Source organism: Lepisma saccharinum, chromosome 18 (assembly GCF_977018435.1).
Source record: "Lepisma saccharinum chromosome 18, izLepSacc3.1, whole genome shotgun sequence".
In the NCBI taxonomy this organism is placed as follows: domain Eukaryota; kingdom Metazoa; phylum Arthropoda; class Insecta; order Zygentoma; family Lepismatidae; genus Lepisma; species Lepisma saccharinum.
Window position 1 is genome coordinate 483,846 of NC_139246.1, and position 144,179 is coordinate 628,024.

Genomic DNA, 144,179 nt, shown 5'->3' on the forward strand with positions numbered 1-144,179 from the left:
TATAAGTCAACGTATTCATCATGTAAAACATGTACATACTAGGTTCGAACTTTCAGATAAACTTTTAAACTTCCTAAATATTTCAAAATGTATGTATCTGCCATAAACTTGCCTACAGTTGAACTCATTCATTTTTAATGCAAATATATTTAGGTATTCTATTATCTTTGTGTAAAATGGATAATATTCATTACTCTTTGTGTTAAAGTGATATTCTTTCCACAAAACGTTATCCGTTTCAAGGAACGAGCTATTGTGTTATAATTGTTTACAATTCTATTTGTTTTTTATTTAATTGTTTCTTGTAATATTATTTTTGTATGTTTTTAAGATGAGGTGATATATCAGCAGTGACTGATACTCACCTGGTAATAAAACCATTTAGTTTCAATGATGCAGTGTGCTTAAACTTAATCTAGTTAAATTTTTTTACGTTGCAAAAATTGACAAGTGAACCTTCCATTATAGATTATTTTTAGTAACGAAGCTCATGTTGCAACTTTCGACTCCACATTTCCCTTAATCGTCCATAAAGTTCCATTACAAACAAACGATCATGTTGGAACGGACAGGAGCGCACTGGCCCCTTGGGCAAGGGGACATTTGAGTCCTGGGCCCCATCTCGTGAAGATATGTTAGGGCCTCTCGAATTCGATGCTATTCCAACCATGTACAAGAGAATATAGAATTAATTAACATATTCAACTATTTTTGTGAAATTTAATAAAAGTACAAAATGTTACACTATTCGGCAGAAATTCGTAACCACATTCTAAATAATACTGTATTATTTTAGCATGGCTTAGTAGGAAAATTTTCTAATTTTGTTCTGAGTGGAATGGTGTTATTGTAAAGTGCATTAAAATGCGTAGAGAATATACAATTAAAAATTCTACAAAATAATATAGTTTTTTAAGTTGTTTGTTTAAAGACCACTTTATGCACAGCAAGGCTAATCGGGACTGGACCTACAGTTTAAAGTGGGTTCCGAACGACTATGTGCCTCCACCGGATATCGAACGAGGGCCCTCTTGATTACGCCATCAGGGAGGCGCGAGGAATAATATAGACCCTGCTTTCTAAAATAGAAGTAGAATACATGAAATGGAGGGAAATGCTGATATTCTAGAAAAGAGTAGAGTTGCCCCACAGTGACAATGAAACCGCGTATCAAGATGCACTGTGATTCTTCACTAAGGTATATTCAACTGTTTATTTACGTTGGGGCCATACACACAGAGTGATATTTGTAGAGAGGATTATGGCGCTGCGTACGTGTCTGGTAGATGGCGTAGTGGTAACGTCGTCTCCTCGTTATCCAGGGATCCCAGTTTCGATACCAGATAGGAGGCACAGAGTGGTTCGCATCCCACTTTAAACTGTAGGTCCAGTCCCGATTAGCCTGTCTGTTCATAAAGTGGACTTAAAACAATTCGATTGAAGCATGCATTCAAGCAGATGGTGCGCATGTTGAACATGTACTGTAAATGCATTACATATCAACCATGTGTATGTTTGTATGCCATATTTGTTTTCCTACATAACCTTTACTTTTGCCTCAACATGTATATATGTTTGGCGTTGTTTTCCTCCAGTAACACCATGGCACCCCTCACAGAAAGTTCCGAACATCTAGATTACAGATCTGGGACCGTCCATGCTTTGGTTCCACCATGACGGTTTCGACAACAGTGTAATTTGCGTTTAAAAACAGATTGTTGATTGATTGATTGAATTGTTTTAAGTCCACTTTATGCACAGTAAGGCTAATCGGGACTGGACCTACAGTTTAAAGTGGGATCCGAACCACTATGTGCCTCCACATAGTGACCCGGGACACCTTGATTACAAGGTTTAACATGGGATGCGAATCACTATGTACCTCCACCGAGTATCGAAACCGGGACCCTGGATAACAAGGCGACGAGGCTACCATAGACTAGTAATTATTATTGTCATTGCTAAAAATATCCAAAGACTGTGATCCTTGATCTACCAGTCAGCGACATATCCCAGATGGAATGCAAAATGCAATCCAAGACAATTGAGTGACAACAAACAACATTGTCTCACTCAAGCAAACAACCGAACGTCGTGTTTAAGAAATGCTTGGTATTTTGAAACTTGAAGCGCCATGTTTTGTCTGGATGTGTCGCAGGAATGAGGTGATGAAGGCGAAGAGGAAACCCAGAGAAGTATTTGCAAGGTGTTCATTCCGAATGGTGTAAGTCCTGGGCAGAGCGAAGTCATCAGAATCTAAGAAAATGGCTAAAAGAATTTGCAGCATCGGCCATTTTTTCCTCGTGTTATGCACGGTAAGAATTTTAATATACATCTAGTTATTGCGTTTAAATGCACATAAAAAATATTTTCCACATATCACTAACACTATCTAAAAAATAGAAAAATAAACAAATTTTGAGTTGTTGACGAAAGCGGTAAGGATTGGTACACTTTTTCCGGCATATCGTCTGAAATAAACATTGCAGGAAGATGGGAATATTATCGTAGGATTCACTATAATGTACTTTATTATATAAACCCCCTAACGAGGTGTAGATTAGGGTGGGTTAAAGTCTAGGGCGCCGTTCAAACCATTTTTTTAAAACAACAAATTCAGAAGATCTGACTTCAGGCCCGTAACTAGAATTGATCTCCAGGGGCGGGGCTTAGGGGCAATCAGGGGACTTTGTAAACCAAGTCCAATTTTCAAGAGTTTAACAGTATTAAATGAAGACATTATGTTATTATAAAACATAAAATTTAGAAATATCATGCTATTACTACAGTTTCTTCTATATCCTCTAAAACATCTATTGAAGTGTTAATTGACTGCTACTGACACCATCCCTTAATACACACTCTATACTATATTTTTTTTGATGATACAGGTATTTATAGCATACAAGTAAAAATTTACAATATTCACTTCAATCATAGTGCCTACCGTACCCCGGCCGAAGCAATAAAACTCCTCTTCGTTCCCAAAACTATGGATCTGTTGGCATTTGATGCAGCTGTGGAAGGAATGTGGATGATGACGTTAAAGTCCCAGATATTTGTCAAACGAGAGGCTGCAACAGGGGCAGGGAAGGTACAGATAAAGAAGCTCCCCAGCGTCTGACTACCATGCTCAAGGTCCCGGGTTCGATCCCCGGCCGGTTCAAATCCGGGAACTTTTCTAACGGTGGAAGCGGCCCCGGCGCCCACCTAATAACATGGGTACCTGGGGGAAACCCTGGGGGGTAAAGGCGGTCAGGGGCGTGATGCTGATCACATCACCCCCACTCACGACCGGATCAAGAAAGTGTGGGGCGTTACCCCCACACCCCCTATACGCCTTCATGGCGTGGTGCTAAGCACAGGGGAACACTTTATCTTTACCTTTTACCCTATGAAAGAACTTTCTGAAGTCTAGAGAATCTTCTAAACACTTGCCGGTACTTAGACTTCTGCTCACAAACAAGATGAACAAATCTAATAGCTGCTGTTCATGTTCTGTGGATTTATCCCTCGCGAAATTGTAAAGATGATATATGCTGTCTACATTTTCACTCTTCGCCTCAAAGAAATTAGAATACAAAATAGTTTTACTTAATGTCAAGGGCGCTGGCGGCAGTGCCAGGGGGGCTGGCGGCCCTGCCAGGGATGGCTGAGCCCCGGGCCTGGAAAATTTACAGTTGGAAGAGGTGTATTCTCGTAACACACTGTTAGAATTTTCTGTTTCCCAAAGTAGTTGGAATAGTACTTTTTAGAGAAATTCTTCAGACATAATATTCTTAAATATACTGTCAGAAATGCAAACTACGAATTTTTAACATAACCTATATTATTTTCAATGTTTTTCTTTATTTTCTCATTTCAAAATTTGTAGAATGTATATATCACGAAGTCTGGCATAAGAAGAAAATATCGAAGGACACACAGGAAATGTTGGTGGGGTGGACCGGGCACCAAATCACAATCCTGCCTGGGGTACCAAAGTATCTAGCTACGGGACTCCTTAAATAAAACGATCATCGAAAATTAGAATTATTTTTCTCATCGGCATTCACTTCCCCATGGTCCCCATAGCATCTATGCAAAGTTTCACCGTTGCTTCTAACTGCCTCCAGAGGGCTGAGAGACATCTTCTTTAATTCTCACCACCCGCCAAGTACAGCGCTGTATCTGAGCCCTCTGGATGCGTGAATTGAAAATATGCTTGAACAAATTACCCTTCCTTTCATTGATTGATTGATTGATTTGGTTAGACTCTTTTCTACCACGGGTAATGGCGACGTTGACGATGAATCGTCATAAGACAAAATTGATGAAATGACAGTTGCAAACTCACGTGGACGGGACACAACACAAGCCTTGTTGGCCGACCTCCATGGAGGAGTGGTTAACACAGCGTGCTACGATGTCAGGGGTACCGGGTTCGAACCCCGGCCATGGCACGGGTGTTCTGTGAGAGTGTACCCTTCATAATTTCATCATACGATCACCGATCCTCATCGCAATTAGCCAAAAGTGACAGAAAAGCGACGGTAAATAACAAAAATGAAAATTCATTTATATTAAAACACTTCAGTGGCGACGTTAATTTTGGCACGGGCAGACGTCAACTATGTGGAAAGATGAAAGAGCAGTGACGTAGGCATTTGTGGATGCTGTAAAGAATCGCGTATGTCCCCACACAGACAACAGACAAAAGAACTTGGATGTTATTTCAATAGAAGTGATGATTTAGCACGAAACCTAAAAAACAGGGCAACCCGTTCTTTCGGAGAGACTGTCCTTTTGGGAACTGTTCTTTTGGAACCCACCCCCTCCCGTCCCTTTTCGATTTCCTCTATTATCGTGTCCTGTTCTCTGTTAAAATGTCTTTCCACGGTATTTGTTCAATTGTGCTAGGAAACGCAATGATGAGTAAGCACAAAGAATTTCCTGAAATCATTTAATCTTATTTAGCAAGTCAAACACTGATGGCTCAGAACGTCGTATTTCCTCTACTATCCTAAGTGTCTTTACACATCGAATTTTACATTCGGCTACTGTATTTATGAAACTGTATGTGTATCAATAACTGGAATATTAGCATTAGGAAAATAATATTAAAATTGCCGGCACCATTACTTGCCAGAAAATTATTTCAGTTGAATTTGTCGTACACTTTGTAAAAGACATACGTGATCTTTCTAGGGAAGTGATATTTGCTTTTTGTAGCTTTCCTAAATACTGCCATGTAGAGAAAACCTGAAAAAAAAAAATGCTTGAAAATCTCAATATTAAAATGCTTTCGTTAGGAAGTGTGATATCCACATAACAGGAACACACTTTTGGAGGGCACGATGGGCTTTAACTTTGGGGGAGGAAACAAAAAGTTTTCTGTACTTTGAAAATGACGTTCTGGACTACTTAGCTAATAACGGTTAAATTTGCGAAATCATAAAAGCTACTCGTTATTGTGGTTCTCAGGTCCGAGGAGGTTAACAAAACAAAAGTATCAGGTGTCTAGAGTTAAAGTTACCCAACTCAGAGCCCTCCGTACCCTGTTTGAGGCATCGTAGAACTCTGAACTTTGGTGAATCCACTATGCAGACCATGGGGAAGAGAATGGCAATAAAAAAAGTTCAATTTTCAGCCACCAGGTTGAAATGTGGCGCTGTAATAATGAATATTGAAAAACATAAGTCAGGTGTACAAATCTTTATTGTTGGTTTCTGCAAGTACAGCAGTGTTCAATATGCGTGCTAGCAATATTACTACCGTTCTGATAAAACAACTTCAACAGCAATGCACGTTCTTTCTTATTTAATGGCATGGTGATCACTTCCGAACTTTTGTTCAGCACTCACGTTAAATGATTTAGCTGAGTTATTAATTAGAAAGACATTTGTTAGTGGCTGGAAGTTGCGAGAAAATAATGTCTCGTTTATTGCAAAATTGCTAGGTAAAGGCAAATCCATAACCAATTGAATCAGTTTACGTCATTATTACAACCCATCATGGAAGTACAGTGCCACATTTCAACCTGGTGGCGGAAAATTGAACCTTTTTTCTTATCACCATCCTCTTCCCCATGGTCTGCATAGTGGATTCACCAAATTTCAGAGTTCTACGATACCTCAAACAGGCTACAGAGGGCTCTGAGTTGGGTAACTTTAATTCTGGCCACCCTGTACATCAACTTCTAAATTTTGATAAACTAAATTTGGAGCCAAGTGCCCCCTTGACCTCGTGAAGATACGCCTATTGATATTTGCAAATTGATTTACTTTTATACAGTAAAACATCTGTAAAATATGAGTTTTTGAAAGAAGCTATGTGATAATTCGTACAATTTAAAGTTGTTTGCAAAACAAAATCAAGCAAATTGACAATGGACATGTTCTTTCACTTCACCTTACAAAATTCGAGAATTGTGACAGAAATCCACTCGAGGAATACCTCTACACCATTCATATAGGATGTAAAAGAGAATTGCCTATATTATCTTGAAAGGGTGCCGTACATCTAGGTATGATTATTTTAACGCATGTGCAACATCTAAGCAATTCCTATTCTCTTTCTAGCACCATTTCATCATTCAAGGCTTCGCACTTCCTTTAGATGAGGACAAGTTATATCCTGATCAGATGCTGGAAACTTTGCACAGAGAGAACATTCCTGAATACAACGAAATAGATCATGAGCATCCCGATGACATCAGACCTCTGGGAGAAGCTGCCATAATGCCTGAGGTAGTCTTCACAGACCCGTCACAATCAGAATTTGTTGCTCTAGATCCCGTCGTGCTCCATAGCCCTGAAGTGAAAATTTCGCATGACATGCATAACCCAGTTGTGCCGGTCGCTGAGATGTTCGAGATTGTTCCTCTTACAAACGAAGATTCCCCTATAGCTACAATAACTGGATTACCTGACCAAACTGTACATGTAGTAGGACACTCAATCGGTGACGTTACGACAGATCCTTTTAGTTACGTTGCAACCGAAAATCATCCAACAGTCAAAGTCCACGAATCCCCTATTGAAATTCTCGAGATGGTAGAAAAACCTCCCCTTGAAACAGAAATCATCAAAGAACATCCAACGGAAGATGAAGTCATTCATCCACATCCACATGCAATCGTTGAGCATTTAGAACCAGACAATTTGCATGTCATTTCAGGCAAGGGTGATTATCACGCTGCCGTTTCAATAATTGAATCACCTCATGCTGAAGACGTGATGGAACATTCAGTTAGTGGAATTATGGCAAAATCGTTTTCAAATGTACCAGTTCAAGAAACAGCAGTAGTTCACGAACATCCTCTTCAGGTTGTTGAGACAACAGATGAATCTCCCTTTTTAGCAGAAATCATCAAGGAATATCACTCCGAAGCTGAAATCATCCAGCCACACTCCATTCAAACTTACGAAATTGTCGATCCAGCAGAAAATGTGGGTGCGATGACTGACATGGATAACTTCCACTACACAATTTCAAAAATTGAATCTCCTAATCATGATAAAGATATTATAGAACATTCTGTAAGTGACATTATGGCACAACCCATTGTAAGTTCACCAATTCAAGACACAATCATAGTCCATGAACTTCCTCTTGAAGTTTTTGAAACTGCAGGCGAATCTCCGCTTGTGACAGATATCATCATGGAACATCCCCCTGAAACTGATATCATTCAACCTCATTCTGTTGGAAGCTATGCAATTGTTGAACAATTACCAATGAAGCACATGAGTTTCATTTCTGATACAGACGCTTTTAATCCCACCTCAAAGATAATTCAAATTGAATCACCTCATCATACTGTAGATAGTCATTCAGTTAGTGACATTGTGACTGAATCCTTTCAAAGTTTGCCCGTTCAAGAAACATTAATAGTCCGCGATATTCCTCTCAAAGTTTATGATATGACAAATGAATCCCCCTTTGTAGCAGAAATCATCAAGGAACATTCAACTGGAGGTGCAATCATTCAGCCACACGCTGTTGGGAGCTATACAATTGCTGATCAATCCCCGAAACAAAACCGGGGATTGATTTCACACACAGATGACTATTATCTTCCCGTCAGAAGAATTGAAAAGCCTCATCAAGCTGCAGGCGTGATTGGACATTCAGTTTTCGGCATTGTGAAAGAATCGATTACTCATGGCAGGAAGAGAGTTCCTGCTCAAGAAAATATCGCTCTTTATGGAACTTCTCCTGCTAATCTTGAGAAAGTAGAGGAAACTCCTCGTACAGTAGAAGTCATTGAACCAGCTCTCATTGTTGACCAACCTCAAGTGCAAAACATTGGCGTTGTTAATGGTGAAGGTGTCTCTTCCTCAAGTACTAGAAGACCTAAAACGCATTTTAAAGATTTAGGTAGGTTGGGACACTCTGTCGTAGGAATTGTCGAACATTCTGTTGGTTATGTTGGTATGGGAAAAGGACCAGATCAAAAAAGTGTTCTAGGAAGCGGATTTCCTGAGACTACAGTTGAATCTCCTCCTGCAACAAGAATTGTCAACAATTCTCCTATTGAAGCTGTTTTGAATCGACCGTATTCCACCACTGAACATCGTCTTCAAAATAACCCAATCGTTCTTGAACCACAGGCGAAAAAGTCAGGTGTCGTTCATGCAGCGACAATCACGCATAATGTGGGAAAACATCTCGGAAATATCAAGGAAATTTTTGGAAAATCGATTGGTAAGTATCGAAATGGTCCCATTTCTTCTGATAATCAAAGGACATCTTCAGTTTCAAATACAGGACTAGGCCAGTCTTATTTAGAACAGAAACCATCTCAAGTAGTTGCTTCAGCTATTGGAGGCAGAACTCCCATTACGGGGATCCACTTCCAAGATGCACTTCCTGGTGAGCAGATGAAGATGCCCTATGTACCCTCCCTCGCAATCCCCAAGGTGCCCATTGAACCATCACTCGTAATGGAACAGGGTAAACAATTTCCACTTCCCAACTACGCAGAAAGATACAACCAACATCCACTGGTGTTTCAAGACGCAGTTGGTACTTACCAAATTCCAGAGACCCAAAGATTTTCACCAAGTGTTTCTGTGGACGGACGTCAGCTCAAAACGGCAGCTCTTCCATTTCCAATACCATTTCCTGGACAACTTTACCACAACAACGAGGAATCATTTTCTCGTAAAGGTCTACACAACCCATCATTCTTCGAACGAGCAAAGAAGATTATGCCAATTCTAAATATGGGCAGAAGGTTGGTTGGTTCCTTCTTGCGTAACAAATCATTTGGGCAAAGGAAATTCCATGACTTACCTCACCAAGGTCTTAATCTGGGAGAGTTTCACAAAATAGTCAATCGATTTGGAAGAATGTTTGTGAAACCAGCTTAATGGTTATTCTTATTTGGTTTTAGTATTTGTGAATATCAATGTGTTTTCATTTTAAAAAATAAATACTTTCATTTGTCACAAAATACAGCGTTTCTATTGAAGTGGAGTGAGTATATTATCTCAGAAGAAAAGTTGTCATCTCTGAAGTACAATAAAATATTCGTTTCTTTTATCAAAATTAGGTTAAAAAAAGGTATCATCGAGTGGTGTCCGCTGATACGTGTCCGAAAAGGTAATTTACTTCTCATTTATGAAAATATATCATTCCAGGAAAAATTTTCAATATACCTTTTAGCAAAATCTTCTTTTTTTCATCCAGTTCAATGTGGAATCCCATAATTAATTTCCCTTAAACTTTCTTTGGCATAACAAATTTTTTTAAAAATTTACCTTGCACACAGTATGTTTTATTTACATAACCCAAAATGAATATATCCCATGAGCTAAGCATGGCGATTAGTGGCGATGTCAATGGCGATGGTGTAGCAGGGTGTGATTGTGATTTTGCGGAGGGGAGGGGGCGAACTTAGTGAATTTATTATCTTAATAAACTTTAGATGTTTGTCAATAGCTCTCAAGAAAAGAAAGTACTTTTGCATTAATTTAAACCTCGTATGCAGCGTATCTTTTGCCTATATATTAAGTAAAACTATAAGTAAACGTTAATTATTTAACATTTAATTTTTATATCGAATGGAACACAAGTCAACATCATTCTAAGTTAAATTCTGAGACCTAACTACAATAAAAATAGATAAATCAGTTGACTAGACGACATAAATGACGCTGTTCCTACATGTTCGAGATTTGCCAGCTGGTTTGTCGAGGACGGTGTGTCAACATAGGTGTGTCTTATGATATGGATTTTGTAAAAGGTAAGTGATAGCACAGAGAAGATAATCTGTCTTCTCTGTGGTGACAGGCTTGATATCATTATAACACAGCATAGCATGTTATATATTGTTCTTGGAATTTAAACGGCAATAAAAATAAATGTAATTTGCAACTGCGAAGCTATCAACGGGATTGCATACATTAAGGACAAAATATGCCATATTTTAATTGCTTGTAACATCGAAAGAAGAATTGGACGAGCAAATAGTTACTGAGAAAAGTTTTTTGCCTTGATGCCCTGCACAGACTGTGATAGCTGTCGGTGTTATCAGGCAGTACCGTAGGTTAAAGAAAATGTCAAGTAGAAAAAATCTGCAGTGAAATAAATACAATTGAAAATCTCTCAAATTATATTCTATTTATTTTCTTATATTTATAATATTATAATGTGTCTGTAACAGACGTTGTCTGTTAAAATACCTCAGGCACAATCTAATTCATTGACAAATAATTCTGCCAACTCTTCTGCTGGAGTGACTTCCCTTAATTTTATTCATATATCTTAAGCCATTCTGTGACTGGCAGAAATCTGATATTTGGAGTTTGTACGGTTCTGCTCAAAAAAACTTGGCGATAAGCGGCCCAGAGACCTCGTGTCGGCGGGATGGGGTATGGAGAAGGAGGCCTCTTATATCGTTATATCATTAAGGGACATATTTTTCATAATGTAAAGACGATGCAAAATTTCCTTCTATGAAACCTAATATTAAATATTAATGATGACACTGTAATTCAAAAAGTTATTGATCAATCAAGGGATTCCTATTTGTTTGTCGGATGTCAAACACGTGTATTTCAACAATAAAATAATACAATTCAAACAACATTTTGCAATGGTTAACGTAACCAGGAGGCAAACATTGTCTGTCGTGATGAAAGAGTCTCCCCTATGAAGCAAAATATAACTAAGGGGCCGATGTTTTAATGTTTTAGTAAGTGCAAAAAATGTATTACACATTTTTACACAATTCATCAAAGTGTAGATAATATGTAACCATTATTATTGACTTAATTCAGATTTTTATTGCATAACACAACACAATGGTATTGGTGTATTCTCGTTAGATTTCTTTCTGCGTAAAAATCTTGCATACTGGAAACTAGAGGGAAACATTATGAAGCACGATTTATAAAGGGCTCCCTTAATCAGCTCTGCAGAGAGGCTCAAAGCTGTTGGTAGTACATATCAATCGTCTATTAACATTATCGACCTGTAAATATCAAGTAAATACAATCCCGATTAGACTATTTATGTTAGTTAAACTTTATCTTTGTATTCTTTGGTAGTTCAGAAAGGTCATTATCGAAATATTGCTATTTGATGTTGCTCGAACTTTCCTTGTTCGTTGGAGTTTCAAGATATCATCCCTTACCTGTTACTTATCGCTTTTGGGGGAGGGGACCAAGGGCCCCTTGCTACATGTGCCAATGTGACACAATATATTAAAAATTTGCCACCTCTAGGATTGACTTCCCCCCACCCCACCCCCACCCCCTACTAAGAATTCCTGGCTACGGGCCTGAGTGTATGATATACTTCATAATAATTTACATGTCCAGTGGGTGGGAAATAATTATTCATAACTAGAGAGTGGGGGTGGTTCAAGACAGAGGGGGGAATCTCCATCCCCCTTTCAAATCCCACCCTAGTATGCGCGTACTTGAGCAGCATCAGTAACTCTGAAAGAAAGAGGATAGTTTTCCTCAATATTAAGTAATAACATTGTGTGACATTAGAAGAAAATCGTATGTCTGGTGATTTAAAAACATTGTTCTCTTGTTATGTGTTCTAAATGCTTTTATTGCTAATTTTTCATTCCTCAATACAAATATACATATGCAAATGTACGTATATATACAATGATACCTATTAATGCTATTTATTTTCACAACTAATATGGTACACAGAGAGAAGTGTTTATCATATCATATCATCTAAACTGAACCGATATTTATTTGTGATGATTTCAAGCGGGAAAATTGAAGATCAAGTACAGCACGTCCAAGTGTATGTTTCTTCTAAAGGTTATTAGTTACCTACTGTAGTTTTGAATTAGCTAGAACAGACCTTCATTACCAAATATGTTCTCATTTTCCACATACCATGGCTTAAACACATATTACATATGTATATAGTAACATAAAATAACAGTTTCCTCAATAAATATAACATTGTAAATAGCATTATTAGCATATGTATGTAGAGATTTGGCCAAACGTATTACATTAAGAAATCCTGTACGGCATAACACGCTATAAAAGCGACTACTTCTGATGCAACATCCATTATTGGATTCACTCGGAAATCCATTATTATTATTATAAAAATTACCAGTAGAAAACAATAATATATGTACAAGCACATAATAAACCACTCACTTCCTCACACAAAAATATTTCTTAAGCGTCACTGTCACACTGTTGCCTCATCTAAAATTTCATTTTCACGTACTTTCCGAAGGCTTCAACAAATGTAGCTGTTTATTCTTATATAAAAGCGATATATAGATCACATTTTTACTAGTCTTCAAATAAGTTCAACTCGGGTTTCTTGAGTAAAGGTAAAATGTCAGAATAGCGAAACAAAACCTTGCAATGATATACGCGCAGATTCCAGTCATTGTAAACATTTTCCACCTAATGTATTAATATATTACTCTTTTTTAGAAAATACTAATGCACCAATACTTTTAAGAATTCTTAATAACAATCTTTATACATGTTGTCAATGTACCTTACTTGGGTTCAGTGGAGATGACTCTCATAACATGAAGATTCATTTAAATAAGTCTGAAGATAATGTACTTTTCCCTTTCATTGGCAGGTTATTGAGTTACAAGTTACAGAACTCTGTCGACTTGTAATCAAGGAGTTACAGGCTCGATCACACGTTCAACCGTAGTCTTGTCCCGACTAGCCTAACAGCATAAATCGACTTAAACTTTGACAATTTATATATGTTTTCAGAGACATTTACATTCTGGTTTTCCTTTCTAGCCCCAGATGCAAACATTTCGTATGCAAATCGTTCTGCATTTTTATAATGATTGCTTATCTCCTGCGGCAACCTTAGGTCGATATGGCTAATTTGGGGGTGATACTAGAGAAAGTGAACAGTGTTTTTAGTAACAAAGGACCAATTGATAATTCCAACCTTGAACGAATATTTCTGGACTACGACATTTAATTCGTTGTGACTTTGTCATCGAGGAACGCATTTAGTTCTTCCACTACACCACTTTTGATAGACGTGTTGAAATATTTGTCATCGTATAGGTAAGCTGGATTATACTGACGATCTGAATTATCCGTAGGTTTACTCTCGTGACAAGGTATGTTCAACAAAATGTTTTCGAGGAATTTTGACAATTTCATAGTCAGCAAGAGCTTTCTTGCAATATTTTCACAGTCGCCATGTGAAGGGAAAATTTGACGAGGGGTTGGGAGAATTGGAATTTGTGTCGACGCTGTACATGCTTCCTCCTTTGATTCGGAAAATTTTAAGTTTGTAGTTCCCTCATCCCCTATTGCATAGTCTTCAAACTTTGTTAGGATAGAAGATTCTGAAATATGCTCCGATTGATCTTGCAAAAGAGTGGAAGACTCGGTTGGCTCGTTAGTAGTTCCTGAAGAGCTTTCAGGTTTCTTTTCATTGGACACAGAACATTCCAAGCTTGCAGCTGTGGAAGTTAACTCATCATGGGATGAAGCAGTTCCTCTTCTAACGTGGTGCGAACAAAATAAAGGGAAATTTCTGTCCCTTGCTGAAATTTCACGATTTCCACGTTCTTCTGAAGTTGCATACTGTCCCTCGACTTCTTCAGAAATTATTAACGCTGCTTTTTCAGTGTCCTCGGTGCTCATTTCTGTAGTAGAGTACGGAGTTGTTTCTGAAAACATTGGCAATTCAGTCATAGTGCTTCTTTGTTCTTCAGTTGAAACTTCGATACTCTTTCTAGAACCTGAAAGTCTCCTTCGGAAGAAAAAAGTTGTTTCTTTGGGATTCAAGGTCAGCTCTGAGAGTCTTACTTCTTCCAGATCAGTGAAAGGAAATATATCTTCTCTTACAGGGTAATTATCTAATACTAGTGGTGAAGTTTTTCGACGCTGCTCTGAATCCTCACTGTCAATATTTTGCTTCTGATTTTCTCTATTTAAACTATAAGAATCTACTTGCATCTCTTCCGAGACACTTTTTGAATTTTCTGGAGAACCCTTGGAAGAATGCTCTATTTCTGTGGTTGAAAAGACATCTGTCCCTTCTGTAGTTTGTGCAGATAATGCTCTTGTTTCAGTGCACTTTCCTATAGACACAGAAGGTTCAGAATAAATCTCAGAGGTTGCAGGAAGCGAGGAATGTTCTATGTCATCTGATTGTTCTGAGTCTTCTGATCCTTCGGAGTCTTCTGAATGTTCTTCACTTTCAGATGAAGTTAGTTCTGAATTTACATGGTCCAAATTTTCTTCTGGTACGTCTTCAGACGGTTGTACTGCTTTACCTTCACTTTTTGTTAAAACGAGTGATTCGGCTCCATTTTTATCATCCACGTCTCCAGGATATCTTGATGTATGTCCTGAGAGTTGAGCAATTGCTTGATCTTCATACAAGCTGTTCACCACTGTTTGTGGCGTTGTTGCTGGTTCTGTTGGAGCCACTGCTTCTAATGTATTCATTGTCTCAGAGGAAATGATGGTTGTTTGTTGAGTTGAGTAATGCATAATTCCTTGTCCGTCTTTGCTGAAGATAGTGTCCTTTCGTCCGACCTGATCGACTGGCTTTCCTGTTGAAACGGTTCTATAAATATAAGGGTAGAATTCTGAATCTCTCACATTTGTAGTGATTTCTCCATTAGTTTGTTGTTTATGTCTGCCCTTAGGATGTGAACCTGTTTCCATCCTTGGTATATTTTCTTTGTCTCCACTCTGTGACGAACTGTCAATTTTATCTAATTCTTCATCTTTTGAAGCTATATGAGACGAGTCGTCATCCTTTGACTCTTGTGAACATAGTACTTTTTCAGTTGAATAATCGTCTTCGTCAAATTCGTAGCCATGACTACCAAAGTAGTCCGCCTCGTCTACGCTTTTGCACTTCGATCCATGATCACTTTCCGAAAAGTCTTCTTCACTACGTGAAACGTGCTCAGCAGAATCAGCAGGCTTCAATATAAAATGCATTCTCATTTCTCTTTCAGCAGGACGGGTGTTTCTTCTGTCGCTATGTTGTTTATTCTGTTCTTTCTCTCGGCTATTCGCAGATTGTGAAACTTCCTTCAACATTCTACTATTTTCTTTGGCATCACTCAGCGACAAGCTGTCAAGTTTATCTGATTTTTCGTCTTCTGAGGCTATATGGGACGAGTCCTCATCCTTTGATTCTTGAGAACATAGTACTTTTCCAATTAAATGATCCTCTTCGTCAAATTCGTAGCTATGACTACGAAAGTAGTCAACCTCATCTATGCACTTTGATCCATGATCACTTTCCGACAGGTCTTCTTCACTACTTGAAACATGCTCAGCAGAATCAGCAGGTTTCAATATAAAATGCATTCTCATTTCTCTTTCAGCGGGACGGACGTTCCTTCTGTCGCTATGTTGTTTATCGCGTAAAGAAGTATCGTCTTTATTTTTACTTATGTCATCTTCGGAGGCGTGAAGAACTTTTTGAATTTCCACGTAGTATGAACTTGAATGTTGTTTTGAATTTTTATCACGACTGGAAGTACTATCCACTTCCTTGTCTCTGATCTCTTCTTCTGAAGATGACTTGGATTCGTCACTTTCACGTTTGTCATTGGTGAAAGAACTGGAAGATGCTTCGTCTCTTGAATGTTCGTAGGAGCTTGCTTCTTCTTCGTCTTCACTTCCACCATTTACGAACATATTTACGGCTTTCTCCTCTCCTTTATAGTCATATACTGCAGAACTGTCAATCTCCTCAGTCTTATGGTTACCATTTGCTGAATCGTCTTCAGGTTTTAATTTCAGATTGAATGACATTTGTCTTTCGCTTTGACGAACAACATTTGGGAGAAGTTTCGTCTCATCTTCTGGTTGGCAGCTGTTGAGTCTTCCAGTTTCAGTTTCTGATGAATCCGAATTAGCTTTCCATTTGGTGCCAGTGTCTGTTGAATCTCCTTCACATATATCCTCCGCTTTGCTTTCTGAATTTTCAGAATCTTCGTCTTTTTCTTTTACGTTCTGCTGGCCACTCTCGACATTTTCCTCGGAAATCTTCGCAGAAGATTCTTGGTCAGAGTCAGACGTTGCTAATTCTGGAAGGTGGTCTACATTGCTGTTTTCTCCTTTTGGATTGCTTTCTGAAAATATGTCCTTTTCCTGGTTTGATGCTGTTTCAATTTTTGTATTTTCTTCTTCCTCTGATCTACTCCTACCTCTCAATGCTTTGGCTTCAGTTCTACATGATTTAGTGGTATCAAACTCCTCGTTGCTTTGTTGGCTTTCATCCAAACTTGAATCATCAACTGCCAATAAACTGCCGCGCTTCGGTTTCAGCTGATCGTTTTCGATTTCCTCTTGTGAACTATCACAGGAACTACCTGGAGCACTTGATTCTTTACCATTTCCCACTTCAGACTCTCTTCCACCTTTATCCTGGGAGGAAGTGGAACATCGTATTTCTGGAGCCATCTCTTCTTCTTTGCTTTCGAATCCATCTTTTCTCTCGTCTTCTTTGCACGTATTCGGTCTAATTTCAGAAATCTTATGTATTTCCCCTTTGAGTTCGAAGGTGGTATTCGCTTTCCCAGGGTTGGATTGGTAGTTAAGAGGTATGAAAGAGAGAACTTTGCTCAGAAGACCAGTCAAGGATTCAGCTAGTTTCTTGGCAGATGTCCATCCGGAATTGCTAACGTGTATGCTGCCGCTAATATCTTCCCCATCTTCTTCTTCACTCTCACAAGGAACTTGCTGCTGGTGAAAGCTGTGGTAGTTGGCCTTCAGATCGGCATTGTAGTGCACCATGGAGCTTCCGTTGATACTCCTCGCACTGGCTGCCTGGAAATAGAAAATAAGAGTTTAAACGTATTTTCTTTCAATTCTCGTCCTCCAACCACATAAAAGCTCAGCCAAGTTTAGAGAATTAACTAACCGTGTAATTTGTGACGCTAAATGGCTTGCAATCAGAGATGAATGCCAGATACCTCTGAGCAGTGGCGGCGATTAGGAGGGAAGGGGGACTCCCACTCTATGCCACTTTTTTCACTATGACCTTTTGATGCTAGGCCTAGTCTATCAAGAGAAAGGAAAGTTTCCTTGTCCCCAGCTTTCGCACCCAATCGCGTCGACTGCCTCTAAGCATCATTTTGCTGATGATTTATTCCCTTTTCCCTCAAAGATAATCGGCAAATTTTGATGAAGGTCAGTTTAAAAATAATTCTTCTCAGAATTGTAAGACAAAAGTAAACACTTTATTTTATTCACCATAATGAGTCTTTACCAGTACTTTATTGGTAATATATACATATTGGTATCAAATCTTTGTGAATGGATTTTTTGCTACTTGTCAATGCTAATGCAAGGAAATTTATGTAAAAGAAAAAATCACTGTATATAAATATATTGCCCACTCTGATTCCACAGTTCTTATGTACAATTTTCAAAAACTTGATGATGGATTCTGTGAAATATGTCAAGTTAAAAGGGTGTGACAAATACATTTTTAATTTATTTTTTTGTTTTTAATATTTCAGCCAAGTTATTGTTGAGGGTGATAATTGCATTTTCCTCGAAAATTACAAGCACATACTATAATCCTAGAGTTCCTTCAATGCAACAGTTATTCTGGGGATTTTTTTTTCAAAATGGACAAGAATATTAAATCTCAAAGTTTTCAAACCATTCTTAAAATTGTTTTTTGTTACTAACATAAAATATTGTTGTACATCCATCACCTCTCGTTTGTGCGTTGCAAATCTTTGAAGACAAGCATGTTTTCCACGACTTCGAAAATGTACATTTTAAACATGTATCCTTCTTATCTAAAGTTAGATGAAAATACTATTTCAGATTGTAATGTATGTCTGAATACCCTATCACATATATATATTTTATTTTATTTTAAACGAAATCGGTGATGGTCAAGGGGCACATTTAGAGCTTGCCTAATTGATTTGAAATGACTCACTTTGTATGGAAGACTGACTGAAAGACTTCATAAACAAAAATTGATAAAAAAAAATCCTTGCTTCTATTATCATGTTATGTCATTCGTGTTAAATAAGACAAGAATAATTAAGTCTGCAGATAAAGTTATTTTGTTTCTTAAATTCAGTACTTCAAAAGAATATATATTTACATAAAATTTCGTAGTATTACCAAGGATTATACAGGGTGTCATTTTAATGGCGCCCACGGACCACGGAAACGTATAGAAGACATCAAAACAAACAACATTTCTCAGTAACATTTTTCTCGTTGGTGCATCAATTCGGCGCCACAGTCGTTCAAAAAAGCCCGTTTTGCCGCCTGAATGCTGGCAACCACACACAACATTTGATTGCATTTGTGACATCATATCCCGTGCTGAAGCGATGCGTTCCAGGGTTGCCAGGAACATTCATATTCTGTGAAAAATGACATAGCTACAATCAGCCACATTATGTACCGTAAAAGAAAGCGAGAAAACACGTTCTTTAACCTAAAAGGAAGTAAAAAAACGACACGAAAACTGGTAGAAAGAAAACAGAATTCAAGTGGAAGTGGTCATATCGAATTTTGTCTCTGCTTACATGTCAAATATTTGCAAATCTAGTTACCAAGTTGGCATCTACAATTTAGTCTATCCACTTCGTCCTTCTGATACTAGTTGTCTGTGACACACTGAACGGATGACAAAATAGAAATGAAAGAACTCAAAATTCCAAAGGTAAGTAACACATAATATAATGTATATTCAGGGCATTATGAGGCAAGTGACAAAAGTGGTTGATAAAAACAGGGATATAAGTAGTAGTAATACAAGCTGTCCGACAACTGTGTTTATCTATGCACCGGATACACATGTAACTGTGAACAGGGAGTATATTCGCTACTGATTCATAATTAGATTGTTACTGTGGTTGTACGTGTTTTAGCGGTAATGTAACAACGTGAACCTCGGATACTTCCGTTATCAGCACAAAAGTACCACAAGGCATCTGGACACACACCTGTAGATATCAACCTTGCAACGAGATTTGCAAATGTTTGACATGTATCTGGGCGTAAACATCCACATGTAAGCTGTAAGTCCAATAAAATGTATTGTTGTTGATATTTGACATGTAAGCTGAGAGAAAATCCCATATTGACACTTTATTTTGAATACGTTTTTACCATTTCTCATATCGTTGGTTCACTTCCCCCTTCCCCTGAGATGACCGCTGATCTTCTGGCTGGTAGGCTATGATGTTCGGTCTACTGGAAGCGTTTCTTGCTTCGTTTTACACTTAATCATGTGGTTGGTAGTTTGTCAATTTTCACAAAATTTGTGTATTCCTTGCAACCCTGCCGTGCGCTGTTTCGGCGCAGGAAATGACATCACAGATACGATCAAATGTTGTGTTGGGTTGCCAGCATCCAGGCGGCAAAACGGTCTTTTTTGAACAGCTGTAGCGGCGAAATGATGCACCAACGAGAAAAATGTTACTGAGAAAAGTTGTTTGTTTTGATGTCCTCTATACGAATCTGTGTTCCGTGGGCGCCATTAAAATGACACCCTGTATATATGAGGATAACCCAGCCACATAAGCCATGGCGAACGCGGATACCACTTAGAGGATACGGAAGTTGCTATACGACATTTCCGTTGGAGACGGAAGTTGCTAGCGTCATCTAACCGCTTGGACGAAAACAATAGCCCTAAACTGAGGGTGCCATTAGTCCATGATCAGAGGCTAACTCATAAAACGATCGTATAAATTCAAGGGATGTACAGTGGGATCCATAAGAATTACCGTGCAAATTGTCCATGGTTATTTTCATTAATTTTTCTCTTACATCCTATATGTTTTTAAGCGATGGATTTTTATGTATGTTGGTGCAGAAGTTGTCAACATCTTGTTTTGAGCTTTCGTTTAATTCTTGAAGCTCTTATTGGGACAAATAAAGTGCACGAACACGGTGGTGGACAATTTACACGGTAATACTCATGGATCCCACTGTACATTATAAAGTATATTTGCATTAAATGTATGTACTGTGTTACATCGTACATATTCAAGCACTTGAAATTTTAATGAAGCTGTTGTGAAGATTTTAGACTTTCATGAAAGATTATGACGCATTTCACTATTCTCAAAGTTGATTATTGACTAACCTATGGTAACGCATCGTGGATCAAGCTTTTGTTATAAGTACATTTCGATTTAGTGTGAATATATTTTACTTTCTGAACCAATATTTAGGTTCATTGTGGAGAATTTTAAAGTTTCTGTGATTCCCTTAAGCTATTCCTGCAATATTTAGGAATTCAGTGGTGATTGGTTTTGTGATTACGCCTGGTGCTGTGAAAGATGTGTTTTATGTCTTATGTCAAACATAGTATAGAATAAGCTAGGAATTGGGTATTCGTGTTTAACGTAGATATCTCATTACAAAACTTTTACATGCTTCGTTTACCTTCTATATTGATTAAATACCATCCTCTAAGAAGTCTCAAAGCACATACGTTGAGTTTGATCGTTCTAAGCAAAAGTAGAAACTCTATATATTTTAAGTGTGTGTGTAATTTAAATTCATGTAGAATTCAATTTAAGTTTAGTTGGAAAATAAATCTTTCTTGTATCCTACAAATGAGTTTTGGCTGCATACGTGAATAGTTATTATTTTAAAGGAAAACCTAAACATATTTACAACATTTAGGAATAGTAAATGATTTTTAATTAATTCCAGTAAGAATAAGACAATGTGCAAGGTTAACATTGAGTAAAATCGAATAATAAAACGTATATAGCCAACGTTACAAATTCTTACAGTTTGACATTATGTGGATTCTTCCTCTATATTTGCATACGATGAATTTTCATTGTAACTCTACAGTACAATATTTCTTCTTTGGTAAATGTGCTGCGTTACAGGTAGTTTGTTATTTTAGTGCAAGGGGGAGATATAGTATGTAGCATTGTTATTCGTACACATAGAATTTCCGAGGAAAAAATGTCATATCTAGTAGTAAATATAATCATTTTCATATGTACCTGGAAATTAATGTTAATAAAGGTTTCACCAAAAAATGTCAATAAAAATGTATGTTCAAAGTGTATAAACAGAGCATATAATTTGTGTGAAAATAGAAACACGCTGTTTCATGCAACATTGTTATTCGTACAGGCAAGAGTTTCAATCTTCCTCGCATACAGCGCCACCGCTATTAGGGGGATTTCGTGCAGTTTGCAACTTCGTAACAAGTTTGAACATGCAGGCGCGCTCCCCGTCAAGCGGAATGCTGGCGTAGGTATTGTTGTAGGTCTATCGTCTATCTATAAGCGTGTTCGAAATGGGCAAGGTGTAGGAACTTAGTTCCGATCTGAATGGTGTTATTATAAATTTGGCCCTTACAGGTTATTCGTTAAGAAAAATTGGACAAACAGTCAATAAATCACACCACAGTTCAATACATAGTAAACAAATTTAGAGAGCAAGGTTCAACACAGAATGTGCCGAGAAAACCAAAAGAGAGACGGTTGAATAAACGTGATGAACGCTTTATTTTAAAAAGCGTGCGAGAAAATCCCCGACTAAGTGTTCCTCAGTTACGACCGTTAGTAAAAACTGTTGCTGGCAAGATGATGTCCGATCAAACTGTCCGGCGTGCCTTGTGGAAGCATGGATATCATGGCAGAATACCACCAATACGGTGAATCGCATGAATAGACTTTCATTCGCGAAGGAGAACATCCACAAGGACCAGGTGGGATAAATAGGTTCTGGAGAAAATCAAATAAAGACAAAATATCACATTAACACAGTTCCAACAGTTAAACACGGTGGTGGGTCATTAATGATTTGGGGCTGTATGTCGTCCAAAGGTGTTGGTACCATCCAGTTTATTGATGGTATCATGGATGCATATGTCTATTTGGACATATTGAAAAATAACGTAAAGCAGAGTGCCCAAAAATTGGACATGCCGTCTATGTACAGATTCCAACAAGGCAATAACAGTAAGCATAAGGTGCGAGTTAACATGAATTGGCTAATAGGGAATGTGCCCAAACTACTACAAATACCAACTCAAAGTCCAGACTTAAATCCCATTGAGCATTTATGGGCAATTTTGAAGAGGCGAGTACATAAAGCAGGCGTCAAGTCCAAACAAGAGTTGAAAACTGTTGTGTAAGCCGAGTGGAATAAAAGAAGCTCTGAAACATGTCGGAAACTGGTTAATTCTATGAAGAACATGTGTCAAGCAGCAATTAAAGCCAAAGGATACGCATCAAAGTATTAGAACTGTCAGTCAATTTGCTCTGAATATACTTTTTTCTGTGTACGAATAGAAAAATTGTACAAAAAATGTCATGTTTCTCTTTCAGTTTCATTTAATTTATTATTGTCATAGGTTATACAGAATTTGGGTAAGATTTTATGTTCCTAATGATATTAGTTATTTACTTGTAAAGATACAATTTCAAAAGAGTGTATTTCCTTTCAGATATTAAAGCATTTTCTTTGACAATCCATGTGTACGAATAAGAATGTTACATACTGTATTTCGGTTTTATTATTGTTCATCTCATTGCATATCACGTGGATTGCAATCATATACTCTAAGGTAAGTAATAGAAAAATCCTGAAATCAATTACAATAATGAACCATCAAGTAAGATTTTTAGAGTAAGAATTAAAATGTTGTTTCTTGTCTTGAATTTTATGAAAACCAGAAAATGACCCAATATCGTATATATTTAGTAAATGTATAAGAAATTAGAATATTTTCTAATTCTAATTTTTTTTCTTAGATATTTCCTTTGGACAATCCAAGACTAGAATCCACTATTTTAATTATTTTTTTTTCAATTTATTACATTGCAATGAAAAATGTCGATTTGCTTTCCAAGTATCGAGCTCAAACTTCGATATATGTATTAATCGATAGTTCCTCACTGTTCGAGTACGTTGTCTTCCCCCGCCAGATAGCTCTGCTTGTATTGGGTATGTATAGTCTGTGGTTTATAAGGCCTTAGAAAAGTGTTCGCACAAGTCAGTGGAGAATATGCTCAGTGTCCCATCCTGTAATAGATAATCCTTGGTATTACCTCAAGATATTTTGATATGATTCCTTCTTAACATATTTACTGAGAGGGATTGTCTTGGGTTTGAAGCTGATATTCATGAATATCATATTCTTTGAAAATTTGTTAGTACAAGTTTATGGGGTTTTGATCCACTAATACAGTACTATGAAATTGTCTTAACATTTTGGTCTACAAATAACAGGTGGCGAGAAGTGCAAAGAATACAATTTTGCATAAGCCTACACCAAGAACGCTCGCAGGGTTTTTTTCTTCAGGGTGGGGCAGAGTCACAGAAACTATTATTATTATTATTATTATTATTATGCGGTGTATTAAAATTAATATCATAATCGTTAATATTAAAATATTTACATAAACATCAAATAATGCAAAGGGCATTCACTGGACACGGCTTCTGGAATCTTCTTGTCTTTAAAAACTAAACTGACGAAAATCATGAATGGTAGTCAGCTGTCCCAAAGGCGGAAAAAATTGAATAAAACTTGCCAGGCCCCTCCCCTCGAACTATGAAATATTTAAATGTCACCTTATAAAACAGTACGATTTCTAAATTTCTAAAAATTTCAATTTTATCCTTGCATAAATAAATGTGTGTTCCTTCATCAATATCATCAAATCATCGTTCATCATAATCGTCGCGATTAGACAAACTTGGCAGAAAAGCAATGCAAAATAATCTAATTCAATGAACCTCACAGCATTTCTGTTCTTCTCTTTGTTACACATTTTCGGATCTTCCCCTCTCCTCCTTTGAAAACTCCCTGCCTCGGGTCTTACAGCAAAATAAAGTTATAACACGAATGTAGACTTATATAAGTATGAAATATTTTTGATACTTATTACAGCAAGAATTATATAAAATCTAACACTAAATAAAAACATTTCACCTATAGCCCGCTCTCTATCTCCATATATATATAATATGACATTTTTGGATCTGGTTGAGATGGACCTAAGGGAAATCGGTAGGGATGGAAAAGAGTATATAGAACTTGCTCAAAATAGGGAAACATGGAAGGCCTGTGTTGCTGCAGCCATGAACCTTCGGGTTTAAGAAGGATAGAGAGTTAGTGGATCTGGCTCCTCTCTCACAGCTCTCTGGAGGCAACACATCTCCATCATGTACAGGAGAAGCTTATGTGAATGTTATAATATGTACCATTAAAGACTATTAAGAATTTAGTTCACACTGAAAAGAAAAATGTAGTGAAATATCTAAAAAAAAAAATGAACTGGAAGTCCTTTTGTCATTTTTGACGGGACAGGGCTGGAAGGTTCCAGATATTCACGAACCGGAACGTCGTTCCGGTCCGCAGCAGTCCATTTCGACCCTTTGGTCCGAGTTCCATATAAGTTTATCCGAAACCAGTGGCGGCGATTGGGTTCCAAAACTAGAGGGGCAAGGTGCCAAAACTGGAGGGAGGGGGGGCAAAGACAATTTACTTTCCCTCGTATATAAGGTTTAGCATAGTGCGGGGGCAAAAGTGGCAAAAGGTAGGGGGGGCAACTGGCCCCCTAGCCCCACCCCCTAATCGCCGCTACTGTCCGAAACTATAGAGAGGAAGAGTGTTTTATGTGATTATACTATATAATCCGATACTCGAAACTATGCTGGCCAAAGAGATTTCTTTACATAAATTTCCATACAGCCTTCGCACTATTTAGATTCTGGAAAACTAATTTCGTGATATCATATGTTATCAGGTTCTGGTTTGCTACTGTGAATCCAAATTGAATCAATTTGATAAACAACTATTCAACCACAATTTCTAAGCAAACAAAATAAATTCAATAAACAGATACACGGACTCTTCTGAAGCCGTAATGCTACAACAAAGTTCTTCAAAATGACATACAATTAAAAGATAATAATAATACAAAATCTCGTCATTCCGGGAGATAACAAAGTTTGCAAGAGTGAGTTCGATTCCAGAAGGGTTGGCATGCCTGCTCGATACAAGACCGAGACAAAAATGAAACGGGTGTTTACGAATCGAGACGAAACCAAGAACGAGACAGACATTTGCAACTCCGGACGAGATGGAGACACTACCAAGCAGTGGCGTAGCAAGGTGTGGGTGACCGCCCGGGGCCTCGCGCCTGAATGGGCCTCATGGTTGATACAAAAAATGTATTAAATAGAAGTGGAGGGGGGAGATGGAAAAGGCTAATTTTTGTAGGCTATAAAATTAAAACATTCTGTTTTTATCTGACTTTAAATTCTAGTTAAACGTTACAATACGTCAAATCAGGGGTGTAACACACAGGCGGACGGGCTCTAAGGCTAAGGGGACCCGGAAAATGTAAAAATTATTGTCATATTTCTCATGTAAAATATTTACGCTAAAATTCACGATAACTGGCGTGGAAAACTGTTGCTACGCCACTGCTACCAAGTCATCAATTCCATCCATAAACTTAGGCACGAGCAATGTTTTCACACCATACCGTCGTCACCTTGTAATCAAGGGGTCTCGGGTTCGATTCCCGGTGGAGGCGCATAGTGGTTCGGATCCCACTTTAAGCTGTAGGTCAAGTCCCTAATATTGTGCATAAAGTGGACTTAAAACACCAAATCAATTAATCAATCAATGTTTTCACTAGTTGCACATTCATACTGTATGCGTAATTTAATCGCAGGATTACATTCAATGCCGAGTTTGAGTTTTTAAGTCAACTTTAAGCACAGATGGGCTAATCGGGACTGAGCCTAAAGTTTAAAGTTGGATCCGAACCCCTGTACCTCCACTGGATATCGAACGAATGCATGTCATCTAATGTGTAACGTCACAAAATATTTCCCCTTTCTTCCTTTAGGCTACTATAAACTCTAAGGCTATGATTAGAGGCCGGAAGTTTAGGCAATTATTTTGGTCAAAATAGGCAGTCAAAAAGGCATTTGTAATGTGGACGAGTTATCCGATAAATGTGACTATTGCTTCGAAACATTGTTCATTTGCTTCTGGCCGACCTCTGTGGCAGAGTGGTTAGTACGGTGCCAGGGAGCCCGGGTTCGTATCCGGCCATGGATCTTCTTTGTGAGCGTCCCTTCATCAATTTCATCATATCATCATTCATCCTCATCGTCGCGATTAGCCAAAAGTGACATAAAAGCTAAGCTAAATATAAAAAATCAAATATTTTGTTTCTGCTCTTTGTTGACAACAAGATATCAATTTGTAACTTACTTGGTAATTACTGATCATCATAGATACGACAAGTAGCGAGTGGACATCCATCTTAACCACAGACACTCTCCTCAACCTGTTACCTTGCTGTTTAGCCACTAGGCACTCTTCTCTGTACCATCAGAACAGGAGCGTCGAAATTACGTAGAAGCTTACATGAGTTTGCAGAAAAGAACGAAGCTTAAACACCATCAATTTGAAAACCTTTAGTGGGTCATGTAGTGAAAACTTTGACCGCAGAAACAACGCATAAAAAGAACAGCATGTGCCTGACCTTGGGTTGTACAATGCCTGGGTGCACGTGTGTCAGAGGATGGTATAACAAGGCGTGATGTCAAAGTGCCACAACTGGACGCATAGAAACAAACTTTTATCTTCTGAAACAGTTTACCTGTTCATCAAAGAAACCTCGTTAGCATCTTTTAGATGTTTTGCAATTACATCACAGTGTGGAATTAACGATCTTCTTCTGGAGGGTGACTGGATGAGGCTTTCTTAAAACATCACGGCGTCACGGAAGATGTGAGAGGCCGCCTCTTATTGACTGCGTACCCCGTTCTGCACCTCCAAATTTTCCTTTCCAAATTTTCAGTGAAGTATATCGACCATCGTATATCGATATCTACGATACTGATATTATCGATATGGATGATCACGATATCGACATTATGGAAGCTATCTTAAAATTTTGTTTCTCTATCATTCTAAAGGCCTATCCGATGGCGCAGTGGTAGCGTCGTTGCCTTGTAATCAAGAGGTCCCGGGTTCGATACCCGGTGGAGGCACATAGTGGTTCGGATCCCACTTTAGCCTTACTGTGCATAAAGTGGACTTAACACACACCAAATCAATCAATCAATCTCTCTTTCTAAAAGGAAAGAAATCGGAGAACAGGGTGAGAGAGAAAAATGAAGGGGAGAACAAAGAGACAAGGTGAGAGAGAGAGGGGAGGTAAAGAGAGAGAGAGAGAGAGAGAGAGAGAGAGAAATATAGAACAAAGAGTACTGGATTGAGTTGTTTTAAGCAGGGTTGGCATGTTTAAAACAAAAGTGTTTGAAACAATTTGTTTTAAACAAATGGCTTTGTTTTTAAACATGTTTCTTTCAGACTTGTTTAAAACACATTTTGATACTTGATGTTTGATAGACTGTGGTTATTTGCGTGTTTTGTAACTTTGTCTTTTCATTCATTCCCTTGTTATTTTGTTTATTCTGCACAGAAATCTGTTGAGTGGTTGAAAATGTATATTCAGTTAACAAAGAAACATATCGTGATGAGTACCCGTGGGCCGCTTTTAAACACCTGGCTATGTTGTTTATTTACAAGTGTTTTAATAAAATTTGAAATTGAACACTATACGGATGAAACAGTTTTGTTCCTTACTTAATACACCGCACACAGTTGCAAATGTCAATATTTTGTTGCATTCACGAAGAAATGTACCACATTTGCAAGAACAGGAGTAGCTACCACGTGGATAGAGTGGGGCCTGGCAACTGTGCATTAGTTGGAGCTTCTTGAACATACTACATGAGAAATTTAAGATTAACAAAATAAGTATTTTAAAAAGTTAGTCGAGCGTTTACTTTATAACTAGGAACATAGTCCTTCCTTGGATTATTAACAGATTCCTTATTAATTAATTATTAATTAATCATTATTCTTGGAAAATAAACCTTTGTGCCATTATGTTTTAAACGTTTTTTCTTGGAAAATAAACCTTTGTGCCATTATGTTTTAAACGTTTTATTTGTTTAAAACATTTTCTTCTGTGCTTGTTTAAAACATTAAAAACATGTTTAAAACAATAAACTGTTTGGTTTGTTTTTTCGAGAAAACACAAATTTTGCCTGGTTTTAAGTCCATTTTATGCAGAGATAGGCTCATCGGAACTGGAGCTAGCAACATGTGACCGGGTATCGATTACTATGTAATTAAAAAATAATCAAGTACTAACAGTAAGCTATAAATATTGGTGCAACAAAAATAGAAACTGCTTCAAACTTAGCTTACTCATTTGGTTGGTTGACAATGGCATCGCCTTCCACCTGCGCTGTTCTATCCTGGTAGGATCCGGGACTTTATGTTATAACATATTTTTCAATTGGCTTCGGATATATTATTGGGGTGAGATCTTTACATATCTGATGAAAATCAGCCGGAATAGACAAACTTGACAAAGCATATTTTCACATATTTCACGAATTTCGCGTTTTTACAACATATTTCTTCAATTTTGTTGTAATAAGACATATTTCTGTATAATTTTGTAATTCTCTCGCACATAATCGGTTTCTTCGTACCTTTGGCACAACGGATAGTTCATATTGTCGATGGCAGGATATGGAAATTACGGAGGAAGAAAGGTGCCGTCTTTTCTTAGTACGGAACAATATAATACCCCACTTTTTTATCCCGCCGACAATTGATAGCCATGCAAACATTATTGAGGCAAAATGTTCTCTCTCATTGTTGCACGGGAAGTAAGGAAGTTTCGTTCTCATTTCTTTGCCTTTTTCGCTTTTCACAAAAATCAGTCAAAAGTAAAAATAACATTCGGTACATTACAGCCTCTACTCTACTCTATCGGGTATGGGAGAAATTCGAGAGTACTGTTGTGCATATTTTTGGCTTTACTGGGAACATTTCTGATTTTTCTGACGTATTTGTAATTTTTCATGACATATTTTCCAATTTATATGACATAATTACATACATATTTTACAGTTTTATAGGACATAAAGTCCTGGGCCCTACTGATCAGCTTTACGTGTGAGTAGCTCTGAGATTAGCTACTCACTGAATACATTGGTTTAGAGAAGATTCGGTGATTGAGTTTTGTTATTTAGTATCACTTTTCTGCCACTTTAGGCTAATCGCGAAGATGAGTATGAGTGATGATGATATTGATGAACAAGATACCCACAAACAACACACATGCCCCAGACCGGGATTCGAACCTGGAACCCCAGGCGTCGTAGCGCGGTGTTCTACCTAGGTTTAGAGAAGAAAACAACGTAATGATGTTTTTATGTATGCTGTATTTCTCACCATCCGTTCGAAATAAAAATTCCTGACGGAGAGTGAATATTGGGGTCAAAACGTTACTCTGCCCCCTTTGACATACTTTCGGGGAGAAGAAACTGCCTTGGCCCCCTCAAAGTCGTCGTGTACGTTCCCAGCAGGGATCCAGGAAGCATTTTAGAAGCGAGAGCTCGGTGGAAATCGCTGACCAACTTCACTTCTGCTGACACGCACATAGCACAGGAAGTGGTGCGAGTGGGGCGCAGACGATTTGTTGATGTTTAGCTTTCCAGTTCCACCAGCATGAGATGTAGGAGGAGAGTAGTGTGTGGAGCAATCTGTGTGGGATCCATTTTCGTTCTGCAGGTAAATGTGTGTTATATCATTCAGGGTTGTTAAAGGTCCACGAACCCATAAATTCTAATGGGTTCAGCACAGGGTGCGAAATCACTGCAGATTGGTGGGGGATATATATATATATATATATATATATATATATATATATATATAATACCACTAAATATGTGTCAATTATTAAATAATCAAATTATATTATAAAATATACAATATATTATTTTGGATATCCTTAATTTAAAATTCGATTGCAAATTAAAGATTTTAATACATCACTAATGCTATGAACATCTACCATTATAAGCGTGACTAAGGGAGGAGGGGATAAAATTGAGAGACATTACGAAGATAATGGTTTCCCATACAAAATTCATATCTAAATGCTATTGCGTGTTTCCTTAATAAATTTATATACTTCGCGGTAGCTGAAGAAAGACGATGAAATAACAAGTCGGACTAATTTCAGTGTTGTGGGGATTGCTTGGTGCAGTGGCCTTAGAGATGAGGCTCTTTGTTGTCCGTTCTTTGTGCATGTTTTCGATATTATTCCAGTAAAGTGTATTTGACTCCAAAACTAATTGTTTATGTTTGTTGTTAGAACAAAAACTCTCCCCCCCGGAAAAGTTTGGTGGGGGGGGTTCAGGACAAGATCGTTGGTGGGGGAATTCCCCCTGTCCCCCTCTAGATTTCGCACCCTGGTTCTTCAACAGGACCGAAACCTTTTCCTCTCGCACAATTTAAATTCGGTCCAAGTTCCGTATTGTTTCTTTTCAATACGGAACTTGGACAGGATTTAAATTGATCACGAAAAAGTTTCCTGGATCGTGTTTAAATTGATCCGAAAAAAAAAAATGTTCTTGGACAGAGTTTAAATTCATCCTGAAAAACGTTCCTGGGCCTTTTTTTTAAAAAATTCATCCAGGACCGAATCGAAAACTTTACAGACAAAAATGTTCTTTACGGTCCAGAACCCATTTACGCTTGCTGATTTCTTCTCCTGGATCGGAATTGAATTTATTTAGAATTCTTGGACCTTTAACAACTCGGTTTTCATTAAAATGTCCTCTTGTGCTTGTGCTGCGAAACTGGCGCGAAAATTAGCGTTGGAATAAACAGTGGCGGCGCCAGAAAGTTTTGAGATAGGAGACCGGTGTGGGATGGAGGGCGTAGCAGATGGGAGTCACGCAAAAAATATCCTGAAGTTTGCACTTTAAAACAGAATATTGCATATGCGATTATATTCATAGTGAAAACATTTTCCTCTAAAAACTGGAGGATGCCCACTTCGTCCCTAGTTAGAGTCGCCGATGGAAATAAAATAAGCTATCACGTGCCAGAAATTTTGTAAGATGGTCGAGTATGTCTTCTTTGGGTGCTGGGCGTCACGCAGGGTGTCCTCCTTGTTAGCGACAAACCTTATTCTGATTACATAAACGTGGCTATTTGTTTAAGTTTATTGTAAGTCAACTTTATGCACAGAAAGTCTAATCGGAAACTGCAGTTTAAGGTGGGATCCAAACCACTATGTGCCTCCGCTGTGTGTTTTATAATGAGTCGGATTTATATTGACAAGAATTATTCGAAGTTACTACTCCATAACATAATCAGTACGTATATTGCAAAACCATAATAATAATTCCTTTATTTAGCAGGCGAGGTTCAGCCCGCTCTACCACCTAACCCATGTAGCAGTTTAAGCTAAGATATTACTGCTGTTTTGATGTCATTATTAATGGGCATTAAATACACACATTTGCAATAAATGAGTTCTTAAACACACAGTATTTTTAGAATAGGGCTATTATTTGTCGTCATTAGAATATATATCGTGGTCATGTTTTTTTATTGGACGAAGGTGAAAAGTAGGAGACCCAGAGTAGATGAGGTTGGAAACAAAGGGGGCGCGAAAAATCCACCTTGTCCGGGTGAAAATTTTATCTTTAACCGCCCCTGGTACTGTTTTAAAAGAATAAAGAAAAAAAGGGTAGCCTCTAGGTTCATTCTTTTTACACCTAAGATCAGTATTTTAAAAACGGCAATTTTTCAAAATGTGCCATAGTGTTTTGCCATGACACAGGGAGCGCTGTGATTGCATGAGGCTCAACCAAGGATTACCTATTATTACCTATATATTATCCTTGGCTCAACCGTATTCCCCCCCCCCTTCCCCCACACATGTATAAAGATTTATTGTGAACTTACAAAAGAAATAGTAGGGGAATTGTCCACCACCATTTTCATTCAGTCATCCACAATATAGTGTTCATGAATTGAAATAAAAACGTCAATAAGCAGAGAACATAATCTGTTTCCAATCATCTGAATTTCATTCTTTACAACACAGGATGTGAAATAAAAAGCAATGAAAAATGGTGATGGACAACTTGCCTACCATTATCCTTGCCCTTTACTTTGATTTGATTTCTTTTTTTTTTTTTGCATCCAAGGACTACAATTTTGTACAAATAGTATAGGACATGTCAAAGTGGAATACATAATAAATAAAGATTTGTAATTTGAACATAAAATACATATGATTAAGCATATATACTTGCATATCTTAATATTACATTAATTCTTCCAGATACTGCACCTGTGTGAGAGCAGGAGGGACCGATGGAAGGAGTACAAGGCTCCTGATGATGCAGAAAACACAGTGATAAGTCCAGGAGGCATGTACGGGGCGTTAATAAAAAAGACGATTATTACTTTCATAATGAACATGGTGAAATCCTTCTCGAATGGCGGTGGTTTCATTTCCTCTGACGACGGTGGTTTCATATCCTCTGACGACGCATTTGCCAAACCCAAGGTGCCGGATGACAGTGTGTGGGAAAGATTTGAAAATGAAAACAGTATGAAGTAATTATTAGTAGCTTTATGAATGTAGTGCAAATAAAATTTATACTTTTCACTTTGCTAATTTTACTTATACAATCAGAATGAATGCAATACATTCTGCACATTGTAGCGGGGTGATTAGTACAGCACGGAATGACGTCAGAGGTTCCAGGTTCGAATCCTGGTTTGGTTGTGGGTCTTCTCTGTGTGTGTTCCTTCATCAATGTCATCATATTAGATCAATATACGATTAGCCAAAGTGTCAGAAAAGCGAATTAAAATACACCAAATTAACCACATGTATGCTGTAAAAGCAATTTCATCAGAACTGGACAAAAAATTACAGTATTTAGACCAATGTGTGCACAGGCCACATGCGTGTATAAAATACGGATTCTGGATTCAGATATCGGTTTCATTCATTTTCTTTTTTATCACAGTATGTAGATGGAAACATCTGATTGCCGCATATAATAGAAGACCTATGTTTGATTTTCAAGGTGGTGATCCCTACATGGAGCAGCTTTGGGTTTCACACAGCCTCTAATAAATAGAAACCTGGGGGAGTAACGGTGGCCAGAGTATGGTGTTGTTTACTTGTGAGTTTTTAAGTCCACTTTATGCACAGATAGGCTAATCCAGGCCCGTAGCTAAGCAGGGGCCAGGGGGCTGAGCCCCCAACTGCTGTCAGCCCCCCTGTCACTGCCATCAGCCCCCCTTGACATTAGGTAAAACTATTTTGTATAGTTTGTTTGCACTGAAGAGTGAAAATGTAGACAGCTCACAACTTGAAGGATAAATCCACAGAACATGAACAACAGCTACGTATTACATTCGCTGATCTTGTTTATGTGCTGAAATCTAAGTAGCTGCAAGTATTTAGAAGATTAGACTTTGTAAGTTTTTCATAGGGGAGTTTCTTTATCTCTACCTTCACTGTCCCTGTCGTGAACCCCCTTTTAGACAAATCTGTGACTGTCATCATCCAAATTCTCTTCGCATCTGCATCAAAGGTGCCAAGTTTTGGGAAAGAAGGGGAGTTTCATTGTTTCGGCCAGCGGTACTGCGACAGTCCAATAAGAATAGGCAACAATTTGTTCCAGAAGGGTACGGCATAATAAGGTGGGTTAGAAACAGAAGTGTCCCTGAATGCCTCCACTACCATGATTCATGTCTGAACCAGCCAACCATCCATGACAGACATTCAGCCTAAGCATGTAAGCTGAAAACATTATTTATAAAACACACCACTGAGTGTTTTTCTTTCTTTCGAATACAACAAAATGTCAATATTGGACTCTTGCTGTTGCATCAGAAGGATATGAAGCAAACAATTATTTAACTACTGTGCTATGTGACATAACGATTATGCATTTAAATTAAAAGTTTTTTTTATTATTTTTTTTTTACTACAAAAATTGTGATGCATTGTTTTGAATTTGAACGATTGTATTTGGAATTTTGGTAGACACCAATATTTCAGAGACTCGTTCTGTCTTGGTCTTCAGGGCAGTATATTTTGGTATATGACAACATAGCACCTTTCTGAAATACATCCTATGATTGGAGACTACATACATAGGATCACATAAGGCCTCAATACAGGGATAGAATAAGTCTCTCCGTTGTTGGCGTATATAAAAAAGAAAACCCGAGCTGCAGTAGTCCAGTCGATAGAACATCCAATTCCCAGTTGAAAGTCCCAACATCGATTCTGGCAGAGGCGTCTCGTGAACGCATGCGGTTCATGCTGCGCATGCGTCAGTTGTGGGGAAAAGAACAGCTTGCTCTGCGACGATATTCATGAGCATTTCTACATTTTAATTTCTTCATATAGGAGAAGTATTTACTTTACACTAGAGCGCTGAACTAAGCTTATATTACATTTCTTGGATCTGAAGTGACGCATGCGTCAATTGTAGGAAAAGAATTATTACTTTCTTTCACTTCAGATCCAATAAATGTAATATAAGCTTAGTTCAGCGCTCTCGTGTAAAGTAAATACTTCTCCTATATGAAGAAATTAGAATGTAGAAATGCTCATGAATGTCGTCGCAGAGGAAGCTTTCATTTTCCCACAATTGACGCATGCGCAGCATTCACCGCATGCGTTCACGAGACGCCTCTGGATTCTGGGCATGGATGATCTGCATAAGCGTATCCAAGGTCACAAGCTTTTAATAAATAGGAACCGGGGGTAAAGATGGCTAGAATGTGATCACTTCACCTGCAGAAATTAACAGAGATGAATGTGTGGGACCGTACATCCACCTATGCATCTCCACATCACAATGCAATGAGCATGGGACACCTTATCTTTCCTTATCAAAAAAAAAAAAAAAAATGAGCCCAAGCAATTCATTACAAATCAACAATCTTACTTGTCTTCTTAGGTATATATAAGGTTATATAAGGTGAGCCACAGAAATTTGCTTTTGTATAATTTAACCCCTAAAGCCGGTTTGACGTACAGCGTACTGACCTACATGTTTCTACCATGGACGGTTTGACGTACACTAGAGTACTGCATTGGACCACTTTCGCTCGAAAATACTCGATCGAATTTCCCACGCTCGAGCGTGTTACGCTCGAATGTATGTAAAAAAAAAAAAAAAATAATAAATAAAGTTCTCCCCTGTACATAGCACCACGCCATGAAGCCGTATAGGGGGTAACGCCCCACACTTTCTTGATCCGGTCGTGAGTGGTGTTGATGATCAGCATCACGCCCCTGACCGCCTTTACCCCCCAGGTACCCATGCTATTCGACGCTGGGTGGGCGCCGGGGTCGCTTCCAACGTTAGAAAAGTTCCCGGATTTGAACCGGTCGGGGATCGAACACGGGATCTTTAGCATGGTAGTCAGACGCGTTACCGAATGAGCCACCGCGGCCACAGAATATCAAATATCATTTCAATGGGACAATAATCGTACAAAAATATATGTGTAAAATTCGTGCTGGTAGTTTCAGCCCATAATCATCTAAACATTTTCATATATTGCTATGTATCGATAAGATAGACTAAATTACATTTAAACATGGAGATGATGACTATGTTCACTTCAGTTTCACTGCATCTTTCACTTCACGATCTATATTTGAAGGTCACTACTACAGAAAAATTAAGCTTATACGTGAAAACTACTGGGCTTCGAGCGTATACTGATCATTTGAATGTTCGAGCATTATTCGCTCGAGCGAAGAAACTGCCCATTCCGTAAGCCATCTTATATTGATGCATATAATTGGAGAAAAATATTTACAATAGTGATCAAAATTTTAAACAAATTTAAATTATTGCATTTCTCAAAGTAAAGGTATCGGTGGAATCGGTAAGAGTATCGACATCGGTATCGGTTCAAAGTGGTATCGGCTCAGCCCTAGTTTATATCATAAAAACTATAACAAAATGGCACAATATTGCACTAAATCTTAAGATATTTATAGATGTATCGGATCGGTAAAATAATAGGTAATTTTACCGATACATCTATGTATATATCGAGCAATACCGATAGAGTACCAATTAATCTGGCCCATGCCTAGTATAAATACAATGCCTTGGAGCCAGTCTAGGACATCACTTCTTCTTTATGTCATTCATTTCTTATGGTGGATGGATACTCAATAAGTTTCACAGCTACACAAGGTACCAAACCGAAAAAGCCATCCAGTGTAGAGATCAGGCAACTATGACTATAAGAACTAAAAGTGTTAAGGGATTAAAAAGCACAGAATTTGCTGAATGGAAAGAATCAAATGCAATCTTGTCTGGTCTCAATCACAATTTCAAAATGTTGTGCAATTTCCTAACCCCTGGTTATTGTTGATGAAACAATGCTCCACATTTAATTTTTTGGATTTAGTTTCCATGGAAATGGGTATAAAATTGCACTTGACAATTTCTGTCAACATGAAATATATAATTTACTGCACATAAAATTCAGCAAATATTTCTTTGCTGAAACAGAAACTGAGTCAGCAAAGGAATATATGTTCACTATCAATAAAATGAATGATGACACCAAATTATGTTAAAAACAGTGCTCATTTCTCATGTTCTAATTTAATAAGTATGTAATAAATTAGTTTTTCAAGAATGGGTCTTATTTATCTTTTTAATTAATTGCTAGTATTAATTTGGTCAGAATTATGCTAATACCATGAAATATTATAATGTCTACTTTCTGTGCAGGTCAAGGAATAGAAAATAGACCAACACACAACTTTTCTATCATACTTTTACATTTGGTCTATTTTCTATTGCTTGACCTCAAATATTTAGAGCCGTGGTGGTCTAGTCGATTTGGTGTCTGACTGCCACACAGAAGACCCGCGTTTGATTCCGAGGGTGGGTCATCAGAATTTTTCTGGCCTTGTCCCTGAATAAAGCAGTTCTGAGGCTCACCCAGCCTCAAAATCAATGGGTACCTGAAGCAAACCTGCAGAGTAAAGGTGGCCAGTGTGTGGTGCTGATCACATCATTGCCAAAAGAAGGCCGAGATCGAAAATGTGCCTTCATGAGACGGTGCATGGGAAACTTTACCTCTTTTTTGTCTCAAATATGTTCAGTTAATAGTACAGTACTAATAGTCAATATGAGTATTAGAAGTCCTACATTAACTTATTTATAGTTAATTTAGTAATAAAAGTAAAGTGCTCCCCTGTGCTTTGCACCACGCCATGAAGGCCACCGATACCGATACTTGAAAATTCCAAAAATCAAAATACGTATGTGCAAATTTAAAAGAAAGTTTGAATACCGTGAAAGACCAATATGCCAGAAAAGTATCGGCGGGTGTCTGTAGATGAATTTCAACCAATATTTTCCGATACGATACCGTATCGGCTCAGCCCTAATCAATACCAATTATCTTTTGAGGCTTCTCTGAAAATATACCAAAGAAACTGATAACTATTCGTGACCTGCTTTATTTTTGCTTGGTTTGACCGCAACAAACACATGTACAGGAAAGTAAATGCAGGTTCTCTTTCAAATCATGATCAATGGCTTGCTTGTTGTGTACAACCCGTCTCACTTCACTATTTAATATTCTATGTTCAATATGACGACATGGTTTCACCGCAAGAGTTAATAGGGTTTTCTTTTAAAAATATGTTTGCCGAGGAAGGGAACACTGAAGAAAGTTAAAGGGTCCACAAGCAACACTTCGCACCCCCCCCCCCCCGCCGCATTGGGACCAGGAGAGAGGGGTGGGTTGAACCAGTCCATCAATACCTCTGAAAATTGATATCCTTCATTTTCAATAGGTTAAAAAGCTTATTACTAATATAATCAATAACCAAAATAAAGTTGATTACTATTCCACCATAATAATGAAAGTGAAAATGCATTGGACAAATTGTTTTAAAATGCATGAAACAGATCAAATTTCATATTCTACCACTGAATCCGCCAGTGGCGAATCCAGAAGTTACAGTTGGGAGGGGCGAATTTCAGTCGAGTGCTCTACATCTCACAGAGATCATTTGTGACCTACACTTGCACTGTTTTATATAAAGAATATATCATAATTTCTAATTACAGTTTAATTTAATATAATACATATTATATTATAATAAGAACCTATCTGTATCGTAAACAGGGTCCAGGGTTCCATGTTCTAGAGATTAGAGTATTTATTGTTTTGCAAAAAATAGGGGTCTCTGGCTGCAATAAGTGGTCGTTATTGTATGTTATCATAATTTCTCCCATTGTCATGGTAAACTGAACAATCAGATATGAGGAGTAAAGTGAATTTAAAAAGAAGACAAACACCTATTCACTCAAGGGGTCTAGGGTTCGATCCCCTTTTGAGGCACACAGCACAGTGAATAGGGTCCAAATTTAAACCGTATGGCCAGGTAGGATTAGTCTCTCTGAGTATAAAGTGGACTTCAATTAACTTTTAAAACTTATTCTCGAACCTATTAAAGTTGGTGATAAAAGGCAGAACGTTTGAGTCTTCAAAATAGAAAAGGTATAATAATATATCCAAAAAAACAGGCATTTGGGTGGGGCGATTAAATGTATTGTGGATTGTGCAATTTCCAAAAATAAAATTTTCATGTAAGACGTTACAAAATGTAAAATTTGTAACTCAAATTTACTCCCCACTTTTTCACAAAAATTCACCTCGTGCATATATCGTGCATGTATCGAGTCGCTCCTGTTTAACTCCCCATAAATTTGGACTTACACCCCACCCCCAATGGAAAATTCTGGCTAAACCCCTGCGATCCAATATAGCCTGAATAGGGGTTTTCATTATTAAAGCAAGCATCTACACCGATCCTTCTAAAAGTCAATCTAAGTATGTTATAAATTTCTTTCATGAGCACTTTTTTTCCTATTTGTTCTGGGTGTACATTTAAATAAAGGACCTCACTTACTATGCTGTGCAATTGAGAGATTTTTTACCTTCATGCAATATCCATTATACCGAGAAAATTTTACTTTTTTTCACAAGCGTATTACCACAGACGTGACACTACTAAACCAATCGGGGTTGATTTGTACTACCAGCGGTACTACTATTTTTATAATCCTAACCAATTCGCGATTAAAATTATCCGATATGCCATCTGGTGAGATTTTCAGGAACCACTCCAAGTAGGACGTTTCGCTGTGTTGCAGCCGTTCAAAGCATGGGGAACATGCGAAAAAGTAACGTCTACTCTTACGTTTTTTCCTCAAAATCGTTATGTGGGTCAGAACAAGTGAAAAGCTTCCATGTATTTCCACCCCGTGGAACCAACAAAATGAAATTTGTAAATATATCAGGGAAAACAGAACTGATTGACAAGATTGGCATAACTGAAATGCGGCAAGGGGATTACGAAGAACGCACGAGTCTGTTCACTTTATTTTCCAAAAGATGATTTTATTACCATGAAAGTAAGTTTTAAATTGTTTTTTATGAATATAACATTTTTTATTCGAAAACAATGTAGTATGCATATAATTTGGAACAGGTGCAAGTCGATTAAGTGCGAAGATGAAAATAGCTTGAGAATTAATTAATGTCTGTAATCATAATGGTAAGTCTGAAAAAGGAAATTGACATGCTAATGTTGCTGTTTCATTCAGTAAGTCAATTTTCAGTGGACTGAAGATAACCTCAATGAAATTGTTATTGTTATTATTATCCTGTGTTGTTATTAAACCAGTTCGCGCTACGACGCCAGGGCCAAAAGTGGCACAAAAAGCGAAGTAAAATAAAGCAAGTCAATCAATCAATAAACCAGCCTGCCTCTTTGGGGAAAGAACTGCAACAGCATGTTTACATTTTTTCTCCTGCCCAAGCTTTGCAATACAGGTGAATTGCAGTAGCGTAGCGTCCTAGTACGCCCATACGGCCGGCGTTCGCTGATTTAAAATTTTAAAAATGCGTAAATACTGTAAATATAAAGTAAAACGTGACTAATTATATACATGTTTGAGCATTATAAAAGCTAATTTCTCGATCCGTCTACAACGCTCCACTAACAGCTCTCGTTGTAGCATTTCTCTAATGTCTCTGCTTGCCGGACGCCGGCTAGGTTTGGCGTATAGGACCATGCCTTCTTGGAGGCAGAGAGGAGGAGGGAAAGCTTGTCGCTTGGATCTCTACAGCACGGGCGAAATGCTCCCGCCATACGCGGGCGTACGGAGCACCTGATTGGTTCTAGGGGCCATGTGACCTTTCCTGCCTTCCGATTCAAGGCGCTGTACTTCCGATGCAGACGACAGAAGTAGAATTCCTGCCCGGTTTTTCGCGCTCGTGCCCATAGACAAACCTCGTGCCTCTGCTCGTGCTGTGTGCTGCTACAATACGCAATATTCACTGACGTATCTTTAATGACCACTGCATTGTGTAATTTATCGCAAGAAAAGTGAAGTGCATTAAAAACTAAAAGAACAAAACAGTTTTTGTCAAACAAGTTGATAAAGTCCTCGTGGTAGAAGTTCAGCCTGTGGCTGCTCTACCACCTAACTCGCAAAACTATTTATTTAAAAAATATATTTTTTCGTTAGTATCTTACTGCCTAATATTGTGCGAGTGGAAATGTTTAGCATTCGTTTCAAAACTCTTAACATCGTATGATCTCTTGACAAAATTATTTTAAAATGTCTATCAGAATTCTCAAGATGCAATAAACAGTGGTCTGAAACTCTGAATTACTGATAGGCACTGTTACATCAGTAGAGTGTACCATTGTACAGAGTGTTTTGCACAGCGCGCTAAGACGCCAGAGGTTTCCGGTTTGAATCCCAGCCTACGCATGTTTGTTCTTTGTGAGTGTGACTTCATCAATATCATCACTCATATTCATATTTGCGATTAGCCAAAAGTGGTAGAAAGCTAAGTAAAATAAACCAAATCAATCAATAGTTGTATCATCCACAACAATGAAGTCTACTGTTGTTCTAGAAGCGCTTGTGATTCAGGTAGGTTTTTTTAAATTACTTGCGTCATGCCGAAAGGTTTCCTTCATTATAAAATACAGTTTTGCTACACATGTGTTATACGTGCGGAACAAAATACTCCGAATGGTGTACGGTGTTTCTGACTTGAGCAATCTAATTAAAATGGTATAAAACACCAGTGCTCCAAGCATTTGTTGCACACTGAGGCATCTTATTTTCTAGATAAAACAAGCATGGATCATGTTTTATCGGAACCCGGCTGACTTCATGTAATAAACACAATGAGATTGTGATTTTAAATAGACAATACATATGTCGGCTAATTCCATAAGTAAAGTCTTAAGCAAAAAAAAAAAAAAAAAACTTCCTTCGGACTTGGCGTTCCCATCCGAAATGCTCATGCTACGCTACTGGTGAATTGCTTTATTTTCAAATCATTTCTGAGAGTCCCAGTTACAACCGAGGTGCAGATGAAACAGCACTGCTTTCAATTGATTGATTGATTTAGTTTATTTTACTTCGCGTTTTGTGCATCTTGGCTAATTTGCGAAGATGGGGATGAGTGATGAAATGATGAAATTGATGAATGGACATTCACAAACAACCAAGCCCGACCGGGATTCGAACCCGGGACCCTTGGCGTCGCAGCGCAATGTGCTAACCACTCGGCCACAGGGTCGGGCAGCACTGCTTTCAAGAACTAGTGGCTATACATTAGTTTCGTCTCAGTTTTCCGTGTTATTTTTGCCTATCACAATTGAATGCTTCGCTCTCAGCACAGCTTCACCTCCGTTATAGTTCCTGGAATTCACATCGCATTCGCAATTATTTAAAAATATCGCGTATTTTATACGTCTCTTCCATACCAGCAATGACAACACGCTGCTATTACGTACTATAGTGGAACCACGAGCAAAACAACCTGCGCAGACCCGCGACTCCTGTGCACAGTACTCCCGCCTGAAAGGTGGGGGAGTAGACCATGCTTCCTTATGGGCCGAGGTGGAGGGAAGAAGGGAAAGCTGCGCGGGGACTTTTCGTCCTAAGGTTTTTTCCCTGTGGTCGATCTATACTACTAAATGTAAACAAAGATTTGTCCTACATAGAGCGGCCATATTCGAAGCGACACTAGCGCTCAGGTGGTAATTTTAATAGCGAATAATGAATACTTAGGCATATAACACATTCGACAGCGATGTATGACCAGTTCGTTTCTAATAACACCCATGACATCCTTTTTCTGAATTTGTTTCATTTTCCTCGGCCCAATAATGTCTTGTTTATTTATTTCCTTCTGTCTTTTTCTAAATAATTTTCGATTCCTCACGGGTTCGAGTACAGCGCCTTGGGTTCGAGCATGTTGAACAAAGTTTATTCACTTCGAGCGGAACACAACCGAAGAAAAAAACCACCATCACGAAAACTGTTGCCAGCTCATAGATAAACAAACCACTGAAGAAAATAGCAAATCTTGCTGAACGTTATCAGTTTACAAGATTACAACTAATTTGCACTAAAGTTAACGTTCATCGTATGTAATTGACACCATTTGCGCTTGGATGTGCCGAAGATATTACTAATTATTTTTAAGATTCTCTCATTTCTAAGTGGGCCTTTCCGATTGCGTAGAACGCCTTTATTGTAATCAAGGAGTCCCGGAGTTCGATGCCTGTGGAAGCACATAGTGGTTCGGATTCCACTTTAAACTGTACGTCAACTCCAGTCCCAGTTAGCCTATCTATCTGTGAATTAAGTGGACTTGAAAAAGAAGACTCGATGCTAAAAAATCAAACCAATAGGATTTCGAAAACACTTTACGTCATAAATCGTTTTTCTTTCTTGGGTGTGATCGTCTTTGAAGGACGGAGGGCAAGTAGCTTCCAAAACGTCCAGAGGATGCAGTTTTGCCTGGAAGAAATTATACGGTTCATACATATTTTTCGTCATAACTTTTGAAGGTATGCATTGTCATTATTCAACAAAAATCGTTGGTACTAATTTACTATCCTTCGGACACATTTATTCATTTTTACAGAAGGTACTACTTACAGAAATGAGTTTCTCTAAGGTTTCCAACGTTCGTCGAGGTATTTTCTTTCATCGTGGAATCTATTTGACCGGGAAATCATGTATTTTTCAAGAGAAATATCTCACTGACGCACAATTGCCATTGTTTTCATTTGCTTTCCCTACGTGAACCGGATGCTGCATACGTTTGATGATGTAACCCCCTGTCAGTGTTTCCAATCCCCCCTTTTTTTTAGCTATGCTTGCCTAACCTAACCTAACCTTATCGGAAATGGTTCGTGGGGCTATCCGTCAGCTACCCTTGCATAATGTACAATTTGCACACGTGACGAACACGATCGTAGGTATTTTTCGGTGAAGAAGGTTGGAAACACTGCACACCCACAACGGTAGTCAAGCTGTTCCCGCCATATTGTGTGTCAAGGGAGTAAAAAAAGGAATAAGAAAACTTACTCTCTATGTGAAAAATTGTGTTTGTTTTCGTGTAAAAAGCATACTGGTACCTTGAACTATGTTCCGCAATACACAATTGGTAAGTACAAACCATGCGAAACACAAAATATCCGATTTTAATGTGTCTCCGATCTATGAAACTGGTACCGAAAAAAAAATATGAATAAGTTTTGATTGTAAATACATATATAATTTCTTATAAAGAGAATTGAAAGTATTTTATTAGCAATTCTTTTGAGGTGTTCCATAAATTAAGTTAAAATTTCATGCATAAATTTAAATTCTGTGTATGTTTATTTAAATATTGACTCGCTGCGGTTGTGTTTACTTCTTCCCCTCAGTGTGAAAAAATCTTAATGCATAGTGTACAATTATTGTTCTTACTATTAACTATTATTATTTTATGTTCCAGGTATTTTGACTGGAGGATGGGTACGCTCAACACTATGGCTCAACCACAAGTAGCGGCAATGGCATTTTGATATTGCAGCGTGATGGGCGTAACACCTTGACAAAAGATAACGGACAGGCGAACAAATACATACATGGAATGTTAGAAATATAAGTTGCAGCAGGCGTCCAGTGGTAAATAAACTTCATGGTGACTGCTGACTATCGAGATTTTCCGGTTTTCATATTGGCTTGGCATTTAACATAAACATGCGTGTTTTCATTGCATGAGAGATAGAGGGAGCAAAGAAAACATAAACAGCTGGCTTATCTACATAATGATTTGTTGTTCAGATTTTCAAAAACTAAGGAAAAAAAGAAAAAGAATATTAATTGTAACTGGTTCATACGTCAGCTGCATAACTCTTGCACTTATCATGTAGAATCAAAATGTGTGATTATAAATATCTGGAAGCCCATAATTTGGGATTTTTGTAGGAAAGAAAATCACTACAATCAGGAATGCAACATAATCACCATATATTAAAATTATATTTCAGTATAATTATTTGGGTTTAATTGTCAGTGCGGCCGATGTACAGAAGTTTCGATCTCATTTTAAACTGGACTGGAAGTCCAGCCCAATCACCTTATGTAAGTGTAAAGAGAACTTGGAAAGCAAACAAACTTTAAAACATTAGAACAGCATATGCTGAACCTCTTTCGCTGAATAAAGATATGACTAAAGATATAAATCATAGTCAGTTCCAATTTTCCATAACAGTACCACAAGAAACCCTCATTCAAGATAGCTCAAGAGCATCTATTTAATTTTTTTCCTTAAGGCAAAGAGGGACAATTACGCACCAGGCATGCATTTATTCCAATATCGTCGGAATGAGCACTGCTACTAAAAAGATTTCCGCCAGAAATGAAGAGTATGAATTTCTCCCCATGTGGCAAGTGGAAGCGGTTTCCTAAGTTGATTATTAAGCCTTATACGATTTTTGAAAAATATGATGAATTAGTATTTACCGAATCCCATGTATTCCTTATGGGACATCAACTTCAACTTCAAGTTACGGCTCATCAAATGGGAGTTTTGACTTTTCCTACTACTATGACATAGTTCAACGTGTCCTTTTTCCGTCCATGTACTTTTCTACGTCATCGGATGTTTGATATTCCCGAGAGAACTAATAAAATAATGGTCCCATAAGCCTAGTGCATTTCTCCTTGCCTCCTACGGCCATCCTGGCAGTGTTGCCAAACCTGATGTGCATAATAGAGCTAAATTTCACCATTAATATAGCTAAAGAGTACTTTCAAGGAGCTAGATTAACGAAGGCTGCATAAAGTGCCTACTAGGGTAATTTTAGTTGTCAGAGGGGTGGGGGTGCTGCTATTACCGTTAGCTTTAAAGTGATGGCAATTTATTCTTAGTTTTCACCGCCTAGATTTGGCGGCATCACACATCTCAATAATCCAATGATGTTAATATAAAATCGAAAATAAAGGGTTCCCGGATAACAAAATTGCCATCTTCATCTTAGCCACAGCGCTATATATAAAAATACATGGGGAGGAAAGAAGAGGTGGGTGACGCAGCCTATAGCTATACGAATATCACGTCACGTGCAAAATGTACCCTCATGGCAAAAGTTGGTATTTATGGGCCGGAGCCAGTGGTGGCATCATAGTTGGGCAGAGGGCTGGTGCCACAGTTCACAGTCAAACGAGTGCACGAAAGAGCCAGATCTGGCTCCAAAAGAGCGAAGTTGGCGACAGTGATCAGCAGCTGCCCCAGCGAGAAAGACCTAGGGGAAATTGTCCCTCCTCGCCTTAAATTTGAAGCAACATGTTGTGTGTCTTCGTTAAAGTTTCCTTCGTTCTGCAACTGAGTCATAAAATACTGTAAGAATTCCATGGTTGTAGAACATTATTTAGGATAGACTAATGTTAGTCTCGTTCTCAAGAATAAGCAAACTTCTAGTGTAGATATGATTGATCAGCCTTCAGTGGTGCAAGGGTCATTCACTTCCATGAACACTCAAATACAACCCATTGCCCATGCAACTGAAATTTTGTACTTAGCTGGCTTACTAGTTTTTGTTACACACACTACGGAATACGCTGTACTAGTTTTCAAAAGGCATGGGTTGGATTAGAAATAAGCTCTGTTATATTTGTGCATGACTGAAATTTGTTCCGATTGACTGCACTTCACATCGAGTAGAGCTGCAATACAGGTGAAACCAGCTGGCTCGGTTTGTGGTATGCCTGAGTTCAAGTTGTATCAATAATAATAATCATCTCCATGATAATAATTGTTTTTATTTAAAGACGTCTACACAATGATGGTTTCTAGAGTGCAGGAAGCAACAAATACATGAAAATATTATTTGAGAACTTTCACAGAGACACCTTGTACATTTCTCTTGAGTGCACCCAAGGTTGCTCCCAGGTGCCCATGTTTGAGAGACTGAGTGAACCCTCGAGTCCCTTCATGATGGGACAAGGTGGAAATATTTCCACTTTATTTCACTCACCCTGGGAATCAAATAATTCATCGTGCCAGTTGTGGTGATTAATTGCCACCCACCTTCATCTATTTTAACCATGTACAGGGTGCAACAATGAATCGCATGATTTTCAAGGCAAAATAAATACAGAAGACAAAATTACCTACTTAATTCATTGAAGATGAAATACCAAAGAAAATGCAAATACAATCCTTACACTTTGATTTATTTGAAAATAACATTACTGCAATGACCTCCATTTTGTTCCACACACTTGATCGGTCTTTGAGTTTGATTTGGATTACCACCTTCCAGATATGATCTTTAAGGTGAATGGGAATTGGTTGGAAGACTTTTGCTTTCAAATACCCCTAAAGAAAGTAATCACACATGGACAGATCCTGTGATCTGGCTGGCCAAGGAATATCCCTGTTGATTTTGTAATAAGCTTTTACAGCCAATGCGAGTTGTGCCCCGTGCTATATGACTCCATCAAAACTGAATGGTAAAGCAGGTGCTGCAAGATGGCAGTATTTATGCATTAATTCTGATGCAGTAACTAGTTATATACAGTGTTGCAAAATCGCCAGGTTCATTGCCTCACCTTTGATGTGTATATTAATGATCAGCTTGGATACTTCCTTCACAAAACATAATGAAAGAATGTAAAATATGAGTATGATGCAATTGCTGTTTTTTTATCCATCTTAAATGCTCAGTTAGGCTAATCGAGACGGAACCTATTGTTTAAAGTAGGACTCGCACTACTGCACATGAGGAACCCTGGGGACCACTTGATTTCAAACTATTTATATTCCTTTCATCAAAATGTTATGTGAATTCCACAAGTTTGACTATTTCAGTTTTATACAGACTGTATATGTACTTTTAGTCATCGCTCGGTTCAAATCCCAGCCTGTGCATGGGTGTTATTTGTGAGTATGTCTTCCATCATATCGTCACTCATCCTCATCATCACAATTAAGCTAAAGAGGTAGAAAAGCAACACTAAATAATCAAAGTCAAATCAAATCCATTGCCTTTCCTTCCTTCACCTTCTGGGGAGCCACGTGATCTAGTTGGTATGGCATCTGACTGCCACATGGGAGACCTGTGTTTGATTCTCGCGGTGGATGATCTAAGGTGGGAATTTTTCCTGCCTTCTCCCTGCATAAAGCAGGACTGGTGTACACCCAGCCTCAAGTAAATAGCTACCTGGGGGTAAAGGTGGCAGGAACATGGTGCTGATCACATTACTGCACCTCCAAAATTGGCCGAGATTGAGAATATGTGGGCCCTTACCCCCCACATCCCCTAAATGTGCCTTCATGACATGGTGCTATATGCACGGGTAACTTTCTTTACCTTACCTACCTACTCTTTCTTGGTTTACATGTTTCTTCTATTTCACACTGTCTTTCTCTCTTTTCTTGTTTCTGTCTTACTCTGACTCTCTGCCAGCCCCCCATGGCAGAGTGGTTAGCACCTTGTGCCACGATGCCAGGGTTCCCGGGTTCAAATCCTGTCCTGGGCATGGATGTTTGTGAGTGTCCATTCATCAATTTCATCATATCATCACGCATCCTCATCTTCGCAAATTAGCCAAAAGTGGCACAAGAAATTAAGTAAAATAAAGCAATCAATCTTACTCTCTCTCTCCCCCTCCATCTTTTCTTTCTTTTACCTTTAAGCCCATATTTTTCTCCACTGTCCCCTGGTTCTCTTTGTTTCTTCTTTCCTCTACCACGTTCTCTCTTTATTTTATCTTTCTTTTTATATATCTTTATTCCTTGAGTGTAATACTTGCTGTGTAAGTAACTGATATATTCTCAAATCTATTTGGGTGGGCTAGAGCCCCCTCTCACCTTCCCGTTAGCAGTGGCCCTGCATGCTGCTTATTGCAAGCACGTCGCAAGAAATGAGACCTGACGATTCAACTGTTATTTCTCTGAAAAGGCAGATTGAATTTATTTCCTCAGTACATGCCGAAACATACAGAAGGGCCGGGTTCGATACCAGAGGCACACTGTAGGTCAGTGGAGTATTCTCCCATGTTATCTGGTTTACCACCAAACTCTTTCCATGTACACTCCTCACAAAAACTTTGGAATATTGTTATATTAGACAATAGGTGATAGACATAACATTGGAATTCAACAACAATGGTATGCCTCGGTGCCTACTACCTATTGCCAAACATAATAATATTCCAAAATTGTTGTGCTTAATATAACAATATTCCAAACTTGTTGTGAGTAGTGTATATATTGCTGGACTTCTGATTTTGTTTTACTTGCGTGTCTGCGTTCGTATTTTAATTCTATAATAATAAACCATGGAGCAACAGCCTGTGGGGGCCAGGGACTACCTACCGACTGCTGGCCTCACTACCACCTGCCAGTGGGAGATCATTCAACCAGTTACTGAGTGACATGTGGTCATCACGCCGAACCCCAGGTGTTTTTGTAGATTTCCGTGACTGGGTTACAGAACTCATTCGTAGCTCCCCAATTTCCTCACAATGGTGGGTGGCCACCAGTCCCATACACAGACTGACTTCAGTAGCCGGAGCCTAAATCATGATGCCTTAGATCGCATGGCCATGGTGCGGAACATTTTATTTGTATTATGTATATCTAATTAATATATAATAAACGTATACATTAAATAATGGTTGCGGTAAACCTGGTCAAATTTTCAGAATTAACCATTGCTGTAGGTCAAATCCCGATTAGCTTTTATGTGCATAGAACAGACTTAACAACACAAAAACTCAACTCAAGATATAGAAGGAAGTATATTCACATATTTAAATAGCATGGTGTAAATATCTAAATATCTATTTAAAGAGTAAAGTTCTCTGTAGTGTGTGCAACAAAAACTAGTAAGCCAGTCAAGTACAAGATTTCAGTTGCATGAACAACATGTTGTATTTGAGTGTTCATAGCAAAGTGCTCTCGCCTTTGGGGTAAGTGATCCTGAGTTTGATTCCTGGTGGGAGCCTCCCAAAACAGCAGCAATAGGACTCAATGTGCTGACCATACATCTCTATATTTAAATTGATCATTATTATTATTATTATTAGGTAGTCATTCTTGTAGGTCCCAGGGCTGTGGGTCCAACTGACCCTCTGGGTCCTGAGTATAATTTAAATTTCCAAGATAAAATTTTTAAAATTTAGAATCTAAAAATTTTGTGTAAACAATTCCCCACCCTCTGATTTTTGAATATTTAGTGCAAAAATATTGTAAATTCCTGGAATTAATTTTTTCTAGTCTTCTCAGTTCAAATTGAATAGTATAGAAAGAAACAAAGCTACACCTGATGTTGAATGTATGATTTTTCTACTGAAAGTTTTCAATTTCAAGTACCAACTTTGTGCAATTTCATGCGATCGTCAATCCTCCTTATTGTCTCAATTAGCAAAAAGTGACAAAAATGAAGAAAAATATAAATAAGAAATAACCATGATATAATGAAATGCTGACCATTATTGGACTTTACAGTAGGGGTGGGTGGGATCCAAAAAAGTCGGTTCCAGGATTGGGGGGAAAATGTTTGTCCCACTCTGAACGTTTTGCCAGGTTATCTATAGTGAGGCCACAATGAATCCCAGCATGGGAAATGCCTTTATGGCAGTGACCCGCTGTTGCCACATTTACATATGAAGGAATTTGCGGTCAAACAGTCAATTAGGCCTGCTGCTGACCTCTGTTTGGGCTACAAGCGGCAACCTTAGAATACCTCCTTCCCGAAGCAGCCAACAGGGAAATGGGATTTTGTCAAAATAACCGCTCTCTGCCGTGAATGGAGGCCGGTTCTTATTGTGATTTAGAAATACATTGCAGATGGTTGTAAAATACTTTGTGATACATACAGTGCTGATTTTGATGTACGTAGTTTCATTATTTAACCTGAAATCTCAGTTTGAAATAAAACAATGGAAAATGGGAACAACCAACTAATGCAGTGACAGAATTTGTGAAAAGTAATTTTTCTGTAAGGAAATAACAATAATATAAATCTTCATATTTTGAATGCTTTTTGTTTGATAGCTACTCTCATAATTTGGGCAAGATAGTTGTCTAAATAAAGGTGCCATAAATTGCAGTAAATTGAAAAATGGCATTTTTTTGTGTAGCCTAGGTATACTTTTCTTCATTCTATTCTATTCTAACTTGTTAAGATCAAATTTTTAATGGTGATTAGCCAGAATAAAGGTGACATTGATATGTATAATAAATCTAATCTAATCTTCCTCCAGTAATCAAAAACATATTGTGGTAATAAAGCATTATGGATAGAGATCTGATTTTTGTTCATAGTATTATGAGTTGCATATTTACGCTAACACAAATTGCCATTTCCATGAGATTTTTTTTGTTTTCTAGGCCCGTGATCATCAATATTCTTCCCAAGTGTCCACGAGAATCTGGGGGTTGCTGCTCTGTAGCTGCTGATGTGCTGCAACATTCTGGTAATTTTCTTTAATACAGTAAATGCATTTGTCTGCTCTATACATCTTGACTGTTTGGTCCCAATGAAACAAAACATTGTAAAATATTTCCCACATTTACAAACATGATTGAGCATTATGAGTTCATTAGCCACTGTCCCCCAAGTGAACGTATAATTGAGCTTGCATTGAATTAAAATTAAAGTAGAAGTAATAATAGAAATAAACGTTTATTGTCAACTTTATTATTATTGTTATATGAGGTGTTCAGGGCACAAGTGGCGTAACTCAGTTCAGGACAGTTTTGAGAAAGAGGCACATTTAGGTAACTTAGTACTATGTTTATCTGTTGGAGCACAAATGTAGTGGTGCCTCTATGAGTAAGAATATGAAACTTAGGAGATACTTTCTTATGGTACTGAAATGTTGATATTTAACAGTTCTAAGTTATACATGTAACTCCATTTCCACGAAAAGTGTAATTATGCCGCATAACTAGTGAGAGTTACACTCGATACACCAGATCAGTGATTATACAGCACAATTCTCACATTCTATACCTTTAATATATTGTAATGCATTGTTATACTATTTTTATTAACTTTATATACCTTGCTCTCTTTGGAAAAATTCCAGATATTTGATTTGATTTGATTTGATTTAGTTTATCTTACTTCGCGTTTTGTGCCTCTTGGCTAATTTGCGAAGATGGGGATGAGTGATGAAATGATGAAATTGATGAATGGACATTCACAAACAACCAAGCCCGACCGGGATTCGAACCCGGGACCCTTGGCGTCGCAGAATTCCAGATATTGATTGGATTTATTTTACTTTGCATTTCTGCCACTTTTGGCTAATCGCGAAGATGAGGATGAGTGATGATACTTTGAAAAGTGATGAAAGGACACTCACAAACACCCATGCCCAGGCTAGGATTTGAACCTGCGACCCCTGACATTGAAGCATGCTGTGCTAACCCCTTTTCCACAGAGACTGGCAACAATTCAGAAGAAATAAAAAATTTATTTTTGGAATTGTATAATTTATTCTTTGGATTCGGTGGTAGATTTAAAAAACATGAACTTGTGACCTTTTTGGCTTCATTTTATATGTACACACACACACACAAGATTTTTCCAGCTAATGTATTTTTTATTTGGGAATAGTAATTAACTGAACTTTACTTGTGCTATCATCTCTAAAAAAAGAAAGTTTTTTTTCCTTGAAAGCAGCAATGACAATTATGAGAGGGGAGACTGCCCTTGACTGACCAGTTTTATTCTGCCTCTAACAATGCCCATGCAAAGAATGTGTTGTATGTATTTGTGTTTGTTAACCCAAATCCTTTTAGGAAAAGATCTTTACAAATTTTCTATACACACACTATTGGTGTATGAGTATTTGTGCATTTGCTGCTGTATCATGGAGTCCCAGCTCTTCTGATTCTTCGCCATGGCTCTCACCTAATTGGAAAAATAAACCCCTAGGTTCTTCTATGCACAAAAAAGTGCCTTGAAAATCATGGAAAATAATGACATAGACATGCAATTTCATTCTCAGCTATATTGTGTGTTATTTATGTGTGAATTCACAAAAGGAGATAATATTGACCGCCAACTAAGTTCCTCTCTCGGAGTGAATCTCTGTCCCCTGTACTAAACATTAGTGGCTGGCCATGAACCTGGTCACTACTGGACTCGTGTAACCATGGCCTTGCACAAGTACGAAAAATATCCTTTCAGTATTAAATGTGGTGGAAGAAGGTGTATGTTACCCTGTTTCCCACAGGGTCAAGATTTGTCCTTTTCAAAGGTTTGTTCTCCTTTCCTTGTAACAGATTGGCATCCCACACATTTCCGAAAAATGATTTACCCTCCTGGGAAGCAGATGACATGACATTGAAGGCAAGTAACTACTTGGAGGTCAATGCTAAGTGGAAATAAAAGAAACCATTCATTGCCAATTCTTGCTCGCAAAATTGTGGGGTAAGAACGTGGACATTTTCAAAACCAGCATTATGCTCATTCCGGATATCTTGTGAAAGGGAAGAATGTCGCTATGGGAGTGAGGGCTGTGGATTTTCTTCTTGTGCTCTACCCTTCTGTGCGACTGCTGGCCGATTCCGACACTGCGATGACTTGTTTTTATTGCAAATTACAGAGAATAATGGACAGCAGGGCATATACAGAGCTGGCCAAATGAGCTCTGTCATTTTCTTCCCTCTCAAATGACAAGAATATCCCTCTCAAATGACAAGAATGTTGTTTACAATTGTATTTATGTTGCGTTTCCTTTGTGTGAGCTGTGCTGTACGCACTACATAAATTTTATTTTGCACACTATAACTTGCTCTCTCTCCTTAAAGACATATACAATGAAATAGGGGATAATGAAATGAAGCAGGGACACTCATAATAAGACACCGATTTTTCAGTGTAACTGCAACACTTAAGAAAAAGGCTTGCAATATTTCAAAAACTTCTTCTTTTTTGGCACCCTCGGAAGGTAGAAAGAAGTTAACATATAATGACAAGACATTTTGAAGTGCTAAAATGCTATACATGAAAGTTAATTTGGGAGTTATTTAATATAACTAATAGAATGTGATGTGATGAGTTTTATGACTCAGTAACTAGCTTTTGTTATTTTAATCTCGAATTATACAAGTATCGGTATCGGTTGGAATTGGTCAGGGTATCGGAATCGGTATCAGCTCAACACTAATCAATATGTCAAGTTGCTTTCCAATGAGCGATCCATTTTTTCTTCAACATCGATTAGTGTTAAAACTCTTTATTACTCTCTCAACTCATTACCCTCTGAAGCTTCATTGTTAGCAATCTCATATGGTCATCGAAAATACATTTTGAAAAAGTCCCTTTTCTCTGAGAAAATAACCTCCATATTTATTTGTACAAGTGCCAGTACGATAGAGTTGCTATATGTCCTGGATTTTACAGGACAGTCCCGGAATGATATAATTTGTCCCGGTCTCCCTAAAAGCTTCTTCGGGACACAAAAATTGTCCTGGAATAGAGGGGAAAGCAGAAATTGAGACTAAATAGTATATACAGTAATCCCTCAGTAATCCAGCAGATATCAGACCAGAGGAATGCTGGATTAACAAAAATGCCATATTAGTGGAGGTTCATTTAAAGAAACGCATTTTAATAGCAAAACTATGTTTATTGCACAAAATATTACAAAATATGTACATATATTAAAATGGAAATTAGTGTTGTAAAAAAAATACGAAACAAGATACATATTGCATTTTCCTGTAGTTTACATAACCTTAACTAGGCCGGCGTTAGGTTTACGTTACAACAAAAATAAAATAAAAAATTACATTTCTTCACTATAGTAGTGTATTGGTATTATTCTTTTGAGGGAACAGGTGTAAAAAAAAGTGTCTGTTTTTCTTTTGTTTCTTTGCTTGAAATGACACTTTTTCTTGAAGTCATTTTAACACCAAGATATCACTCGCGGAGACACCATTTTCTTCTGCCCATGTAATGGAGGTAGTGAAGAAATGCATGGCAATGTTGTGAGGTATTGATATTTTTCACTCGCAGCAATACACATAATTAACACTGAGACAAAAAACTGTGCACGTGGGATTGCATGTGCAAGAATGACGTGTTACAGATCGCAATACTGAGCCTAGTGTTTACCTTGTGCCAAGGTCTCTGACACCGACATGCAGTTACTTGTTTTCCCTTTCACGCTCCCCACTCACTCAACACCAGACTACTGGAAGGTCCGGATTGGCGAAGTGCCGAATTATACAGGGACCACTGTACTTTCATGAGTTTTATTTATACTTAATTGCGTGGACGTAATTTGGAAATGATTTTTTTACAAAACAATATCCATCTTTCTATATCAAGAGTTTTCGAGTTACAAGAAAGTGCTGCAAAGATCTTTGACTTCATGATGGTGCTACTCAGTACACCTGGTGACAACAATTAGTAATACTGCTATTTTTATTTCCTTGTGTTTGCAGTTCAGAATTTCAGTTCATTCTTTCCCATTGTGTAGTAAGCTGCCCACTGTAAGCATTCAGTGCTCGGGTGCCTATCTGTTCACTCCACATTTCAAATAAAGTGTTGACATTGTGAGATTAGTTAATTATGACACCGAAAATGAAGTGTAAGTTTAATTATATACTTCGAAGTGAATTTCTGTTTATTAAGACTGTCCATAATAATTGTGGTGTACATACATACTACTTTGTTGGGTCCTGCTCCCCAACAAGCTTCAGTCACTTATGAAATATAGCAAACGTACAGTATGAGTATTATCTAGAGAAGTCCCTGTGTTGTCAAACTTTTCCATTAGCTCCACCATCCATTGCAAAAAAATAACACAACCAAAGGAAGTCTCAATTTTGTGCTTATGTCCCCAAAAATCTGGAACCTTGGAAGTACCCGCACTCCTTACAAAACTAGTCAGAACTATAAATTGCAAAATTCGAAAGATGCTTGAAAACAGTGTTGATGTGCGGCTTAAGTGAACAGTGTGGTGGTTTTGGTGGTAGCTGAACATGGAGCCAGTGTCCGAGACCCCACGAAGACAGTTGGAATGGAAACCGGAACTTCTCGAAAGAACTTGAAAAGGATTGCAGGACAGAGTGAAGACTCTCATAGAGGTGAGCTTGGAAGGTTACAGATGATCTGTCGAGGGGACTTCTTTCAACTAGGACACTGGAAGAAAGAAGGGAGCATAAAACAGGTAGGTCCACTCCAGACTCTCACGTATGATAATACTCTGAGGGTGACTGTGGTCTTAGCAATGCCTTGATTTGTTCCCATTCTTACTTTATGTCAGTCATAATTTTTTTTTGATTGAGTTTGGGTGACCAACGGGCATTTAATTGCCCAATTATAGGCTCTGCTAATTACATTTCATTTAAAAACAAGTGTAAAACAGATGCAGGTAAGTTGGTGGTTGTTGATTACATTACAGGAAATTGACATACTAAATAGAATATTTGTCTCGCACCATGGCTGTGCGGTCCAAGGCATCATCCTTTGGGCTCTGGCTATGGGACGTGCACTGGTTCGAGTCTCCTGGGGAAAGCGTAACAACTTTTCTCATGGGATTTTGGCCTGTGTATGGGACCGGTGGCCACTCACCATCGTGTGGAAATTGGGGAGCTGCAAATGAGTAGCGTAACCTGGTCACGGAAAGCTACAACAATGACTGAGGGTTCGTCGTGCTGACCACACGTCACCCAGTAACTGGATGGATGATCTCTCACCTTGGCAGGCTCGCAGTCGGTAGGTAGGCCTTGGGCATCAAGGGCTGTTTCGAAACCAGGTTGTTGTTATTATGAATGGAATATTTTAGACGAGAAAATAACATTATATAGAAATAAAATAAATAAAGAAATTTGTAGATATATACACATAGAAAGTCCTCCTCCGTGGCCTTGCAGTTTATGGCACCTTTGCTTTGGACTTTGACTGTGGGTATGGCATGAGTTCGAGTCCTCCTGGGTTCAGTCTCCAGGTTCTTGGCTTGTGTATAGGGCCAGTGGCAACCCACCAACGTGAGGAAATTGGGGAGCTATGAGAGATTAGCGTATCCCGGTCTCTGATATCTCCTACAATGACTGGGGGTTCAACGTACTGACCCCACAACGCCCCATTACTGGTTGAAGATCTCCACTCTTCTAGGTAGGATTGTGGGAGGGAGACTGGCAGTCGGGAGATAGGCTATCGTGCCATGTGTTTTATTTTATATACATAGAAAAGAAAGATATGTACAATGTCAACGAAGTATCACATAGATGAATGTTAATTTTTTCTCACAGTAGGATTAAACAAATAACTGTTATGTGATTGATAAATATTCAATGAAGTGTATTGGAGGTTACTGCAGATGTTTGCAAATATTATCCACACAAATTTACATGTACTAAATATTCACAAACTTCTATCTTAGCATGTTCTTTATGCTGTTTTTGATAATAATTCATAAAAAAAGAAATACACACAAACAATAATTAACAATGAACGATGGTTAGCTATGTATTTCATGAACTTAGGAAGCTCTTATCTGAATATGTCTACTGGCTCATGAAGTGAATTTATTTATCTTGTAATACGATTCGTTAGCATATAGTCAGAGTGGACTTTATTATAATTTAAGCCCCTAGGCTATCCTTCGTATTGGGTCCTGAAGATATTATTATTATCATTATTATAATTATTAACAGTTTTGTTATCATGGTACTTAACTTCCATTAATGTCACACTCTTTATTAATAACATTCGTAAGCTTTAAAATATAGAAACATCTGATTAAAACATTATTCATTATACTTTAAGAAGATAGTACACTTAGTTTTAACACCGGCCTTCGTGGCAGAGCCAGAGATCCCAAGTTTGAATCACGACCTGCACATGTATGTTCTTTGTGAGTCACCTTCAACAATTTCATCATGTCATCACTCATCCTCATTGTCACGAATACCCAAAAGTGGCAGAAAAGTGATGCTAAGTAACAATAACCAATCAATAACTTAGATTTAACATGAGAACGCTCGCTTAAAACTGTTTCCTTCTGGCTTTCATGGCTTTGTACTGCCTGCACTAACAAAAATCATCAATTTCTCTATCTGCACTGGAGAATTTCCCTCCATATGGAAGGAAGTTAACGTAATCCCACTAGCAAAGAAGAAGAATATTCAAAGTCTTGATGACCTTAGACCAATAAGTTTGCTGCCTGTTGTCTCCAAAATTATTGAAAAAGTAGTGTGTCAGCAACTCACCAAATTTGTTGATGCGAACAATATATTACCAGAATTACAGTCAGGTTTTCGCAGTAAACATAGTACAGCCACTGCACTCACAAGAGTAGTAGATGACTTCCTTCATTTCATGGATGAACGGAGTGCAGTCATACTAGTCCTCTTAGACCTCAGCAAAGCCTTCGATAGTGTACGGCATAATCTACTTTTAGCTAAACTCAGATATTATAACTTCAGCCCATTAGCAATCAAGTGGTTCAACTCGTATCTTACAGACAGACACCAGAAAGTACAAATGCCTGGCACTCCACTATCATTTTCAAAATCTGTGCCAATAAAAACTGGGGTGCCTCAGGGATCAATATTGGGGCCACTATTGTTTACTTTATACACAGCAGACTTATCGAGAGCAATACAAACATGTACATATCATTTCTATGTTGATGACAAACAGATATACCTACCTACCACGCCAATTACAGTTAGACGTGATGTTATGGTCCTCAACGATGAATGGACATTTCCAATTTGACATGAAAAACGTTTTAAATCCATTCATTTTACAGATAATGACACAAACATGAGATGTGCAAAATATCTCGGCGATATTTCTTTCGGTTTTCGAGAAACATGCCTTCAAACACCGCTGAAATTCACCTACTACGTCACGGATTTGAAAACGTCCTCTCCACAGACAAGAGGTCCTCTGACGTCATCACTTAGAAATGCGTGCAGGCGGGGCTTCTGCTTGTCCCGACAACTTAGCATGAGCCGCGGAAGCGACAGAAAATTCACTTGCTACTGTGTAAAACAAGTATCTTACAACTTCCAGTGCAAAAATCTGTGCTCCATTTCTTGGAGATGAATTATGCCCTAGCAGTATAGTAGTATTTACTATAATTCAGCCACTCGGTACAAGGTTTTCCCATTAGGGTGACAAAGCAAACCTTGTAACAGTCAATGGCTGAACACGTGAACAGCCTTGTTCATTGCGAATACATAGGTTAGTTCTGACTGGCAAGAACTTAATATTATAGGAATGCCTTTTCTGGAATTACAGTTATTTTCGTCATAATATTTTCTTCACAAATTTTAAGATAATACTTTTAGAACACACTGGTTTACCCACCAATTTCTGCAATATAAGAGGTGATACGGTATAAAAAGGTATGGTGAGTTTTTCAATTTCCTGCAGTAAATGACAGTTTTCTTCAGTTAATATATATATATTGCAAATTTTTGTATTTAGCCTACTTTTACGTCGCTTTTCCGTTCACTTTGTTTAACTGCAACGATGAGAACGCATGGTTAATTTATTATAATTTATTTATTAATTATCATCTCTAACATCACATTTCTTCCCACTTTTGGCTAATCGCTACAATGAAGATGAATAACTACAAGCTGTATTCGAAGTCGGGGTGCAGGAGTATATCCCCCCCCCCCACACACACACACACACTACTACCAACTGCACAATCTAAGTATCACCCAACCTGCCATGATAAGAGACGAACTTTTTCTTCTGTCCCATCTCATTTCGAAAACATTCACTTGTCCCATCTCCTTTTATGAGATGAGACGGAACATGCCTCGTCTCGTGAGCAACACTAACATTAACAATAGAAGCATCCCCCTAGCTGTCCCCAAAGTCTCCAGCAAACATCCTCCCATGTAACAATTTCCAGTTCAATGAAATGTCACTCACAAGGAAACAGTCAAGCCCAGGTCGAGAGTCAAACCTGGAACATGCGACTTCCTGAGATAAATCATGAATTTTGTGTATAATAATTACAACGCCAGTTCATTCCTGGTAATTCTGAATCAGCAGTTTGATTGGCATATATAAGCAGGATAATATTTAGTTTTCGAGGGCTGTACCATCGAAACGAGGAGTCAATAATAATAATAATAATAATAAAAAAATATTAAGAAAGTTTTTTTTTTGTATTTATAATGATAAGCCTCTGCATGCGTTGTTAATTCTATATTTTTCTAGACTTGAGACGAGAACGAGAATTGCCCTCCCAAACCGAGACGAATGTTTATAAATTGAGACGAGACTATCAATGAGACATTTACAACTGTCAACGAGAATGAGACCAAGGCTGCCATGTCTCGTTTCGATAGGATCCTTAGTGGTGAAGTTGTGAACCAACCAATTAATGTGTTCGGGGTAACGAGATGAGGCGGCTTTTTTCGCAGTACAAAATTCAAAATAATTATATTGTACCATTTCAGTATGGGATATTGTTATACACATGGGCGTATATATAGTTCATACTTTTGGTATGATTAGGGTTGCTTTATTTCGTAAGTGAAAATCCAGGACACTGCAGGCCGGAAGCTTGTTGGGGAGCATGGGGGGAGGGGATGTTGGACCGGACAAAGTTGTGTGTTTGTAGTCACGAAGTATTGATACTTTTCTGTTCATCTTCTGTCACTACGTTTTTAAGAACCAAATTTCTTTAATATGATTCGAGGGGGAAAAATAACTGATTTGATAGTCTCAATGCAGTTTCTTATCGCAGAAATTCCGAAACTATCAGGAAATTGCAGATATTGGTCTGCTGTCCCATCTGATGTGTGGAATTACGAAATTTCCTTCCCATCCCTATCCCGTCCTATACGTCTCAAATTTAAGAGAATGAAATAAGTCCGAAGGAATTTTTTATGAACAAGCAGATAGAACAAGGAAACTGGTAATTTTAGTGAACCAAAAAAGAGAGGGGTTGGACTCTTTGAATCCCCCTTAAATACGCCCATGGTTATACACATTATTTCCTTGTAATAATTATACATAAACTAAGTACAGATATGTACTGTGCAACTAATGTAATCTTCTTGGTGTGTTTTCTCTTTTATCTGCACAAAAATGTTTGATCATAATTTGCGCAACAGAAATGGAACACAAACTGAAATTGCTTTATGGAAAAGAAAGTTAAATAGGCTTTATAAATAAAGTTAAGAATGTGAAAATTCCTATTTTGCACTACATAGGTTACGGTAAATATCGATAAATATAAGTTTAAAAAATATTTTTGAGTGTCGTGTCAGCAACCAATTTTATAAGCAATATTTTTCGCATTGCCTGAGAACACACACGCAGCTGAACCCTTTCATTAATCTTGCACGTAAGCAGCACGGATATTTCATAGAAGAATGATCATTACAAAGCATAGCTTTACTTTCTCCTATCGCTCCTTCTTCCATTATTTAAATCGGTACACATTTGTAAAACTGCTGCACGTGTTCGCTCACCGTGGGCTACCCATCCGGAACTGGACGCTCGAAGTAGACGACAAACAAGCTCTCCCTAAGGAGTGACGTAGTAACATGGCGGCGGCGTGTTTTCAGCGCAACGCTAGCCTCCCAACTGTGGAAGTCTCGTTTCTGCCTTAAACTGGATGCAGAGAAACACGAGAACTTGCAGGGGTCATTTTTCCAGGGTGTAGTTTTTAAAATTGTTGTAAAAAAAAATTGAGTGGAAATGTCCATTAAAAAGAATTTCCACCTGGTGTGATTCCAATGCACTGATTTTAAATCCCAAAAAATCCACATACATGTTACTGGGGAACAGACAAACAATTACGAACGACAAGTATAACGACATAGTCTTAAAGATACGTGGGACATGCATACCGCATAAAACAACATCTAAAAACCTGGGTTTGGTAATTGATAGTTCTCTTACTTGGACAGAACACATCAATAGACTGTGTAGAAAATCATTCTACATTCTCAGAAATTTATATAGGTCTCAAAATTATGTAACAGAAAAAGTTAAACTGAAGCTCGTTGAGCTCTTATTGTAGTCACTCTCTTTGATTACTGTGATGTAGTTTATGGTCCTGGGGTGTCAGTCAGAGATAAAAGGAAAATTTAGGTGATGCAAAATTCTTGTATAGGACTTGCATTGAACATAAGAAAATATGAACATATCCTGCCTCATTTGAACACAAAGAAAATGTTAACAATGGACAGAAGAAGGCATCTGCACTATATCACCTTCATAAACAAAATTTTGAAAGTAAGTAAACCAGATTATCTATTTAGAAAACTTAAAATAGGCACTCAAATACACTCACACTTCACGCGAGGGCATAACAAACTTTTTACATGTCATTACAGTACCACCTCCTTCAAATCATCATTCTCGGTAAATGCAGTTTCAACCTGGAATAAATTACCCATAACAATAACTAACCAATCAACACTGCATGCTCTTAAATCCATAGCAAAGGACTATCTACTATGTAAACAGTTTGAATCTAGAAGCACACATGAATAAAAATACATCCCACAATGTATTAATGTCAATGTAAGAATTTGGTATTACTTCATGTCAAATATTTCTATTTTTGCACCATCAAATATTAACAAATATGCATTTACGTGTACATGTGTGTGTACACACTTAAAATTGTATTTAGAATTTAGTTTTATGTGTATACATATACTCATTAATTGTATCTTTACAGTTCTTATTTGATTTCAAATTGTCCATACGTTTTTCTTTCATCTTTCTTACTTATTTACTATTATTATTATTATTTTTGGTTTTGTTTCTTTTTTTCTTATTGGATATATATACCTTTTGTAAGTGTAGACTGTATTCTGACAAGGGTTAGGTGGGAGAACAGCATATGCTGAAACTCGCCCGCTCAATAAAGATATATTATTATTATTATTATTATTATTATTATTACCTACAGTTTAAAGTGTGATCCAAACCACTATGTGCCTCCACCGGGAATCGAACCCGGGACCCCTTAATTACAAGGCGACGACGCTACCACTGCACCACTGGGAGGCCAAGTTTTAAAAGAAGGAAAAGAGTCGGTGAAAGGTGAGCTGAATTTCTGTACTCCAACAGATAGAAAACAGCCCAGGAAAAAGTGAATACAAATTTCGTTGAAAATCCTCAGACCATTCCGCTCCCTCCAGGTTCCAAACACTGCGAACCAATGTCGCTGTGGAGAACGGAGTGGGGAAATGTGGTGCGAGATGCGCAACAGCTATTTGCAGTGTCTTGTTTTTAAACTTGTCAAGTTATACCAGACCCCCCCACCAAAATGAATTTCCGGATACCTGCCGGTGCAGTCTGGAAATGCCCTGATTTTCCTTTGTTATGCATTCAGGCATATTCTTGTTATTATAAGACTGGCTGCTGATATGTTACGAACTAAACATATAGTCCCATGTTATTTGACATTTATTTTTGTCAAACATGAAAGTAAAGTTACGAACTAAACATATAGTTCCATGTTATTTGACATTTATTTTTGTTTGTTAAGGCAAAAACTTCCTTGTACATTAAAATGAAAGAGTTTTGTAGCAATTGATGATAGTTTATTTCAAGTGGGAAATATAGTCCGATGCAAAGTCTTAGTTCAAAGCCTTCATGGTCTCTCAGTTCGCAGCAATTTCACTGAAAGAGATTTATTTGATTAACAATTAAACCATTCTACTCCCAACCATGATCCCATTACCTTTGCTCCATCCTCAGATATGTCGTTATTTAGAAATTTCCAAAAGAAAAAAGAAAAAATATCTTTAAAATATGGTAGGTTCATCCTCACTGCCTGTAGAACTAAACTATGCCTATTGCAAAATATTTGTTTGTCCGAGTTTGTTTTCACCCTATTTATGCTCAGATAGGCGAATTGGGACTGGACCTACAGATTAAAGTGTGATCTGAACCACTGTGCAATCCTTAAGTACAAGGCAATACCAGTGGTGTTGCTTCAGACCTATGCATTCTTATGGATTAATTAGTAATATATCCTTTCTCACAACAGTGAAGACTGCGAATAATTCACAAAATATTGTTTTAGAGGTTAATTGCATACTTTACAAGATGCCAAATTTTTGCTGAAAAAATATTTTTAATGGGTTGGAGAAAAAGGCTGCAGCCCCTCTGAAGTGCACCCTTGGCGTGTTGTTTTGCAATTATTCACATAAGACGCCTTCTCGTTAATGCGTTCTAGGTTTGATTTCTAGTGGAAGCAGGGGCGTAGCTAGCCACACTACATCAGCAGTTTACACAAATCAATGCACACCTGTGTATATACCAGACATAATTGCCCACCTTGAAAAAAATAATCGTCTACCCACCTCAAGAGTGCTGAGTGGGGCAGGGGGCGTATGCCGTGGTTCATATCCCACTTTAAACGGGTGCAGTTCGGACTGATTAGGCCACATGTGTTTTTTAAAAGGCGAGAAAACTATTTTTTTGTAAAGAATAATTGCGTAATGCGAATGATAAATATCGGGCTCTCGATCTTTGTATGACACGCAAACAAACTTTAAAACGTAGATGTACGATCTAACGACTTTTTTATTACACAAATACGACCATGGTCTTCCACGTTCACGAGCGCAGTATTTATTATTATTATTGTCGGAAGTCATGAAATGGCAATGGCGTATCTAGAATAAAACAAATCAGTAAAAAATATCCGAGAATTGCATTCGCTAGAACGCTCTACATACAGCTATAGTGTATTTATTTAAATGAATGAACTTATTACCGATTTTTTCAAGTATAAAGTTATTAAAATAAAGTTAATTTTTAAAATGTACCTTTATATGTACATATATTTATATAGCTGCTTTGAAAAATATTGAAAACTTCATAAACGGAAATGGGGGGAGGTAAATATTGGCGAGCTAGGAGCTGGGCCTCTGTCGAGTCTTTGTCAGGGTGGGGGCAGAAGTTGCGTCTTGCGGTGTGACGACCGTGTTCAGAGCAGCTGAGATACAAGGGAAGGACTGAATGCAACACGAAGTTAATGAAGCAAAATGAAAGACAGAAACAACCTTAGGTTTAGTAATATCTTTACTTCACTGTAGTAATTTCGATAGGTGTATAGAGTTATAGGATGACTCACAAAGGTCTGCAGATCGAGGGGTAAAAAATCTCGAACCATGCTTATCGGCGGCCTCAGGTGGCGACGTGAGAAAAGGCGTAGTTTGATGAGCGAGGAACTCGCGAGTTTGGTTTAGCAGTTACGAAAGTGGAGAGATGCTGTTCGTGAAATCTACACGTTTCAAAGTTTTACCTTTGTACGTAATGTTATGATATAAATTAGATTGAATATTCACTTTTCCCCTAAGGCGATTCTATTGACGCCAAATTATATCTACTATATTGGAATGTAATCCCCCCTCCCCTTCTGCAATGCCCTTGTTATTTACGGTATGAGGAGAGGAAAAAATGATTCTTTTTTTTAAAATTAAGTAGACTATATAAATTAATGGATAAAATGTACGTGTATAAATACGTATATGTTATGAATAGTAAAACGAGATTATTGCATGTGTACCATAACTTTAATCATATACCCCACCAACATTATTGATTCAATGCAATTAGAAAAAAAAAAGCTTCATGCATTAATTAGCATATTTCTGATGTTTAATACTGTGGATGCAATAAGAAAAATGTAAACTGCTCATGGTGATTTTAAACTCCATATGTATATTAAATATTTACTCATGAATTCTCATACACATGAAACTGCGGTTATTATATTATTTGTGCATATTTTATTGAATTGTATTTTCATTCATTCACACCATTATGTTTTATTCTGATAGCCTTTTAATTACAAATTCATTCTTTGGCTTATCTTGCGTTTTCATATTCCAGTTGTGTTCCGGTTCCGTCCTCTTACATTTGTTCTGGCATTTTTACTGTTAATTTCCAATGGCCTTTTATAATATTGCAAATATGGTTCCACTCCCAGCATTCTGCTACACCTGTACATCTAGAATGCTTGTCCTTTCTAATATAGCAGGTGTAGCAGAATTCTGGGAGTGGAGCCATATTCGCAATATAATGAAAGGCCATTGGAAATTAACGGTAAAAATGCCAGAATAAATATAATGGAACACAAGTAGAATATGAAAAAAACAGATAAGACAAAGAACGAATACACTTATGAGAGAAGGCTACCAGATTAAAACATGACGTATATAACACTCCGGAAGAGTTTTTTTTTTTTCGTGCGGGAGACATTTCCCTGGCGTTTTCTCATTTGCTGCAGGAACCACAATATCGTAAGATTAAAGCCTATTTTTATAATTATATAATACCACTAAGGTATGTAGTTATATTTAACATTTGTATCTTTTTAACACAGCCTTGAAATCCTTGTTGCCCCACCTTTGTTTTATTTGTTCATACAGCTTTTGCACCAAGAGTGTGAATGAAATGTTTTTATTGCAGGTTATAGAGATTATAGAGGTCTAACTTCCAATTGTTTAATGCATACGTATTCATTTTAAATCCCCCTTGTTATACTCATGAATTTGCTGCATGTTGCAATATAAACACCAAAGAAGTGTAATGGAACTTGCACAAAAACATTAACAATTTCCTTTAATATTTGTACGTGTGTTTAGTTATATTTCGCAGAATTAAATTATTTCCGCTATGTATTTATTTAGGTAATTGATTTTTGAGTGGCAAAAAGTTTCTGTAACAACTAACAAAACCTACTTCTCAGTACAACTTTTGTGCACAGTTATTCCTCCACTATGTACAAATGACAGTCACATTATATAAACATTAATTCACCTTAATTTTCAAACATTTCAACAACACTTTCCTTATTCTCCTGTATGCCTTGCAATAATCGTCCAGCATATGGAAGTCTGTCCTTTACAATCGCCCACCTATCATGATTGTTATATACAAAGGAATAATTACATACTTCTCTGTTCGGTTCAGAATTAGTGCTAGTGATGCTTTGTGTAAGGTAAAATAGCAAAGGATAACCTCTTCTGCCTATAAGTCTCTTGAGGCGGGGTTTCAAGAAGTGCTGCACAAAATAAAATTGTAGCAGGAAAACTGTTTACCATAGACAATTTGGGTTATTTTTTCCTTTCAAGGAATCCTGCCTTTGTGGTAAGGGAAATGTATGTATCCACTTGCCCCTCCAAAAAAAAAAAACATGAAAAAGAAGAAAATTTAAATTTTGCACAAACACCCCTATTTGACTATTTGGAGAGATTCTGTGCTCGCTGTCATAAACTGAAGTGAATAAAATTTGTGGAATGTAAAGGTAATGCAACAACATAAAGTTGTGTTGTTAATCATTCAATCCTTTTAATAAGCAATAGTAAAGAAGATAGAAGCTTTGAGCTATTTACATCAGGTTTTAAGCTGCAAATGTGCATGTTCTATGGCCTGACCTGGCCTAGCTTGTTACATGGATGCATAATCGATGTGTCAAGTTTACGTTGGTTTGCATTTATTTCCATGGCGATAACAAGTACTTTTTTTCTGCACAACTTGGAGTTAAAGAAAATATACCACAACATGTTCCGATATGAGCTACTACCACTAATTCATCACAAGGCAGTCTAGGTTTAGTACTTCCATAAATACTTTCAATACCTGATGGTGTGATTTTTGCTATTCTTACGACATTGTAAAAGTAGTTGCGGCCTTTTTTATTGCAGGTATCGTGTGTAGATGTGTATATCCTATTGTGATGAACCAGTTTTTTTGGTAACAGTTTCATACATCGGAGGCACATTTCTTCAATTTTACACAAGAAACTACTTGTGGAAATGAGTTTATGCAAGGTTTAGAATGTTCATCGAGGTATTTTCTTTCATCGTGCAATATATTTGACCGGGAAATGATGTATTTTTCAAGAGAAATATCTCACCGACGCAAAATTGCCATTGCTTCCATTTGTTTGCCTTACGAAAATCGGATGCTGCGTACGTTTGATGACGTAAGCCCCTGTCAGTGTTTCAACCCCCCCCCCTTTTTATTACTATGCTTGCCTAACATAACCAAACCTAACCTAACCTTATCGAAAATGGTTCGTGGAGCTATCCATCAGCTACCCGTGCATAATGTATAATTTCCACTGGTGACTAACATGATAGTAGGTATTTTTCGGTGCAGAAGGTTGAAACACTGCATACCCACAACGTGAGTCAAGATGTGCCCGCCATATTGTGTGTTCCGGAAGCGAAGAAAGGAATAAAAAAAAAAAGCACTCAGAATGTGAAAAATTACGTTTGCTTTCGTGTAAAAAGCACCTTGAACTATGCTCCGCAATACACAATTGGTAAGTACGAACCATGTGAAACACGAAATATCCGATTTTAATTTGTCTCCGATCTATGAAACTGTTACCGTTTTTTTGATAGGGTCAAAGCAGAGGAGAAGAAAGTTAGAAGAAAAATTTTTCAGGAGATTTTAGGTTTTTATTTATTTTTTCTGAAAATGTAATATTTTCACAAGGAATGGTCTTTTGCAGTAATAACTAGTAATTCAAGTAACTAGGCTAGCATACTTACATATTTGAGTTTTTTTTTATCATAGTGGCAATTTTCAACTGTACTTAGCACGATAATAGGTACATAGGAATACTGCATTTTTCCATTTAGTTTGCCTTAATGTAAAGGCTCCATGAGCTTTCCAAACAAGTATTTCTTGATAAAATACCTCTTCTTCTAATTGTGCCAGTGTTGATGTAATGCACAAAAATATCCTAAAATAAGAAAACTGCAAATTCTAGTTTTGTCATGGACTTTTTGCTTTTAAATTACATTTTGGAGACTAATTTATTTGCTGCCTAAATGTTCTGCGTTAGTAGCCAAATAACACCTGCAGGTTTGAACTATGGGGCAACCTTAATTATAATGCCGAGAGCACCAAACCTAACCTGATAATGTAAGTATGTACTCCCAGACTTGGAAAACAGTCCATAAAAACAATGTAGCAGGTAAACGGTAAACCTCAGTATGTGCTTCTTGGTGCGTATAGAATCCAATCTATGTAGAGGACTTGTGCGTGTGTATCAGAATACAACTTAACTGTGGGCCTAAATTTGAAGGTGTTAGTTTTCTCTCTTCTCATCCTACATTTTTAAAAAATAATGTATTTGTGCTGATGGTAGGTTACAACATGATTATTCCAGGCCTCTTGTAGTCGCACAATTTCCAAATTGGTCAACATATAAGCTGCCTGCTAAATGCAAAGAGTAACATTTGTTAACATATTAACTGTCAAGTGAGTTGTACTTAACACTCTAGTTTTACACCCGGAACGTCGTGAAGCATATTTAACTCGCATGTCTCTCTACCTTGGGAGCCTTGTGGTGCACGTGCGACTCAAGCTACCATTCTATAACATGCATGTTACATGAAGAGTGGCATGAACTAGTGATGCTGTTATTGTTACAATTAGTACACACAATATAAAATAGTGGCTCAAATGAATAGATGTACATTACCTTATTTTGTATATATGTTTTTGCCTTTACATTTAATTTAAATCTGACAAGTAAACAAAAAAACATTTTCACTTCTGAGGTTTTTCCGATTGTGCGAGTTGCCTTGAATTATTGCTGGCCATCTCCTCAAACAATATCAAAACAATAGTATACAACAGAGTCATGTTACAAATAACAAAAGACTCAATGCTCAGAAAAAAACAATATGCTGTAAGCCAAATATAACTCGCGTCTCGTACAGCGTAATAATTGATTCTAGCACCGCATGAGTTGCATATGACCCGCACACATAATATAATTAAAGATAACAATTTTTCATCTAATCGTCAGGTAAAAATTGCTTTCAGCATTTTTATTTTATTCTCGTAATAAAACATTGTGTCACCAGGGGGAAATATCTTCTATTGTGGCAGTCAATGTGTTAAAAACTTGATTTATATTGCATAACCTTCAGCAAGATACATATGAAAGGCTCGGGTGTAAAACATGGTGACATTTTGGTAAAATTTGAGTTACAAAGTAAAATGTGCCATCCTTCAATTTTCGAGTGAAATTGCCATGTCATGCAATTTGCATTGGACTCGGTGAAGCCTTCTGAAATTGGTAAACACAATATGGCTGCGGTGGCTCAGTCGGTAACACGTCTGACTACCATGCTAAAGGTCCCAGGTTCGATCCCCGGCCCCACGATGGAAGCGGCCCCGGCGCCCACCCAGCATCGAATAACATGGGTACCTGGGGGAAACCCTGGGGGGTAAAGGCGGTCAGGGGCATGATGCTGATCACATCACCCCCACTCACGACCAGATCAAGAAAGTGTGGGGCGTTACCCCCACACCCCATATACGCCTTTATGGCGTGGTGCTATGCACAGGGGAACACTTTACCTTTACCTTTAATATGAAAACAATATATTTACAGTATAGCTTGTAATAACCTTTTTTCTTAATGAACTCTGAAATGACCAAAACCTTGTTTTACACCCTAGGCCTTCATATGATATTTTATCTAGCTCTGAGTTGACACCACTTTACTGATATCAATGCCAACACGTGTACTAATTCTCACCGATACTGATGTTTAAACGTTTTAAAAATGAATGTGTGTATGTACCGTTGCAATTACGCTACATAAATATATATATACCAGAGTTTCACTGTAAATTATTCAAGGAATAATGTATGAGGTAATCAGAATATTATTATATTTGTACTAATTTTTCAGACAATAATAGTGCACATTTTATTAAACTTAAAGGTTTTGCATACTTGGACTGCAAAAGCATTATCAAGTGGCATTTTCGGGGACCCCACAAGAAACCAAGACTCCGCAACCGGAATTTAGGACATGCTGTCCAAAAATGTAGGACACAAAATTTTTGCAGTAAATAATACACATTACTAGAACAGTTAGCAAATAATGTAAAACTGACACATACTCAGTTTAAAAAAAGGATTTTTTTCATGATTTCTTAGGTACAAAATTTCCAAAATAGAAATCCGTACTAAAGATTACTCTTCTTACAACATGTGTTTTCCAGTCTTATTTCTCAGACGACTTATTATTTTTTTTCAACGTTTTAGCTTTAGTCATAGTATACTTATGAAACAATGCAGTCCAGGTACCTGTAACTTGCACGATTTCTCCTTGTTCGAGACATATTTTTTAAAATTCAAATTATGCATTGCTCAAAATGTAGGACATGTCTGGGAATGAAAGGATGTCTGTTAACCCTAGTATTGAAAGAATAAAACCATGCATACAAGAATAGAGTTTGAACCCACCAATAAACATCTTTTACTCTTGATGAGAAGTGGAAATATCATAGTAAAATGATAATGTTCAAAAATAGGGCAAACTTAATAAATCCACACTACAAATGAAGTGTTGAAATTTGCAAAGAACACGTAAAAATACATGAAAAAAATGACATTATTTTGCCACTTAATACACAAAATCTTTTTAAAATATTATTTTGTTCAATGGAACCACTTTGTGGTAAGATTGGACATTAATTGGTGTAAAAAGATTGCAACAATTAAGGTCCCCAAATAAATACTATTACCTCATATTCAAACATAAATTTCATATATCACATTCCATATGGCATTATACTCTTGCGAGACAGTTTGTATTACCATTAGTAACTCTTCATAGGAAATGTTCATTTTATTTCTAAGGATCACTCACTGAAGAAAGAAGTATAATTGCGTGTATACAGATTCACAGTGTAGTAGCCACATTTACATCAAGACTATGACTATAAACCTTGTTGCTAGTGGCTAAAGAAAAGCATTTTGGATCTACAATTAACATTAATAGGTACGAATTTTTACAATTGTATTAGTAACTATTTGGAAAGACAAATGTAAAGCGAGTTGAAATGTTGAACAAGATTATAATTTCAATCCCTACCAGCGCAGTACCACTGCAAGAAAGGGACAAGATTGCAGTACTTATAAAGGTGATGCTTAATTCCATTATCTTTATTGTTTTATGGTCAGAGAAGTATATATTTTTTAATAGTAAGTTTGATTTGGTATTATTATTCCAATTTTATATGGGTCATATATCCAACTCTGTGTGTTACGAATAGAATGAGGATTTATTTGCACTAAAAACTACCAAAATATGCCAAAACAACTTTAAAATGTGCAAATTATAAATTTCCTTGCAAACTCATAAGCACAAATGCAATCTATTTTCCTAAGAAATATTACTGAAAATATTGGGTCAAAACTGTGTACAATAATTGATGTGAGAGTAAAGGACTAAGGTTTTTTTCTACATTGTCAACTACAGAGGATTCCCTGACATTCGCTACGAGACTCTGCGGCAAGCAGCCCGGCATCAGCGTTTGTCTTTCCCGGTGAACGGGGTTTGCGACAGTCGGTAGAGTCGGCTATTAAAATTACAGATTTCGTATTGTGTACTAACCTTGACTACAGAAGGTAGTAACAAGATAAATCCTTTGTTGTAATGTAAACTTTTGTGGTGCCATATTAAGCCACAGTCTTCATCACATGGACACGACACAACACAACTTCCGAGGGAGGATTATACTGGTGTCAGTCTGCAACGTCAACAGAAAGGAAAAGAGAGCAAAGGCAGGAAGAGCAAAAAAAAAACAGACTGTAGCATGCGACTGTCGCGGACTCCATTCACTGGGAAAGACAAGCGCCGACGCCGGACCGTTTGCCGCCGAGTCTCGTAGCGAATGTCCGGGAATCCTCTGTATAAACTTCCTACTTTTGTCTGTTAATACTAGTCTGTAGGCAGGGAAAGGTCCCTCAACATCACACAACATCCTCAGTCTAGTTATAAACTATATTTAATAGAGTACACTATGCGTTTTGTAGCTGATCTATGTAAAACTACTTAGGTGTGATTTTAGGTAAGATTTTACAATATAGAGAAAGTCTCCAATTTTGTTAATATTTGGTATACTAACTAAATTTGGCCTTCTAATCACGAATCTGTTGTTAAAATGTGGGGGTCAAGTGTAGAAATTGTATATTATATATGGGTAGCCCCACAAACCATTTCCGGTAAGGTTAGGTTATGCAAGCTTACTTAAAATTTTGTTCATAAAACAATGAGATACAGCTCTAAAAAAAAAATCCACTTATATCAGCTTTTTTACCGATTTTTCACACGTGACCCCCGCATTTTAACAACAGATTCGTGATTAGAGGGCCAAATTTAGTTAGTATACAAAATATTTACGAAATTGGAGACCTTCTCTATATTGTAAATTCGTTCCTGATTTTGTGCCAGTGATACAATTGACATACCTTCATTTATTCACTAGACATCCTGCTTTTAGAGAACTGCAAAATCTTAATGCTGTTATAATTTTTTTTCATGTCTTTTAAAAGTTTTTATAGGACCCCAATTTGTCCCATGTTTGCCTATAAACAGGCTAGAAAGAAACTTTTCATTACAAGAGCAGATTGTGACTGCCAGCTTAATTTCTTTATCTAGGCAGAGATTGAGACAGTTCGTGTGACCAGGAAATGTTGTATGGCAATCATCGATATTAAATCAACCTGTGATTCTAATGTGAATAGCATTATGTATAAAAGCTTCATTTTGTCATTGCACGTGTTGGTATTATGTTACCATTATGGTTAAATATAATATATTTTTGCTTCTTAATACATTAATCATGCCAGGAACTTTCAATGTAGGCTCTACTAAAGAATGAGAATATATATTATAGGATCTGATACGTCATTATTCTTGTGTAGTAGTGTATAATGATTGGTTTTTACAGTGACATTGAAAATGTGTCCTCTTTTGACAAAGGAGAAATATGGTGACCCTATTTATCCATTGTGGTAGATTGCTTTGCCATTTTGGTACTTATGTTCAATGATTTTTACAAGTTTTGTAGGAGAATTAGGAAGTCTTGTAGAATAGTGAAAATAATTGAGAAAATAATTACTGCACTTTATAGTTTTGCAAAGTACCATTGATTGGAGAAGAAACGTGTAAAAACTTGCTTATGCAAGCATCCTTACCTCCCAGTGAGTAGGTTTTTTTTTTACTGTCATCATGGACACAGAACAGACTACCACCATATTTTCATGCAATAGCACATGCCTAGCTCTTGAAAGCATTTAGGGAGGTTGTTTTAATTCTAAGAGCCCTAAACCTGACCTACATAGCCTAACAACAAAGTAGAACATGCCTTGGTACCCCTGCAGAAGCAGCTGTCCATATCACAGAAGAGTGATATGGATATGCAAATAAGCATAAATGAGTATATGGAGGGAAAATCACTCTCCAGAAAACATGCAGTATATCACAATGCCAAAGAAGCATATGGATGTAGACATAATTAGAAATTGAACCATGTATAAATGCATGTGTACATCTGGATCCACGAGTATTACCGTGTAAATTGTCCATGACTATTTTCATTATTTTTTCTGTTTTTAAGTGATGGATTTTTATGTATGCTGGTGCAGAAGGTGTCATGTCAATAGCTTGTTTTGAGTTTTCATTTAATTCTTGAAGCTCTTATTGAGTCAAATAAAGTGCACGGACATGGTGATGACAATTTGCATGGTAATACTCATGGATCCCACTGTACCACGAGTAGTTCAGAATTAAACTTGTGCCACCGTTTTATGAGGTCAAAAACTGGTGGATTGGAGAGCAAATATAATTTTAGTAGTAGTTGTTGGCTCTAAAATATGCAAAGAGTTTATGTATAGATTCATATTTGCATATACCAAATACATAACTATCAGGGCCCTAATTATGAATATGCCTATACTTTTTTATTTTGTGTAGTAAATGTACAATTTCGAAACCAATTTTGGGAGTTTATTAACCGTAATCACTACAAAACGCTGTTCACTGTGTCCTTGTACAAAATGTAGATATTTTATTCACCACAAAATATTTGATCATAGCACATTCCTTCCGCATGCATGTGACCTCTACAGTCTATACCAAGGCTGCTTCAACTAATACTGATGTTCTTTAGTACAGAAAACAATTGAAGAATAGGTACAAGGAAAAAAATTTATAGAGGAACTATGGGTGCAGGTTTTGTGTTTAAACAGAATGAGATAAATTTTGGAATGATAGATCAATGTTTCATTATAGTTTGAACATTTTTTGTTATCCCTTCAGTGTATTATGTACTCTGTGATAATTTGCTTTTGTTTCTATTTCCAGGCATTTCCTCTGATACATAAACTGGTAGCGCTATACAGCATACTGCAACATGTGTTCGTAGCTGGATCACAGACTCTTGTGGAATACTGTACTGGCAGGTAGGAAGTTTTAACATTATTTCAGTATTGGCAATTTTATTTAGGAATCATTTATCCAATTGGCAGAATTGTAGGTTATGTATAAATTTTGCAAAGGCTAACATGTGTCATCTACAAGTTTTAACTGAACAATGGAAGTGATTTTGAAGAAAGTAGAGTTTATATATTAACAGGAATCATACTCTTCAGTAAATATAAATCATACCTGTTTAACCCACAACACACACATTGTGCTCTGTATACCGATGTATTGCCCTGTGCAGATATATGTAAAGAAATATCTCAATTGCATGCAGCAATAATGATTTTCTGATGCTAGTTGCTTTGTTCTTCGTAAGCCACTGGTTCCCAAAGTGGGCACCATGGCTAGCTTACAGGGGCGCCGCAGAATGTTCCAATATTTTCACTGAAATGATATGATTGAATGATTGTGCTTATTTAGTACATTTTACGTATAAAATGTTTCTGAATTTGAAATTGTGTTTATTTTTTAACTTAATGCAATCAACCTAACCACACTAATTGAGTGTTGCAAGTGTTAGATAGCCCCACATTCTTACTAGGGCACCATGGAAAAATCTTGTAACCCTAAGGGCATTGTGAAACGAAAAAGTTTGGGAACTCCTGTCATAGGCAATGAACTCATTTTCAGTTTCTTACATAGTGCAATATTTAAATCAGACTTGAGCATCATGTTTACTAGGGCTGAGCCGATCGCTGCCGATGTATCAGTATCGGCCGATATCGCAGGTATTGGTATCAGGAAGTATCGGTTGGAATTTTTTTGCTGATACTTTTCTGCCATTTTGGTCTTTCAGGGAGTCCTCAAAAATACCATGCGACACTTTCGCAGAGTGTAATTATCCAGGAAATTGTGCAAAATGGTAGTGTCTTTTATTTTTACTGCAGTTTTGTGTCAAAAAACGAGGGTGGCTACTCTCTGGAAATTTCTTATATTCTGCGAATTATGCTTGAATTATTGATTCTGGAACCACTGGGACAACTGAATCATCAGGACTGAACCAGATAATTGTAAAACTGTGATTTTGTAGTTGCGAATGTTGTCACATGTTCTGTATTTAAAGTCTAATACTTAAAAACGTGGGATCTTCGACATCTATGTGTTTGGCACAAAACGGATGAACAGTATGTGTTATGAAAGGTTCAATTGTCAACTCTATAATGGTATTTGTTTGAATAAAAATTCAGTAATGGTGCAAAGCGTATATAATCCATTATCAATTCTCAATGTAACTAGGTGTTTAGAACAAATTAAAATCTATATATATCAACCAGCAGCACACAGCCACAATTAACATACCACTTTTTTGAAAACTATACACTATATTTCAGTTCTTTTTTGTTCATTAGTATAATTCGAATCCACTGTTACTATTATACTCATCATAAGAAGTTTGGAATATTGTTATACAAGGTGGCATGTTTTTGGAATAAGTGTAACGTCGTTGATTTTGATGATACAAACATTTTATTAACACCAAAACTATCTGTAAGAAATGCAATTTGGATAGGTATACAGTGATGATTTAAGTATGGAAGATGATGTCGGAAAGATGACGTCATTGTTGCTGTACACGCATCCGGAGCCTCTCCTCAAAGTTCCGCATTGCCCTTGCCAACATTTTCATGTCATCTTTCAGACATCGTCTTCCATACTTAAATTATCACTATACCTATCCAAACTGCATTTCTTACCGATGGTTTTGGTGTTAATAAAACATTTGTATTGTGAAAATCAATGACGTTACACTTATTCCAAAAACATGCATTGTTTATGCTCCACCTTGTATTAGGCAATAGGTGATAAGCACTGTGTCTTCAAAATGACGAGAAAGTCTACCAGACAGATACCATGTATTGTTGCTTTCCAAGGCCGTGTCCATCACCTATTGTCTAAGTAACAATATTCCAAACTTTTTTTGAGGAGTGTATTAACGGTCCTTTGTTTCCTTTTTGTTACTATGGGATAAATTGAACATGAAGGGCCATAACTTCTCAACTAGTGCATCTTTTTTAAAAATTTAAATTCTGCAGCAAAAATGAGGGAAAAGCAACGTTTTAAGTAATATCCAACAATTAAGCGTCCATGGCGGAAATGGAGACAAAGGCCTAAAATCCAAAATTTTCCATTTAGCACTGGCAGTACATATCCTCATGGAGTGGTCTTTTGTCGTGCTTCCCTCCAAATTTGGCCCATTCAGCATCCATAGGGCGAACAAATTTCAGAAATTGTTCTGTAAACTAGCAACACTGCTGCTTTATACAATGTTGCTATCTTTTTTACTCAAGAAGTGTCCTCCGTCTGATTTCAACAAAACTTTGCATGGTTGTAGGAATGTACAACCGCTACATACATTTTTCATTTACTTCAGTCTATTGAAAAATTTCAATTTTCTTCTTCCTTAACACTAATTATTAGGATGCACAATGTATAAATTTCACCTCTGCTAAAAGTCCTGTCTTTAATAAAGAAAAGAAAAGCACTTTCATCTGTCGATTAGCCTTACTGTGCATAAAGTGGAGTTAGAACACCAAATCAATCAATCAATCAAAGAAAATGGCACGAGGCTCTGCTGTTGCAAAGGTTAAAATTTAATAACTTGTCTAACTGTTAAAAAAAGAAGTGTGAATTGAATGTTTTAATTTTGAAAAAACCTTTCTTTTGTGTTCCAGATGTGCTCCTTTTCACAATGAGTTGGAAGCCAACAGAGTTTTCCCAAGAAGCGAGAGCTGGGAGCTGGAATGATGAAATCATCATCAAAACAGAACCTCCCGACATTAACGATGACGAGGAAAATGCAGATAGTACCTTACGTTACGATTCCGTGGGATGTGATAATCCAGGAACCTCATCTGATACCCAGTTACCAGCTTCCAGTGCCACGGCCCAAAGTGTTTCCAGCGTGGAGGGTAGTCAACTCCCGACTGTGAATGAACTCGGTGAACAACTAGTTTCGGTGAAAATTGAAATCGAGGAGCAAGCTTCGGAATATGATGGGAATATTACAAACTATGTGTCTTATGAAGCCCAGGGGAGAGATGATTGTGCAGTTGACCCGTTGCAAGGTGCTGGCAGCAGCACTGCAAGTTGTCAGGAAGGAACCCAGAGTGGAGACATGGCGGAGTCTGAAAAAGGGTAGGTTGTCTGTATTTACTGCTGTTATTTGTAGAATAGGGACACCAGAGCCCAGATATTTTATGTAGTAACAAAGTATAATGAGGAAAGTAGTTTTGGGAGGTAAAATCGTGACATTAAAAATTATTTTCTACTGCTTGAAATTTCATTGGATACAGTTTTCATATAGACACGGTCTAATATTCATGCATGTAGATAAAAAAAGGCAAAGGTATTGCTGTGCATGTGCACACATGCCATGAATGCATATATTCTTGATCTCGGCCATAGTTTGGATGATGTGATCAGCATCATGCCCAGCCACCTTTACCCCCACTTATATATAAAATTCCAAATGGTCCTTGAAGAACCTGAATTAGTTCATTGACCTCGTTAATGAATGTTTGTTTCCAGGTGACTGCAGTGCAAAAGTAGTTGCATATTTAGACAGTTTACTTTTTTGAAAAGTATAGCATGGAAATTATCCATAAAAATTATAACAAAATGGCAGAATTTTGCACTAAATTATAGGGTATTTATAGATATATCGGATCGGTAAAATAATCGGTAATTTTACCAATAAACCGATATGCCTATATCGGCCAATACCAATAGAGGACTGATTAATCTGTCCCATACCTATACAACATAATCAAGAAACAATAAAAGATCTATCTGTAATTGACCTTGTTGATATCCTGAGAGAACATATTTTGTTGTAAAAAATGCTAAGGAAGTTAATGCATTCAATTAATAATACTTTAAATTTTTATCCAGAAAATTTCTGTGTTTAGTACATGGATTTGCTGTAAAGTTGTCACAAGGTAAGCATTGTGCTACAACATAAATTCACATTTGTATTACATAATTATCTGGGCTCTGATGTATTGTACAGATTCTATAAAGGAAATGTATTACATTGAGATCTCATTAATGCCAAATATTATATATATATACACACACACACAAACACACAGTGGAACCCTGATTTTACATTCCTGGTTTTTACATTTTCCCTCATTTTAAGTTCTTTCACCTTAGTCCCCTGAAAAAAAACGTAAATCGAGGTTTCACTGTATATATAAAGCATGTGGGGTGAGCTCCACATATTCTTGATCCCATAGTTGCGATATGTGACTGCCTTTACCCCTCAGGGGTGCCCCAGACTGAAAAGAAAATAACCTGGGTGTTCCACGTGCTACCCAGATGCTCTACCAACTGAGTTGTCACTTCCCTTTTGTTACAGTTGTACGGTTACCGACTGATATTTTTCCAGATTTTGTGTACATGGATCCACAAAAAATGCCTTACAACACTTTCATGGAGTCTAATTATCCTGCAAATTATGCAAAATTCAAAATTTTAATTTATTATCAACACTATTGTGTGAAAAATGGATTTTGTGATTCAATGACAGCTATTTGTATACAGGGTGGCACAAAAGTTACCATACAGCTAACGTATACGTTTATGTGTTTCTTACTGACATGTATTACATGCATTACAGAACTTACAGTGCTTGAATATGAATAATAAAGGTGATAGGTCTGCTTTTAAAGAACATGCTCGATGTGTCCCCCTTCAAATGCCATGCACAGGTGAATCCGGGCCATCCAATCATCCTGCACTTTTTGAAGGGTGTCCCCAGTGATTGCATCACATGCTGCTTCGATGCACTGCTTGAGGTGATCCAAGCTCCTGATTTTCTCTTCGTACATTTTGGCTCTGATGTGACCCCACAGGAAAAAATCCAGGGGGGACAAATCAGGCGAACGAGGCGGCCACTCCATAGGACCTTGTCTCCCGATCCAGTGCCCCAGGAAGTTTGTGTCAAGCCACTGCCGCACTTCAATCCCAAAGTGTGGAGGGGCCCTGTCCTGCTGGAAAAAGGTAGGGGCGGTTCCATCAGGGTTGGCCATCATGGGTGTTACAGAATCTTCAAGCATGTCCAGGTACCTTTCGGCGTTGAGGTTTCCGTCGATGAATATTGGTCCGATGATGCACATGTCCCAAATTCCGCACCACACCATTACCTTTTCACCGCCTTCTACCTTGCTGTCCATGGTCCAATGTGGACTATCGTTACTCCAGTATCGTATGTTTTGCTTATTGACTTCTGCGCCAATGTGAAACACAACCTCATCCGAGAAGAGAATGGTTCTTGTGAAATCCAAGTCCAGACCTTGCATTCGGACAACCCACTCACAGAATTGGAGTCTGCGATCAGGATGATCTTCACTCATGATGGATCAATTGCATCTTGTAGGGTTGCCATTTATTCAATTTGAGTATTCGCTGGATGCTCCGACAGCTTACATGTCTCCTCGGACAGTCGACGAGTACTCTTCTTTGTGCATTTTAACATGGATGCAATGATGAATGTCGACATCTGGTCATCAGTTGCTGTCTTTGGACGTCCAGTTCTCTTCTTGTCTTCCACACTACCCGTTTCCTTAAACTTAGCTATCAACTTAGCAACAGTGTGATGTGTGATGGGATCACAGTCCGGGTGTTGTTCGGTGAACTTCTGGGCAACCTGCCAGGTCGAATTTTCGCCGACAAGAAGGATTACTTCAATTCTCTCTTGGATCGTCAGTGTCATCTTTCAAACTGAGGAAAAAAGAAAACAGAATTAAAACCTAGGAGTGTAAAAGAAAAGGCAACATCAGCCGTATGGTGACTTTTGCACCACCCTGTATATTCCAATATAATTCTTTAAATATTTTAAAGCAAAACGGTGGTAAATTGATGCATATAATTTACAGTTGATTACTTACATATTAATATTGATCATTACCGGTGGTCGAAAGAACTAAAATTTATTCAGGTGCCAGCAGCCTTTTGAGTGGGGCAGTTCAAATATGACCTAAGAAATCCATGAATCCAACTAAGATAAAGCTACACATTTTGAAATATGATCTTAAAACACTTAATTTATTAATTAATATAAAATTGGTTTAAGAGTAATTTATTCTTGTGCAGGAGTGACCTTCCTAATGTAGCTAACTCTACCATATTGCTGTAGATTATAAAATTCGGCTAGCAACAGTGCAAAAATTGATAACGGCATGTTTATCGATTTAATGATACATAAAAAGCCGACCTTCGTGGCAGAGTGATTAGTATCTTGTTCTACGATGCCAGAGGTCCCTGGTTCAAATCTCAACCTGGGCATGGGTGTTTGTGAGTGTCCATTCATCATATCATCCAGGTGCGTATCCAGAGAGGGGGGGGGGGGCTTAGGGGGCTTGAGCCCTCCCCCTGAAAGTTTTAGGTTTACACTAGATAAAATGAGGTTTTTGGTTCCTTGTGGTGTGAAATAAAATAATGTGACAATAATTTAAGGAGGGAAATAATTATCAAGGCAAGACGGAGAATGTTCCGTAACCCTGTTATTGATAATAGCACGTATCCAAGATGGGGCACAGGGATCTCGACCCTCTCCCCAGGAAATTTTTCAGTTTACATTAGATAAAATTAGGTTTTTGGCATCTTCAATAATGTGAAGATAATAAATTTATAAATCTGAGAGAAATAATTATCGAGACAAGACGGAGAGTGTTCTATAACCCTATTATTGTCAATAGCACGTGTCCAAGGTGGGAATGAGAAGACTCGACCCCCCTTCAGGAAATGTTTCACACTAGATAGTATTAGGATTTTGGCTTCTTGAATAATGTGATGATAATTTGGGAGAAATAATTATAGAGACAAGACAGAGAATGTTCTATAACCCTGTTATTGTTATAGCACGTATCCAATGTGGTGTTGAGGTGGCTCGAGGCCCCTCCCCAGGATTTTTTATTTTTTTTTATTTTTAACTAGGTTTTTGGCTTTTTGAATAATGTGACGATGATTTAAGGAGATAGACAATTATCGAGGCAAGACGGAGAATGTTCTATAACCCTGTTGTTGATAATATTACACATAAACTTTTCTTGCGCTTTCGCTGTTGTCGCAGCGCACTTGAGCACTATGTAGAGACTTGTCAGCATTTGGAAGCTGCACAACAAAGGTATTGCCACATGTAGGGCGATTCGTTGTAATTCTAATCTCTGGAAGGCGGGAGAGGGTACGTTCTTGAATTAGAGAAGGTCGAGGGCTGTCTGCGTCCAGTTTGCAGACCAAAATTTGAATCTCGCGTTGTCGAGTGGATTGTCCATCCCATGCATGTGTAACAGCTTCGTAAAAACACTCAAAGACACCATAAATGTTTTTATACCTGGTGAGAAGAAATGGACAAACATACATACTACTGAGAATGGTTCTGGCACACAATGTTAATGCATGGAAACAGAGGAATCCTTGCACCATCCTCCACCCCCCCCCCTGTTTTGGAACCCAATTGCCACCACTGGTCTTAAACATACAATTGTGAGGTTCTTACTATACCCCTTAAAAAATGGTGTTGAGCCCCCCCCCCCCCCCGAAAGGAATTCCTGGATACGTGCCTGTTTCGGCTAGCAACAGTGCAAAAATTGATAATGGCATGTTAATCGATTTAATGATACATAAAGAGCCGACCTTCGTGGCAGAGTGATTAGTATCCTGTTCTACGATGCCAGAGGTCCCTGGTTCAAATCTCAACCTGGGCATGGGTGTTTGTGAGTGTCCATTCATCATATCATCCCTCATCCCCATCTCCGCAAATTAGCCAAAAGTAGCACCAAAAAGTGAGTAAAATAAAGTAAATCATGATTAGTCAAAAGTGGCAGAAAAGCAAATTAAGATAAATCCATTTAGTCAATCAATCAATCAATTAAAAAACATATGTTATACTCATTGTTTTAAGAAAAGGCAATTGAAATGTCCATAAGCAAACTCCAGATATTAAAAAATATATTTTTTTTAGGCATCTTGACAATCAGGCACTCTGTATTTTTCTACCCTGATCATTACTTTGACTTTTTTTTTAGTATCTTCAATATCACTATCGGTTGAAAGTTATATCAGCTCAGCCACAATAAAAAGTACTCATAAGTATGAATTATTTAAGATTTTCAAAAAGAAAAACTAAACAATAGCTTATCACAGCCATTATACAGCTGAAGAATGTCTTCTACAGTAAATTCAATGAAGGGATTGTAGATAGAAGAATAGCTTTAATGTCAATAGGTTCCAAAATTCTTATTCATATAAAGAAACTATGAGGAAATTATAGTGCAGAGAGATTTAGGATGCACGTTAATGACAGCCATATTAAACAAGCTCCAGCAATGCACGCACAGGGTTTGTCCAATAAGTATCGGGACTGAAATCATAAAAATAAATTTATTGAAGATATATGTACAGTGTGTTAATATTCTTCAAAATCTGACCCTCCTGCGTCAGTTAACCACTGCCAGCACTTTTTCCACTCTTCTTAGGCCCCCAGGAAGTCGGCAACCGCAAGGCTGTTCATGCACCCTGTCAAAGCTGCTTCGACCACCTCAATCATCCCGAAACGATGTCCTTTCAGGCTCCTTTTGATCCAAGGGAACAAAAAGAAGTCGGGGGCGGGGGTAGCCATATCTGGACTGTAGGGTATTGTGTACAATGTTTGGCCAGTGCCTCCCTCACAATTAGCAACGTGTGACTGGCTGCATTGTTGTGATGCAGCAGCCAGGAATTGGCGATCTCCCTTTGGATGCAAATCATCGGTCACAATTGAATGCACGGTGGATTTCAGTAAATATAACTCCTGTGCTGTCAAACAAACACATAACTGGCGATCACTGTTCAGAAGTTCTCGCCACATTTTCAGCATCTCGGATGGATCTCGGACATCCAGCGAGTTGTTCATCTTCCCGTCTTTGTCATTGTAAGCCTCATGGATCATATCAAAAGTCTCCGTAGCAGATGTGTTCAGTTTAATGCAAAATTTGATGGCACCACACTCCTAGAGCTCGGAGGCAACTGAGCTGGGTCTTCTAGCTCACGTGACATCCCACAACATCGATCCCACCCCTTCCCATTAGTCGGACAAAATCAATCCCGATACTTATTGGACAAACCCTGTAAGAAGGAATTTTTGTAGTGGAACGGGTTGAGTTCCTTACCTGTTGTTAGCATTTCAGATTTCAAATTATTGCTTTCTCATATTATGTTACGATTTTTATTCAGCTATCTTGGTTAGGTTACAGTGCATCGAGTTGTTCGCTGATGATATCGCCACTGAAAGTTCCAAGTTTGAGGTGAGACCTTCGCATGGATGATCCCTTTATCTAATCATCATTCATGCTTGCTCGGTGGTTGACTTCTGATCTCACCATCAAAGTTTCCTGATTCAAACCCTGGTGCAGGCTTGGGTCTTATTTGTGATCGTCCCTTCATCAATTTCATCTCATGCTCATCATCGCAGTTAGCCAAAAGTGGCAGAAAGGCAACACAAATTAATGAAAATATAACTTTACTCGTATCAGTCAAGTAAAATTCCTTGAAAGATTCCAAGTTTTTAGAATTTTTCTGCAGGTTTATTTGAGCATATACAAACTTAATGATAATGATGATAACTAGATTACATGATGGAAAAATTTTCTGAAGGCTTTTTTTGTCAATTTTGGCACAGTGCATGACTGTAAGTATGGCCTGAATGTATAATCATGATGGATAACCTCTAACTGTGCACAAATAAGATTACATAAAATTTAGTAGAAATTTAGCTAACATCAATTTACTTAGCACAAATTTTGCATCACTTATATACATTTTCTTAAACCATTAATGAGATTTCACTGTATCATGTTTATTTTTATGTACGTATACCATTCCCCTCATTGAACTTTGTTTTTCTTTTTCAATTTTACTTTGTCACACCATTTATTACTTAACTGTAGTACTTATTGACTTTCATGACATACTTTGTTATTTATTGTTGTTTGTGTCATGAAGTGTTTTTTAGTAATGTATTTGGCATATTCTTTGTGAAATATTGAACAACGTAAGTTTTCTTGTGGTACTTCCCTGTATCTTTATGCCTTCTTTTGTCTCTTGTGTTGGAGAAGGGCAGGATGGGAAGTGAAAGTCTGTTGGCTGCAAATATCCCCTGCTGTGTGTAACCACAATTGAACAAACTTTACACTGTATAATTTTTATATTGTCTGAATTCCAAATATTTCGTTGCTTACAGATCGTTTGTTAGTTGGTTTTGTATTTGTTTCTTCTGTGATAGTTAAGAAGTTTGGTTCACACCCTGTGGCGGAGTGGTTAACACATCGTGCTACTATGCCAGGGGTCCCAGGTTCGAATCCTGGCCTGGACATGGATGTTTGTGAGTGTACATTAATCAATTTCATCATGTCATCACTCATCCCCATCTTCGCAAATTAGCCAAAAGTAGCACAAAAAGCGAAGTAAAATAATGCAAATCAATCAGTTAAGAAGTTTGCAAGCCAAGCTGCAGGAATACAAAACTTAGCTTTTACAGCAATGGAGAAGTTTTGACAGTGCACCACATACCACGCACAATCATTTTAGGTATGTGAGGGCATTCTCTGGCAAAGCAGGTAGGAAAAATAACATTCGTGGGAGTACGAACAGTTTCATTGTCCCAAATCTAAACCCTTAGCCGACACTGTCCTCTCTTCACGGAGAACTGTAAACACTGAAGAGGTTGCCAGAAGCAAGGATGTTTACATAAGGGGAAAATATTCTGTATTCCAGAATACAATAAATAACTTAATTTTCAAAGAGGAAAAAATAAATTATCATAACTGAAAAAAATACTCTTTTTACTTGCAAAGTTATCACACACAAGTGTTGTTTTTATTTTTATATTTGTCTAGTGGAAAGTATATTTGGATTACAATGATACAGTCTACATCATGTAGATGTAGAAGACATATTTTGATTAGCACTTTAGTATAAATTCCTGAAACTTTGGCAAAATTGTCTGGCAACTTTCCTTCTGTATTTCTTTCACTTTGTTAAGGACATGCAGGAAGGGTTTCAGTATTCAGATGTGAGGTTCTTCACTGCAAGACCCTCTATGGCAGGCTGCAGAGCACTGTTGCCAATCTAGCTCTTTTGGAACCAGAACTGTATCTTTTGGGCACTCATTTGGCTTCTAAAATTGGGAAATGCTCTCAAGGAGCTTCTCAGCTCCACGAGGGCAAATTTATCTCCAAATTTATCCCTTTTAGTATTATAATGTCGATAAATTCATATCCAGTATATGGTTCATGATATCTAACACCATTCAGAGCTGTGAGCTTACACAGCTACACTTTGTTGTAGGGAGGTAAGCTCTAACAAGGGCTTCACCTGGGGAGATCTTTAAGATATGGAGTTTGAGGGTGCTTTGGCTATTTTACATCGTACTTTTACCTCTTAGCTAAATAGCTATGAGCCACCTAATGTTATTTACAAGTCAATACAAATGCACATATTCAAAATTAAGCCTCACTATGGTACCAGCACTGGCTCTGGCACACGTAGACTAACCTTTGTCATGAATATACATTTTCCATGTGATGTTACATTGACTGCATCGCCCCACCTCCTCTTACATCCCCAGTTACTTTTATTGAAGTGCCATGCCCGACATGGAGATGACGTAACATTGTTATTGTGGCATCCTTTATTTTCGATTTTTATACGAGCATCGTTGTTGGTTTATTGAGATGGGTGATACCACCAGATGTAGATGGTGAAAATTGTCTTCACTTTAAAGTTAGAGGTAATAGCACTCCCCCCCCCTCTTTTTGATACCTAAAATTACACTAGAAAGCAGTTTATGAAGCCTTCAAAAATCTACCTCCTTGAAAGTAAGTTTTATCTCCATTGAGGTGAAATTAGCTCTCTTATGCACATCAAGTTTGGCAACAACACTTCTGGTAGTATTATTTTTATATATTTTCTTGGGAATATCAAACTCTCGATGGTGCAGAAAATCACATGAACTGAAAGAGAACACGTTAAATATTTTCCTGCTAGTCGTAAAAGTCGAAACTCCCATTTGATTAGCTGCAACTTGAAGTTGATTCTCCGTAAGGAATACATGGGAGTCTGAAAAATTTTATTCATCATAGTTTTCAAATATTGTGTCTAGCTTAATAATCAACTTGAAGATCTGCTCCCACCTGCAACATGGAGAGAAATTCATACTCTCTTGTACAGCCTTTTTTTTCCTTAGTAGCATTGCCCATTCTGACGATGTTGAAGTAAAGGCACACCTGGCATTGACACTCTTCACCTTAAGTTAGGAATTGCTACGGCTAAATCTGCTAGCATTCTATTCCTCCCTCCATCTTTCATGATCTTTGTATTACTGTTAAATAATATGCACTAAGTGTAAAACATTATATTCTTATCAAATATCGAAGAGAGAAAATCACTGCTCGTATTTCTTGTCTCTTCATTTTTCTGACGTTACACACTTAGCACGGCTCACTACTTATGGGACACACCTCGTACCATCTGCATTAGTGGTGGTGCTAGTTGACGTGGGTATTTTACTTTCTGCTCCTCCAACATGGCCATGTTATTTCCTCCTGTGGGTTCCCAGACTCGTCATCTGCATCCGTGGGAAAGCTTTCACTTTCATTCGCATGCACAGGCAGGCTTTTTCACAGGTGCTCATGGTTCGTGTTTGGTTTGTATTTTTAAGTTGGTGTAGGAAAACTGGGTTGGTGGTACGTATATTTCTGATAGCAGGAAGCCAGGTTTTAATGAGAGCTTGTACGTCAGTGTGAGTGGTCACTATTGTGTATGTTACTTTTAAGTGTCTTTTCAACGTGGATGTCGCTTGCATAATTACTTTTCTCACTGTTCTTCATAATCATAATATGTGTGGGGAAAGGAAGATTGTTGAAGAAGAGATAAAGGCATTGTTGTTTCCTGATGGCTAAGTAATCCAAACAGTAGAAGAGGAATATAGAAAAGTTGGAATCTGAAAATCCAGAGTCAGAATGAAATTTGGTGCAGAGAAGAGAAGTGTTAAATAATAAGAAGAAATGATGCCATAAATGAAGCTGGGGAAAGAAGTGCCGAGTGCACTGGAGAATTTCAAATCTCTGGGAAATAGATTACGTGAAGTTGGCTCAGGCGGTAACGCGTCTGACTACCATGCTCAAGGTCCCGGGTTCGATCCCCGGCCGGTTCAAATCCGGGAACTTTTCTAACGATGGAAGCGGTCCCGGCGCCCACCCAGCATCGAATAACATGGGTACCTGGGGGAAACCCTGGGGGGTAAAGGCGGTCAGGGGCGTGATGCTGATCACATCACCCCCACTCACGACCGGATCTAGAAAGTGTGGGGCGTTACCCCCACACCCCCTATACGCCTTCATGGCGTGGTGCTAAGCACAGGGGAACACTTTACCTTTTTGTTGGTGATCGTTAAGGAACAGTAATGTGGCTATGAAAAGAAATAACATGTACACTGTGTACTATGTACCTATAATCACATAAATGGCAAAAACTTGTATAACAAAAGAGAGACGTGGAAGAAAGATGAAAGCAATGGAGATGAAATTCGTAAGAAGTGTAGAAGGGAAGACCAGAGGAGATGTGACAGAGAGTGGGGAGATGAAATGGATCAGGTGCAGATGACATGGTTCGAACATGTGAAGAAGGTGAGACCAGTAAGAATGTGGGTGAAGAGTAGTAATGAGGCTGCCAGTGGAAAGAGCAGGCAGTGGAGAGTGTGATAAGAAGAATATAGGATTGAAACATAGTGGAAAGAGAGGTCAGGAAATGGAGAGGCCTGACTTCTGAGAAGGAATAAATTCTCCAAGAATGCATTTTACACTACAACACTATTAAATGTGCAAGCTCTCTTTTCAACATGTTCTGCGTGATCAGTAATATCAAAGCAAGAAATTTAATATCAGAATTGGTTTTAATTATTACAAGAGTCATATGAAAATCGTAAAAGTCCAATAAAAATTGCAGGACGGACTGTATTCAGCTCAAATTTACATGAGGTATCAAATGTTATTTACAAAACAACCTCAAGGCTGCAATACTAATCAAGTGAGGTTCAAAATGCCATTTTCTTGTATTTTAAAGATGGTGCCTCCTATACAGTGAAGAGGAGTGATTTCTTGCCCTCTGTCAGAAATTTCTCGGCAAATGAAAATTCAATATCTCTGTGCATGCTTACCACAGTAGCAAGTTTACTAATGGAGGAGAAAGTTCGGCAATGGCCTCAGTTCGGAGGCAGATGGGTGGAAAGGCCTTCGCAGTGGCTCGTAAGTGACTTCACGTGGACCCCAAAGACTTATTCTTCTTAAGGTATACAGGCACTAACTCAAAGTTTAAAATATATGTAGATCAGCAATACGTGTGTGCTAAGATGGAGGAAACTTGTGCAACCGTACTTACAGCAATCTATTAGATAAGAAACAAACAAATGAAGGTTTTCTTTTGATTCTCCCTTGTATATGACTCACCCTGGTATTTACTGTGGAGTAGCCTTGTCAATCAATATCCTTTCTAAGGTTTTCCCTGTCCAGTGCTTCACTCCTCTGGCATTTGCAAGTCCACCTCCAGCTCCCTACTCTCATGGTACTTGCCTCAGTGTCCAGTGGAGCTTCAGTTTCAGTCTGTGTGATAGGGATAATTTTGGTACTTACATAGTTAATGGTAGCATTGTTTTGCAGTAACCATCATCATCTTTTGCCGTTTCCTGCCTCTGGCTGGGTCAGCATGGAAGTCAAGTGTCTCCACTTTCTTGTAGTCTTCCTTGGTCTCCCCCTTGGCCTTATTCCCACTCCTTGTGGATTATAAGACCTTGCTGCCAGTCTTTCTGCATCCATCCTCTTCATGTGTCCGAACCACCTCATCTGTGCCTGATCTATCCTGTCAGGAAGCCTCACCACCACCCCCTGTCTGTCAGATCTCCTCATTCCTTATTCTATCCCTTCTAGTCTTCCCCAATATAGCCCTTAAAAATTTCATCTACTCTGCTTACATCTTTCTTTTGTCTCTCTTTGTCATTGTCCAAGTCTCTGCTCCGTACGTAATTATTGGCACGTATTGCATTTCATATGTATATCCCTGTTCCATATTAATCTTCGAACGCTTTGATATAGTCCACCACCCATTTGTCCTCTTCTGTTTACCTCCTGATCTATTGTTCCGCTTCTTTCAATTATGCTTCGTAGATATTTGAAACCATCATCTCCGTTTGTTGCTTGACTTTTTCTTTTTTCCTTCCTACGTATGTGGACTTTATTGACGTGTTTGTGCACTTTGGAAATTCAAGTGTTGGAAACCTTAGCAATGTCATTTATAGAGCAACTTGAAAGAAATAGCAGTCTCAACTCTCTAGAAAGCCAGATAGGAGTTTCCAGAGGGAGTGGTAAGTGGGGGAAATCATCACATTCACTGTTCTGCCATGCAGTTTTTATCTGTTTATTTCTTTATTTCTTTATTTACTACTGCGATAATTTTACACTGAAAATGTAAGCATAAGTAATGCCTGAATCACAAGAGGCTAGATGTCATACTGGATTTTCTAGTTGGACTAGTTGTGTGGTACTGCCTCACCTGCTAGTTTTTGCCTCACACAACACTTGTTACCGTACTTGTCGGTATACTTTTGTTGTTTTTTCTCACAAGCCATTGTGCAGAACCAACCAGCGATTTCATGAACATTGTAGGGGAATAGCTTCTACTGCTATTAAAAATGAAAAGAAAAGTGTGGATTAGGAATTGGCTCGAAAGAAAATATGGTAATCAATGTGTACTCAACAAGCTTTTTAATGAACTCTGGTAAGTACATTCAATATTCATACATGCAATACACAAATTCATTCATAAAAAAAAAGAGTTCAACTAAATATGTCAAACATTTAATACACTGGTAATAAGGAGTTTCATTAATGTATAATCACATTTGTTGTGTACAAATCTCATTGCTTTGCAAAAATTCTAATGAACGCAAATGCACGTCATCTTTTTACTTTAGCTTTCATTGAGCAGCAAGAGAACAAAAAAAATCCCAAAACTCTCCTTTGCCAACTCTCAGATTATGTTCACGTGACCAAACTTTTACTGATTGGCTGTTCCACAGAATCTAGCAGAAAAAGCCAGTTGCAATTAGAACACAGTCTGTTCGTCAAAACCAGTCCAGCAGCCAGTCCGGCAACCATAACATAGCAAGTCCAGCACGAACCAAGGCATTACCACTTAAAATGCAGTTTTGTGTGATTTGGCTTTTACAGAGTACATTGAATAGTTGCCATTTCTGAAATTTCTAATTCTCTCAAGTATTTCATTTAATTGCTACTCATCCTTGCAATTAACCCCAGGATAATCAAAATTTGACTACCCTCCTAGGTGCTGACATTATTCATGTAACATTATATGTGTTTTTTGATATGTTATTCACTGTAGCCATTGAAAACATATTTTTCTGCACTAAATAATTTAGCATTGCTTTTATCCTTCATAATATACATGACCATGTGTTTCTGAGTAAAAATAAAATGAATGATCATTGATTTCATTCAAATGCTTTTATTATTGTTATCAGGCTATTTACAAAACAGAATAATCGTGATTATCATTAACATCAACTTTTTGTGACACTGATCTTGGACATGAAAATCACAGCAATTCCAATCTGAAGCTGCTCAATGTTTCCTACCTTACACAGTCTCACAACAACAGCATTCAAACTGGCACGCTTGTTTCCTGCCGAAATGAACTCCATATGAAGCACCTAGTTGCATCTGCCAATCGGTGTTTTCTGCATTCCCATTTATAGATTGAAACTTACTCTTTTCTCAGCAGGTTATAGCTGTCGTAACTAGGGCACGGAAGTTGATGACCTAAAACATTGCAAAATGAAAAAATGACCTATAGAACGACCTTCTTAAAAATAATTTTTGCTTTTAAAATGAAAGCTTGAATTTTTTCATAAATTACAAGAGACTAGTTGAATAATTTGATAAAATCTGTTGTTTGGTGGTTTAAACTACCAAAGCGAAGGGGGAAAAGCAATTAAGTGCTAATGTAGTTTTCCATATTTTTGCTTCAAGGTTACATAAAATACACCACAAGGTTTTTCTGTATAAGTCATTGACCTTTCACAGTGGGCCTTGCACGATACAGCACTCGGTGAGCATCTGAAAATACAGTTGTTGTTTTTTTTTTTTTTATGTTGTGACTAATTTTACTTTAAAATCACAGATTAAAGCGACAGTAGTGGCCATTTTAAGTTTGGTGTACGAAAAGTAAATTTACCACAATTAATCCATTGCTAAAAATCTCAGTTAAAGATAATATTGTCTTTTCATTGACTACATTAATGGCATACCTGCTAAAAATACCATGCTAGTGAATTTAAATATGTAAGTTATGCTACCAGATGTATTCACGAAACAACAGGTGAGGAGAAAAATAAACCTAAAAACTGCAACAAAAGTGGTAAAAAAAAATACTGAAAAATTACCTAATTGCCAAAAAAGGCTGGAAAATTCAAGTTGACATAATATTGTTTTCCGGGAATCCTTTATTGTCGATTTCGTATGACCATTGGTGTATTATTGAGATGGGTGATGCCACCAATGCCACACCACTATAACACTTACCAACTAAATTATTAACTAAATAATAACCAAGAGCTATATGATATAGTTATCCCAGTAGAAATTCGCAATAAAGTAAATACTACCAAATTCAAAGAAGATACAAATTTTTCTAAAATTAAATCATTAGAATAAAATCCAGCTAAAAATGGTATCAGATGTAAGAATAATCCTTTATCACTTTAAAGTTAACCGTAATAACAGCACCACCCATCCGCCTACGCTTCGACACCTAAAATTACCGTAGGAGGCAATTTATCCATCCTTCATAAATCTAGCTCCTCGAAAGTGAACTTTAGCTCCATTTAAGGTTAAATTTAGCTCTCTTATGTGCATCAGGTTTGGCAATATGCCAGGATGGCCATAGGAAGCAAGGAGAAATGCATTATGCTTACGGGAGCATTATTTTATTTGTTATCTCGGGAATATCAAACATCCAGTGGCGTAGGAAAGTACATGGATGGAAAAAGGACACATTGAACAAGTCCTTGGTCGTACACAAAGTCGAAGCTCCCATTTGATTAGCCAGATGTTGAAGTTGATTCCCCGTAAGGAATACGTGGGATTCTGTAAATTCATATTCATCATATATTTCAAACATCGTGTCTAGCTTAATAATCAACTTAGAAAAACGTTTCCCTTCCTCAATGTTCCATTCTTTCGGTGATCACTAATCTTGCATAGCATACGTTTCAGCTGCAGCTTCGTGTGCTTTTTTTTTCTTCTTTTTACCAAGAATCATGCAAAAGGTGGCCAATATTGCTAAATTAAAGATGTATTGTTATGTGCTACTAAATCAAAAATGTAGAGTATGCACTTTACAAGGATCTCAGTTGACCTGATAACCATCGTGTAGCCCCTCCCAAACGTCTTCGCCTCTCAGAGCAGTTGCATGTGCTTTGATGTGTGCGAGGGAGCAAGCATAGGATTTTTACATCAAACAAAGAAAGTTTATGTGGGTTTATCACATTTGTTTGCTTACTTTTCAATGCAGGTCATTGTGCTAGGATATTCTCAATGTTTATTTGGTAATTTCTTTAATTTCAGAAACTATTCTTACCAGAATAACTGAACTTGATAGAGTAAAGAGTACATGTACACACACTATTGAATTATTCATATAATTTGAATATCATCCAAATATCTATATTATTCAGATAACCTGGATCTGAAATGCACATTGGATAATTTGAAATTTGATATCCGTTACCCAGATTTTCCAACCATCCCTAGTTGTGTGTTGCCCTGTCTCTTGTCCATCTGTAGCTGAGTGCCATTTACAGCCTCAGCAATTGTGAATAGCATAATGGAATTTTATTAGCGTCAATGTGTTTTATGCAGATTTCAATTTTTATCAATGGAGCATTTTGCTGTGTTTTAATTTGTTCTTGACAAGGAGTTCATCTCCAAAAATATTTGTTATTTTAATTCACTCCCTTTGTAAATAACTGTGCTTTTGCTAAGAGGCCATGCCCACCCCCCACTGTGGAGGACCTGACTTTTCCTTCAGGGATATCTTTCCATGGGAGAGCCACGTCTACGGAATCTCCCTACGCCCTTGTCCTTCATTTGTGGGGTCAGCACGTACTTCCTGGTGGTGTTTGTTCTCCAGGCCACAAGGTCATTGTCGGGAGTCTTCCACCTTTAACCCTTAACTGGTGAGGTGGGGTTTGAGCTACCCCACAAATATTTTGAAGTGACTGTACACTTCATCTGTGTAATGTGATTGTAGAATATTTTTATTATTCTTTATATCTATGTCCTAATAATCAATGTGTCATAAGAATTTGGATTTTTTTCCTTCTTTATGAGCTGCAAAAATTAAAAAATATGAAGGTGTGCATTTTTTGCTTTTCATTTTGCATTTTGAAAGAAAATAACATTTATGTGTATTTTCTGTAATGTTTTGTCTAAATAAGTGATGTATTATGTTAATTAAAATCAACTTCATTCATTATTTTATTTTTTGAAATATATTCACAATCATTCGTTTGTGAGGACATTTTTTTGTTCAGGGTTTGTCTCACCCCACCTCACCAGTTACGTCCCAAAAAATCCACCTCAGCAGCTAAGGGTTAATGACAGGAAGAAGGACAGTAGTTGATGACCTAAAAAAATTTTAAAAAAAATTACCTTTGGAATGACCTGAAAATTATATCCACTCTTAAAATGAGAGCTTGATTTTTTTTTCATAAATTTCAAGAGATTTTTTGAATAATTTGATAAAATCTGTTGTTTGGTGGTTTAAACTATCAAAGCATAAGGAAAAAAAGCAATTAAGTGCTAATGTAGTTTTCCATATTTTTGCTTCAAGGTTACATAAAATACTCTGCAAGGTTTTCTGTGCAAGTCATTCACCTCCTTTCAGAATGGGCCTTGCATGATGCATTGCATGTGAAAATACAGTTGTATTTTGTGTACATCAAGTAATAATTTTTTTATGTTGTGACTAATGTTACTTTAAAATCGCAGACTAAATTGATAATAGTGGCCAACAAGGTTAACCCAAAGTATTTTAAGTTTGCTGAAAGAAAAGTTAATTTACCAAAATGAATTTCACAAAATGCATTGCCAAAGATTTCAGTTAAAAATAATATTTATTTATTTATTCCTTGTTTTGGATGGTGAAGTTAAGACAAGCCTTTTCTTCCACTTAACCATCTCTACTTTACATTTTACAAATTAATTCTTATTGCTAACTGTTTGTAAAAAAAACTAAGAACATTAAGGTACCAAAAAAAGAAAAACACAAGAAAAAATAAAAGAAAACACGCAAAAAACAACATAAAAAAGAAAAACAAAAAAACATACACACTAAGAAAAGTACAAAAAAATACACGTAAAACATAAACACACACACAACAAACCTACTCAAATTACAGAAAAAGTCGGTGGGTGTTGGTCCTCCAAGTTTACATGAAGGTTTAATTTTATTTCCCTGTTTTCAGTACTGTTAAGTTGACTCCAGAAGATGATTTCTTAATTTTGATTTGAATTAACCGAGGGAAGTAGAGTTTCTTACGTCATTGGGGAGGTCATTCCACGCTCTGGTAGCAGTGACTGTTAAGGAATTTCCATAAAACGTTGTCTTGTGAGAGGGGATGGCCAGCAAAGAGTTGTCTCTCGAACGGTGGCAAAGGTTTGTGCTGAACTTAGGGGTTGAAATTGAGAAAGTAGGTAGGAGGGCTCTCGTGAGTTTACTATTTTGTAGAGCGCTGTAAGAGCATGGGAGCGGCGGCGAGTGGAAAGGTCGAACCAGCCTAGGTCCTTGAAAGCCAGGGTAAGGTGGTCAAAATATTTGATATTATAAATATAGCACACGCATGCATTTTGTATTCGCTGTAGACATCTTGCTAGTTCATCGTTGAGGTCAATATATGTCAAGTCACAGTAGTCTATTTGGGACAGAACTAAAGACTCCACGAGTGTTTCCTTTACCTCTTGCGGTAAAATGTTCTTTTAGGCGATACAGCAAGTGTAATGCTGCGTAGGATCTTTTGCATATGGTCACTCCAAGTGATGTTTTCGTCCACAACAACTCCCAGGTCTTTGACTGAAACTGACAATGAAATGTGCTTTGTGCTTTTGCACTGACCACATTAATGATTAATGGTGTACTTGCTTTAGGGATTTAAATATGTAAGTTATGCTAGTAAATGCATTTAAAATTTGTGAAACAACAACTGGGAAGGAGAAAAGACTTAAAAAATTATAAAAAATGGAGAGAAATACTAAAAAATTACCTAAAACAAAAAAAAAGGCTGAAAAGTGTAAACAAAATGCAAAATAGAGACAATGTTTTCTGGTTCTAACTGAAGTGAAACAGACTGCCATCAGGTTTGGCATTGTCTTCAAAGCCAAGGAAAAAAGATGATTTATCATCAACTTCCGAGCCCTAGTGATGGCGATGGTCTTCCGTTAGAATAGAATAGAATGGTCTTTATTTAAGCAGGTGTGTTTTGACCTCGTGAGCCGTTCTTACAACCAACCTTTGTCAAAGATACAATAAATGAAAAAAAAGAACATTGATCATGATAATACAATAAAGATAATATAAAGATTATACAATAATAAAATGATACATTGAATTGATAAATATAAAAGATAAGTAATAAGTCTTCAGTAGTTCATTGTGTGTGTGTGCAGGACAGGGGGGAGGGGTGTTAGGTATGCATTGTGTGATGTGTAAGTGCAGGTGCAATTGTTTACATATGAAGGTTAATGTAGTTGTTGGGACAACAGTAAGTTCTCTAGTTGTTTCTTAAAACTTTGATGGCAAATAATGTTAGTCAATGGTGCAGGTAGTTTGTTCCATTCCCTTATCTCTGTAACAATGAAGGACTTGTTATAGGTGGTGGTTTTATGTTCGGGGATTTTTAGATTGTGTTTCTTGCGGATATTATGTTCGACCGAAGTTCTACAAGAGCAGATCTTATCGAATAAGTATTTCGGGGGCCACTCTTAAGTATTTTGTTCATCAAGGTGAGTGTTAAGTATTTTCTTCTATTGTTAACGTTTAGCCAAGAAAGTTTCTTTAAGTAGGAGGATACATGTTCTTTTCTTTTTAGGTTAAATATGAAACGTATACAACAGTTCTGAATTTTTTTAAGTTTATAGTTTAGGCCTTGGGAGATATTACTGTACACTGGAGCGCAATAGTCTAGTGTAGATAGAACGAGTGCTTGCATAAGGCGATCTTTAACATTAGCGTCCAGAGTATGTTTTAAATGATACAAAGATTTAAGTTTCCCCATACAGCTTTTCACAATACATTCTACTTGTGTCTCCCAATTTAAGTATCTATTGAACACAATCCCCAAGTTTTTGCATGTATCCACTTTGCTTAGTGGTATACTGCCGAGAGTTGGGTGCATTTTTGTGAAGTTTTTTAAGTGTACCATGAGTTCCTATGATCATGAAGCAAGAGTTTATTGGATCAATTAAAGGGAGTTCCTCCGTGACCAGTTCGTTATAGCATCAAGGTCGAATTGGAGTTTGGTCATCGCATTATCGTGGTTTTCTGAATTACACTGAATATAGATTTGAGAATCGTCAGCATACTGATGGTAGTGGCAATTTTGGACAGCACGGTCGAAATCAGCTACGTAAATCATATATAGTAGTGGACATAATATACTTCCTTGAGGGACACCTTGCTGAACAGCTAACCATTTAGAGTACGTAACTTCCGGTTCCCGATATTTCACACGTTGTTTTCTGTTGCCTAAATATGAACGAACCCAGTTTAATGCGTTTCCGGTAACGCCATAGTGATACAGTTTGGCCAATAACAATTCATTATTGATCGAGTCGAACATTCTTCAAAAGTCCAACAAGACTAACAGTGTAACTTTATTTTCGTCTATTCCTTTACTTATATTGTCTACGATATCTACCAGCGCAGTGCAAGTACTATGCATTTTTCTAAAACCAGATTGAATTTGTGGTAGGAAACCTTGAATATGTGGAAGTATTTGTTCATAAATTACCTTTTCAAGTATTTTGGACCTTGTGGATAGAATGCTAATGGGCCTTAGATCTTTAATGGTTGGTGTTGGATTTTTTAGGTATAGGTGTTACTTCACATTTTTTCCATTCTTGAGGGAACCAACCTTTGGAAAGGGAAAGATTAATAACGTGCATAAGAGCTTCTAAGCAAAAGGGGATGCAATGTTGCAAAACAGTTAGGTTTATGCCATCATAACTGCATGCATTTGATTTCATTTTGCTTATTATTTTACGTACTTGTTCGCTACTTACTGGGGTAAAAATGAACGGGTCATTGTTGGGTTGCTGGAGATAAGTGTTAATTTAATCAATCACCGCTGCATTGCTATCTGAGGGTGCATTTGGGTTAACAAAAAAACTCGTTTACTGCATCAGGCTGAAATGTATCTGAGGAGAGCGCATTACTCTTTTTATTTGGTAAAAGTCTCTGGCTTCTGAGGTTAGACCATAAGTTCTTAGCATTTTTTATATTCATATTTACAGTTTCGTTATAGTGTTTACATTTTTGCATTTCTGGCATCTTTTTTGGCTCTATTTTTAAAGTATTTGTATGATAGGAGAGCATGTGGGTCTGCTGTATTTACGTACCTCAGATGAAAGTAGTCGCGCAACTTACAGAATTCCCTTACTCGATCTGAAATCCAGGTGGCGGGAGGTTTGCTTACACAAATGTTTTGCTGGGGGGCATGCTTATCTATTAACCTGATAATGTTATCATTCAAGGCCTCCACCGCTGCATCTACGTCGTCGTTTCTTTCGATTTTACACCATTCCACATTTTCCGCATCTTTTCGAAACTTGTCCAAGTTGATGCTTTTGAAATTTCTAATTTTGATAAATTTTTGAAACTGTTTTGGTGCATACAGGTCATGTGGAATATGTTATATGGTGATCTGTAATTCCAGGTAACTCGCTCTGCCCAATTTGCTTTACAATTAAATCTTGTGAACAAACGATTAAATCAGTTAATGACTTTGATGTCGCTGTCACTCTGGTTGGTTTGGTAATTAATTGTTTCCCGTGAACTTCCTTGATTATACTCGGAAGGAGTAGAGTGCTGCTTTTGTTGTTTCTTAACATGTTGATATTCCAGTCGCCTAACGCAATGAAGTAATCATAATTTAAATATAGGTGTTGGAGGATATCTGCTACGTGGCTGATGTGAGTATAGCTGACATTAGGGGGTTTATATGCTACCAAAATTCCAATCTTTTTCCTATCGATATTTAATTCGATTACAACGGACTCTACTCCGATATCATTATTAACAAACCCATCTAAAAATTTCAATTTAAGAGATTTAGATATGTATAGGCATACACCACCTCTAGATTTGTTAAATCTATCTTGTCGAACTAATGTGTAATTTTCGATGTCTATCATATTATTACTAATGTTTGGTTTTAACCAGTTTTCTGTAATGGCTATCAGGTGAAAGTTTAAGTCTGATATTATTTGTTTAAATTCGTCTATGAAGTTTAGTAAACCTTCAATATTTAGATGACATAATTTAAAGCCATTTTCGGATTTATTTATTTCAGCTTTGAGCAGTTTCTTTATGTTGTAATTACTGTGGCGGATATTAATGGTTGACTTCTCAAAGTAACTGGAGTGAATTCTGATTGGGAGTGGCATTACTGCACTATCGACTACATTGGTAGGGTCATTTATATTTATTGTTTCTGCTGCCACTCACATTTCACATGCTCTCAACAAAACATGTCACTCGGTGGAACTAACTAGTGAGTGTCTCATGTGATAAAATCCTTTTAATTTCACATAGAAGTTCACTTTATATACATGGGCTGCTTTTCCTTCTGATGGACGAAAATAATCTATTGTAATTTTGCAGTTGCTTATTCTCGTGCATCCTCTTTGAATATTTTAATGCAATGCTTTCGTTGTTGCATATTGCAGCCATCTGTCATTTCTTTTCTTGTATTAAAAAATCGTATTTATTCATTTCCATTGTAGAAAACAATACTAAATATAACAGCATTAAGAGAAAGACAATTTCTATATTTGCTTTTAATACTTCAAAAAAAAGATAAGACTGTTTATTTTTGCATGGTGTCATTCAGTAAAAATTTTCTGTGACCAAAATTGTTCATAGAATCTTCAGGAAATGGAGCAAAGCTACCTACCACTTGATGTGTACCTTGCCTCAGCTGACCATCTGTGTAGCAGCATATCTTTGAGTTTTTCTATTTATTTATTTACTCAGAGTTTCAGATACAGTCTTATTTGGCCATTAAAGGAGGTTTCACAGAGTGGCAGGTTTGTGGATTTTTTTGCCAAGTGCCTTTGGCTTCACAAACATGCCACTTGATGGCTCCACTGTGTAGCTTATTTTCATGAAACATACCACGGAAGATTCACAAACTGTCCAGTGAGTGAGTGGCCCCATGTAAAGGGACTTTTGGCCTTTTCAACAACGCTGGTCCATTTATCAACACCACCACCACCAATGTGCTGAGGGTTTCCTTATAGAGAAATTATACCACCTTAGGTACATTCTGTCATGTTTCCTGTGTTGGGGGAAGCTGAGGTCAGGTTACGCATAATATATGCGGGAATGCACAAATTCAACACCACACTAATGGGCACCACACTTACAAAACAAGCTTCTTGCAGACAAAATCAAAACACGTGGGAGTTAGACTACAACGTTGCAACAGCATCTACGTAAGTGCTTATCTGCTAGCTTCCATTCGCTCCTCACTGCCCAGCAGATGACTTTTTCGTCATTTCTCATTGGCACCAAAACTGTCGAGCGATCGCTAGTGCAGGAAACGTTACAGGTTGTAACATAACGCGGTGTTGTTCATGGCAATGCAGGAACAAGGATTTGTAAAGACATGCCATGCCACGCAAGCACATGTTCTGGCTTATCATTGGTGCTAGTGACACCCAACTCTGTTCCACCATTCCCTTATAATCAGGATGTTAGAAAGGTACTATCTGGTGTTCTGCAGAGTGTAATTGTCAAATTTTGGGCTGCTGTGCATGAGGTACATTCATTTATTCTTGAAGCTTTCCTGGTGATGAACAACAAAGATTTTCTCAGGATGTCAGCCAGGTCAGGCGAGGTATTGAAGATGGTAGTGGTGTTAGCTCTTGAGAACTCAGAAGCTTATCTGGAACCGACCTAGCATATATCCTGGGATAATCTCTTGGTGTGATTCATTCCCTATATGGTGTCGCCCCCTCAAACTTTACGAAGAGCCTAGTGAAAATGCCACATGATGTTTTCATTTGCAATGTTTTTTTTCCTAAAAAGTTTTCATCCACTACTTTAATTACTCAAACATATGCATTTTATGAGTATGACCTTATAGCCTAATGTACTAGGGTTGTTCCAAAAGTTCGTGGACTGAGATCACTATTCGGAGTCCGAGTCAGTACGAGAGTTGGTGTGAGTTTCCTTTTCGAAATAGCACCCTTCACACTCTAAACACGAATTCCAGCGAAGCACTAGCTTCTCAAACACATGTCGTAGACCATTTTCTGAGAGTCTGTGTAAGGTATTGGATGTGACAGCTGGTCCACGTAACGCTTTAAGTGTTGGAAACGCCCAGAAATCGCATGGTGCGAGGTCTGGGCTGTATGGAGGATAATCTAGATACTGCTCACCAATTTTCTCCAAAGCTGCCATAGCTTGCTGTGCCACATGTGGCTTAGCGTTATCCTGCAGGAGGAAGCATTCTTCATGAAGCAGTTCAGTGAATGTAGCACCCATTTTGCACATTTTCAGGTGTTTCGTGACATCTTGCTACACCAACATTCAGTTTATCTGCCAATCCATGAATCGATAAACGTCTTATCTTCTTTCAACAATGTGTGTGCTTTCACAATGTTCTCATCGTTCACTGATGTTGATGGATGCCCACTTCTCGCCTTATCCTGCACATTGTGTTTACCTTCCTTAAAGTGCTTCCTCTACTTGAGTACAGCCAATCTGCCCATTGCTTCGTCACCATAAGCTTATTTGATCATCTCAAACGTTTCCTGGCCACTTTTGCATAACTTCACACAAAATTCAATAGCGATCCTTTGTCTGGTAATTATGGATATGTCATCTCATCTGCCATTGTAATACACACTGCAGTTCGACTTTTATAGCGAGCAAATAAACAATAGTTGCATGTTGGTTCACTTGTACATTAACAAAGCACACCACAGGCTATCTTCACATGCAACAATCACAGAATCAGCTTACACAAAATCAGCAAGTGTTGCCAATCCACGAACTTTCAGAATTTCCCTTGTATAATGAACTAGAGGAGGTGTGACTTAGTTTCCTAGATAGTATTGAATTTTCTTAGAGATCTTATTTAAAATTACACATTGAAAACAACCCTGTTAGCCCATGAGACAACAGCCTCAACATCTAAGGGTTAAATTGGAACTAACACTTTCTGATACCAATATTACCTTGATTATTAATATTGTTGTAGTGAATATAATAATTATAAAAGTTGATTTTTAAAGATTACTTTTTCTATGATTAATTGTCTAGAATTGTAGAATTTTTAAATGCAAACCTGTAACTATATATGATTTTTTCCCTTTCTTCAGCATGTATAGTCAATCAGAATTAGATTGTACAAAGTGAATGTGTTGTGAAGAATTGGCATTATTGAAACTTAAACCACAATATTACATAGGAATGTTTAGTAAAAAAATTAAATTCTTCTCTCTATGGGTTGTATTGTTTCAGAGTGTGACGTAGAATTTAATGTAATGCACAGTAGAACACAAAATTTTGCTAGTAACTACTAACGTCTTTCCTTTTTTTGATATTTGTAAACATTGTGTGTGCCTGTTTTCAATAAATAGCATGCTACATTTGCTTATTGCACTTGCAATTTCAGATTGCCATTCATAGAAGGCAATTCAAGATCCAAGGAACACTCAGTGAGTGAAAGCAACCATTCAAGTGCAGGTGCTGAAGGTCAAGTTGCAGCTTCCACAACATTAGGTGAAAAGCCAAAAGTAGAGTGTTCAGTATGTAACAGGCTCTTTTCCAACAAACATAACCTCGAGAGACACAAAATCGTCCATAGCCAAGAAAACGAGGTGGTGTGCTGCGAGTGTGGGAAAGTGGGCAGGAGAAGTTACCGTTTCATGGATCATTTGGTGCTTCACACTGGGATAAAAACATTTACATGTAAAGTCTGCAACAAGATATTTGCCGTGGAGAGGTACTTGAAGAAACATTTTCGTCAAGTTCACCCGACCCATCCACCTCTCGAGAACTATCGCTTTCTGCAACTTCCGGATGCCACTTCTTTCAAGCCCTGTCTGTGCGTGTTGTGCGGAAATACTTTCAAGAGCGAGGCAATATTTACGATGCACAATGAATTCTGTCATGGAGACGTGCGGAAGATTAAAGGAGCTAAGTATCATAGTACCAGACTTCTGCAACTCTGCAAGAATTCCGGCATTGGTGATCGCATTTGCGACCTCTGGTATGAACTCGACAACCAGCCTGATGACGCAGATGAAGTGGAGTTGTCTGGTAAAATGAAGCCTCTTGGAAAGAAGACGTGTTCAAAGCCTGTTAGAAAGGAATTGACGGAGGATGCCACTTCCAGTATAAGCTCTTGTGAGTTGAGTGCAAGCAGTAACCAGGTCAGTAACTCGCATGAACAATCTCAAATAATTCAGACAAATTCAAATTCATTGGGTGCAAGCTCTCCAACAAAGTCAGCATTGTATAGTGAGAATAATGAAAAAGGAGTTAGCATGGAGCTGTTCACGTTACTAGACAAGTTTGAAGCAAGCATATCGCAGAGCGATGAAAATATGCAGAGTAGGGCAGTAAACAATGCGGAGAAAAATGACTCTCGGATTGAAACACAAACAAAAGAGAGTCAGTTAGGAATCCACCCAAGCTCAGTAGTGGAAGAAGAAAGCACTGGAACATCGTCTAGTAAACTTCATAGCATGCAAGAACCAGCTGGACGACACTGTGTGAAAAATCTCGGCAAACAGGAACCATTGAACCAGCAAAACATTAATACTTTAAAATTTAACAGTAGCAACGGCACCATATCAACAGATGTAAATTCATCATCTCTGTCTGGTAAGGACATTATTCTCGTACCTTTGGTCGTGGAAAACAAACCACAGGCATCTGGTGGGCTGAAAAATGAACACCATCAAACTGTTAATAATCTGGTATGTTGTGAAGCTGACATAAAACCACAGATGTCTATTGAAAACCTGAATGAGACTTTGAAATTGCCCATTCAACAAATTTCATCAAGTTTTCCAATAAGCAGAAACGTGTCTCAAAATGCCACTTTTAATCAGCCAGATATGAAGTTCAACACAAGCACCAATGTTAAGTTTCCTGACATAAAACCGACTTCCAAATTACATGAAGAGTTGAGTAAATATTCTAGTATTCCAGATACAACAATAAAAATAAGTGAAAATTTGTCACAGAATCATGATGAAGGACTTGCAAAATTAAATGCAGAAGGAAAGACTGAGTGGTACTTGAAGCCAAAAAGTTTAATGACTTTCAGCCAAGCGCAAGCAAAAGTAATTGCTGAAACAATGGTGAAGTCCGAAAAAAGTGTTGCATCAGGGCACAATCAGCAGCTTTTTGAGAAACCAGATTCAGAAAATTTTAAGTCGAACCAAGTGAAATGTGATACTGTTGTAGTGAATGTTGTTGAGGATATACCCAAGAGCATCTTAACAAAGCTGTGCAGCGAAAGCAAGGAAGTGGCCGTGAATGTGTCTGACGTTCAGCATAGAAATATTTCAGGACAATTTACCGACCAGGAGAATGCATCCTCAAGTATTAGAAGTGTGGAACAAAATTCCGTTGCAAACTCAGATGGAAGTTCTGATAAAAATGCAAGTGACAGTTCCATAAAAGAATCTACAAACAGTTTGAAAAATATTCACGTAAGTAGAGACTTTGACAAATTAAGAGCAGGAAAGTCCGAAAACCCTGTGGAAACAAATTACATTTCCAAGACATTCTTGAACAAATCTGTTGAACAATTAAGTGCAATGCTTAACACTTGCCAGACAACATTGACAGTTGTAGATGAAGATGCAGAGCAGCACGAATATGAAGCAATACTTCAAAATAAAGTGAATGCCAGTACAAGTGCAAGCTTAATTGAAAGTGCAACAAACAATAAATATTCTAGCCAGAAAATCTCTTCCGAAGTTCAGCATTTAACACCAGTACCAAACTCGGCTCTGAGCAACTCGACTGTTTTTTCTAAGTTACAGAAAGTAAATGTATTTAAACTTGTCAGTCATACGCAACCGCTGAATAAAAATTACAAAAAGCAAGGTGATAATATGAACTGTCAATTTAAATCGTTACGTGAACAAGTTTCAAGTGTTTTTTCACAAATTACTGAAAGCAAGAAGGCTAAGAAAGAAGTATGCTTCAACTTACACTTAGCAGAACAGGCAGTTCCAAAAGTTGATAAATATAACTATAATAAGTATAAGTATATGTTTAATAAAAGCAAAATGCAGCAGGTTCCGAGAGTGATTTCCAAGACGTCTCTACCTAAGGGACCGCTATTGGAAATTCCAGTAGAGATACGAAAATCAACTAACAGCAGCACCAAAATAACTCCTAATATGAATCTCGTAAGAAATAAAGTTCCTTCAGATTTATATCGGTCAGTTGAAGTTACTAAAGCAGGAAAGACTGTAAATGGTGTTCCTATGCAGGCAAAGGTAAAGAAGATTTTCATAGCTTCATCTCAAGGTACTAATGGTTGCAGTAAAGAAGGCAAGAGAGACCGTTCTCATAATGTTGCAGCCATTGCAAATACACCTCCTGATGTGCAGAGAACAATGAACAAACCAAATCCCTCCGAGACGAGTTGTAAAAGTCTGATCAGGAAGACGAGTGGTAAGGAGGTGCATGTTTCAAGCAGTAATGATAGTGTTGAGATTTTTAAAATCAATCAAACAAGCAAAGTATATTCCCGTAAAAATATTAGTCATCCAGCGAATCAAATGTTTCGGACTGTACATACAAAACTTCCTTCGCTAAAACAAACGAAACAGCTCCATAACGCATCTGCTCAACCTGTTTTGAACAATTCACAGTGCAAAAATGGCAATCGGTCGATTCAAAAACTTATGGCAAGAAGGCCTGAAATTTCTGTCGTGACCACAGAGGCAAGACAGGTAAAAAAAGTGAACACATGCGATGTTGGTGTTGGCACAGATAAGGAAAGTAACACGGAATATGTAGAGAAAACAGTTGCCGATAAAGGGTGCGATGCTGTTCGCACAGAGAATCAAGTTTCAAATAAGTCTGAATCATCCCGAAGTGAAGTAAATGATATTATAATAGATCATGTTTTCAGTCTAGCCGATAACAGTGATGAAGTTGTTGTGGAACTAAAGAAAAACAAGAAATTTGATGAAGTGTTTCCAAATAGGCCACCAATTGAAGTTCCTGCGTTGGAGAAATATAGTAACATTCTTTTGAATGAACCTGTAGTAGTCCTTAATGATATTTTTGCAAATCCTGGTTCAAGAGATGGCAAAGGCTATGGTAGAAGATTCCCAAAAGTTCCAACACAAGTTGGAAGTCTTTCGTACATGTCGCAAGGAAGGAATCCAAAAGGGAAACTGTGGAATGATAATACATCAAATGAAAATAATAGTATTAGGGAGAAACCTGGAGCTAGGTCGTCAAATGAACTGTGGAGAAGGAATGTAAGAAAAGTGAAGAAGCAGAAGACATATGACGGTGGTTTAATTTCAAGTGATAATTCAAATTCTGCATCGACTGATGACGATTATGTCCCCAGCGATATGATGTTCTCTTTTCAAGTAGCCTCAGAGAAACCTCAAAGCAAAAGAGAGTTAAGAAATCGCAGAGCAAAGAGCAAAAGATTGAGTGAAGATGATTTTATCTTTTATGATGAATCTGCCTACATTGAAGAACTGACCTTTGGCGATGACAGTGAAGATGGAAGTTGGAATTCAGAAGAGCAGGAAGAACCGAAAGACGAAATAGAGTGTAAACCAGACATAGAAAGTTTTATGGTAAAAGATGAGTTGGAACATGATGAAGAAAGAAACCTTGGTGAATTCATTTGTGGTGTATGTGGCCAAGAATTCCGAATGAAGCAACTTCTAATCAATCACCAGGAAACGCACGACAAAAGGAAGCTACATGTTTGCAAGATCTGCTCAAAAGTGTTTACCGAAGAGCTTCTTCTCCGTATGCACCTGAAACTCCACAGCATGGAAGTTCATAAAAAGAAAAGTACCAGCTCCATCAAAAGGACGTACGAGTGTGAAGTATGTGGACTTCATTTCCTAACCTTGAGTGAAATTGGAAATCACTCTAAGATGCACCTAAAGCAAAAATGGCAGACACCTAAGATTGGCAATGATCAAGCGAAAAGCCCTGAATCTAAGAAAGAAAAAAGCGGCCGCAACATGTCATACATTCACAAGCCATACGTGTGCAAAGTGTGTGGAGTTTCTGTACCGTCACTACCGCATCTTGGACAACACTCCAAATTGCATATTAAAGAGTGGCATTTCCTTTGCGAGTTCTGTGGTGAGTCGTTCGCGCAGGGAGCAAAGTTGAACGAACATGTCAAGGCTCGACATGGTGACGTCACGTGGCCTAAGAAAGCCATGGAAGACAAGTGTGTTGGCACAGACTTTTCGATTGAAGACGATCCACCCCGTAAGCCCTTTGTTTGTTGTATGTCCAACACGGTACTGGTTCAGAGAAACTATTCCAATTTGTTATCCAATATTTGGACGAAGAGGAAATTGCATTACGTACGGAAGAGGCTAGTGAAAAGACTAGATGCATTCGGAGTTTCCAAAAAAAGTGTGTGCTTTCTGTGCAGAAAAACATTTTTCACTAAATTTTCTCTTAACATGCACATGAGGACTCATAAGAAAACCACAATATACATTAATGGCGTATGCGGGAAATCTTTCACGCACGAAAAGGACATTGTTTCACATTTAAAGTACCATGCAAGAATAGAATCAAATATGTGTAGAATATGTGGGAAAGTGTGTTTCAGAGAAGACGAATTACTTGCCCATCAGTTGTTAGTTCATGGTGCCAGAAAGAGACGTGCTTCCAATGTTCGTAAAGCGCCAGTGGTAAATAGCTACAAGTTGTATCAGGACTCTTCCATTTTGAAGAGGAACTATGAAGAATGCCTGGCAGCACGTGAGAATCTAAGACTGTTTAAGTGTGAGTTCTGTGGTGAATCTTTTGCACATAGCGAAGAGTTAGTGGAACACAGTACCTGTCACGTAAACAGCAAGATGTATGTTTGTGATGTGTGTGGAAAAGTGTTCAGTGAAAAGTTTCGCCTCTTGCATCACTCGTTGGGACATATTTCTGGCCAATTGGGTTTGTACTTTTGTCACATGTGTAACAGTCCATTTGATACAGAGCAAGGGCTGATGTTCCATTTGAAAACTCATATTGACTGTAGAATGTATTCGTGTAACAAATGTGGGCAGTCGTTTTGGGCTGCCGAGTCTCTTGAAAAGCACCAGTGTTTCGGGTTCTGCGAGGAACCTCCAGGAGACAAGTCAAAGACTGCTCATAGCAAAGACACTGGAAGTTCCAATATTTCAGAGACTGATAACAAGTGTGAGGTGTGTAATGCCAGTTTTGAACTTGAAGACCTCTTGCGTGTGCATTTAAAAAAGCACATGCTTTAAAGGCATATTTGAAACATGTTCTAAAATTAGTTCCTTTATACTTTCTTGTTCCCTTTCTGAATCATGCTTATGAAAAATGATGTTAATGATTTGTGTTGTTTTTTTTTTCTTTTTACTTTTAACTTTTTGATTGTATCTTCCTCTAGTTTTTCTTCTGTACTTGCTATAGGAAGAAGTAATTTTTTTGTAGAAAAAAAAGTCTTTATCAGAGAACACACAAAAATAACTATTTTTTTATTGTGTAATTTTGATATGAATTTATCTGTTTGATCTGGAGATAAAGAAGTGATATAATAAAATCACTGATTTTACACTAAAAAAATTTTTGAATCAACATAACATAATTCCATGTTCCCTCTTTCCTTTTTTTAGTCAAATGTGAAATAGATATCATGAATTTTTTCTAAAAAGGTAAAAAAAAAAAAAGGTAAAGTGTTCCCCTGTGCTTAGCACCACGCCATGAAGGCGTATAGGGGGTGTGGGGGTAACGCCCCACACTTTCTTGATCCGGTCGTGAGTGGGGGTGATGTGATCAGCACCACGCCCCTGACCGCCTTTACCCCCCAGGGTTTCCCCCAGGTACCCATGTTATTCGACGCTGGGTGGGCACCAGGGCCGCTTCCATCGTTAGAAAAGTTATAATGCAAATTTGAATTTCTACTTTATGTGAATGAAAAACCAATATTAATAGGCAATAATCGACAAGAGTTGTAACGTATTGACATGTTATTGAAATTGTGGTTTAACTGGAGATGAGTTCTGTATCAATGCTTACCATAAATTCCATTACAACCTCATTCTCCAGTATTTCCATACCTTTTTGTATTTTTGTTATTTGTCATCATTTCATTTTACTTTGCTTTTCTGGCTAATTGCGAAGATGGGATAAGTGATGATACGATGAAATTGTTGAAGGGACACTCACAAAGAACATCCCATACCCAGACTGGGGTTCAAACCCGGGGACCTTGCCATCGTATCATGCTGTGCTAACCACTCTGCCACTGAGGTCGGCATTTAGTGCTACTTTTGACTAATAGCAGTGATGACGATGAGTGATGATTAGATGAAATTTAAGAGGAACACTCAGAAAGAACACCCCTGTGGCAAGATTGAAATTCTACCACTGCTGCCATCTGGAAGTGGTTTCATTTGAAACTAGCAGTCCAGAATGCAGTAATTTGGGTGGTTTCATTTCAAACTGGTTGTCTGGGAAAGGAATGTTATTTTTATTCAATGATTAAAACTACCAAAGGAAAAGTGTCTTCACGTAGGTTGTGTTGTTGTCTTGTAATGGATCCCGTGTTCAATACCCGGTGGAGGCACATAGTGGTTCGGATTCCACTTTAAACTGTAGGTCCAGTCCCGATTAGCCTTACAGTGCATAAAGCGGACTTAAAACAGCAAATCAATCTTCACAGAGGGACAACCACCGAGTCTTCCATTCTTATTTTGCATGTTTGCCCTGTGAAGGTTTTAACTTTGTATGGTGTATCCCTTTTTTCAATATAAAGTTAAATATGAATATGAACTCTGGATAAGGGGCTTCGTTTGAATAATGTGAAAGCTGCAAATAGCCACATACATACCTGTAAAATATAATTCAATTAATTCATCAATCCATAATTTCAATAACTATTCAATAAGTTACACTCATTCATTGTGCAGGAGCTAGAGTTAGTATGTAGTTAACATACATAATGCATTTTCACGAAGGCAAACTTTCAGCTGTTTGTGCATATTCGTTAGAATGGGAAGTGAAGGAGAAGTAATAATGTTTTATTCTCAAATTATAAATAAATAGTAAATCTTTCCTTAGGAGAGTGGTAATTTTATAAATGTAAATGATGTTCCTTCTGTGGTACACCCACCGGGAAAGAAACAGTAGGCAAATTGTCCACCACCATTTTAATTCGGTCTGTATTACACATTGTGATGACAATGAAGTGAAATTATAATGACGTCAATAAGCAGAGAACAGTACGTGCTTCAAACCAACATAGTTTCATTCTTTAAAACAACACAGGGTGTAGAAGGAAAAAGGAATGAAAATAGTGGTGGACAATTTGCCTACCATTATCTTTGCCGTTGACTGTACAACTGTCAAATATTATCAAAATTTTGATGCTACAAACATTCATCTTTGTACTGTATGAGGGTTGAATGGAAAGTAATGACAGCATTAATGAACTACAAGAACTGACTCGTTCCTTGACATAACCAGATCAGTGGCCAAGCAAATAGGCACGAGTGATATCCATTCTCCTACATGTCCATCATGACAGCATGGACTACTATTTAACTTGATTTTGCTTGATAAGAAAACATGCATCCTTTCTTTTGTTTTTTCATTATTTTACATCATTTTTCTACCTCTTCAGGTTAATTACAGTGCTGAGAATGAATGATGAAATGAGTGAGGCAGCAAATTCAAGGATCCATACTTTACCTGTGATTTCAACACAATACCCCTTGCTTGCTTCACTCCCAGGGGTCATCGTAGATGTAAGTAAAGATAAAAAATATGTAAGTTCATTTCCTGTGCTGGAGGACAATAATGATAATACCAGCATTGGGGCAGAACTCAATAAGGGGACAAATAGAGTGTCGCCATAGGCATCCTGTGGCAGGGTGGAATTGGTTGCCCCCCCCCCCCCCCCCCGGAAAATGAGAATGTTCCTGTGATAGTTAAGAAAAACTTAAATCTTATATTTATTGTAATCAATAAAATACATAAATTTCAGTTAATTTGTATTCCGGCAGATTAAACTGGAGGGAAAATTATGTAGGTCGAGAAGTAATGTTTGAAGTTCAGAAACCAGATCAGATCTTGATGTTTTCATACTCGCACACTTTAATTGTTCCATGTGAGAGCATTCCAAGTTTCATAAACTTTCTGAATAAGATTTTTCCCAATCTTCAAATATTGTCCTTGGTTAAGTTCAGGTGAAAATGTTATAAAATATGAGAATGATGCAGTATTTCAATACCTTGTTGGTTTGAAATTTGAAAAAATAAAAGAAAAGTGGGTGTGTGGATATTCCTATTGTATTATATGGAAAAATCCATCCTAGGATATAGTAACAACAATGCATTTCCAATATACATAATTGTTTTTAATTATTATTATTATCTGCTTCATCAGTTTTATATTAAAGACCCAATCAAGAATTTACCAATCAGAACCACCAGCAATACACAAGAGAAATTAAATTATAGTAATAGTAGTGATGTACATTATACAAATACAGGGTGGCTACCCACCGTGAATTCTGCGTAAATTATTGGCTCTGGGAATTATGCGTGAATTTTTCTCCATAGATGTGAAAAATTACACCTTTTACGAGGGCAATTCGGAAAAAAACCTCCGTTTGGTTATCAATGACATACATTCGTAGATACAGAACTTGTATTATATACATTTGAAACTTACAACATGACATTACTTTTCAACATAATCACCATTCAAATTGAGGCACTTGTCATAACGTTTTACAAGGTTTGAAATTCCTTCTGCAAAAAAATCTGCCACCTGCTAACAGCATCGTGAAGCACATTGTCATTGTTGAAGCGGTGCGATGCAAGCCACTGTTTCATGTGCCTGAAGAGGTGGTAGTCGCTCGGTGCCAAATCTGGGCTATAGGGAGGATGACCAAAAACATCCCAGTGGAACTGCTCCAAAAGTTCTTGAGTACGTCCAGCAGTGTGCGGACGAGCGTTATCATGAACCAACACCACACCGGAAGTCAGCATGCCCCGATGCTTGTTCTGGATGGCTCGTCTGAGTTGTCGTAATGTTTCACAGTAGACTTCTGAAGTGATGGTCGATCCACGCTCCATGAACTTCACTAACAGTACACCTTTCACATCCCAGAAGACTGTTGACATAACCTTTCTGGCAGACAATGTTCGCCGAGCCTTTTTGGGTTTCTTTGAGTGCGTATGTCCCCACTCCATTGATTGCTGTTTGGTTTCAGAGTTCACGTACGACACCCAGGTCTCATCGCCAGTCACAATTCTGTTAAGGAATTGTTCTCCTTCTTCGGCATAACGCGACAGAAAGTCCAAAGCAGAGCCCATTCTGTTTTTTTTTGTGCTCCTCCGAAAGGAGTTTTGGAACCCAACGAGCACAGAACTTGTGGTACCCCAACTTTTCTGTCACCACCTCGTACAAAACAGTCCGAGAAAGTTGGGGAAAGCGCAGAGAAAGTTCCGATATCGTGAACCGACGGGTTTCACAGACAGTTTTGTCAATTTCCTCCATGAGTTCGTTGCTGACTACAGATGGGCGCCTACTTCTTGCCGCATCGTGCACGTCGGTTCGTCCATCTTTAAACATGTGACACCATTCACGTACAACACTGTCACTCATCACGTTTGGTCCATAAACATCACACAGTTCGCGATGAATCGCAGCCGCCGAAAAATTTTTCGCACACAGAAATCGAATTACGGCACGCACTTCACATTTGGCGGGCTTTGCTATTGGAACATTCATTTTCAATTGTTGTAACGGATGAGTGAACTGCAACACAACCTTCTCCTTCCACTGCTCACTGTCTACTGGACTACTGCACATACTGCCGCAGGACTGACGTCGCTCTTCCCGGACATTTCTCGTGCATGCGCAAACGGAGGTTTTTTTCCGAATTGCCCTCGTATTATTCCAAGTCCCATTGAATTTATACATGTTTATTAATGCCTTGAAGCAAGTTTTTCACAGTTTAGCCATTATTTTTATCGAGGAAGAAAAGGAAAAGAAAACTACATGGAAAATAGAACAGAATTCTCTCAGTTCCTTTTCTTTGTTAGTATCCTTTGCAGAACAATCTATCTAACCGACTGAAAGTTATTGAAAACTAAGATATCTTAAAGTTGATTAGGTAAATTTGAGATGGAATTTCTTATACAATTAACAATTTTTTTGTAAATTAATTTATCCCGTAACGTTTGTGACTTGTGTTTGTAGATGTATTTTGAGACTGAGTATATGAAATGGCAAATCTAAACTGCACCTTAAATTATATATTTTAAATGTGTGTGTTTGTGGCCTTCAAATTTTTGGAAAGTTCCCCTTGAAAACTGGGAATTATACTTGAATTTTATCATGGTCCTAGAGTGGCCACCCTGAAATAGTATGGTAGGGATATGAAGAGAGCATTCACATGTGTTCTACAGTGTGAAACAAAACAGTGCAGTTTGTACATGCCAATTATTTTGCAAGATATTTCATTATTGGTAGTATTGTGTACATTTTTATTAGTCATAAATGTTAGATGCTCGGCAAACTTCATTTACCACTATAAGTACATGTAAAAATTTTTGAACCTTTATTACACCTAGGAATATTTTACCTTGGGAACATCCATGGCCTCATATTGCTGATTCTTGATATAACCTTTTACAGTGGAGAGTTGCCAGCTTTACGCCAACCCCTCAATATGAATGGAGAACCACACCTGTCGGTCAACGTATCCCTCGGATCTAGCTGGGAGGACCACATAGTAGTCCACCAGCCATACCCCACCTCTGCCAATTGTGGGACGCTCGTAGAGCCATGACAGGGCAGCTCTGTACCTTTACAACTATTTCTCAGAGAAACCTAATATTTGTATAGAAGCCAGACACGACTGGTTTTTCCCCTGGGCTTTTTTATACTGATATATGTACATGTAAAATTAAGGTTCTATGTTGTCTTTAATCACATAAATTTCAAATTTTATTGCTTACATGTACTGAAAAATCATACAATCACAAGAAGTCAATTGACCTGCAAATGATTCATAATTTGCTTTCTTTAGACAGGGTCACACTCACACCTGACATCCCATGCTTTATTTTCTCAAGGGGATTCCCTTCCAGGTCCACAAATACAAATCAACCATTCCAACAGTAATGCTGCAGCATGTAGAAAAATGCATTACAATTTAACCACATGTTGATCAGGGGGAATATTTGCAATGATTACAATTGTGTGATTTACCTTTCGCGGAGTATAAACTTTTATCTTCTCGTATAATATCTTAAGAAACTAAAAGTTAAAATATACAAAACAGTAATTTTGCCTGTAGTATTATGTGGATGCAAAACTTGGTCCCTTACATTGAAAGAAGAACATAAATTAAGAGTATTTGAAATAAACTCAATGGGAGAGGAAAGAAGAGTTCGCAGGATTCTTGTTGGAAAACCTGCAAGATGAAGATGGAGGGATAATGTTTAGATGGACCTAAAGGAAATCAGTAGGGATGGAAGAGAGTGGATAGATGTTGCTCAGGATAGGGACGGATGAAAGTCAAGGTAATACTCAAGTATCCCACTGTACACCACAAACAAACCAGATTTCAACATCTGGACTCGGACAGTATAATCCTCTGGGAGGCTTGTTGTGTCTTCCATTATATGTTTGTGATTGTCCCTTAACCCATTCCATCTTATTACCATTCATCCTCTACTTGACGATAAGTCAAAAGTGGCAGGAAAGAAGTAAATCAATCAACTAGCAGCAGCCTTGCACTCTCATTGGAAGACACATTTACTTCCACCGCCTGATGAGGCTAGGTGGGTTTAAGAAACAGCATATATGCTATTGTGCAGGATCAAGTTAAGTGGTTGCCATGGTAGCCTTAAAGTAGCTAACCACCATGTTATGTTACGTCGTTCGCCGGCTTAACTGCTTGGCTGCAAGAGGTTGTATTTTTGCTTAATTTTTGAGAAAGGCGAAATGATTAATTCTCTATTGCCCTTCACCAGTTTATTATGCACATGCCCGAGCCAGATTAAGACATCTAAACACTAGTGCCATCACTGTACCTGCTGTGGTCCATCGGCTGGGTCTCGTCGCTGCACTGTCTGGTCTTTTGACTGTGTCTACCTTCATGCAGACACACGAAACACACTTCATGTAGATTCTTTAAACATGATTGTTCATCATTTTAACTTCAATGTTAAAAGAGGAAAGAGCACCCATATTTACTGTTCTGAAGTATCATTCTAGTTACATCTGAGCAGCATGACAGCCATTTGGCTACTTGCTGGTGACATACGTACAAAAATCCTATCAATGAAAGGAAAATTAATTTACACATATATTTTGATTGATTTGCATTATTTTACTTCGCTTTTCTGCCACTTTTGTTTGATGGGGTTGAGTGATGATTTGATGAAGCTACACTCACAGAGAACACCCATGCTCAAGTCAGGATTCAAACCCGGGACCCCTGATGCCATAGCATGATGTGCTAACCACTCCACCACGGGGACTGGCTCATATGCTTCGACTTTCCAAGCATTTGATGGTGTAAATTATGAATTCTTGCCAATGACATAACACTGGCAATAGTGGCAGGCAGCTGTGTGTAACAGTCGAAAAGGCAATGTAAGCTGCTTCCTTGTCTGGGTCAGTATCTAGAAGGGGAATTCTACAATTGCTCTTCCTTTTTATGTAAGGGATTGGCATAAAAGTACTCTCACATGCTTAATATCACCAGCATGCTTAACTTTAAATACACTCTGCTGCAAAAACATAATCTACCGTAGTACCCCAATTACATAAAGACTGTAAACAACTTGACACAAGGAGTTAGTTATAACTGAATAAGCTTGCAATTTCTTCTGAAAAAGCTAATTTGAATAAGCAATCACTAGTGCAGAAAAATTGCAAAATAACTGTGGATTTGTTAAGGACTTCCATGCAGAATTGGCAGATCGTGTCTCAAAACAGATAAACAAAGGAAATAAAAGTAATCACTGAAAGGATGCAGTAAGCATTGAGGTAAGGGAAACTGTGCGAATCCCTGTATCATGGAGATTAATTTATGAGGTTATAGTTGCTGGTGCTCTTGTGAGGGGAAGCCTCGTCAATTAGTGCACAAAGGGAGTGTAATTTCTAGCTGCACTTTTTTAGTATGTAGTACACTACGAGGGTCACTATTTATATTTTGAGCCTAACAATGAAAAAAACAGGAATTTGGCATTGAAAACTGCTTTATTGTTTTCCGAAGTATTCTCCTTTATGGTCAATACACTTTTGCATTCGTTCGAACCATTTGTCAAAGCAGTTTTTCCAATCTTCTTGAGACACCTCCATAATATGGTTTTTGAACGCATCAACGGCATCTTCCGCCGACGAAAATCGTTGTCCACGCAATTTATTCTTGACATTCGGGAACAAGAAGAAGTCATTAGGTGCCAAATCAGGACTGTACGGCGGATGACCCATCAATTCGATTTTTTGACTGTTCATAAAGTCGGTTGTTAGACGAGATGTGTGACAGCTGGCATTGTCTTGATGAAGAATGATCCGACGGCGTTTGTTTGTTTTCCGTATTTGACCGAAGACCTCTGGCAAACAATTGATGTGTACCATTCAGAGTTGACCGTTGTACGTTCCTCTAAAGGCACAGTTGCCACATGACCAGTTTTCCCGAAAAAACAAGAGACCATTTGTTTCGATGTGCTTCGAGCGTGAACAACTTTTGTTGGATTGGGTTCATCTTGAAACACCCATACAGTCGATTGCTGTTTACGTTCCAGCTCATATGCATATATCCATGATTCGTCACCTGTTACAATCTTATATACGTCTTTTGAAGCACCACAATTGTATTTATTGAGCATTTGTTTGCACCAATTGACGCGAGCGTCTTTTTGAGTTTTTGTCAAATTGTGTGGGATCCAACGAGAACATTCCTTTCTCACAGCTAAATGATCATGTAATATTTTATATATGCTGGTGGAACTAATGCCTACGGTTGCCTCAATCTCACAGTATGTCTCATGACGATCTTGCAGTATTAGGTTTTGCACAGCATCAATGTTTTCTTGAACAACAACTGATTTTGGACGACCTTCGCGAATCTCGTTGGTGAGCGAATGGCGGCCACGATTAAATTCGTTATACCAGCGTTTCACAGTGGCAAAGGATGGGGCTTCATCGCCAAATGTGGAAGTAAGTTGATCGATGCACTCTTGTCTTGATAATCCACGTCGAAAATCGTAAAAAATCATCGCACGAAAATGTTCACGAGTTAATTCCATTTTATTGTTGTCGCACAATCTCCAAGGCAACATAAACAACACAAATGAAGCTATTGACAAAACATTTGAAGTAAGTTATGGTCAATAATGCCAGACGATTCCGTGCAAACGTCAAATCGCGCCTAACTTCAATCAGTGTTGCCAAGGCTCAAAATATAAATAGTGGCCCTCGTATTTTCTCACCAGCAAAGGATGTGAAATGCTAATAATGTGTGTCCAGCAAATTCTGTATAAAAATTGATAAAAAATGAATAAATGCATCTGAAATCCAGGAATTGCTTCAGCAGGTGTGTTATGTAGGCCATTTGCCTAAATGCCTAAAATTATTTTAATTTACCTAATGAGGGGTGTTAACTATTTTGTATATACTATGACAAAACCGGCACGCTAACCACCATGTTACGTTAGGTAGTTCGCCGGCTTAACTGCTTGGCTGCAAGAGGTATTTTTGCTTAATTTTGAGGAAGGTGAGATGATTAATGCTCTCTTGCCCATGGTCGTATTTAGAGGTTTTTTTTTTTTAGGGTTCAACCCCCCCCCCCCCCGAAACTTCTGACATGTTGGATTAATGGAAGTTCAGAAACCAAAATCTGTAACTAATTTTCATGCATCAAAAAAATACAAGGAGACAATGTTGAAACGATAGAGCTAGAATTTCCATACATTTGGAATTCTGAAACTGAGTGAAAGAGGATTTATTCTCGGAATCATAGCCCACCTGCAACCGCTCCATTTTCACTTCTGCTGTCCTCTTTCCAGTGTTGTTCCTGCGTCACAAGGAATATAGACTGAAAATTCCCTTATGATTGTCCCAAAATTCCCTTTCCAACTTTTAAATTCCCTGTCCAATAAAGTCGAAAATCCCCCTTGATAGAAGTTCAAACTTAAGAATCTCCAGTTTTGTAGCACATTACGTTCACGATTGAGGTTACAATCCATGCACCAGGCTAAGTTTTTAAAAAAGAATAACTGGATCCACACTTTTCAAAATTCCAAAAATTAAGTTTTAAGGTCAAACAACAAAACTTTATGACTAAAATTTCCATGTAACTTTTAAAGCTTTTTCTTGAAGGTACCTAAAATTTAATAACAAAGTATAATAATTCTGCATTTCAGTACACACTGTATGAAACGTAAAAAAAAACAACTAAAAAAACTTGTGCTGGATATTCACTCATCTGGATTGAGTAAGCTCCCTCAAGGATATAACAATAATTATTATTATGGAATGAAATTGTTTTATTATGAAATTTTAATTATTATTGTATAATTATTGTTATTTCTATTATTTAAATTTCTGGCAACGCCCATGGGAACAATTATGAATGAACCCCCCTCAAAAACAAAAGAAATTTCCTGCCTACGGTCATGCTATTGCCCTTCACCAGCTCATTATGTTCAGGCTGAACAGGTTTGGGGGCAGTGTGAACATGGTCGAGCCAGATTAATACATCTAAACACTGATACTAATTATTAATATGGAATGAAATTGTTTTATTATGAAATTTTAATTATTATTGTATAATTATTGTTATTTCTATTATTCAAATTTCTGGCAACGCCCATGGGAACAATTATGAATGAACCCCCCTCAAAAACAAAAGAAATTTCCTGCCTACGGTCATGCTATTGCCCTTCACCAGCTCATTATGTTCAGGCTGAACAGGTTTGGGGGCAGTGTGAACATGGTCGAGCCAGATTAATACATCTAAACACTGATACTTAAAATACTAGTGCCATGACTGTACCTGCTCTGTTCCATCGGCTGGGTCACGTCGATGCGCCGTGTGGTCTTTTGACTGTCTACATTGGGCACTGCTCAACCTTCGTGCAGACACACTTCACACTCACAAAAAGCCACTGCTCGCCTTGCCCGCTCTCTTCAGACTTCCCAGCACCCTCTCGTCGCTTGAGAGCTAGCTGGCAATTTTGATGATATAGCATCTTATTTCCGTCTTGTAGCAGGTTTAGACAGATGCAAATCTGTGATGAGTCAGGAAAGCTCACACTGGAATAGCCCATCACTTGCATGACCCCAAGAAAACATGGCAGTTCACAGGCAATGTGAAGCCAACACCAGAGTTGTGGACCACCGCTAGCTAGATGAACCACTATGCCAGTGTTGCAACCTGCACATTCTGAATTTTCCATTATGTGTTGAACAAAGAATGAAGTTGAAGGTATGGAAATTTGGCACAGTTGAGGATATTTAGGATGATGCTGCACAGCATGATGGGAAAGGACTTTCAGAAGGTGTTTGAACAATGGTAGAATAGCTAGGGCCATTGTGACGACTCCCAAGAATACTGCTTTCAAGGGTGCTACTGTAATCTGATTTTTAACTATCACTTTCAAACCCAAAAAAGAGGGACCACATTCAGGGCTGGATTTATAAATATTAGGCTCAGTCGATAAATAACAAGGCAGAGGATATTTCACAGTACTTACCTAACGAACCTCAGAAGTATTGTCCGCCACTGTTTAGGCATTTTTCCCATTGTGGCACCAGTGGAAAAATGGCATGGTCGTAGAACTCCTTTGGCTGCTGTTGGAACCAATTGCGCACAAACTCCTTGACGTCATTGTCAGATTGAAACCTTTGTCCCTGCAGTGCTTTTTTGAGCTCGCCGAATATGTGGAAGGGAAGTCACATGGGGACAGATATGGACTATAGGGGTGTGGCTCAGGACTTCTCACTTGAGTTTTTCAGACATTCCTTTGTTGCGTTGGCTGTGTGTGGTTTAGCATTGTCATGCAATAGGACGACACCACGAGAAAGGTAATGGAGACGTTTCAATTTGATTGCCTTCCTGAGCTTCGTTAACGTTTCACAATACCACTGGGCATTGGCCGTAGCTCCATGCTCCAGGAAGTCGACGTGGAGCGGTCCCTTGCGATCGAAGAAGAACAAAAGTATAACCTTACCGGCACTAGTGTGGAGGGTCTTGAACCTTTTTTGGTGGAGGGGAATCTGCGTGCTTTCAATGATGACTGGACACGGCCGCTGCTCAGTTAGCAGCCTTTGCGCCTACCTTGCCAGACATGTAACGCCATCTAGCGGGAAAACGTGCGCAAATCAGTTTAGTCACACCTGCACCTCCATTTCGGGCCTGTCGACCCATTTCTAACTACCATAGTTTTGGTGTAATATCCTCTGCCTTATTTATTGACTGAACCTCATATTATCCAAGTGTAGTGTGGAAATGTCACCCTTTTCAAATTATTTTCTGTGAATGTTCTGTGGGTCAGTGGCGTATGAAAAGGGGGGGGTACCAGATTTAAACCCCCTCTTGAGCTTTTGAAATATTAAGAAAAATGCTGTTGAAAAAATGAAAATTGCCAATTTATCACATCTCAAGATCTCCAACAATACTACTACTACTACTAATAATAATAATTGAATTATTATTCCCATGCAGCACAGAGAAAATCTAAATGTGCAGCTATTTCAGTTTGTTTCATGTGGATTAGCGGACACTTCCCGTGTAAATTTAACTTTCTGGTCAAGCATGTTAACTTTTCCTCCTTCTGTTTCCCATGGCCAACCAGTAGCAACTGAAAACATTAACTGAAGGAACCGCTGTTCTGTTTTTATTAGGATCACAGCAAACAGCAACTATCGGCATCTTGATTAACGTGTGTACTTTCGTATCACAATTACATACATAAGAAAATGCATCTCATGTTCTGAACAACTGCGGCAAATCTTCTTCTCTGATTTCATGCCACCTTTTCTTTCCTTCTATGTGACACTGCCTTCCTGCACTTGTCTTTCTTGCAACTCGAGACAGACCACCACCATGCCTGTCTATTTCGTATTTGAAACTCGCTTTGTGTTTTTGTAATGAGAAGAAACGTATACTTCTGTGACATTCCTGTAGCTTGGTTACATACAAATCAACTGTATTTTATGAAAATTAGTATGTAAAACACTGTATTATGTATAAATGCATTACATAAGATAAATGTTTAAATAATACGTTTTTAAATTATATTTTGCAAGGACTGACAGTAATTTACATGTAAAACAGAATTACTCAGAAGTCAATACAGTCTCAACTGCATTGCACATTGTATTAGCATTGTTAATCATTACAAACACTGTTAACAATTATTAGATCCCTGTATGTTATATTTAGCAAATTCTATGTCCCCTTTCTGCCATTTTTGGTTAATTGCTATGATAGGATGAAAGGACACTCGCAAAGGAACACTGAAGACTAACCAGCCAATGAGCGTAACAGAGCTTTCAGACTGAAGTAGCAAGTGCTGTGGGCCCCTTCAGTCCGGAAAAATGCATTCACTGCTCGTGCATGACCAATAGACCGATGAGACGCAATGCACGCTATTGAGAAAACAGCCCAGCCAATTGACAAGCAAACGACACTTTGCACTTGTCTCTTAAGTGTGAAACCTGCCTTAGGGATGGCCAGGTAGAGCATCTGGGATAAGGTGGTGCATAATACTGTCACCTTGTAACCAAGCTGTTCCAAGTTCGGTGGATCTTTAGTTCATGCTTGAAGTGTGTTTTGTCTAACACGTTGACTGAGTGAAACCCATTTTGTGGAGAAGCCAAGCTACGCATTCATGTGTTAGTAGATTATGCTGCTGACTCATACAAGGGCCATCCAGAAAAGAAAGGAACATTTTGTTGCAAAACAAATGATAAATTATGTGTTCAAAAAAGAATTTGTACAGAAATTACATACCTTACTCTACCGGGTGATCCGATTGAGATGTCAGAAAAGTAAACTGTTGTGTACAATATTTTAATGTACGTATCTCTGAGCAGTTTGTTGTAATATATGCAGAAAGGATGTAAGTTTTGAGTGAGTGCAGGTTAACAGACTTCAGCCGCATAGCGCTAGCGTTCATGTTAGTTGAAGATAGTGGTTACGCCACAAGAGCGCACAATGTATCGTATGGGATGTGAAATTTTCGAGTGTTACATGCACACTAGTACAGCCACATGGCTGAAGTCTGTAAACATGCACTCACTCAAAACTTACATCCTTTCTGCATATATTACAACAAACTGCTCAGAGATAGTACACAACGGTTTACTTTTCAGACATCTCAAACGGATTGCCCGACCCTGTGGCCGAGTGGTTAGCACATTGCGCTGCGACGCCAAGGGTCCCGGGTTCGAATCCCGGTCGGGCTTGGTTGTTTGTGAATGTCCATTCATCAATTTCATCATTTCATCACTCATCCCCATCTTCGCAAATTAGCCAAGAGGCACAAAACGCGAAGTAAAATAAACTAAATCAATCAATCAATCTCAAACGGATCACCTGGTACTTTTCCACATATTCACCGTACCCATTCAAGCCCTTATCATAGTGTGATCAACCAGTTTGTTGATATCATCATTGTATTCAGTTGCTGCCAATGTATTGAACCATGTACTGACAGCATGGCAAAGTGCTTTCCCGAAAGAAGGAACATTCGGACTGCAGCACACTCCACGTACGCTGTTTGAGCCAAGCAGAGACTCGATGGAGTGGCACCATACCAGATCGCATTCCAAGCCAAAAAATGCCAAACAAGCACTCGGTACGAGAAAGGTTCTGGCAACTGTCTCTTGGGACAAAAAAGGCATCTTACTCATTGGTTTCTGCCACACGCGGGAACAATCAATGCTGAGGTCTACTGTCCAACACTTGAAAGACTCTGTCGTCGCTACATGATTGAATACATTGGCAGCAACCGAGTACAATGACTGTATCAACAAACTAGTATCATGCTATGATGAGGGCTTGAATGGGAATGGCGAATATGTGGAAAAGTAGTATAAGATATGAAGTTTCTGTGCCATACATTTTTTGCACACGTCATTTGTCGTTTGTGTTTTACATGAAAATGTTCCGTTTTTTCCTAGATGACCCACGTAAAAGTCCAAGCTGCACAAGAAAGCACAAATGTACAGCCCACTGACTATCACCATCAAAAGTTCGAAAATGAGACTTCAGGAAACACAAGGGAATAAAACTTTAACATGGAAAATACATTTATGCTGCTTCTCTGCTTTCCATGGCATAGTGATTAATCGGGAGGTGTCATGGTTGATTACTGGCAGAGGCTCTCTGTCCAGGGAATATGTGGAGCAGGCAAACAAAAGCAAGTTCTCTTCTTAAGAGGGTCGAACCAGTTAATGCATGAGAGGAAAAAGTGGCTGCAAATATCAGCTGTTTTCAACAACACACTGCTTTGCTCCTCCCATTCACTTTCTCTCCTCTGCCGTTCTGCATGGCCTTGCTCCACAGGTTCCCAAGACAGAGGCTGGGTCATTTTTTTTTAATTCAAAAACATTGGGGTTAGAAGTTGCATCTTGTTTCCTAATGTTCACAGAAAAGATTTCAGAATTTTTACTGATTGATTGATTTGGTGAGTTTTTTTTAAGTCAATTTTATGCACAGTAAGGCTAATCGGGACTGGACCTACAGTTTAAAGTGGAATCCGAACCACTATGTGCCTCCACCGGGTATCGAACCTGGGACCCCTTGATTACAAGGCGACAACGCTACCACTGCACCATCAGGGAGGCTCTAGAATTTTTATTAAATTTCCCACCAACCCTCATCAGGTTTGTAGTTTCATTATGAAATCTAAAAAGTTGTACTTTGTATTGCAAGATATAAGAGCAGATTCAAACAATTGCAGTGCCATTGTTTGTTTAATCTAAATCCTCTGAGACCGTTCCATATCAGATCTTAAGATTGTGTTGTTTGTGTCAAGTTGGCTGTGGTGTATCCAGGGAGCAGATGAAGGCTATCCAAATACCCCCACTCCAAAAACATTGATTGATTTTTTTTTACTGTGCTTTTCTGCCACTATTTGGCTAATCGCAAACATGAAGATGAGTGGTGATATGATGAAATTTATAAAAGGACATTTCGCAAAGAACACCCAGGCCGAGACTTGAACGTGGGACCCCTGGCATGCTAACCACTCCACCACAGACGCCAGCTACACCTCAAAAAGAGCATAACCTGGAGTACTTGAAATATTAACATTACCAATAGTTAATTGAAGTAGTCGTTACCCCTTCCTTCCCTCTTTGTCATACATATAGACATGCATGCACACACACACAAAGAAACCAATGTTAATGCTCAATTTTGTTATGAAAACAAGATAAATATCCAACCTAATGAAGAGATGATATTTAACATGTTTCTGTATGGTAATCGTATACAAGAAAATAACCCCTCATGTGGCTAAAAAAATTAAAATGGCTAAAATTTCTTTTGAGGTATTTTCATATTATGCACCCTATACGTTTTTGAATTTCCAAAAATAAATTTTGGGTCCTTTTTTGATACAACCTATTGCACAGTGGATCAGATTTAGTGTTTAGCCTGTCTGAGCATAAAATGGACTTAAAAGCAATTTTGTCTGTGTTCATTCACTCTTCATTTCAAACTGATGAGACAAGGTTTAAACTGAAGGTCCAGTCCCAATTATCCTGTCTGTGCATAAACTGAACTGAAACTTTGTACAAATTTAGGTACATGGATGACCTCCCTGAAAAACTGTCCTCCCTCCCTATCAATATACTTTTGTTTGTGGATGATTGTAAACTCTTCAAGGAGATCTCATCGCATCATGACATGATGATTCTTCAAAATGCTCTCACAGAACTTGTTAAGTTGTGTCGTCAGTGGAATTTAGAATTAAACCCCCAGAAATGCTCTTTCCTTACTTATTCCCTAAAAAAGAACAAAGTGCTGTCTACTTATTCTATTGAAAACAATCAATCCAAAAAGTTTCCACCCAAAAGGACCTAGGTATTATCATGGATGAAAAACTCACTTTTCATTATCATATTATAGCTACCACTAAAAAAGCCATGCGCCTTCTCGGTCTTCTATACAGATTTAGTGAAATTCAAAACCCATCATCTCTTGCTTTATTCTTTAAATCTTTCATCTCGCCCACCCTCGAATACTGTTCCCCAATTTGGGCAATGACCTCAAAAACCAATCTCACCAGAATAGATTCTGTTCTCAGTTTCTTTCTTGCAATTGTTCGCCATAGAATACCTTCCTTTCGACATGTATCCAAATCAGACACCATGGCTGCTCTGAATATTCACACTCCATCCTTTCGTCATCATCTAGCGGACATGAAATTTTTGTACAAGATAATAAATGCCAAAATCAGAACAGATCTCCTAATCAGTGAATTCACACTTAGGGTACCCCAAAAACAAACTCACAACCTGCAACACTTCCACAACCCAACCACTAGGCTATCCCTTCTAGTTCTACAACGCTCCTTGTTTTACAGGCTCCCAGAAGTCTACATCAAACTTCCCCTGAATGTAGATATTTTCCTTCCAGAACGTAATTTTTGTATATTACTGACCAAGAACATGTAAATCTATCCCATCTTGTTATTGTTTTTATTGTTTGTTATTTTTTTGTTTGTACTTTATGTTGTTTCAGTGTAAAATGGCCAAATAAGACTGTATCTGAAACTATGAGTAAATAAATAAATAACTTTTGAATGATTAATATGAAGTGATAATGTACCTATTGCACTTTCAATTTCAGGTTCTTCTTTGAAGCCAATGCATGGTCTACAGGAGACTCCAGTGCTAACCGGAGGAATGCGGTCACACAGAGGCATTTCAAGACAGGTAATGACAACATGGGATTCTTTTCTTGTACACAATGCAGGAAGTTGTTTATGACTAAAAGTGGTCTTTTCAAACACACTAAACTCCATGGAAAATCATTCACGTGCAGCGAGTGCAGAAAATCATTTGCAACGCATCATCATTTAACGGACCATCTAATGCTTCATGTTGGGGAAAAACCACATGTGTGTTCCGTATGCGGTCAGGACTTTCCATTAGAAAAATATCTTAAAAGGCACTTTCGAGCTAAGCATAAGGAACAGCCACACCTTGAGAATTATAGGCAAATAGAAACGTCATCAGCATCAGATAGTTCTAAGAAATTCTCGTGCCAGGTGTGTGGAAGTAAGTTTAAACTGGAAGTCACCTTAAATTTGCATATGGACTTTTGTCATGGTTCTTATTTCAAAAATAAAAACCCAGGAAGTTTCCTTACAAAGTTGAAATTTTTGATGATGAAATCTGGGATACATAAATATGATTCATATACCGTTACCAATAGTAATATAAACAATATGGCTGTGAATTGCATCGAGAAAACTTTAAGTGCATCTGATGGTATTGTCACAAAGTTGGATGAACCGACAAAAATAAGTGACCATGAAGTTACTAGCACTGTTGATGATGAATCCAAGAAGATGGTCTCTAACCCCAAAAAATATAGTATTTTGGACCCAATCAAAAAATATAAACAAATTCCGATGCCTTCTGTACTAAATAATAGCATGGGCAAACCACAAGTTACCAGTAGCATACCGTTTAAACCTGCATACATTGAAAACACTGATAGCTCAGATAAAATGAAGTATTTTAAAATGTTGGATTTAAGAAGCAAAGATTGGTTAACCCGTGGAGGCCGTCATTTAAAAGCCAAAGATCTCAGGAAGTTCAAGAAGCAGAAGCCTTGCTTCTGTGCTCACGGGGACAGCTCTGGTCACTCCCACTGCCTTGGATTTGGAAAGGACATCAGCACTTTGGGGTTGGGAAACAAAATAGATAAAATCAATTCCGAAAGTGCACAAGGTGGAGTGCATCTGAGGGTGGAAACCCTTGAATTTCTAAGTAAACAGCAAGAGGGAAGGACAACTTACAATGCCGACAGGTACCAATCGGAAGTGGGTGCAGGATCTTTTAAGCTGAGTTCCGACGGTCTAATTGATGGCCTAATGCATATGAAGAAGGGCAACAATGTTTGCAAGGCAAACAAGATCTATGATGGTGGTAAGAAAATCAGGCAGAAAGAAGTGCAGAAGAATGAAAGTAAATCAAAAAAGTTCACGTGCAAAATATGTGGAGACTCGTTTGCAGTGCAGCTGCATTTAGCTCGGCACTGTAGAGTAGAGCATGTTAAAATTCCTAACCATGAAATGTTTATGCCAAGGGAAGTATTGTCGCAGGTGCACCAGGGTACAAAATCTGAAAATCAGAACAGTAGGATATATAAATGCAACCTTTGCAAACAGATTTGCACTTCAAAAATTGAATATAGCTTCCACATGAAAATTTGTCTTCTCGAATGTGTCAAGAATGATGCATTTTACGATGCCGAAGAGTTTTCCGCATGTTTCAGCTGCAAGGTATGCAAGAAAGGCTTTACTACGCAGCAGGGCCTGCACAATCATTACAGGATCCACGAAGTAAGGAAGCCTCACATCTGCAAGGTGTGCAGGAGAGTGTTCACGCAGAAGCATCTTCTGGAGAGCCACTTGCAGACTCACACAAGGTACCTCATGTGCAACGTGTGCAAGGAAATATTCACAAGTAAAGTGCAATATGCACTTCACGTGAAGCAGTGCGTGCTGCGTAAGATTGATGGGACAGGATTCAAAAGGAATCATGCACTGAATCTACATCACAACTGTCAGTTGTGCAATCTTGGATTTAGTTCCGAATTGGTTCTGGCTGCCCACATGAGAGTGCATATCAAAGATAAGTTTTTCTTGTGCGAACTTTGCGGACAGGTGTTCCCGCATGCATTAGAATTGAACATGCATGCGAAAGCATCTCACGGTGTAAGTGGATTCCTAGCGGAAGAAGATTACGAAGTCGATATTTTGTCATGTAGTGACGATGAGGATGCTGGTCGACAAAAGCCCACGTTGGTCAGCAAAGCTGTCCAAGTAGATGAAATGTTGATTGACAGAGAAGACAGCAGTTTATTTTGTAAAGTGGATGAAGGTGCACTTACGGCGGAAGTGTTTTTAAACGTTTGTGTCAGCCCTGGAGGGGAGCAGATCCCACGATCCTATGCAGAATATGTTGATACTAATGCATACCACTGTCATTCGTGCAATGAAAATTTTGCAACCTACAAAGACCTTAAAAATCATGCGTATGAAGAAAGGAAATTTGATCCACGTTTGTATCTCTGTGAATTTTGTGGGTCATGCTTTGATGATCCAGAAGTTTCAGTCGTCCATTCATGTAAAAATGACAGTCAGGCTCCATTACAAGTTGATGAAATCAGAAAATCACTACAAGAAAGTCCTGAACGTAAGAAAAATGATAAACCAAAGTATATTTGCTGTATGTCAAACATGGTGTTCTTTCAGAAACAATATCCAAGGGCATCTGCGGATATTTGGAGTAAACAAAAGCTACATCATGTCCATGAAAGACTGATGAAAATACCAAAGAAGAAAACTGTTTTCACCCAAAAAACCAAGCATAAAAGTTTATACCTGTGTTATGTGTGTAATAAGTTATTCTCAAAAAAGTTTTCACTGTTCATGCATTTTCGGGTTCACAAAAGGACTATGATATGTGTCAGAGGCATATGTGGGAAGCCGTTTGAAACTGAGGAGGAAATTACTAAGCATCTGGTTAAACACGAGAGCAAAGAATCAGGGCTGTGCAAAATATGTGGGCAAGTGTGTCTTGGTAGAGATGATTTAATCAAGCATGTAGGTGCAGTTCATAATAGTCAGCATGTCACTCTTAGTGCAAAGAAGTTAAAGAGGTGTTACAAGCTTTATGAAGAATCGTGCACGTTGAAGAAAAATTATGCGGAGTGTTTAGCACAATATAGTAAGCCTAGTGTGTCATGTGAAATGTGTGGAATGCCATTCGTCAACATGCAGGAGTTAATAGATCACAGCATGTGCCATGTGAACTGTGAAACTATTGTCTGTGACGTGTGTGGTTTGGATTTTAGCAATTACAATCATTTCCTACGTCATACAGAGAATCACTGCAACGGTAATGAACGAGCATACCTGTGTACTGTGTGCAAGTCTTCGTATGACAATTCGGAAGGCCTAAATTTTCATGTCAGAAGTCATATTGACAACAGAGTCTTCTCGTGCAGTAAGTGCGGTGAGTTGTTCTGGGGCCAGCAGACGTTGAAAGTCCATAAGGAGTCCACTTTAGTGAAATGCGGTCACAAATCTCCAAGTTCGGAGTTTGAAAATGAGATCCAAGAAAACACACCTGTGGAAAACGTGGCGAACAACCTAGAGTGTGAAGTCTGTAACCAAACTTTCAAAAACAAAGAACTTTTATCCCAACATGTTTTGTCCCATTTGTTATAGCTTCGTGAAAAGACTTTCAATCATTTTGCTCAATCTGTGCAATTATGCATAAAAGTTACTACTGCTCCTAATGATAGTTGTTTCATTTGTTTTATGTTTAAAAAAGAGAGAGAGATGTGCATACGCTACAGAAATACCTGTACGTGTTCATTTTTATGTCTGTGGTATTTCCTTTTTAAGGGGAGGGTTAAGGGTTGGCACCTGAGGAATGTATTTGCCATATTTTGTTTATTTTTTGTTTGTAATAGATAAAATTATAATTTTGTTCTTATGTAGATCATTGTTGAAAGCTCCAGCATAATAAAGAAACTATGTTTATACCTTGATGGTCTGTATGATAGCAAGATTTCCTAACAAGCCAGTCTTCTTAAGATAAAGTTATGTATTAGAGATTTTTAAAAAATATATAATTTGATTTGTGAATAATCTGCTTGTGTTATATTTTGCAGTTCAACACATTCCTGTAAATATGTGATATTTGAATCAAAGAAAAGAGAAATAAATGCCAAGTCTGATTTCAGTATCTAACTAACTAACTCTCTAGCCTTCTTAAACCCGAAGGTTCATGGCTGCAGCAACACAGGCCTTCCATCTGTTCCTATCTTGAGCAAGTTCTATATACTCTTTTCCATCCCTACCGATTTCCTTTAGGTCCATCTCAACGTTGTCCCTCCATCTTCGTCTTGGCCTTCCTACAGGTCTCTTACCATCTGGTTTCCCAACAAGAATCCTGTAAACTCCTCTTTCCTCTCCCATTCGTGCCACATGTCCTGCCCACCTAAGTCTTCTTGATTTAATTATTCTAATAATATCTGGACATGAGTACAAATTATGTAGTTCTAAATTATGTAACCTTCTCCACTCACCTGTCTTCTCATCCCTTTTAGGTCCAAAGATTTTCCTAAGGATTTTATTTTCAAATACTCTCAATTTATGTTCCTCTTTCAATGTAAGGGACCAAGTTTCACACCCATATAATACTACAGGCAAAATTACTGTTTTGTATATTTTAACTTTTAGTTTCTTAGATATTAAACGAGAAGACAAAAGTTTATGAAGAGAGAAGTAACATGCATTTCCTGAATTAAGCCTACTTTTTATTTCCTCTTTAATATAATTTTCATTTGTTAATATTACTCCTAAGTATTTGAATTTGGAAACTGGTTCAAACGAGTTGTTATCAATAATTAGATTTTGATTATTACCTAATACTTGGTTTCGGCCTGTAAGCATATATTTAGTTTTCTCTTTGTTAACTTCCAAACCTATCTCTTTAGCAGTTTTGAAAAATATTTTAGCATTATTCTTAATTGTATTCACATCATCCCCCAGTAAGTCTACATCATCTGCATATGCTAACAACTGAGTCACACCATTTAATTTTAATCCTTCTTTAGTTTCTTTTACCTTCCTTACAGCATATTCTAAGGCAAAATTAAAGAGCAATGGAGATAATGCATCTCCTTGTTTTAACCCATCATGAATTGTAAATTTGTCAGACATATTATTACCCACACGAATTTTACTTTCTGTTTCACTGGTGCATATTTTTATCATACTAACAAGCTTCTTAGGTATTCCAAACTCTACTAATATATTATATAATTTATCTCTTTTGACCGAATCATATGCTTTTTTGAAATCAATGAATAGCTGATGGACATTTTGATTATATTCCCACTTTTTTTCAAGTGTCTGTCTGATGTGAAAAATTTGATCTGTAGTTGATCTGTTACGTTTAAATCCACATTGATAATCACCTATAATTTCATTAGCATATGGGGTTAGTCTTGTTAAAATAATGTTAGACAATATTTTGTATGTTGTTGAGAGTAGAGAAATTCCACGGTAATTATTGCAGTTCATTTTATCACCTTTTTTAAACACAGGAACAATTATGGATTCTTTCCACTGTTGAGGGATTTCTTCTTTATTCCATATTAAACAAATTAATTTATGAATTTGACATATTAATGAATTTCCACCATATTTAATTAACTCAGCTGGTATTAAATCAATGCCAGGTGCTTTGTTATTCTTTAGCCTTTTAATAGCATCTTTAACTTCCGTCAAGTTAGGTTCTGGAACTAAAGGTTCTGCTGTGTGGACTTCATTTACTTCTGATTTATCTCCTACATGGATATTTAAAAGGTCATTAAAGTAGTTCTTCCATCTATTTAGAATATCGCATGGGTCAGCTAGAAAATTTCAGTATCACTTTACATTATCAGTATTGAAAAACCAGGTATGTTCAAGTATGACTGTAAATGAAAGGTATGATATTGTCCTTACATATTACAGTTAAAGCAAGTAAATACTTTGCACTCTATGTAAGTCAGAAATATCAAAATCAGAACAGTCATCACTAGGAAACGGAACTTTAGGTAAATAAATGTTTTTTCTGCGATAAGATAGAGACCCTAATTTTTGCCAAAATTCTGATCATATGTCAACACAGCAAATTTTATTTTACATAAAAACACATATATTCCAGTTTTCCGTACGTAAATACATATTTTGCGAATTTTCATTTTGAATACATAAAATCGCTCATTGACTTCAGCTACCTCGTAATCCTCGAAGGAAAAATGTTTATTCTCCGCACCTCTTGTTTTGTCTTTGAACACGCTCGCTGGCAGACTTCTGGCGCCTCGCTTACAATCCTATTGGGGGGAAATATTACCCCCACTGGATCTAACGCACAAGTGCTAATGTCTAAATGTACAGAAATTTTACGGAAAAACCAAGGTTTTCAAACTTTGTGCCAAATTGCATGTCTTTTGGAAGATGAAGTAGAGGAAGAGGAAGCTTTGGAAAACTTCAGCATTAGTGACATTTCGTGCTTCAAATATGCAAGAATTGTTCCTTGTGACGTGGAGCGATCTTTCTCACAATATAAGATGCTTTTTAGAGATAATCGTCACAGATTTACAATGGAGAATTTGGAAAAAACTATGGTGATCCACTGCAACTCTTCCAAGAAATAGCTCACTAAGAGGTAAGCATTTAGAAACTGATTTCAGGTGTTTAAAATGCATGTAATATTTTGTTTTTGTTAACAAATGTTTTTTTACTTTTCACATATTTTCCTGTTTTTATCACATATTTTCAACATTTATGACACACAAAAAATAAATATTTCTGAGTTTTTTAGCACATAAAGTTCCGTTCCCTAGTCATAACTAATGAGAAAGGAGTTAGTTGAACCAGGAGTGTTAACAGTGCCTTATTTTGGTGTATAATTGGTATAATTAATGGAATGGCATGATAGGAAAAGGGGATAAATAACAAATTAGCAGGAAATAGAAAACACAAGACATCACTTTTAAAATTTACATCATGTAAAAATGTAGATAAGCTTTCATCTTTCCCATGGTATCCTGGAGTTTCCAGTGGTCTACATGAGGCTTCCACGTAGATGAATATTTACCATTCGTGGCTTTGGTGCAAGTAAATGTGGTTCAGTAGTCGATAGGAACTCCGAAGTTTCAATGTTCACTCTGCCTCTTTATGAGAATTGGGGAGCTGCTTCAAAGATAGAATAACATGCTGTAGTGTATAGAAATACCAGTAATAATGGCATGTTTACCTCCAATGAGAAGCTTCTCACCCTCAAAGAGCTATTGTGCCATGGCATTTAGGTTCAGTTCAGTTCTCTACGTCAGCTGCATAGAGCTTACCTTTAGAAAGAGGTAGCAGTTGTTCTTACTCCTCTGTTAACACAGTTTATTGCTCAGCTGCTTTTGTGGTCTTCTTATTTAGAAATGAATGTCTGATGAAGGGAAAGTCAGTACTTAAAAAGGTATTTATTTGCCTGTAATAACTGTAAGTCAGTATGAAGCAGGGATCAGTGTTTGGAAGTAAAGAATTAAAAGTAGGGTCATTCTAGGATTATTTCACAAAAAAATTGAAATTGTTGAAAATTTGTAAAAATAATGAAATATTGTGTCCTTAAAGCACCTAATCAAATGCTAACCTTGACAAAGATCATTTGCCCCTAGTTCCTTAGAAAATTAAAAATTGTAAATCTGACTTTTCCACGGAGGAGACTTTATCTCCACAGAGTGGATTTTGAAGTCCTTGGAATTAATTTCTGCGTTATTTCCATTATAAGCAACGAAACATTTTCTGTACATAACCTTTTCCTTGGTGAAAAGTAGACATGAATTTTATTTCTTTTTGATCATAAAAATTTCTCCCAAGTGAAAGATCTAACTTCTCATGGTATTTATCTTTTATAACAGTATTTCCTGTTATAGCTGCTTTCTTCTTTGTGGAACCTTCTTTTTTGGAAACGTTTCATTATCTGGTCTTTGATGACTTCATCAAACAAAAATATTTTTTTAAAAAAACACTACAGCCAGTTTTATTATAAACTAAAAACACTTCACACACGACGTTTCCACCCGAACTTTAATTTAGCTCTCCTTCTGAGGAAGACCCTGATATCGGGTGGAAATGTCATGTGTGAAGTGTTTTTAGTTTATAATAGAACTAACTGCCTTGGATAGTACCTGTAGTGTTTTTAATATGGAAACCAGGTTTAATAGTGTTACCATATTTTTTTTTGTTTCTTCAGGGGTGATTTATAAAATTTGGGTCCCATGTCTATCCTTTGTTTTGGACCCTTGCAACATTATTATTATTATTTTTTTGTTATGGTACTTCATTTCCACTAATTGCATGTTCTGTATTAACAACACTTGTAAGTTTTAAAATATACAAACACTGATTAAAATTTATTCATTAATAATGAAACAATACACTTAGATTTAACATCACCTAAAACTGTTTCCACAGACAGTTGCACTATGCACTATTGCACTACATATTTTGCTACACAACACTAATACCACACACACTACAAAGGAAAAGGAACCGACACAACATTACTGTAACCACACTGGATGCAAAGGAAGAAACAAATATATTGATTTCAAGCGTCAATACCTCTCCACTTGACTTTGAATTGTTAGCATTTGAAATGTTTACGTTCGTTTCTTAGAAGAACAATTCTTCATATTCAGGAAGTGTGAACTGTAAAAAATGGAAGAGAGCATGGTGGAAAGTCCATTATACAGAGCATTCCCTGACATTCGCTACGAGACTCGGCGGCAAACAGCCCGGCATCAGCGCTTGTCTTTCCCGGTGAACGTGGTTCCAGTGAAGGGTGAACAGTCGCATGCTACAGTCTCTTTCTTTCGCTCTCCCTGTCTTCGCTCTATTTTCCTTTCTGTTGACGTTGCAGAGTGATGCCAGTATAATCCTCCCTCAGAAGTTGTGTTGTGTCGTGTCCGTGTGTTGAAGACTGTGGCTTAATATGTCACCACAAAAGTTTACATTACAACAAAGGATTTATCTTGTTACTTCGGAAAGAGGAATTGTGGAGAAGTGCGACGAAATTTCCTGGTGTTCCCGTTCCACATAGGACCACTATATTAAACTTCGTAAAAAAGGTTTAGAGTAACAGGGTCAGTTCCGAATAAAAGTGGAAAGAAAAACCCACGTGTACTTACTGAGGAAAAACTCGATGAGACAGGACAAAGGTTAGAACAGTCTCCTCGGAAATAAATCTGCCGCCTCTCACAAGAAACGGGTGTTTCAAAAACCACAGCATTTAGAGCCACTAAAATTCTTAATCGGGAGAATTACACGTGTAAATGCCAATTTTCTTCGGAGATGCCAGGAATGTGTTGCAGCAGAGGGAAATCATTTTCAACACCTTCTGCAGTCAAGGTTAGTACACAAATTGAAATCTGTGATTTTAATAGCCGACTCTAGCAACTGTCGCGAACCCCATTCCCTGGGAAAGACAAGCTCTGATGCCGAGCCGTTTGCCGCCGAGTCTCGTAGCGAATGTCAGGGAATGCTCTGTATATGTAGCATCCACATGCCAGGAAATGGCACTACTACCTTGCTTATGACATAAAATTGACTTGGCTGATTTTTTCCCTCACCCTTCAATTTATTTCAGTTTCTTACTCAGAATTAAGAGAGTTGTTATTTTCAGACACATGGGCCTCCCCAATGGCGCAGTGGTTGCGTTGTCGCCTTGTAATCAAGGGGTCCCGGGTTCGATACCCGGTGGAGGCACATAGTGGTTCGGATTCCACTTTAAACTGTAGGTCCAGTCCCGATTAGCCTTACTGTGCACAAAGTGGACTTAAAACACCAACTCAAACCAATTTTCAGACACATTATCAAAATATTTTAAAATACCACAAATTTGGCAGATTACATTTTTAAAAAATTGAATTCATTATCAATAAGTTAGCTTATTCATTTGGTGAACAAGAAAAGAAGTAAATGTATTCAAATCTGTAAGAACTCACTTTAAAAGGATAACTGGGTCTAAAATTACAAATATTTTTATTGACTAGTGTTCAACACATGATAAAAGCATGACCGTGGATAACACTATCCCCTCCTTGAGCATCTCGCAGTCCATGGAGGGGACAGAATGTTTTATTTTATTGTATTACTCCATGGAAATACAAGGTAAACAAACAAACATAAAATTTCAGATGAGTTCCGTACATAATGTTTATCACTAAATTCGTAATGATAAATGATTTGCAAAATTTCTCACCTTGAGAAGCTTGTCCACGTGGACGTGTGATCTCGACAAAGTTCGGATATCATAACTTAATCCCAAAAATCTCCTACAAGATGCCACTGGCTTCCAGTCCCTCCAATTTCCTGATGTGAATACTGTTGCACTCTGTGGATTTTTATAGGAACATTTTTCCAGTGGCCACGGAATGTACAGTTCTTCCTGGAACATTATATTCTGATATTTTACTCAATTAAGATTTTCATAAAAATATTTGTTAATGTTCATAGGAGGTTCTAAGGTGATTAATGAGTTAATTGCATCTTAACTTGTCTAAAGGAAAAACTATTAAAATCATCTACCTCCATAAACTTTGATTGCAGACAGTCACAAAGTGGAAAATTTACATATTCTGTGTAAAATTCTGAAAAGAGGGAAAAATTATTTTGGGAAGAAATAAAGCTGATGAATCTTCCAACTATAATGACTAAATTATACTATATACTACAAAATCGTCTAAATATTGTAAAAAACATATTATATGACTGCCGGACAAGGTTTCTCCTCGTTTTTTAGAATGACCCAGTAACACTTATTATATTTTGATTGGTTTTTATTTTGTTTTATTTTACTTCACTTTTCTGCCACTATAAGGGAATGTAATTGATGAAAAGACATTCACAAACATGTGTGAACAGAACACAACACAAGCCTCACAGGGCATTATACTGGCTGTAGGTGCAGTCGCCAGAGCCTCAATAGTCTGCAAGAATGAAGTCAGGGTGTACTAAATAGAGGAAAGGTTGACATTTGGGGGCTTACACTTCTTACTTTTTGAAATATGTAACTGCAATTTTGTTACTTTTGCAGGTAATGAATAAGGTAAGTAACAGTTACTTTTACATTAATTTTTCTGAAAATTACAACAGTAATGAACAAAATTAATGATTTACTAAGAAAAATATCAATGTTCAAGTGTACATTTGTTATTTGTCCCAGGACAGAGTTGTTTCACATACACAGTGGAGGGGAAGGTAGCCGACAAATAACGAACCCGTATTTCAAGTGGCAAAACGGAAAAAAATGTGCCCTCTAATAATTCGTTGACATTTTGTCTGCACTTCCGAAGAGCTTGTTCCATGTCATTCTTCATGTTTGTACCAAAAACACATTTGATCAGTGAGGTAGGTGTAAAATTTGGCCCCCTAGGCCCTGCCAACATTATAATTATAATGTTGTTATAATGTTAAATAATTATTTACAGTTTTGTTATCATGGTACTTCACTTCCACTAATTGCATGCTCTTTGTTAATAGCACTTTAAAATATAGACACATCTGATTAAAAGTTATTCAGTAAACTTACTTTTCATTTATAAGCGCCACTTACACTATGCATTTGGCCACACAACACTAATACCGCACACGCACCGAAGGAAAGAAAACCGACACTACATTACGATAGCCACTCTGGCTGCGAACTGAGAATCAAAGATTATGATTTCAACCGTCAATATCCCTCCACTTGACTGAATTGTTTGTTAGCATTCAAAATTTTTACATTCGTTTCTTTTCGAGGAACAATTGTTTCTATTTCAGCACCCTTACGTGATCTCTGAAAATAGGGTTATGATGTAAGAAGTTGTTTAAAACTCCTCTCTTCTACCTTCTTTCATGAAATGAGCAAGTAAAAGGGGTTTTATTTAGCTATTATTACAATATTATGGAAATTTAATAGTCCATGGCATGGGCCTCTGGAAGGGGGGAGGCATGCCCCCCTGTAAGCTGAAAGTCAACCATTTTTTTTTATTTTTCACATGTAATTTCATTTCAGTCACATGAATATGGTAAATTCAAATGTAAGCAATGTTTTTTGAGGGAACAGCACTATGATTGGGGAAATGTGCCATGTTTGCCACCCCCTGGAAAAAAAATACCTTCCTTGCCCCTCCATGGAAAAAGATCCTGCAGACGTCCCCTTCAGCGTCTCATTTTTTTTTGCCGCCTCTAGGCTATAACTATAGTGGTAATCCCCCCCACGTTTGGTAACAGTCCGCAGCCGAGAGAGCACTAAGTGGCGGGAAATGTACCAGCTTCAACCTTCTGACCTTTTTTTAACATGAATACTGTTTGAGGGTCCTTCATAGCGGTTATAATTTCTTCCTTTGACTACCATTTTGCAAATAAGAACGAATAGTAAATTAAATATTGCCGAGGGAAACGGAAGCATGGCGACCATATAAATTGCATGAGAACGTCATAATATTAATGATTTGTGTTTGCAGAGAGCGTTTTACGTGAACTTGAGTGCACGTATGTGGTTTGAACTTATGATGACGCCAGCAACGCATTAAATTCCAATCCACAAAAGGATGTTGCATAACTCTCGACTTGACAACGATCAAGCAGTGTAACGTGAGTGATAACGCTCTACTGCTAGTACTAAGTTCATCATTTAAAAATAGTGAAATGTCAGATTGAGCTCAATATCCTTCTGTTCAAGGACACTATGAATGAAGAGGTTTCCGTACCTTCATATCTACAGGAACAAAATACCAGGATTAACAATAAAAGAAAACTTCGTTTTCATCGAACTTATTGTTTCATTGGAAAAAGTTCCTGGACCGTATTTAAATTGATCCGGAAAAAAATGTTAATGGACCGAATTTAAATTGATTAGGAAAAAATATTCCTGGACCTTTTTTCAATTGATCCTGAAAAAAAGGTTCCTTCACCGAATTTAAATTCAGCCGGAAATAAGTTCTGGACCGAATTTAAATTCAGCCGGGAAAAGGTTCTTGGACCGCATTTAAATTGATCGAGAAAAAGGTTCCTGGACCAGGGACGTCGTTAGGGGGGGGGGCATGCGGGGGCACTGGCCCCGGCAAACGTCCACGTGGCCCCGGGAAACTGTTCTGTATTTGCTGGAAATTTTATTTTGTTTGATAACGAATATTGCAAAATAATTCTTCAGTAAATTTTGCTTGCACTTTGAAACACTTCTTCAATTTTCAGTAGCACGAACCCCAAGCAAGGCATTTCTTTCTTATTTCCCCGTTTCTTGCTTGTTGAACACAAACAGATGTATTGGGAGGGGATACAGTTAATGGTTTTGTGGTCCGCCCCAGTCAGGGAAGTCTGAGACCTCTTGAAAATGCACTTTTCCTCCCTGCTGCACACCAGATCCAGGATCCCCCCCAAAACCCACACTTTCTCTTCATCTGGCTCCATTTTTCGGCGTGGGAATGAATTACATAACGGTTCTTCTCACATGCACTCAACCCTCCTGCTAATGACCTGCCCTGAAAGAAGGGAAAGGCCACTTTATGAAAATTTGGAGAAACATCGAAGCTGTCGGTTCATCTATTGATTTGGTGGACCTATCATATCTGTTAGTTTGAAGTAGGATTTGTTATCCGAACGGTGGTAAACTTCTGTAAACGCGAGAAGATAGCATCAGGAAGTGTTTGTGATCTTGTTTTCCTACATCGCGAGTAAAATGTCGAGTGAGAAGCTGCCAGATTGTCTTCCTCTGGAAACAATGGATCAGGATCGACTGATCGACCAAATATCCAACATATTGGCATTCTAAAAAAGAGTCTGACTACCACACAAGATCCTGGGTTCGACTCCCAGGCTGGTTGATCTCATGTATAATGAAGAATAAACCACGTTTGAATTAAGGAAGGAAACTAGGTATGTAGCAATTGTTTTTACAGCTCTATAAGTATTATGTTACAAAATTAGTATATCTTTCTGACTTTCTGTGATTTTTCTTCATTTCGCCTCCACCTGCAAATGCGGAAGCTGCTGCTGCTTAGGTGGGAAGGTTGGCTAGACATACAAATATAATTAATCCCTAGTCATACAGCGAATAATACTTATAATATAATCATGAGTTATGGAGAAGCAAATAACTTATCAAGCATTTCTGTTTCTATTTGTTGTGCAGTGGTTAACAAGGTGCATTACGATGCCAGGGGTCCTAGGTTCGAATCCCGGACTGGGCGCGTGTGTTCATTATGATGGTCCTCTCATCAATTTCACATCACTCATTGTCATCTTCATCTTCACGATTAGCCAAAAAGTGTCAGAAAAGCGAAGTAAAATAAACCAAATTAATCATTTATATATTTCTACATTACACCGCTTTTCTACCTCTTGGGTTAAAGGCGACGATGAGGATGAATGATGAGCCGAAGGAATGGCGATGGGACAGACATGATACAACCATACCTGTCAAATGTCCGAACCTTGGACCTCTAGTTTCGTAGCATGTTATACTCTTAGGAAGAAAAACTGTAAAAGTGGGGTGAAAAGATGCAAAGTTGTACGATGCATAAAAAGCCATGTTTAGTTCTTCTAAAACCTTCCAATTATCGAGTTCGTGTTTTAAGTCCACCTTATGCACAGTAAGGCTAATCGGGGATCTGAACCACTATCTGCCTCCACCGGGTATCGAACCCGGGACCCCTTGATTGCAAGGCAATGATGCTAGCACTGCGCCATCAAGGAGGCCGATAAAAACTTACAATTAGTCAAGGCTTGCGAAGAGTTCTTTCATTCGGTTGCGCGTGGTCATCATATCGAGTCCCATAGTTTCGACAGCAGAATTTGCTTCCATATCGCTTTCAAGTACTTCCAAAATTGTCCTCACGATGTTGGAACAGCACAGAAATTTTGGAACTAATACAACCAGGCACATACACAGGGAAGGGGCTCGGGGGCTGCAGTCCTTTCCCGAAATCCTACAAATATCTGATGTTAATAATGTGTAGTAGTAATTAAATTTACTTCATTAACAGGATTAAACATCTTGTATATGGTAAGTTGCAATATACCAAGAAATTCATCTTCAGCGCATTTACTCCTCCCCCCAACCTTTTCGTCTTTAGATGGCGGCAGCCGATAAGGAATAATCCCGTTCCGAAATCATATTCTGGCTACCGGCCTAACCACCAGCGATCAAACCTTGAACCTTTCGATTTATTGATTAATTGAACTGGTGTTTTAGGTCCACTTTATGCACAGTAAGGCTAATCGGGACTGGACATACAGTTTAAAGTGAGATCCGAACAACTATGTGCCTCCATCGGGAATCGAACCTAGGCAGGTTGTTGAACCTGCCGAACCAAAGACGAGAGCGTAATGATTTGAGCCTGTGCGAACTTTGTTTTATCCAGTGCCATCATATATTCAGTTTTCCACACACAAATAAGATTAATTTTAAGAAATTAGACGTGTGCATATAATTTCTTATCGTCATCATTTTGCAAGTGAACAATCAGATGCCGTAGAAGACTCGGGCCCGCCCTTGAACTAAGAGATATCGCATTCGATTCCGGTATAAACTGTATACATGAGATGCCTAGCTTGAACTCATTATGCACAATACTTGTTGCCAATACTTGTAAACCTGGTTCCAGCACTTTATATCTAAAACAACGGAAAAGAGTTTTATCTACTTCTCAATTTTTTTCCAGCAAATTTACAAATCTAAAGGCTAATAACATTGTTCTTGGTGTATAAGCCATTAAGCTAATGAGTTCATTCTGCATTTATTTTCCCGAATAATGGCTGTGTATTTCACTAGAGTATATCCGTAGACTGTTGGGGCTGCAGAAGAAAATGATGTTCCTTTCCAATTTATTGATTGATTGAGTTGGTGTTTTAAGTCCACTTTATACACAGTAAGGCTAATCGGGACTGGTTCTACAGTGTAAAGTGGGATCCGAACCACTATGAGCATCCACCTGGTATCGAACCCAGAACCCCTTAACTACACTACGACAATGCTTCCATGCGCCACCGAGGAGGCCCTTGATCCTTTTCTTTCCAAGACTATATATACACACACATGCATATATAATGTATGTATACAGCATAGACCTATATGGTGTATAAATAGTTTGTTAATTCATAATAGTTTGATAGAAAAAATCTTACGTTTGGGCCCTCCCAAACTGAGCAACCTAGCTACGTCCCTGTCCTGGACCGTATTGAAATTGATCGGGAAAAAGGTTCCTGGACCGAATTGAAATACTTTAGATAAAAAGGCTCTTTACGGTCCAGAACCCATTTACACTTGATTTTTCTCCTGGACCGGAATTGAATTTATTTAAAATTCCTGAACCTTTAACAACCCTGGTGCAAGGGCAGTAACAGTTATATTAAGTGACCTTCAGTAGCAGTATGTACGAGCATTCCCTGACATTCGCTACGAGACTCGGCGACAAGCGGCCCGGCGTCAGTGATTGTCTTTCAGGGTGAACAGAGTCCGCGACGGTCGCACGCTACAGTCTGTTTTCTTCGCTCTCCCTGCCTTCGCTCTCTTTCCCTTTCTGTTCACGTTGCAGACTGCCGCCAGTATAATCCTCCCCCGAAAGTTGTGTTGTGTCGTGTCCGTGTGTTGAAGATTGTGGCTTAATATGGCACCACAAAAGTTTGCATTACAACAAAGGATTTATCTTGTCGAGTGTTACTTCGGAAAGAGGAATTGTGGAGAAGTGTGAATAAATGTGGAAAGAAAAATCCACGTGTTTAGAAAGTTTAGAACAGTCTCCTCGGAAATCTATCCGCCGCCTCTCACAAGAAACGGGTGTTTCAAAAACCCTCTTAAGTCCCCCGATTTTTATTTATGGGGAAATCTAAAAAAATAAAGTATGCAAAGACAATCCGCACACCATCCGTGAGTTAAAAGAGAGTATTGTACGAGAAATCGGGAGAATTACAGTAAACGAACTTGCACGTGTAAATGCCAAATTCCTTCGGAGATGCCAGGAATGCGTTGCAACAGACGGACATCATTTCCAACACCTTCTGTAGTCAAGGTTAATACACAATATGAAAACTGTAATTTTAATAGCGACTGTCGCGGACCCCGTTCACTGGGAAAGACAAGCGCTGACGTCGGGCCGCTTGCCGCCGAATCTCGTAGCGAATTTCAGGGAATGCTCCATAGACAGTGGGATCCATGAGTATTACCGTCCAAATTGTCCATGACTATTTTAATTAATTTTTCTCTTGCATCCTACAGTAATGTGTTTTTAGCGATGGATTGTTATGTATGCTGGTGCAGAAGTTGTCAACAGCTTGTTTCGAGTTTTATTTTAATTCTTGAAGCTCTTATTGGGTCATATAAAGTGCACGAGCATGATGATGGACAATTTGCACGGTAATACTCATAGATCGTACTGTACAGTGGGATGCACAAGTATTGCCCGGCAAATTGTCCATGACTACTACTTTCATTAATTTCTCTCTTGTATTCCGTGCGTTTTTAAGGAAGGAATTTTTACATATCCTGATTAAGCAGCCTATTTGGAGTTTTGTTCGATTTCTTGGAAGCTCTCATTGCGTGAAACAAAGAGAGTAAACTTGATGATGGACAATTTGCTTGGTGATACTTACGCATCTCACTGTACGTATTATAAGTATGTAGTCATTGAGTCGTACATTAAATGTATGCCGTATTTTCGAACCAGTTATTTGCTAGAAATATATTCAGCATAACGTAGCCTATAAATTAATGCATTAATTCTACAATGATTCTGCT

At 37.8% G+C, this 144,179-nt stretch overlaps 1 protein-coding gene across 5 annotated transcripts; it reads left to right on the forward strand.

Annotated features, from left to right (window-relative positions):
* Positions 1-42,993: 42,993 nt before the first annotated feature.
* LOC146002325 (uncharacterized) lies at positions 42,994-108,960 on the forward strand. 5 transcript variants are annotated; one of them, XM_083140040.1, is made up of 6 exons: positions 42,994-43,285; positions 44,221-44,393; positions 51,112-51,197; positions 74,892-74,989; positions 77,684-78,146; positions 103,024-108,960. In XM_083140040.1, exons 5-6 carry the CDS (start codon positions 77,701-77,703, stop codon positions 108,860-108,862), a joined length of 6,285 nt encoding a protein of 2,094 aa, XP_082996166.1. In that variant the 5' UTR covers positions 42,994-43,285; positions 44,221-44,393; positions 51,112-51,197; positions 74,892-74,989; positions 77,684-77,700; the 3' UTR covers positions 108,863-108,960. The 5 variants fall into 5 exon arrangements, with proteins under 5 accessions (XP_082996166.1, XP_082996168.1, XP_082996169.1 ...); XM_083140042.1 differs by lacking the exon at positions 44,221-44,393; XM_083140043.1 differs by lacking the exons at positions 42,994-43,285; positions 44,221-44,393; positions 51,112-51,197 and adding an exon at positions 64,655-64,763.
* Positions 108,961-144,179: the final 35,219 nt, after the last annotated feature.

Excerpts from the sequence above, each read along its gene's own strand:
- LOC146002325 (XM_083140040.1), top strand. The coding sequence starts at position 77,701 with ATGAGTTGGAAGCCAACAGAGTTTTCCCAAGAAGCGAGAGCTGGGAGC. Across the intron at positions 78,147-103,023 it reads ATGGCGGAGTCTGAAAAAGG|ATTGCCATTCATAGAAGGCA; the intron begins GTAGGTTGTCTG and ends TTGCAATTTCAG.